This window comes from Bos taurus, chromosome 3, assembly GCF_002263795.3.
Source record: "Bos taurus isolate L1 Dominette 01449 registration number 42190680 breed Hereford chromosome 3, ARS-UCD2.0, whole genome shotgun sequence".
NCBI lineage: Eukaryota > Metazoa > Chordata > Mammalia > Artiodactyla > Bovidae > Bos > Bos taurus.
Window position 1 is genome coordinate 43,901,099 of NC_037330.1, and position 144,179 is coordinate 44,045,277.

Here is a 144,179-nt window from a genome sequence, read left to right on the forward strand (position 1 = left end):
CCCTCTTAGCTTTCTGGCATTAGAGTGGTATCATCTCTATATCTGTGGTTCCCTTTGTAATTTAAAAAGGATTATATTGGAGGACAGGGAGATTTCAGAGTTAGTTCACTTCAAAAATAATTCTCTTAATGAAATAGTAAACTTGCTATTTGACTGAAAATGTTAAAGGTCTCCCATTCATTTTAACACCCAATTAGAACACGGTAAATATGAGAACAAACTAAGTGTGGGCCATTTTAACTAAGTGTAATGAGAAAAAGAACAGTGGTTGGCAACTCTTAGCATAAGAAACCCTAATAATAAAGACAGTCATATGATGACTTTTATGAATCAAATTAAAAACAAAGGAAAATTTTTCTTCTGTTTTTATTTGAGTTTAATTAGAATATTACAGATAGACAATATGTGTGAAAAAAAATTCTATGAAAGAACTTTCACCGCGTGAACCCTCAAATGTCAACAGTATACAAGTTGAGGAACAGTATATTGCCAGCATCCCAAAGCTAGCTTTATACCCCTTAGCAGTCACCACCCATCACTCCCAGGGCAAACCATTATTCTTACTTTTACTATTATGAAACAGTTTTATCTGATATGAAATTTATAGGAGTAGGATCACTCTGTTGGTACCACTTTATCTATGGGGTTCCTTTTACTCAACATTACATTTATGATATTCAGTCAACTTTTACATGCATTTGCATTTTTTCATAGTCATTGCTGTATAGTGTATGGCTATGTCAGTTTTTTCTTTTAAATTTATTCTACTGTTGACAGGTGGTTTTTATCTGGGTTTTTCCAAATAGAGCTACTCTGAATATGATTGTGCATATATAGTTTTTATCAACATATTAATAAACATTTTTGGAGGGTGTTCACTGTTAGTGGAAGGAGAGTCTGGAGATCCTTCCTTCTGTGGGCCTTGGTTTACAGTAAGGATGAAAAGAAGAATCTAAAGTCTTACCCATTGCAAGAAAGTTTATTACCTAAGGAAAGACTAGGTTGCAGAGAATTGGAGGCAACTGAGCACAGCAAAGAAAGAACAGAGAGAACGCAAGAGAGAGGTGGGCCACGCCGAGGGAGGCAAATGGCCCTGGAGGACCAGGGTACAAACTCAAGGCAGTCATTTGCATAATCCAGTCATTTGCATAATCCAAGGGAGTTGTTGACTGACAGACTTGATTGACAGCTGCAGGTTATATAGCAAGATGCTTTACTGTGCATGATCTTCCCATAATTCAGCCTATTATAGTTAGATGTACGTACTGATGGAATTGAGGTGGTGGTATCTGCCAGTGCAGGAGATACAGTAGATGTGGGTGCAAGCCTTTGGTTGGGAAGATGCCCTGGAGTAGGAAATGGCACCCCACTCCAATATTCTTGCCTGGAAAAGTCCGTGGAAGACCAGCCTGGTGAGCTATAGTCTGTGGGGCTACAAAAAATCAGACATGACTGAGCGACTAAACAACATTCCAACAGATACTTGGAAAGAGGCTCAACATCACTGATTATCAGGGAAATGCAAATCAAAACCACTATGAGATAGTACCTCACACCTGTTAGAATGGTCATCACCAAAAGATAAGGGATAAGAGGTACTGGTGAGGATGTAGAGAAAGGGAACCTTGTGCATTTTAGGAATGTAAATTATTGTAACCAGTAGGGAAAACAGCATGAAGTTTCCTCAAAAAATTGAAAATAGTACTATTGTATGATTCAGCAATCCTGCTTCAGGGAATATATACAATGGAAATGAGAATATGCTATTGGAGAGATATCTGCTCTCCCCTGTTAAATGACACATTATTTACAGTTATCAAAATATAGAAACAAAGTATCCACAAATAGATGAGCGAATGAAGAAGATGTGATAGGTAGGTAGCTAAAACAGATGGAGAGATACACAGCATTGTTGTTGTTGTTTTAGTCACTAGTTCAGTTCAGTTCATTTCAGTCGCTCAGTCACATCTGACTCTTTGTGACCCCATGAATCGCAGCACGCCAGGCTTCCCCTGTCCATCACCAACTCCCAGAGCTTACTCAAACTCATGTCCATTGAGTTGGTGATGACATCCAACCATCTCATCCTCTGTCATCCCCTTCTCCTCCCACCTTCAATCTTTGTCAGCATCAGGGTCTTTTCAAATGAGTCAGTTCTTTACAACAGGTGACCCAAGTATTGGAGTTTCAGCTTCAACATCAGTCCTTCCAATGAATATTCAGGGCTGATTTCCTTTAGGAGGGACTGGTTGGATCTCCTTGCTGTCCAAGAAACTCTTATGAGTCTTCTCCAACACCACAGTTCAAAAGCATCAATTCTTCTAGGCTCAGCTTTCTTTATAGTCCAACTCTCACATCCATACATGACTACTGGAAAGACCATAGCTTTGACTAGACGGACCTTTGTTGGCAAAGTAATGTCTCTGCTTTTAAATATGCTATCTAGGTTGGTCATAACTTTCCTTCCAAGGAGTAAGCGTCTTTTAATTTCATGGCTGCAGTCACCATCTGCAGTGATTTTGGAAACCGAAAAAATAAAGTTCTTCACTGTTTCCACTGTTTCCCCATCTATATGCCATGAAATGATGGGACCAAATGTCAATATCTTAGTTTTCTGAATGTTGAGGTTTAAGCCAACTTTTTCATTTTCATCTTTCACTTTCATCAAGAGGCTCTTCACTTTCTGCCATAAGGGTAGTGTCATCTGCATATCTGAGGTTGTTGATATTTCTCCCAGGAATCTTGATTCCAGCTTGTGTTCCTTCCAGTCCAGCATTTCTCATGATGTTCTCTGCATATAAGTTAAATAAGCAGGGTGACAGTATACAGCCTTGATATGCTCCTTTCCTGATTTGGAACCAGTCTGTTGTTCCATGTCCAGTTTTAACTGTTGCTTCCTGACCTGCATACAGATTTCTCAAGAGGCAGGTCAGGTGACCTGATATTCCCATCTCTTGAAGAATTTTCCAAAGTTTGTTGTGATCCACATAGTCAAAGGCTTCGACATAGTGAATAAAGCAGAAGTAGATGCTTTTCTGGAACTCTCTTGCTTTTTTAATGATCCAACGGATGTTGGCAATTGGATCTCTGGTTCCTCTGCCTTTTCTAAATCCAGCTTGAACATCTGAAACTTCATGGTTAACATACTGTTGAAGCCTGGCTTGGGGAATTTTGAGCATTTCTTTACTAAAATAGCCTCCAACTCTTTGTGACCCCATGGACTGAGCACATTCATGGAATATTTAAGAGGAGTTAATGAGTCCAATATTGTCACTCTGCTTATTTAACTTTTATGCAGAGAACATCATGAGAAACGCTGGGCTGGAGGAAGCACAAGCTGGAATCAAGATTGCCGGGAGAAATATCAATAACCTCAGATATGCAGATGACACCACCCTTATGGCAGAAAGTGAAGAGGAACTAAAAAGCCTCTTGATGAAAGTGAAAGAAGAGAGTCAAAAGTTGGCTTAAAGCTCAACATTTGAAAACAAAGATCATGGCATCTGGTCCCATCACTTCATGGGAAATAGATGGGGAAACAGTGGAAACAGTACCAGACTTTATCTTTTTGGGCTCCAAAATCACTGCAGATGGTGATTGCAGCCAGGAAATTAAAAGACGCTTACTCCTTGGAAGGAAAGTTATGACTAACCTAGATAGCACATTCAAAAGCAGAGACATTACTTTGCCAACAAAGATCCATCTAGTCAAGGCTATGGTTTTTCCAGTGGTCATGTATGGATGTGAGAGTTGGACTATGAAGAAAGCTGAGTGCCGAAGAATTGATGCTTTTGAACTGTGGTGTTGGAGAAGACTCTTGAGAGTCCCTTGGACTGCAAGGAGATCCAACCAGTCCGTTCTAAAGGAACGGGTGTTCTTTGGAAGGAATGATGCTAAAGCTGAAACTCCAGTACTTTGGCCACCTCATGCGAAGAGTTGACTCATTGGAAAAGACTCTGATGTTGTGAGGGATTGGGGGCAGGAGAAGATGAGATGAGGGGACAGAGGATGAGATGGCTGGATGGCATCACCGACTCAATGGACATGAGTCTGGGTGAACTCCGGGAGTTGGTGACAGACAGGGAGGCCTGGCGTGCTGCAATTCATGGGTTCGCAAAGAGTCAGACACGACTGAGCGACTGAACTGCATGAGTCCAATGGCCACAAAAAGTTACTTCAGTACAAGAGAATGTGAGGTGTGTGCATGTGCTAGAGTAGGGAAAGTCCTGCCAGTTGGTGGGTGGGGGGTTTTATGCCCCCTGACTATTTTTGGATTACTGTGGGCATGTTAGGAGCAGGGCTGGTAAATTGCTTGGTGGGATTAGGCAGCTATTGACTGGATGGTTAGCTGAAGGGTCTGCCTCTCCTTACAGTCAGGTAACTTCCTACTTATCATTCACTAAGGAAGTAAACTGCTGAGTCATGTGTTACATGCGTATTCAACTATAGCTATCACTTTGAAGAGCAGCTCTTCAAAGTAGTTAAACCACTTTAAATTCCCATCAACAGTAGATGAGGGTTCTGGTTGTTCCATGTCTTTGAAATACTTGGCATCTTCTGCCCTTTTCTTCTAGCTATTCTATTGGGTGTGTGATGAATTCTCATTGTTTCTAATTAGCACCTTGCTAATATGTAATGAAATTGAAGGCTTCTGCATATGGTTTGTAGACACATGGATCTCCTTGTTGTGAAGGGCATACTGCAACAACGATTGCTTCAGGAGGGAAATCTGTAATTTGGTGTACATATTAATGACTCTACATTTTAATGAATATCCCTGGTGGTGATTATGATAGTATATAGCAACGTTTGCCATCTGTATTCACCATCAGGACAGGGATTGTATTTTTGTTACCATTGTATTCTGGTATCTAGCAGAGTGCTTTGTTTTAGATAACTGGCTTTGCAGTTAAATATGAACATTTTAAACCATAAATTTCTTTATAAGTACTGCATCAGCACTACTTTAGCTACATCCTGCTAGTTTTGGTCTATTATGTTTTTATTAGCACTTAATAGGAAATATTTTCTAATTTCCCTGTGGTTTATTCTTTGCTCCATCAGTTACTTAGAAGTTAATTTCTAAATATTTGTAGATGTTCTAGATATCTTACTGATTTTTTTAATTAAATGCAGTTATGATATGAAAACACATAATTTTAGTTTTTAAAGATTTATCCTGATTTGTTTTATGGCCCAACATGTGGTCTGTCTTAGTGAGCATTTCATAGTACACTTAAAAAGTATATTCTGCAGTTTTGTATAATGAGTAAACATTAGTTAGGTCAAGTTTGGCAATGTTAAATCAAAACTTCAATGTTGTTACTGATTTTTTTTTTTTGCTTGTTCTATCAATTACAAAGAAACAGATGTTAAAATTACTACCTGTGAATGTGGATTTGTTGATTTCTCCCTCTTGTCCTGTTAATTGTTTTTTAAGTCTTGAGGCATTGATCTCTGGCTTGGTTCATCTGGCTGGGCTGGTTATCAGTACCTTTAGTTCTCTTCTCTTGTGCCAGTCAGATTTCACAAAATGAATTTTTCAGTCTTTGACCTGGAGATTATTAGTCTATCTGTCATCATTTCTGAGATCCCAATGAGAGAAAAAGTTGGGTTTTCAAAATTCAGTATATCACCTATAGACTTTGACTTAACTCAGCTTTTAATATGGATTTCTGCCCCTATCTGTGGTGTGCGCTTCCAAGGGACAGACTTCTTAACCTTCTCAAATAAGCTTCTGTGTCACCATCTCAAAGACAAATGTTCAGTCTTCTGCAGAGGTTGGGAATGGATGGTAAAGAAGATTATTTGATGACTCTTGCTGATTCTTAAACAGCCTCTTGTTTTCAGCCTCATTATGTCTCCAGTTTAAGGGTAGCTGGTACTATAATTTCAGGATGTGGTAGAGGTGGTACAGAACAAATTAGGTTGCTTCTAAGTTTCCAAAGTTTTGTTGCAGAGCTGATGATTGTATATGAAGGAGTTAGTTGCTGAAAGTATGCAAATTGAGACTATTGCAGTCTACAGCTGTGTTATTGCTGAAATTCTAGCATCATATATTTAGTTTCCTATGAATATTTATTTGTTTACTTAAATAAAAAAAATGTTTCTCCCATTTCTAAATGATTTCAATCAACACATTATTTTGGGGAGATTATAAATCTCCCTTTTAAATTCAGATTGCCCTGGGTAGGAAGTGTAACACACTGACCTCCTCGTTAGTCATTTACATTATATTTCAAAATCACTGAACCAGGCACATGTGGCAAACAAATGGTAAACCAGCCAGTTAGGACTGGGAGTGTGGGCAAGTAACTACAAGAAGGAATTTTGGAACATTGAAGCTTGCAAAGTGGGGACCTAGAGCAACTGGGGTAAAGAAGGGCTAGAGTGATGTCATGGGTTATGGATGAGAATTGACAGAAGACAGAGTTTTATGATAAGTTGGGCATAGAGAGAGAGGAAAGAAGAAGAATTCAAAGATAATTCTGAGATCCAGGACTTATCTGTTGTCAGTATTTAAAAAACTCCTCTTCAAAAGCTATAAGCAGAAATTTTAGCGTTCACCTGAGAATTATTTTTCTAAAATGAAATTTTTCCTCTGGACCTTTAAAATATAAATACAGATCAGATTTTCTTTCTTATATTGATTATCAGGAGTTGTTTGTAAGTTACCAATTTTTCTTTTAAATTGAATTTTTTGCTATTAATTCATCTTGTAAATTTAAAAATCTTTAAAAAGTTATGTATTACTTTATTATTATTTTTTGATTCTTCAGGCTCTCTGTTAAGTACTTAATGTGTTTACAGTTAGATGTACTACAAAGTTAATATTTTAGAAAAAGTGATTATTTTATAATACTTTAAATTTCTCCTAGAATATTTGTGCTTTTGCTGGCTTTTCCCTCCATATTCGAATAGTACCAACCAAAATTTTAAAAAATATAGTTAATATACTGATTTAAAGTATTTTTGTTTTCAGAGACCAGACAGTTAATTTTTGTATGCTAGTCTATCAAGGAAATGGCAACCCACTCCAGTGTTCTTGCCTGGAGAAACCCAGGGACGGAGGAGCCTGGTGGGCTGCCGTCTATGGGGTCGCACAGAGTTGGACGTGACAGAAGTGACTTAGCTTAGCAGCTATCACTATGGAAGGTTTTAGATATGACTTTTGAAAATGCAATTGAATTAGGTAAATGTGTTGCTCATAACACTCTGGTGGTGTGAGTTCAGTTTCCCTTCAGGCAATACTCTAGCTTTAACAGGTTTTTTCCCATGGTTATATTCGTTCCTATGGAAACTGACCTCTTTTGTCCTCTTCTCTTTCTTTTTATCCCTTTAGAAACAGGTTACAGAAGCAACAGCCAGGAGGAAACATGAAATATTCATACCATCACTACTTAGAAGCTTCTGCTAACATACTAACAGCCATATGTTTTCTCTTACAGGCTATGCACAGACATGCACAAACCCACATGCCACAGATTTATATATGTTTAACAATCTAGACCACAAGAACTGGAAAAATTCCTCTGATTTGTTAATGAGGCTACCCACTGATGATGCTCCAGAGCCTTGAAAGCATGTGAGGAAGTGGCCAGGATATGGATAACAGAGCTGAAAGGTGATGATTATTCACTGGGAACATCTCAGCTCTGAAGACTGCATGAATGTGGAGGCTCCTGCCATGCTCCTGGTGTATGTCAATTAACAAAATGTTAGAAATGGATCAAAAACTCAGTTTAGAGAAAGGAATCCTGATCTGGATCATCTTGGATTTTGAAAGAGTCCCTTATGTTTTTCCCCCAAGACTGCTTCTAAGGGATTCTAAACAAACTGTGGTATTTTTTTTTAACCAATAATAATAATAATAAATGAGAAACAGAATTCATATTAGAACAAGGCCTCTGTTCAAAGGTCCATTATCAAATGAAGCAATATATTTTTTTGCTATTGATAAGGAAATTTCCAAGCTAATTTCCCTAGATGGGATTTTGATGGATTAAATTTCTTGCTCCACTTATCTCCACATCTAAATGTGTCCTCCAGACTGAGTTGGACATTTTTGAGCCAGATACTCACCAAGAAGGGAAAAAAGTCAGATTCTTGTGGCATACCATCACATACATAGTTGCAATCCCAAAATCTGGCCTGCCAGATTAACAAACTCACTAACAAGCTCACTAGTTAGTGAGTTTGACAGTCTTCTAACTTCTTAAAGTTTCTGTCTCTCATTTTTCAAATTGAAACAATAATACCTAAATTGTCAGGAGAATTTAATAAATTCATACAGATGCTTTTGAGTTTCTCCAACACCAATGCACTTTAGTTGACACTCCAGAAATACAATGGAAAAACATAGTTCCTGTTCTGATGAATACTGCCCAGTGGAATGTTTTCCAAGTGTTAGGTGAATAATTATCACCTGGGGTACTTATTAAAATGTAGGGTTGTTAAGATAATGGCTCTAGGGGGCTGGGAAAGAACTCCTTACTGGTGCGGAATGGAGTCTGCTCTATGTTCTCCCTAAGTGCTGACTTATGCAGTGACTAACATTAGTCCAATTAAACCAACAGTGCCTTATGGCTGGATTTTATATTTCTTAAAGTCCTGCTCTAAATGACATTTTCTTTGTTACTATATAAATACATGTATTTAATATTTGAGCAGTAGATTTATCATTAATAAATATCAAAAATCCTATTCATTGGGCTTCCCAGGTGCAGTGGTAAAGAATCCACCTGCCAATGCAGGAGAAGCAGGAGATGTGGGCTCAATCCCTGGGTTGGGAAGATCCCCTGGAGTAGGAAATGACAACTCACTCCAGTATTCTTACCTGAAGATTCCCATGGACAGAGGAGCCTGGTGGGCTACAGTCCATGGGGTCACAAAGAGTCATACATGACTGAGCATGAAGACTAAACCAAGGAAAATAATATCACAAAAACTAATGAACACTTATTCTTAAATATCAAGAAATTAAAAAATTCTTCCCAAGAAGAAGCAATATAAAAATTCAAAGAATTATAAGAAAATATAAGAGAATGAAAATTGAGATAGCAGTGCTTAGGAAAGAAAGGAAGGAAACAGAAATATTCACAGTAGAAAGAGACAGAGAGAATTCAATAGTTAATTGGTGAATCAATGGTTCTATCTACAACTCATTTGATGGGAAAATCTCAAAGTGTCCAAATTTAAATTTCTTGGTGGCACTTGGGGAGCCCACATCCTCCCAGAACCTCACTTCCTAGGACATTATTCTAACACTTAGAGCTTAATAAAAGATAGGTGAAATCGGCTGAACTGGCCCATGTCAGTAATACATGAGAGATTTGCTCAATGGAGATTAGGAAAAAGAAAAGGTGTTTCAATACTAAAGAAATCGAAGCAAAGTGAGAAACTAAGGCAATGAATTAAGGACCTTTATGAAGAGTTTAACTTCCTAGATTCTTCTTTCTTTAATTATAGGAAATTAATGTTTAGCACAAAAGCTTTAATATTTTTATCTTCCATGTTTATAAGTTCACTTGATTATATCAATATAGACTCATGTGATAGTGTGGGGAACAAAAGAATGGAGCCATAACAAGCTGCCTCTCCTCACTCTTCCTCCCATTAAACCTAAGTGAAAAGAACAGTGTTGTATTAAGCCACCATGTCTAATCATCCTTGGTGGTGACAAGCAGAGACGTAAGCATACATCAGCACAACAGGCTGAGAAGCAACTGGTGGGTGGATAACTCAAGATATGATCTGAGAGAACAATATTCCAACAAAAATTATTTTAAAAACTATGGCTGATTCATACTGAGGTTCAACAGAAAACAGCAAAATTCTGTAAAGCAATTATCCTTCAATAAAAAATAAATTAATTAAAACACACACAGACAAAGACAGGATCTGAGATAACAATCTGCCTTTATTTCCTAAAAATACTACCACATGATGCTTAAAAATGATCACAAAAGTGACAGCTGGGGTATGATTTATAGTCTTATTTAATTCTCCCAACAAACCATCCTTTTGCTAAATTTAGATTTAACAAAATAAAAGCAGAATTCTCAGAAAGGGTAGAAGAGTTGCTCAAGGTCACAGAATTGTTGAGTAATTGAGCCAGGGTTGTACTCAGTGTTCTCCGTTTCTCACAAGTTGTGTTTACTTTTCACCACTTGTGGCAATACCATAATAACTGATAAGAAAAAGGAGTGAAATATATAGCTTAGATTAAAAAAAAATATATATATATATAGCTTTTACCAAAATATAGCTTAGCTTATATTTTTTTGCTTTGCTTTGGTAGTTGTAGTGGGGGAAAGACAGTTTGCTACTACTAAGACGGAGAAATAAATTTGGGAATATAAATCAGAAAATGTATTCTGAAAATGTTAAATTTGAGACAATTATAGGTATGTAAGCAGAGATATCAATCAACTAGTCAGTTGCTTATTTGGTTCTAGAGTTCTAGGAGAGATGAAGACTAGAGATAAAGAAATCAGAAAACAATGCTCAAGATTAAGAACAAATATATTGCCACTGCCACAGAGTGTTTTAAATGATTTGCATATATTTATTTATTTAATCACCACGACAACTCTAAGTTATTATCCCTATTATATAGGAAATGGGAACACAGTAGGTTGATTTAGAATTTGAATACTTGTCAGCCTGATCCCAAAGACTCTTTTGCTACTTCATAATTCTGAAAATAATTGTGATATCTTAGCAGCAGATGGGGTGAGAATATGAGACCAGTGGACTAAATAAATTGCTATAATTAATGGACTCTAATAACTAATTTTGAATTTGAAAAATAAACTTGAATGCTGACTATGCAGTGCTTGCTATTTTTTTAGTGATCAGTTCAGTTCAGTCTCTCAGTTGTGTCCAACTTTTGAGACCCCATGGATGGTAGCATGCCAGGCCTCCCTGTCCATCACCAACTCCCAGAGCTTACTCAAACTCATGTCTATAGAGTCAGTGATGTCATCCAACCATCTCATCCTCTGTCATCCCCTTTTCCTCCTGCCTTCAATCTTTCCCAACATCAGGGTCTTTTCCAGTGAGTCAGTTTTTTGCATCAGGTGGCCAAGGTATTGGAATTTAAGCTTCAGCATCAGTCCTTCCAATGAACACCCAGGACTGATTTCCTTTAGGGAGACCAGTTGGACCTCCTTGGAATCCAGGGAACTCTCAAGAGATTTTTCCAGCACCACAGTTCAAAAGGATCAATTCTTTGGTGCTCAGCTTTCTTGATAGTCCAACTCTCACATCCATTCATGACTACTGGAAAAAGCATAGCTTTGACTAGATGGACCTTTGTTGGCAAAGTAATGTCTCTGTTTTTTAATAAGCTGTCTAGGTTGGTCATAACTTTTCTTCCAAGGAACAAGCATCTTTTAATTTCATGGCTTCAGTCACCATCTGGAGTGATTTTAGAGCCCACAAAAATAAGGTCTATCACTGTTTCCATTGTTTCCCTATCTATTTCCCATGAAGTGATGGGACCAGATGGTCTTCGCTTTCTGAATGTTGAGTTTTAAGCCAGCTTTTTCACTCTCCTCTTTGACTTTCATCAAGAGGCTCTTTAGTTCTTCTTCACTTTCTGCCATAAGGGTGATGTCATCTGCATATCTGAGGTTAGTGATATTTCTTCTGGCAGTCTTGATTCCAACTTGTGCTTCATCCAGCCTGGCATTTCTCATGTTGTACTCTGCATATTAGTTAAAAAAGTAAGAGTGACAACATACAGCCTTGATGTACCTTTCCCAAATTGGAACCAGTCTGTTTTTCCATGTCCAGTTCTAATTGTTGCTTCTTGACCTGCATACAGGTTTCTCAGGAGGCAGGACAGGTGATCTGGTATTCTCATCTCTTGAAGAATTCTCCACAGTTTGTTGTGATGCACACAGTCAAAGGCTTTGGCATAGTGAATAATGCAGAAGTAGATGTTTTTCTGGAACTCTCTAGCTTTGTTGATGCTCCAGCAAATGTTGGCAATTTGATCTCTGGTTCGTCTGCCTTTTCTAAATCCAGCTTGAACATCTGGAAGTTCATGGTTCACATACTGTTGAAGTCTGCCTAGGAGAATTTTAAGCATTACTTTGATAGAGTGTGAGATGAGTGCAATTGTGTGGTAGTTTGAACATTCTTTGGCATTACCTTTCTTTGGGATTGGAATGAAAACTGATCTTTTCCAGTCCTGTGGCCACTGTTGAGTTTTCCAAATTTGCTGGCATATTGAGTGCAGCCCTTTCACAGCTTCATCTTTCAGGATTTGAAATATCTCAACTGGAATTCCATCACCTCCACTAGCTTTGTTCATAGTGATGTTTCCTAAGACCCACTTGACTTTGCATTCCAGGATGGCTGGCTCTAGGTGAGTGATCACACCATCGTGGTTATCTAAGTCATGAAAATCTTTTTTGTATAGTTCTTCTGTGTATTCTTGCTACCTTTTCTTAATATCTTCTGCTTCTGTTAGGTCCATACCATTTCTGTCCTTTATCGAGCCCATCTTTGCATGAAATGTTCCCTTTGTATCTCTAATTTTCTTGAGAGATCTCTAGTCTTTCCCATTTTATTGTTTTCCTCTATTTCTTTGCATCAGTCACTGAAGAAGGCTTTCTTATCTCTCCTTGCTAGTCTTTGGAACTCTGCATTCAAGTAGGTATATCTTTCCTTTTCTCCTTTGACTTTCACTTCTCTTGTTTTCTCAGCTATTTGTAAGGCCTCCTCAGACAACCATTTTGCCTTTTTGCATTTCTTTTTCTTCAAGGTGGTATTGGTCACTGCCTCCTATACAATGTCATGAACTTCCGTCCTTAGTTCTTCAGGCACTCTGTCTATCAGATCTAATCCCTTGAATCTATTTGTCACTTCCACTGTATAATTGTAAGGGATATGATTTAGGTCATATGTGTATGGTCTAGTGGTTTTCCCTACTTTCTTCAATTTAAGGCTGAGTTTGGCAATAAGGAGTTCATGATCTGAGCCACAGTCAACTCCCAGTCTTGTTTTTGCTGACTGTATAAAGCTTTTCTCTCTTTGGCTGCAAAGAATATAATCAATCTGATTTCAGTACTGACCATCTGGTGATGTCCAGAGTAGAGTCTTCTCTTACAGGTTGTTGGAAGAGGGTGTTTGCTATGACCAGTGCTTTCTGTTGGCAAAACTCTGTTAGCCCTTAACCTGCTTCATTTTGTACCCCAAGGCCAAATTTGCCTATTATGCCAGGTATCTCCTGACTTCCTACTTTTGCATTCCAGTCCCCTATAATGAAAAGGACATCTTTTTGGGGTGTTAGTTCTAGAAGGTCTTGTAGATCTTCACAGAACCATTCAATTTCAGCTTCTTCAGCCTTACGAGTCAGGGCATAGACTTGGATTACTGTGATATTGAATGATATGCCTTGGAAATGAACAGAGATCATTCTGTTGTTTTTGAGATTGCATCCAAGTAGTGAATTTCAGACTCTTGTTTACTATGATGGCTACTCCATTTTTTCTAAGGGATTCTTGCCCACAGTAGTAGATATAATGGTCATCTGAGTTAAATTCACCCATTGCAGTCCATTTTAGTTTGCTGATTCCTAAAATGTCAATCTTGACTCCTGTCATCTCCTGTTTGAGCACTTCCTATTTGCCTTGATTCATGGATCTAACATTCCAGGTTCCTATGCAATATTGCTCTTTACAGCATCGGACTTGACTTCCATCACCAGTCACATCCACAGCTGGGTGTTGTTTTTGCTTTGACTCCATTTCTTCATTCTTTCTGGAGTTATTTCTCCACCTATCTCCAGTAGCATATTGGGCACCTACCGACCTGGAGAAATTTATCTTTCAGTGTCCTATCTTTTTGCCTTTTCATACTGTTCATGGATTCTCAAAGGGAGAATACTGAAGTGGTTAGCCATTCCTTTCTCCAGTGGACCACATTTTGTCAGAACTCTCCACCATGACCCATCCATTTGGATGGCCCTACATGGCATGCTCATAGTTTCATTGAGTTAGGCAAGGCTGTGGTCCATGTGATCAGTTTGGTTAGTTTTCTGTGATTGTAGTTTTCCTTCTGTCTGCCCTCTGATGGAGAAGAACAAGAGGCTTATGGAAGCTTCCTGATGGGAGAGATTGACGGAGAAACTGGGTCTTGTTGTGATGGGTGAGGACATGCTCTGTAAATCCTTAATCCAATTTTCTGTTGATGGGCGGGGGGTGTGTTCTCTCCCTGTTGTTTGACCTGAGGCCAAACTATGGTGGAGGTAATGAAGATAATGGAGCCCTCCTTCAAAAGGTCCCGTGCAGACACTGCCACACTCAGTGCCCCTGACCCTGCAGCAGGCTACCACCAACCCATGCCTCCGCTGGAGACTCCTGGACACTCATGGGCAATCTGGGTCAGTCTTTTGTAAGGCCACTGCTCCTTTCTCCTGGGTCCTGGTGCATACAAGATTTTGTTTGTGCTCTCCAGGAGACTGTTTCCCCAGTCCTATGTAAGTTCTATGGTGAGGTTAATGGTGACCTCCTCCAAGAAGGCTTTTGCCATACCCGGGTCTGTTGCACCCAGAGCCCCTGCCCTGGGGGCAGGCTACTACTGACTCATACCTCTGCAGGAGATACTCAAACACAGTTCTGGCTCACTCTCTGTTGGGTCTCTGGGTCCTGGTGCATATAAAGAGTTTACAATTTAATGTGTAGTAAGTATCAATGTCTTATTAATTGGTGATTAATTGTACAAATTATATAAGTGTGACTACATTGGCCATGAAAAACACACAGGGCTTCCCTGATAGCTCAGGTGGTAAAGAATCCATCTGCAATGCAGGAGATCCCTGGTTTGATTCCTGGGTTGGGAAGATACACTGGAGAAGGGGAAAAGCTACCCACGCCAGTATTCTGGCTTGGAGAACTAGTCCATGGGGTCGCCAAGAGTCAGACAGGACTGAGAGACTTTCACATTTTAGTGATAGCTTAAGTATAATAAGTATTCTTCATTGGCACTTGCCTCTACAGAAATTACTGTGGAGGTGGGAACATTTGAACAAACAACTGTTGCAAAATCACATCTATTGTGAGAAGACAGCTTGTTCCAAGAAATCTGGCTTACACCATGTCAACATTTTTAAAAGATGCTTCAAATAAGAAAAAAGAGAAAAATATAAATAAATTGGCTTCAAAATCGTGAAGGGATTTCTGAGAACTGTGGAACTTCAGAGAGAAATAAAATGAACAACTGTTCCTTTCTGTTCCAAGACCCTTCATATTTTTAACTTTATATAATAAATTTTATTTACTTATTTTCATGAATTTTTCATACATAATAGGTAGAACACACTGTACTCTTTCAAATATTCTTATATTTGTTGATCATTTATTGTGTTAGATGCTGCATATAAGGAGGTTACAGTCTAGTGTGTAGTAAATATTCAATGTCTTGTTAAATTGGTGATTAATTGTACAAATTATATAAGTGTGAATACATTGGTCATGAAAAACACAGGTATACAAACATTCTCAAAAGAGAAAGATCACTCAACCTTTTTGAAAAAGGTACCAACTGTGGTGTCATAATATTTCATTCATTCATTCAAACATTCATTCATTGTGAATGTTTTCTTACTGTCTAACCTATGTGGTAGGTGATGTGCTAAACAGTAGGAATTACAAAATGAACACAAGGTAGTTGTTTCCTGCTCTCAATACCCTCCTGGAACCTACCAGTTGTGTGACTCTGAGTAAGTCACTTCTCATGTGTCTTACTTTTCTTGAGACATAGATAATTAGGCTATTATACCTAAAAGGATGTGAGATATCTGAAGTCCCTTCTAGCTCTAAAGTTGTATAGGGGAAGATTGAAATTTAGTCTTGAAGGACAAAAGAGATTTAAAAATGAATGCAAAGACTTTCTGGAAGGAGAGTTAAAAATAAACCACAGACATACAGCCAAATACACACACAAATGTAGAAGTGAAGCCTGTTGCACAATAGGTTTGTATGGAAAAGTAGTGGCTTATAAGGGTCTATACATTGTACTATGAAGAGTCTTGAAGCTGTACGACAGAGACTGTTCTCATTTATAAACCATTCTGATTCTTTTCCATCTGGTTAGAGAAGACACAAACTTTTAGTTGGTAATAAGTTCTCTGACCAAGAGACTACATTCTCTGGCATCTTTTGCCACAGGATAATCCAGTTTGCTCCCACTGGGTGGATTATACATGACAGATACAACTTAAGTGTCATTTTGTTCAAGACAAAGCTGCTTATCCTTGACTTCCTCCTTCCTAACCCCAATCCTTCTGGGAAATCATGTCAACTAGGGCAATTTTGGAAGCCATATATTAAAGATGGTAAAACAACTTCTCTAGCCATGGACTGCTCCTATCTGTGTTGTGTGAGATGGAATCATACAGGTGTAACCTTTTGGCTTTTTCATTCAGCATACTGCTACTGCTAAGTCACTTCAGTCATGTCCGACTCTGTGTGACCCTATAGACGGCAGCCCACCAGGCGCCCCCGTCCCTGGGATTCTCCAGGCAAGAACATTTGAGTGGGTTGCCATTTCCTTCTCCAATGCGTGAAAGTGAAAAGTGAAAGTGAACTCGCTCAGTCGTATCCGACTATTCTCGACCCCATGGACTGCAGCCTACCAGGCTCCTCCATCCATGGGATTTTTCCAGGCAAGAGTACTGGAGTGGGGTGCCATTGCCTTCTCCATCATTCAGCATAGCACCCTGGAGATTCATTCAGTTGCATGTATCATAGTTCATTTCTTTTTATTGATGAGTAGTAGTCCATGATATGGTTGTATAACAGTTTGTTTAACAACTCACTCAAGGAAGGACATCAGGATTATTTTCAGTTTGGGGCTATTATTAATAAAACTGAGATGAATTTCTTGTGGACATAAATTTTTATTTCTGTGGATAAATGCCCAAGAGTAGGAAATATAAATGTAAATTTGGTTTTGCAAATAGGTTATACTATTTTATATTCCCACCAGCAATGTGTCAGTGATGCAGTTTGTCTACATTCTTGTTAGCGTTTGGCATTATAATTTTTTAAATTTCATCTTTATAGGTATGTAGTAATATTTCATTGTGATTTTAATTTGTATTTCTGAAATGACTAATAGTTTTGAACATCTATTCACATGCTTATTTGTTATCTATATAGCCTCTTTGAAATGTCTCTTCATGTCTTTGTCCATTTTTATTTTACTGTTTTTCTCTTTTAGTCTCTTCTGTTTACTGTTATTGAAGTTTTTACTGTTGAGTTTTGAGGATTTTTTATATAGTCTAGATTTGAATTTTAAAAAATAACCCATAAAGAGAAAAGATAAATTGAACCTCATCAAAAATAATAACTTTGCTCTTTGAAAGACTCTACTCAAAGGATGATGGATAACTACAGACTGAAAACAAAATATTTGCAGACACATATCTAACCAGGGACTAGTAGCTAGTCTTTGTTCTATATCCTAAAGATTTTCTCCTATATTTTTTTCTAAAAATTTTTTAGTTTTACATTTTACATTTAAGTCTTTGACTTATTTTGAGTTTATTTTTTTTAATACCTCTTTTTATACTCTGGTGGCTAAGATGGTAAAGAATCTACCTGCAATGCAGGAGACCGGGGTTCAATTCCTGGGTTGGGAAGATCCCCTGGAGAAGGAAATGGCAACTCATTCCGGTATTCTTGCCTGGGAAATCCCATTGACAGAAGAGCCTATTGGGCTACAGTCTATGGGGTCACAGAGAGTCAGGCACAACTGAATGACTTATACAAACACACATACCTCCAGAAATATCTGTGATTATTTAGTTTAGGTGCAGAATGGGAAAGACTGGGCTGGAGGTGGAGTGAAATTAGTTTACCTAATACTGAAAACTACATATCTTTTCTCAGAAGGATATCACAGACTAGAAGTTACAAACTACAACAAGGGAATTTGTGGGGGGGAAATTCCTCTTATAGAGAATATCTAGCTTTCTTTCTATAAGTTAGTGTGTGTGTTTGTGTGTGTGTGTTAGTCACTTAGTCATGTTCGACTCTGCAAACACATGGACTGTAGCCCTTCAGGCTCCTCTGTCCATAGAATTCTCCAGTCAAGAATACTGAATGGTTGCCATTTCCTTCTCCAGGGGATCTTCCCAACCCAGGAATAGAACCGGTTAGTAGCCAGGTGTAAAGTGTCAGGAGGTGATTGAGAGAAAGGGAGATTATACATGAATATGATTTCATATTTTTTTTCTTCTTTAAACTCATTCACCTACTTGTCAACTGTACTATTTTTAAAATCTAACCCTAGAGTTTAGATAGGTTTTTCTCTTAGGCTATGACTGAAAATCTTAATGAAGAAGGAGTAAAGGAGACAAAATGAATACTCAATAAGTCTGTTAAATAGAATTGGCGGCAGAACTATAGCTTTGCTCAGTTTGCCCCTCCTTCTCATTGATGATAGTGAATAAACACTAGCAGTTAGGGACTTTTATTGACCATCGTTTGGCCAGTGAAATGAGAATCATTTCTGTATCAGAGGACTCATCTAGACATTTTGTTTTCTTCTTCTTTTTTTTTTTTTCTTTTTAACTATTAGGAAGCATTGTCCCTGGGAATCTCCCATTATTGGGTCTCATCTGTAATATCATATGTGCTGTGCTTAGTCACTCTGCTGCTGCTGCTAAGTCGCTTCAGTCATGTCTGACTCTGTGTGACCCCATAGATGGTAGCCCACCAGGCTCCTCTGTCCCTGGGATTCTCCAGGCAAAAACACTGGAATGGGTTGCCATTTCCTTCTCCAATGCATGAAAGTGAAAAGTGAAAGTGAAGTCGCTCAGTCACGTCCAACTCTTTGCGACCCCATGGACTATAGCCCACCAGGTTCCTCTGTCCATGGGGATTCTCCAGGTAAGAATACTAAAGTGGGTTGCCATGCCTTCCTCCAGGGGATCTTCCCAACCCAGGGATGGAACCCAGGTCTCCCGCATTGCAGGCAGATTCTTTACCATGAATCACCAAGGAAGCCTACAATATCATATACTATGACTGAAATCTATATTTCCTTCAAACTGTAGCATTTGATCTTAGAGCATAGTAGAAACTTTCTACAGAATAAAGACAGGAGACATTTAATAAGCAGAGAAAATTAAACACTCAATCACAAACAAACCATTACCCATTTTCCAGGCCACATTTCCCTTTTAGATTAAACCATTTCAATTCCTTTTGATTTCCTTCAATTATTTTAATTAAATTACTTTCTGAATAATGAATTTCCATATTCAATTTGAATTTGAATATGAAATAACCCATAGATATCAAGTAAAGACTTGACCTGTAAAAGGCATAAATGATATGGCTTTAATGATAACTTCTTACGTGTATAACCCAGAAACCACTCACCTGATACCTCATGAGAAATGTGTTAGGATCAGGGTTACTTATCCAATCATAGTATAAGGGGTACTTACACAAATGATTCTTTCCCATTTTCTTTTTCAATACTCTGTAACATTGATATGTGAAAAATCTAGGTCTAAATAAATTTAAAAGAACTTCTTTAATAAGCATAAAACCAAAATTCTAAACGATAAGGAAACATTATGTCATAGTTTGAGAAGCTTTTCCTTCTTAGTGCAATACTTTCTTCTAATTATAATCAGTTCTGGGTCATTCTAATTTTTTCAGCTGTTTTCCTATAAAGTATTATCAATTCATACTCTGAAGTAAAAGACCAAAATGCTCCAATTTTGATGAAGAAATCTAATCTTTATTTCTATGATGTTAGCACAATATACTCACACAGCTCTGATCTGTACTTAACAAAATACATTATAGCACTTTACAAACTTTATCAGTTTGGAAAACATTGCATAACATTTTATTAAACACAATACTTTATATATGTCATATATATCTTCATAATTTTATTTACTTTAAAAAGATAATTAACTCTCTTTATTCAATACTTGGTTTTATCAATAAAGCACAGCCTAACAAAGGAAGAAGTGCTCTCATTAGCAAATAAGATAAATAGAACACTAAGAAGAGATACCACCTGTTAGTCTCATTTGTTTTAAATTAAGGTACCAGTGGAATGTAAACAAATAATTCTTTGTAATCTTTTGTTTACAAAAGATGTGTTATCAAATACACATGCAGAGGTCTGAGTTCTAGCGACCATCATTATATATTTCCTTAACAATGTGGTACAATTTAAGTCATTAAAAACTGTAGCCTTTGGCACTTTGAGTAGAAAAAGAATATATCAATATTCATGTAAAGAAAAAAAAAACTTCAGTGACTAGAGAAGTACTTTAAAATCTTTTGTTAAGAAATAGGAAAGATTAGCAAATATCATACTGCACCTGAAATGCTGCAGCTTTTTTTTTTTTCTTCAGAGCACTAAAACCAATCCACCTTTCTCTCTATAATTGGCAAAAGCCAGTAGGAGTGTCATAATGGTGGTGGTGGTGAGAAGTGGGGAAGGCAACATTTTACTCCCACTCCCCTCTCTGAGAAGGAAATTGCCAGAAGGGATATAGTTGAATCTGTATTTTATTGCCAGAGTTTTCAGTTTTGATGGTTTCAGCTAAATCCCTAATGCCGTAGGAGGTTGGTTACTCTAGAAAGCTCTGCCCTTTTCCAGCAGAAGTTGATTAAGAATGTGGTACTTACTCATCTCTAAACAACTACTTCTGCTCTCAGTGAAAACTGAACTAAGATTAACCAGCATTGTTGTTACCTTTTGTCCCCGTGGCAATCATGAGATGTACATCAGAATTCTTAGGAAATGGTGTAAAAAGGTTAAATGCGAAATTACAAGAACCAAATATTTCTTCATACTTAAAGTTTTATGTTGGAAAAACACCTCAAAATGTTTTGCTTTTACTTTCTTCTTATTGACAATATTGGTTTCCATTGATTTAAGTTGAAGGCTTCATTCAAGATAGGTAGCAAAAACTGTTATTTGTAGTTGAGCACAAAAACTGTGCCTATCTATTTTGAAGAAATACATTCTTAATGTACACTGTGAGATATTTTTACTTATCAATTTTCTTTTTTTTTTCAGATTCATCCTGTTAGTATACAAATAACAAAATATTTTAGAGAAGATGGCAAAACCCAACCACTGTGACTCTAACTGGTTATCAGGATATCAAAAAATGTTAATAATCTGGAACAAAATGAAAATTTTGGATTACTTAAGTTAGAAGTTTAAGCCAGCTGGCTGGAAACATCTAAGGTTAACATATGATCAACACTGCTGGCAGTGTAACCCACAATGTCAAGTTTTGGTTCATATTTCTTGTTTATAAATTCACAGCAGTATATTTTGCTCAAGGAATATCAACTGTTATTTCTGCATTAAAGAATGTATCTATAACATAAAAATTTAAGTCAATAAATAAAGGAGAAGCCATAAAATGCAAAATATGGTCACATCAATTTCAAAAAACTCTAAAATAATATTTTAAATTATGCAAATTTACTCACTAAAAACTGATTTTTCATTAGCAGTAACTTGAAATAAAAAGTAAACAGCAAAAAGCTATGCAGAAAAGTACTGGTTATTCCCTTTCACTTAAAATATCCTTATAAATTTTTGTTGTTGAAGAAAGCAAACTTTTGAAGAAATGCACAATACCTTTTCATTTTTTGACTGTGACTGAGCCACTACAGAGAAGCTGCAGGGTGTCCTATTCTAACACAAAGAAGCCAACATCTTCTTAATAACAGTAGCATTTCTTTGACAAGGAATTGCACACCACTATTTCACAGCTAAATAGAAATTGAGAGTTTACACCATATATGTACTATAATAATCAGCACCACCCATATTGAGCTTTTGGTGCAGATTCTGCAAAATGAATATATAATACTGCATGGCCTCTGCTGCAGGGAAAACGTGTGTTCTGGATTCCCACAGCTAATTATAAAGAAAGAACCCTAAAGTTGGCACATTCAGGAAGTACAATAGTATACACTGAAGGAAACCGCTTTCTTTTGATATTGCCCTCTGCAAACGTTTTGCGTTTGAAGGTAGGTCTTAGGAAGAGTCTTCACATTATCGCATGAGTTAGGTTCTTGCATTGTGCTTTTCCCTTCCCTTGATGTGAAGTCTACAAGCTTGGGTGGAATAGTTCTCGAGAGTCAGTGAATCGCGGGCTGATGGTGGATACTCTAGTTTGGTGAGAAGGTTCCCGATTTGCTGGAACAGAGCACTGGTAGAATCAACACGTTGTCTCTTGGGGTGACTCAAGTGATTTGAATGACTATCACTCAATCCTTATAAGCCCGTGTTGGGGAGGTTCCCTTGTAGAAGATATTCCTCGTGTTTTCGGGGCTGTTGCTCCTTTCAGGGATTAAAATGATGTTGCCCTTTCTCCGCAGGGTGGAGTCGCGGGAGGAAGAAACGGACAGAGTCTCTGAACCGATTTCGCTGCCCTCTACCGGGGTGACGCGGATGGTGGTGATTCCGTGGTGGTGATGCTCACTGTTGTCAATGTTGCTTCTCTTTCGATCTCCGGAACCAAAACTGTCTTTCAGGGACTCACAGCTTTCTGAGTCCCTGTTGAGATCGTTGAGCTCGTACGTTTGGCGAAGGCTGCCCTTTTCAGGGGCTTTCCATTTCCAGGAGCCACTGCCTTCGCCTTCGGTGGACGGGATCTGTATGATGGGCCTGTTGTTCTCCGGGTGGGCCTCAACCCTCACGATCCCACTGGGTTCGTGGTCTGTCAGGGTTTTGTATCGGATGGAGCCGGTGCAGGAGACTGTGCTGCCTTCAGTGTTCTTGGGGCTGCTTTGGAGGACACCCTGCTGCTTGGACATGGCTATGACTTGCATGATGCGAGGCTGGCTGTTGCTTCTATTACAAGCCACAGTCTTCTCCGCAGCTTTCAGCCACTTGGCCCGAGCAGAGCTGCTTTTGGGGGAGGTGCTTATGTTTTCCTGCGTCTCTTCAGGGATGTGTACTAACTGTGAGGACCCGGGGCGGGATTGAATGGACACTCTTGGTCCCCCAGGCATGCTATTGTTACACCCAGGGACGGTGCCAGGCTGGATCTTGAGATACTGATTGCTGCTGGGAGCGTGGTGGTCTCCATTGACCCCCACCCTGGACGGCTCCGAGCTTGATCTCATTTCAATGGATCTGGGTGGTGACTGTCCCGGCTCGGTCTCTATAACCTGCAGAGACAGCTTGCGGCTTTCATTCTTGTTCTTCCACTGGGTGAGGAGCTGCTTGGATCTAGCAGAATCCATCGAGGCATGAATGCTGGCGTTTCTTCTCACAGGGTCTTCCACGGATGGGGTGTTGGCTCTAGGCAAGGTATTGCTGAAGGTAACCATGTTCTCCTTCCCCATGGGGCTCCGTGGAGTGATGATTTCTACATCTGCATTTGCCCTTTTGAGGTTGGTCAAGGAGCTAGCATCTCTATGGTTTCGGTTCAGAATGCCTTCAGTGTGAGCAATTCCGTCAGTGCTGCTACCATTTTTAGCAGCTAAAACTCGGCTGGGGTCTTGATTGAGGTCTGTCAGAGACCTGAGGGCTTCTCTGTGCTGAAACACACTCTCTTCGCTAGGCAGAAAATTCCCCACAGCATACAGACCCTAGTGTTGGGAGAAACAATAAATATCAGGCACCAGATGACATGGTTACTGAGAGTTTGCATTGGAGGATGTAGTGACGCACATTAAGATGTGTTTGCTATACCCCACTGACACAAACAACCAAAACTAAAAGTACAGTTACTCAGGAAATAGTTGTAAGTTATATCATCAGCCGCTGAACTAACTCTTCAGAACTATAAAGCCCATTATTTTTCATTATTAGTTGGGTTTTCTCTCCTTTCTCCATCCCACCAGATGTTTTGGACAATCTTATCCTCTGTATTGAGAAGAGAAGTCAGACAATGAGAGAAATAAGGGCATTCTTCTGTTTTTCTTTTTGAAATTTATTTTTCAATTAGATGGAAATTGCTTTACAATGTTGTGTTGGTGTCTGCCATGCAACAACGTGAATCAACCATCTTCTGTTTTTTCAAAGCAATTCATTTTCCTGGATTTATGAACTGCTTGTTGAGTGACACCTCAGATGGCTTAACTGATGTACTTTACCTTCCATTTTCAGTCATACCTCATGATGGTACGATTGAAATCATACCATTCAATCATACCTGCATGTGGAAATGCAGAACAACAAATCATTCATAAAATATGACATAGGTTTTGTATTGAGGTCAGAGGCACACATCCTCGCAGCTGACATGGAGCTCAGCACTATGTGTGCAGCATTTTACAGAATGTTCTGGGAAAAGAGGGCAGAAACTGTCCCTATATTGGGTTCTAAGTTTTTTCCACCTAAAACCTGATCTTAAATTTTGAAAGTTTTTTTTTTTTTTTTTCTCTAATTTTATTTTATTTTTAAACTTTACATAATTGTATTAGTTTTGCCAGGGCATACACACTGAGAAAACCAGAAGGGAAAGAGACACGTGTACCCCAATGTTCATCGCAGCACTGTTTATAATAGCCAAGACATGGAAGCAACCTAGATGTCCATCAGCAGATGAATGGATAAGAAAGCTGTGGTACATATACACAATGGAGTATTACTCAGCCATTAAAAAAATTTTGAAAGTTATATTTGATAAGCTCAGTATTATTACACTAAACTTAAGCTGAATTTTATTTAATCTTGTCTTCACACTCAGGTGATCAATTTTTTTTTTTTTTTTTTTTAGATTTTGGGGATAAAAATCTGATAAAGGCTAAAGATCAGATTCAGAATTTTTTAACCTTTTGACATGCAGAAGATCTAATACCGGCTGAATTTTCAGTTTTTGAGATGCTTAGTTTAGAGATAAGAGCAAGAAGCAGATAACTATTTGTGTGTTAAGCTCAACAGAAGGGAGCCACTGTCTAATTTTCAGACCAAACCAAAGGAATTCCACAGATGTGATATTTTGTAGAGTGCCTAACAATGAACAAGGGCATAGGCTTAAAATGGATAAGTTAATAATTTCAAGGCAGAGTGTAAACAGGAACAGAATAAAGTCAGGCTTCTCCCTCTCCAAGTATTTCAATTCCTGGCTAAAATCTTCTTCTAAACAATACCTATGTTCTTACTACAAAAGTTTTCAGGGTAAACAATCTCTACCTCATGTTCCATTAATAATTGTATTTAAATTCATACATCTAGGACCATCTTCCACCAGACTGTACATCAGTTCAGTTCAGTTCAGTTGCTCAGTCGTGTCTGACTCTTAGCGACCCTATGGACTGCAGCATGCCAGGCTACCGTGTCCATCACCAACTCCCAGAGTTTACTCAAACTCATGTCCAATGAGTCAGTGATGCCATCCAACCATCTCATCCTCTGTTGTCCCCTTCTCCTCCTGCCTTCAATCTTTTCCACCATCAGGGTCTTCTCTAATGAGTCAGTTTTTCCCATCAGGTGGCCAAAGTATTGAAGTTTCAGCTTCAGCATCAGTCCTTCCAATGAACACTCAGGACTGATTTCCTTTAGGATGGACTGGTTGGATCTCCTTGCTGATCAAGGGACTCTCAAGAGTCTTCTCCAACAACACAGTTCAAAAGCATCAATTCTTCAGCGCTCAGCTTTCTTTATAGACCTATTCTCACATCCATACATGACTACTGGAAAAACTATAGCCTTGACTAGACGGACCTTTGTTAGCAAAGTAATGTCTCTGCTTTTTAATATGCTGTCTAGGTTGGTCATAACTTTTCTTCCAAAGAGCAAGTGTCTTTATTTTCATGGCTGCAGTCACCATCTGAAGTAATTTTCAGATCAGATCAGATTTTGGAGCCCCCCAAAATAAAGTCTGCCATTGTTTCCACTGTTTCCCCATCTATTTCCCATGAAGTGATGGGACCGGATGCCATGATCTTAGTTTTCTGAATGTTGAGTTTTAAGCCAACTTTTTCACTTTCCTCTTTCACTTTCATCAAGAAGCTCTTTAGGTCTTCTTCGTTTTCTGCCATAAGGGTGGTGTCATCTGCATATCTGAGGTTATTGATATTTCTCCAGGCAATCTTGATTCCAGCCTGTGGTTCTTCCAGCCCAGCGTTTCTCATGAGGTACTCTGCATAGAAGTTAAATAAGCAGGGTGACAATACATAGCCTTAACATACTCCTTTCTCAATTTGGAACCAGTCTGTTGTTCCATGTCCAGTTCTAACTGTTGCTTCCTGACCTGCATATAGGTTTCTCAAGAAGCAGGTCAGGTGGTCTGGTATTCCCATCTCTTGAAGAATTTTTCACAGTTTATTGTGATCCACACAGTCAAAGGCTTTGGCATAGTCAATAAAGCAGAATAGATGTTTTGCTGAAACTCTCTTGCTTTTTCCATGATCCAGCAGATGTTGGCAAATTGATCTCTGGTTCCTCTGCCTTTTCTAAAACCAGCTTGAACATCTGGAAGTTCACAGTTCACATATTACTGAAGCCTGGCTTGGAGAATTTTGAGCATTACTTTACTAGCATGTGAGATGAGTGCAGTAGTTTGAGCATTATTTTGCATTGCCTTTCTTTGGGATTTGGAGAAGGCAATGGCACCCCACTCCAGTACTCTTGCCTGGAAAATCCCATGGATGGAGGAGCCTGGTAGGCTGCAGTCCATGGGGTCGCGAAGAGTCGGACACGACTGAGCGACTTCCCTTTCCCTTTTTTTGGGATTGGGATAAAAACTGACCTTTTCCAGTCCTGTGGCCACTGCTGAGTTTTCCAAATTTGCTGGCATATTGAGTGTAGCACTTTTACACCATCATCTTTTAGGATTTGAAGTAGCTCAACTGGAATTCCATCACCTCCACTAGCTTTGTTCATAGTGATGCTTCCTAAAGCCCACTTGACTTCACATTCCAGGATGTCTGGCTCTAGGTGAGTGATCACACCACTGTGATTATATGGGTCGTAAAGATCTTTTTTGTACAGTTCTTCTGTGTATTCTTGCTACCTCTTCTTAATATCTTCTGCTTGTTAGGTCCATACCATTTCTGTCCTTTATGGAGCCCATCTTTGCATGAAACATTCCCTTGGTATCTCTAATTTTCTTGAAGAGATCTCTAGTCTTTCCCATTCTGTTGTTTTCCTCTATTTCTTTGCATCAATCACTGAGGAAGGCTTTCTTATCTCTCCTTGCTCTTCTTTGGAACTCTGCATTCGGATGGGTGTATCTTTCACTTCTCTTCTTTTCACAGCTATAACCTCTACCTACATTGTTCAGAATTCAGTGCCCAGAACTTGGCTTAATAAATATAGTTGTTTGAGTCCTTGTTATGATATGAGGCAAATAGTTATTATCCTCATTTTATAGATGAAGAATCAGGCTTCTGAATGGCTACAAAATCGGCCAAATAGCAGAAGAACTGAGATTCGAGCCCAAACCCTTGGGACTCTAAGACACCATGAAAATCAGACATATACAGACAATGCATGAACTGGAGAGTGACAGTTCTCAGTCTTATTCTCTAACACTTGTTGCCAAAGAACACTCCCAGGACAACCCAGGCTTATGCACAGTTCCTGGCACACATTTTCATTCGATGGCTTTCTCCTTCACTGAAGAAAGTATGAGTAGGAAGTATGAGATCTGAAGTGACAGTCCTGACTATGCCACTAGTATATAAAAATGAAAAAAATAAATCATTGCTCACTTTAATATGTTTCCTGTTTTTATAAGCTTTTTTTTATTAATGCTTTTCACAAGTATTCCAAGATCACAAGATTTAGAACTGCTCCAACAGGCAGTTAATTTTTATTTCTCTGTAGATCCTCTTAGTTTCTTTCATTATGGCCTTTTCCTCTGCATGCTACTTGCATATTGGTGATTTCCTGGCTCCTTTTATTCTTCAGTTCAGTTCAGTTCAGTCACTCAGTCGTGTCTGACTCTTTGCAACCCCATGAATCGCAGCACGCCAGGCCTCCCTGTCCATCACCGACTCCTGCAGTTCGCTCAGACTCATGTCCATCGAGTCGGTGATGCCATCCAGCCATCTCATCCTCTGTCATCCCCTTCTCTTCCTGCCCCCAATCCCTCCCAGCATCAGAGTCTTTTCCAATGAGTCAACTCTTCGCATGAGGTGGCCAAAGTATTGGAGTTTCAGCTTCAGCATCAGTCCTTCCAATGAACATCCAGGACCGATCTCCTTTAGAATGGACTGGTTGGATCTCCTTGCAGTCCAAGGGACTCTCAAGAGTCTTTTCCAACACCACAGTTCAAAAGCATCAATTCTTCGGCACTCAGCTTTCTTTATAGTCCAACTGTCACATCCATACATGACCACTGGAAAAACCATAGCCTTGACTAGATGGACCTTTGTTGGCAAAGTAATGTCTCTGCTTTTGAATGTGCTATCTAGGTTGATCATAACTTTCCTTCCAAGGAGTAAGCATCTTTTAATTTCATGGCTGTAATCACTATCTGCAGTGATTTTGGAGCCCAAAATAATAAAGTCAACCACTGTTTCCCCATCTATTTCCCATGAAGCGATGGGACCAGATGCCATGCTCTTAGTTTGGAAATTTGGAAGACTCAGCAGTGGCCACAGGACTGGAAAAGGTCAGTTTTCATTCCAAAGAAAGACAATGCCAAAGAATGCTCAAACCACCACACAAATGCACTCATCTCACACGCTAGTAAAATAATGCTCAAAATTCTCCAAGCCAGGCTTCAGTAATATGTGAACTGTGAACTTCCAGATGTTCAAGCTGGTTTTAGAAAAGGCAGAGGAACCAGAGATCAATTTGCCAACATCTGCTGGATCATGGAAAAAGCAAGAAAGTTCCAGAAAAACATCTATTTTTGCTTTCTTGACTATGCCAAAGCCTTTGACTGTGTGGATCACAATAAACTGTGAAAAATTCTTCAATAGATGGGAATACCAGACCACCTGACCTGCTTCTTGAGAAACCTACATGCAGGTCAGGAAGCAACAGTTAGAACTGGACATGGAACAACAGACTGGTTCCAAATTGGGAAAGGAGTATGTCAAGGCTATATATTGTCACCCTGCTTATTTAACTTCTATGCAGAGTACATCATGAGAAACGCTGGGCTGGAAGAACCACAAGCTGGAATCAAGATTGCCTGGAGAAATATCAATAACCTCAGATATGCAGATGACACCACCCTTATGGCAGAAAGTGAAGAGGAACTCAAAAGCCTCTTGATGAAAGTGAAAGAGGAGAGTGAAAGAGTTGGGTTAAAGCTCAACATTCAGAAAACTAAGATCATGGCATCTGGTCCCATCACTTCATGGGAAACAGATGGGGAAACAGTAGAAACACTGTCAGACTTTAATTCTTAGGACCTGGCAATTTTATATATTCCCATAACTATAATGGTATTTCCACCTATAATGTTCGTGATTTCCAAATCTATCTTCCACCAGTCATTGCTCCTTTAAGTTCCAGACCCAACTATTCAACTTCCTATTGATCTTTAAATTCAGCTTGTACAAATCCATTCAGTCAGCTCATGAAGTCACCATCTGCTGGTCTTCCAAACTAGAAACGTGGCCATTATCTCTCATTCCTTCTGTTCCCTCACCCTCCACAAAGACTTGATCATTCATATGTCCATCTTTTTTCATATGTAGTTTCTTCAGCTTGAATGCCCTCTTCCTTTCTTAACCCTAAGAAACTCTCATGTTTTAAAAACATGAGTATAACTCTGTGAAGCCTTCCTTAGCTTCCTTAGGCAGTTTGCTATCCTCAAAGTACTTTGTTTATACCCTGTTTTGTCATTTAACATATTGTAACCATTTATACTTTTCTTAATCTTTGCACTATAAACTCATAAATGATAAATCTTATTTATCAGTGCTGTGATGCTCAGTATAGTACCTGGCACAGATCAGATTTTGAATAAATGTTAAGGTAATGAATGCATGAATGAAATGGACAATTTCAGTTCCCTTATGCTGAAGATATTTCCCTTAAAGGAAGATCAGGTTTGGAAATGAAGGTTGCTAAAGAATTCAGTGGGACTTCTCAGGTGGCACAGTGGTAAAGAATCCACCTGCCAATACAGGTGGCAAGAGACATGGGTTCAATTCCTGGGTTGGGAAGATACCCTGGAGAAGGAAATGGCAACTCAAGCCAGTATTCTTGCCTAAGAAATCCCATGGACAGAGGAGCCTAGCAGGCTATAGTTCACTGGGTTGCAAAGAGTCAGACATGACTGAGCACAAACACACACAAAGAATTAAATATTAGCTGGATTACAGTTATGTCCAGGTGCCACATTTGTGTTATTGGGCAAAGTATATAATTTTTCCATTATACTTCTACTCTCTTTAACTTACTTTCCTCATCTATAAAATTATACTAGTAATAGCAGTCCTTGACTTTTTTTTTTGTGGGAGAGTGATAAGGGAAAATGTGATAATCTTTCTAAAATCACCTTTTCTGGCCCAATGTATGAGTTTAATAAATGATTTTACTGAAAGTAGAATATATGTTTTGGCTTAGAATGGAGAAGGAGCCAGGGATTTTCTCATAGATATAAACTACATTGGAAGTAAATTATTATAGTGCAAGACATTTTGTGCATGTTTTCCTTTTTAAACTGTGCTTTGTTGAATAATAGTAAATTATTTACCAAGTACAGAGCAATTCCTCCTCCTATTAAAAAGCCACAGTAGACATCAACTGGGTGATTCTTATACTGAGTTATCCGTGTTAGCCCACAGATGATTCCACAGATGATAAAGGTGAAGACCAAGAGAGGTTTCAGAAGCTTAGAGGAATCCGTTAGTGTGGAATTGAAGTACATCTTTAAAAAATGAAAGGACCAGGGTAAGTATGTTTAAAAGGTCATTTTTTCCATTCCATTATAATCAAACAAAAAGGTAAACTCAAATCTCTGATACACTTGATGTCAATTTTACTATTCCTTTCCCCCTGCTCTGGCTAATTTCTGTACCTGAAAAAAAAGAGATGCCTGACAAAATCCATCAAATAAATAACAGACCACTTATGTGATTACACAAAAGTCTGGAAAAAAATTAAAGCAGTAGAATTAGCCAGATAACTGGTTAGTCTCCATGTTACTTGTCATTTAATTTCAATCCATTTTTTCACATAAAATCTAATAAACTATTATATTAATAAGATATAGTGACAATTCATTGCAGAGCATTTATCAACTTACACTTACTTAGAATTTGCTGTTACATAATGATTGAAACGAAAGTGTATGCTGTGTGTATATACTTAACGCAATTCTTTCAGTTTTACAGTTTTTAACATTCATGTACTTCACAGTACTCTCTCATGAAGTATAATATCACATTAAAAGAGATACAAGGCTAAATGAATACTATGACTATTTCAAAAATTATCTTACTGTTATATTGTTTATACTAAATTCTATTTTTTATGCCATTATACTCTTCTGTTATTACCCAGCTGTAATATAATCTAATTGGTGTTTGGAGACAACACTCATTTCTCTGATTTTCTCTAGGACACAGTTTGATGAAAAAGACCCAGTTACTTACCGAAACGTACACAGCTGCAAAGGCAGCAAGGGTCGCATGTTGAGAAGGGAATGATTTTCTGCCAAAGGAAGAAGTCAAATTATGCCTTCTATTTCTGATACACTGCTAACAATTATCTCAAGAACACTGAGTGGTTAAAATGTTCAACTAAAAAGCTGCAAGGTAATAAGCAATAACTTTAATTTCTGTTTGATTTTCTGCAGAAAGATCTGAGTGATAAAATAAACACTGTTAATCACCATTAGTATTAAAGAAGGGTAGTGATACACTTTCCAGTATAAAGTGTTAGCTTTCTAAGGGATCACTTCTTTACATTATTGGAATGCTGGTTGAAAGCAGAAATGGGGTGGAAAGCATTATAACTGTTTATTGGTGTTATAATTATGTCAGGTTAAAGTAAAAGCCTATAAAACCTAGATTTTAATGCTTTTAAACTTTCTCTATGCTCCTAAATATATGGTTTCATTTACATAAATATTTAAAAGAATAATTACATTCTCACAGTAGTGGGTCTAGAAGTGTTTTTTACAGTTTAGAAAGCATAGGGAAAAAAATCTAATTTTAGCAAAATGTTTCTCTATCCCACTTTAAAATGACTATTATCTCAAGAATCGCAAAGTATATTGTTTAGTTAAATAAGAAGCAAGGTGCGAGAGGTAGAACAGAGGACTGTGAAAGACAGAAGGAGAACAGAGATCTTTTAATGAATAAAAAGTGGGGAAAACTCAGTTTTATTAATGACCTCCTAATTATTTGGTACCCAATAAAATGGATTACTATTCAACACAGACAAGATAATGTAGAAAAATTGAGAAAGAATATAGAATATAAGTCTTAAATGTAAGTTCAAAATTAATTGAATTGAATGGACCATATGTATATAATTATATAATATCAGGTTCTGATTCTTCAAGTGTATTTAAATTATTTTTGACTCTTAAATCAATCTTTGGGAACTGACTGAATGAAAAATAAAATTCTTATATCAGTCTTTTGCTGCCTTCACCCTTCTGTAATTTATTTCTTTTGAACTTCTCTTGCCATCTAAGCTTCTGTCTTTTTTTTTATTGATTGAAAACAGTTTAATGCTTTGGTAATTTCTTAAGCTTTTCAGTTTTTATTTTCTGAAATGCAAGGTCAGGAGCTGTACAGACTTTCTGGGTTTATTCAGAGGAGACACATGCAATCGTAGATGCTATTTCTTTTAAAACTCTACCAAAAGGAAAATTCATATGATTTCTTTTTTAATAAAATATGTAACGGAGCTGGAAATATCATATATAGTCTTCTACTTAAGTCACTACATGACACATACTGATTATAAGCCGTGACTAACTATAAACATCTAAAATAAACCAATTTGTGATAACCTAAACCCATAATTCGGAGAAGGCAATGGCACCCCACTCCAGTACTCTTGCCTGGAAAATCCCATGGACGCAGGAGCCTGGTAGGCTGCAGTCTATGGGGTCGCAAAGAGTCAGACACAACTGAGTGACTTCACTTTCTTTCTTTCTAAACCCATAATTAGTATCGAGGAGATTATAGAACATGACTGGGGTTTGGTGATATGAAGTTGAGTGGAATGAATATGGGGCTGAAATTTGGAGAGAGAGAAGGAGTTGGAAGGAGCCACCAAATGGAAGGAGCCACCAATGGGTTTCTATGGTATCATCCCTAAAGAGATCACTGAATTGAAAAGAAAAATAAAATCCAAGTCATTGTGATTGAAAAGGGCATGCCTATGATGATACCCCCAAGCTATTCATGAACAATAAAAACACCAACATGGAAGTTTTCATAATCTCCATTTCTAACCTGCCGCTGTTGATAACTGTAAGGTCAGATCCTGAGCAAATGTCTTCTACAATGTAGGAATTCTCTTTGCAAGACACATTCAGAGAGGTGTAGTTTGGCTTGCACACAGTCAGAAAGTACGGTGCCTGGTAGCCTGTGGAGAGCTGGATAATGTCTGTGATAAGAGCTGTAGAGCAGAGTCCAAAGATATGAACACCTATAAGGAAAAGGAAAGAACCTGTTACCAAGCTAGCACTTGATGCCAGTGTGGTGCCATCATCAATCTTGCGTATTACACAGTAACATAACAACCTTGACATCTACTATGATCATTTTCTCTGAGTTTATTTCAGGAAGATAGTGAAGAAAATTTCTAAACTTCCAAACAGATGCTGAAGGCAATGAGTATCTCCAAAGTTGTCATTTGAAGGATTTTTGTCTGTTTGGTTATATCAGGCCAATTCTTAATATTATTAACTGTAGGTCACTTGACAGATACCTGGAACATGTTAAGATGACAACTGTGTGATTTGAAAAGGATTCAATACGGGGAATGAAGCAAAATTCAAAATCACTACAAACTGCTTAGCAGAATTGTACTCCCAGGTCTCTCTCCCCAGTAGTTCCTCACCCCAGCCACAGTAGGCAAACCCTACTGGATTGGTTCCCGGTATGACTACGTACAGATGACTAGCATACCAGGAATGCTAATTAAAACAGAGAAGACAGCAAGCCAGCCCTATGGTGAAAAAAATAATCATATAAGTACTGGGCTGTGGGAGGCTTCCTTCATTTTGGAATACAGAAATGGCATTCTTAAATCTCTTGATTAAGTTCTTTCTTTTCTCTTCTGGGACCAGTTTGAAATCATAAACTGACAAACCCTGATGCAGGCTTGTACATTCGAACTTCATTCTTGCTTCAAGTTCCTTGCCTGGTCTTATCCTTGGGAGTCTAGCCTACCTGCTCCCTCTACACCCTGGAATCATTCTGACTTGAGATTCTGATTCACAATTTGCTCATAGAAATGACTGTGACAGGCAGCCAGGTAACCCGACAGTGTTCTCCTTCTGGCCTGGCCCCTTTTGCATTTTCCTTCTCTGCCTGTTGTCACCTAACAACCACTCTCCCAGTTCTTTCTCCACTTATTCACCTCAGATTCGTGACCTTGGACCTTTATTTCTATATTCTAATTCCTAGCAGCATGTAAGATCTTGGGGAGGGGTATGAGTAAGTGAGGAAACCTACCCATCTCTAGGCCCCCAGGGCATGGGCGTGGTTGACTCTGGGACTGGGCTCTCCAGGATAAGATGGAGCATCCTCATAGTCGTGAGGTTTTTCAGAGAGGTTATGTGCCCCTTTGCCACAGCATTATGTTACATTAGGAAAACTTCCTCTGAGATCAGCTAGATGTCCTAAAGTTTTACTTCTTGGTCTTAGTTCATGATCCTGGTAAGGGGATTATTCTTGCCGTACAGTCTTTGTGGAGCAAAAATGTGCCTTTCTTAGTGGGGCAGAGTCTAGGGCATGATTTAGACCAGATTTTTTTTTTTCTCCAGTGGAAGAGATGATGGTACTTAATTTTCTATTAGGTATTAAATGAAGCTACCTCTTTGAACTGAGAGGTTACAGGTGAAAATAACTTTTTGCTGATTTACTAGGAATGAATTAAAACATTCACAGTGGTGTGATGTAATGTGGCTTGACTTTTCAATTCAGTTAAAAAGAAACGTCTGTGACTCAAATAATATTAAGACAGTCACATGCTAATCAGAAGAGATGAAGGTTTAGATGCTCATTTGACTCTGTTACAGGCCTATGGATATTCTGTAGGTCTCATAAAAATAGGAGGTAGAGTTAGATGATATAACCAAGGAAAAATAGCCTTGATGCTGTGCTGCATGGTGACATTTCCATGGACAGTAACTTCTGGATGAAAACACCGCAGGACAATTGAAATGGAATCACTGATGTGGCTAAAGTAATTTCTGAAGGGTTATCCATTTATATTGGTCTGCTGATATTTACTCTCCATTTTAAAAAATGAACCCAGATCCAAGAAACCATTTTAAAGTAAATTCATGATTCTACCAGAGCTAAGACAAAAATAAACTGAAATGCATGGCATACTGGCTCTCAAAACAAGGACCTTAACTATAACACATTGTGGATACAAAACTTAAATTAGGGTGTTTTTAACAGTTTTTTTTTTTTTTCGTATAATGTAAAATTCATCATGTACCTGACACTGTACATCTAAATTACAGCTTTAAAGATAATATCTGTAATTAAATATAACATTTCTATTTGAAAAACATTTTCTTTCTTTGTGGTTTCCCACACCCACCAACAAATCTGACGGCTCTTCTAAGGAACGAGTTGAAGTTGCAGCCTCCAGCATTAATGTTGGGCTCCAGGCCAACCCCATTCCTTCTTTTGGACAGGCAACAGTAGAGGATTCCTTCCCCTACCATAATCTGTGAAGACAAGAGGGTATTCAAAATGGATTCAACGGGTGCAGATGAATTATATAAGTTATCTCTTACATATGTATGCTCAGTTGCTCAGTCATGTCTGACTCCTTTGAGACCCCATGTACTATAGCCGCTAGGCTCCTCTGTCCATGGGATTTTCCAGGCAAGAATACTGGAGTGAGTTGCCACGCCCTCCTGCAGGGGAAGTTATCTCTTAACATGCCATCAATTAAATTAAGTAAAGATGTACCTTTTCTAGGCACTTTAGAGATGGGAGGATTTCTCCTGAGTATTTGCAGAAGCAGTGAAAAGTAATCAGGGCATCGTAACTAGCGTAGTTGGATCTTCTGTTCTCCTACATACTGGTCAAAATTGTGATAGCATCCCGGCATTGCAATGTGGTTGCAGCATCCAGACTTTGGCCCTATGCCCAACAATACCCAGTGTTACTTAGCTGATTAATCACATGGTGACTGATTCTGCTCTGACGCTTAGAATCTTGACATTTTATCCTTAAAACTATGGAAACAAGATGCCCAAGGAGAGAATAAAATAAGTACTAGAGTTAGAATCAGGGATATTTTATTAGCATATTATTTCAATAAAATTTGGAATTGGGCAGAAGGATCACCCATGTAAAGCAGACATGAAAGTAGAAAGGTTCAATCTAAAGCAGAGCTATCTGCTAAAATTTTCTGTGATGATGGACATATTTTCTGCTTTGTCCAATATGGCAGCCACTATTGAGCACTTGAAATTTTTTTGCTACTGCAATCGAGGAGCTGAAGTTTTAATTTCATTTTATTGTACTTAGTTAATTATTTGAAATGTAAATCAATCAGATTTAAAATGAAATAGTCACATGTGGCTAGTAACTATCCTATTGGAGAATGTAGATTATAAGAGAATCTATCTAGGTAAGCAGTAACATTTGGATGAAAATGCTCCAGGACAACTGAAATAGAATTTGATGTGGTTGATTTCTGAAGAGTTATCCATTCATACTGAGTAATGTTGAGTAATAGTGGTTCGGCAATAAAAAATACTCCTGCAATGCAGGAGACTGCCTACAATGTAGGAGACATGGGTTCAATCCCTGGGTAGGGAAGGTCCCCTGGAGAAGGAAATGGCAACCCACTCCAGTTGCCTGGGAAATCCCATGGACAAAGGAGTCTGGTGGGCTATAATCCATGGGGCCCAAGAATCAGACACATCTTAGCAACTATATCAACTACCACTACCAGTGAGTAATACGTCTTAAGAATGAAATATTTAGAAAATGTGTTTTCAGTAAACAGAGGACCATACTTATGATAAGGAACAGCACACTTGCTGTCGGATTCTAAGACACAGGACATCAGTGACAAACTCAATACATTAGGCATCATTTCCGTCAAGAACTTTCCCTTGAAATCCCTTACTATATCCTAAACTGAAGTATGCCCCTTCTGTGTGGCTCCCTTAGTATCTTGTCCTTCCCTCTAGCATAGCTGGATTATTTCTCACTTGACTGTGACCCTCTGCGGGGAAATCATCTTTTTGTTTTACCTTTTATTCTCACTATCTAGCACAGTGCCCCACATTGCAGGGTTTGCTTTTGTTACCTTCACTGTGGGATTCTCATTGGCTAATTACCTTGGGCATTTGGGCTGGCAGTTATTAAGAAAAGTAAGACTTGAAATAATGTGGCTTTTTAAATGCAAAAAATCAAATATTGGGGGTTACTGTGCCTCAGAGATTATTGTGAAATTAGAATCAGTATGGCTAAAAATGTGGAAGTGAGAAACTGGGAACAGGCAGTCCCTTAGGTATAAGTGATCATGTCACTTTAAAGATTATCACCGTGACTGGGAACTGAAATATATTTTCCAAGGAATAGTTCCCAGTTCTCAACACCTACTTAACATTTATTTTATAAAGTACTTAAATTTATGATTTTTAAAACTCATGACTAAATCTATGACCTTATGCTTCAAATGTTCTGTCTGATCTATTTAGTTCCATATGGTGTATGTACAATTATAAGGAACCTTTATGTGTATAAAAACAATTTTCTTAATAAAATTCTACCAATAACCTTACAAGCGTGAAAATCTTGTGGTATACACTGATAAACTCCTTTATGGATAACTATATAAATAATCAGAAGGAATTTTTTTTCAAATCATTGAATACTAAGTTAATTATACTTTTTGAAAAATACCATACTACATTATCACTTCAAGTTAGACATAGAAACACAAAAGATTCTATAATATTCTGCACAGATAGATGTGACATGTTGCACCATGCAAGTAGAATAATATCATAATTATCCCAAATTCATCATTTCAAGAAAATTAACCACTCATTTCTGAAATGTGTCCTGGAATGCATTGAGAGGCTCATTTCATTTTCATTTCTTTAATAATAATTCTGTGAATAATTTTGTTTCTTTTTAATTATACATGTAAATAGTGATTCACATATTATCCCTGAATGCTAAAGTATGCAAGAATTTATTTGTTTAGTGTCATTAGGGAAATGCTTCTTGTCATATAACACAGCAGTCATTATCTCAAGTGACCTTGAAATTTCAAGAGTTTTCATTTATTTGCTTAATAAGCTCAAAACTCATATGTCAGGAGAGTGCTTTCACATCCTGGTTTGATTATGGATGGAGGTTTCTTGTCAGTATTTTGACATCATCCAACTCTCCCACTCCCGAAGGAGCACATTAATTTTCTCTTCACACTACTATTCATTTAACCTTGACCTACATGTCACTGTATGCATTTTCAAAATGATTTAATTTGCTTTAAAGATAGAATTCTCCTCAGGGAAAGGATAGATGTTTCCTGATGTATTTTCAAATATGCCTGCTTGTCTCCCCATTCAGAATGACATGCTGTTGTGATGCAATATGGTTTCAAGGATTAGGTGTTGACAACAGAATTATTTGTTGCTGTTGTCATTTGGAAATAGAAAACAGTATATGACAAGTATCTTCTCACAATATTCTGTTTATGCCGTATACAATCCTGAAAAGAAACAATACCATTTTGTGCATGTCAGATATCATGGACAGGTTTTTGAAAGAGATTCTAAAGTGACTGTTTCAGGGGAGATGCAGAGAGGAAATACATTGCTTATTATTATACGGACACTGCCCTTGGAAAAGCCACTTAAAGGAGAGTATATACTCTCCTAAAGCTAAGGTTACCTCCCAGAAACAATAATAAATTTCAATACAATTCTTCTATAAAACTGGGTATGCTTACTCTTTAATCCCTTTACTTCCAGGGAAGAGAACATACACATGTTTTCTATTCATATAGATTTCGGAAAGATTTATGAAAAGCCTTAATATTCTGTGCTATTTTCCTTGAGAATCTCCAAAGGACTAAACAAAATGCTTGTTTAATTATCACTTAAAAGTAAGTTAAAAGTTAATGTTAAAGATGAAAATTTAAAGACAGTTTCAAAAAATAAGAATATACATTTCACAGACACAAAAGAAGTTTTACAATTTCTTGCGTAACAATACAAAGGCAGGTAATTTTTAAAATATCTTTCACAGCATCAAAAAAAAAATCTGAGGGGCTTCCTTGGTCCAGTGGTTATGAGTCCACCTTGCAATTCAGGGGACACTGGTTTGATCCCTGGTCTGGGAAGATCCCATATGCCATGAAGCAACTAAGCCCATGTCCCACAACTACTGAAGTTCGTGCACTCTAGAGCCTGTGCTCTGCAATAAGAGAAGCCACCACAAGGAGAAGCCCGCATACCACAATGAAGAGTAGCCCCCCGCTTGCTTGCTCCAACTAAAGAAAGCCAGCACACAGCAACAAAGACCAAGCACAGCCAAAAATAACTAAATAAATTAAAAAAAATTTTAAACCTGAGAAGCAAACATCACATGAGTTATATGTAAATGCCTGTATAAAAATATCAGTTGATCTTCCTTTTGTAAAGAATATAAACTTCCTTTTAAAGGATACTACCCATGTGTGGTCTTTTGTTTTGCTTTGCCTTCTCTTCATATGAATGGGTGAAAATAAGAAGCACCTCTGCTTACACCAATGGACTATGAAAGTGATTTTCAAAGGAGAATTCATCCTGCCTCTCTGGCTCCCCCACCATTCCATTTTGGAACAGATTAATACTGCCAAAAAAGAAAAAAAAAGAAAATGGCATCCTTGAACGTAGGGAATTAGAGTCTGTTATTTTCACTTTCAGGAAGAGTAGGGAAAGAAGTTGGAGCAGTAACATATGTAGTAAGTTTAGAGACAGAATCATGGCTCTGGTATAGCAGTCCCCAACCTTCTTGGCACCACAGACTGGTTTTGTGGAAGACACTTTTTCCACAGATGGGGGGAGGGATGGTTCCAAGAGGATTCAAGCACACTACATTTATTGTGCACTTTATTTCCTTTATTGTTACACTGTGGTATATAATGAAATCACTATATACCTCACCATAATGTAGAATACGTGGGGGCCCTGAGCTTGTTTTCCTGCAACTAGGTTTGGGGGTGATGAGAGACAGTAGTAGCCACTACCACCCAGCTTGCCTCACCACCTCAGCTCCACCTCAGATCATCAGGCATTAGATTCTCATAAGAAGCGAGCAACCTAGATCCCTCATATGCACTGTTCACAGTAGGGTCCATACTCCTACGAGAACCTAATGTTATCAATGATCTGCCAGGAGGTGAAGCTCAGGGGGTAATGTGAGTGATGGGGAGTAGCTGTAAATACAGATGAAGCTTCGCTTGGTTCCTAACGGGCCATGGATTGGTACTGGTCCATGGCCCTGGGGTTGGTGACCCCTATTTTACGACTATAGTGACATACAGACACAATAAAAACCAATGTTTTGGGAAAAGGCTTTAAAACAAGGGAAAATGAAATTAGAAATTTAGAGAAGATATATGTTTAGAGAGTAAGATGTAAAAGACAGTTATTTGATGTCCATAAAGTCAAGATTAGTTTTACCATCAAGTTGTTTACTCAAAATCCATGAAGGAAGTGTGGAAGAAAAGAATCACTGACATCTTGGAATATCCTGAATGATAAGGGGAAGATCAGGGACCTAGCAGTGTAAATATTTCCCTAGCTTGCCTCTCCTCCCATAAAGAGGCACGCAACAGCTTATGGATGAGGCCCAGGGGCAACCTGGGAATTCAGGCAGTCTTTGCCGAAGGAGTTGGCACTGGGTTCCCCAGGTCAGCTTGGTAGAGGTAGTCAGAGCAAACTTGTCCTTTCACTTCTCAAGGCTCAAGAAAGAAAGTGTTGACTCAGAATCTCCCAGAAAGCATCCTTAATTGCATTTCGAGAATTTATTACTGGAAATGAGGGAGTCAGAAAAGCAGGAACACAATAATGAGGCGAAGGTCATTGACAGGACCTGTAACAGTGTCAGCAAAGGGATCAGTGTGAAATAAATGATGCTGGCAGGAAAAGCCACAATTAGATGTGTTCTCCTAGCCACTTAGTCTAAGACCCAGGGAGGAAAGACGTCTGGGTATATAAAGAAGAAATTATGTAACTGATGAAATGTCATCATAGTCTCTTCAGTAGAGTCACAAGCATTTGTATTTTACAATTGTACTTCAAATATATTAATTACAATAAATTTTTGCATTATATTCCAATTAGGAGAAATGCTTTCTGGTCTACTAGATTTAAAACATGTATATTTTTTGCTTTTGTCAAATAACTGGATGATAATAGATTTTTTGGTAAGTCATTAGAGAAATGAACAGAAAATACTGTTACTCTGAACAATAGCGAAAGTGAAGTCATTCAGTCATGTCTGATTTTGTGACTCCACAGACTGTAGCCTACCAGTTTCCTTGTCCATGGGATTTTCCTTGTAAGAGTATTGGAGTGGGTTGCCATTTCCTTCTCCAGGGGATCTTCTCAACCCAGGGATCAAACCTGGGTCTCCCGCATTGCAGGCAGACGCTTTACCGTCTGAGCCACCAAAGCAGCCCACTCTGAACAATATTGCATGTTAAATATGCTTTTAGTCAGAGTCTCAGCTACTTCCAAGTACATCATTAACAGTTCCAATCATCCTGGAGTTACTGAAGTTCAGATAACTCATTTCTTAAAACTTACAAAGTGTTTTGAGACCAAAAGGTCTCAAAATTCATCTTTTAAGTATGATGAAGTTCTAGGAAAAATTAAATTTCAGTTTTATCTTCTGATAATATTTCATGTAATTTATAGTGTAAATAGAATGCTGTTGTTTAATGTGAGGAAATTAAAAAAGAAACAAATCCAAGGGTATACAAAAGGTCAATGCAGAGACTTTTCTAAAACTGCCATATAATGAACCAGAAGAGACCAGTTCTTTAGGGGATCCTATAAAAACTCCATTCAAATACAACTTTTTATTTAATGACCACTTCCTCTGACATTCATTAGCATCATAAAAGTAAAGAGTTCCTGCTGTTAGAAATAAATATTATTAACCCTGAAACATGATTCTTGTCCTTTTAGGTAGGTTTTGGGGGCCAAAGAGATGCTATAAAGACTATGTTTGTGTTATTTATTAATACATTTATTGAAAAATATCTAATTCCCAATTTGTATGTTAGCAAACTAAAAATAACTAGATTTCTAATTCAATTTCAATAGGTTACATCATTTCTTTAGGTTAAACATTTTAAAATCCAAATGCTTATTCTGAATCTAAATTATTTTATTTTGTGGTGGACAGGAATGTGAGTTGTACCCTCTTTTCTGTACAGTTGTGCATACTCAGGGCTAAGAATCAATAAAAAGTGCTAATCTGCTAAAATTGATAGCAACATGCACTTTGGAGAACAAAGTCTGTTGGCTATAGAATTATTTGTTTCTTTCCCACAGTTTCTAAGACTTGAGACATGGTATGAATGCATGCTGCTGCTGCTGCTAAGTTGCTTCAGTCGTGCCCAACTCTGTGCGACCCCACAGACAGCAGCCCCCAGGCTCTTCTGTCCATGGGATTCTCTAGGCAATGAATACTGGAGTGGGTTACCATTTCCTTCTCCAATGCATGCATGCATGCTAAGTCGCTTCAGTCGTGTCCAACTCTGTGCAACCCCATGGACAGTAGCCCACCAGGCCCCTTTATCCATGGGATTCTCCAGGCAAGAACACTGGAGTGGGTTGCCATTTCCTTCTCCATGAATGCATGAGAAATACATTAATGAGGAAGTGTATCAGAAACTTATTGTTTGTTTTTAACCCATTTATTACATGAAAGTGAAAATTAGTTGCTCAGTCCTTCCAACTCTGTGCGACCCCATGGACAGCGGCCCACCAGGCCCCTCTGTCTAGGGAATTCTCCAGGCGAGAATACTGGAATGGGTTGCCATTCCCGACTCCAGGGGATCTTCCCAACCCAGGGATCAAACCCAGGTCTCCCGCATTGTAGACAGATTCTTCACCATCTGAGCCACCAGGGACACCTCATTTATTACATAAATGTGGTCATTCTTAGTCTTCTGGGGCTGACAAACACAATTTGGGGGCAATTCTTACCGTAATTGCAGGTCCAGCAAAAGCCAAGCTAAGCAACATGAGGAAAGGAATTGCCTCCTGGGTGGGTTCAATGTATGGCATGCTAAGACTCCGGTCATAGCAGCTGAATCCAGAGTGCACGGGTTTGAAGACATCCGTGAGTTCAAGGAAATACAGGCTAACCACCGATGATGCCAATATAGGCAACTGAGAATGAAGGACAGAGAAGATAAATTTATTTTTCTACACAGGTCATATATAGAATCAGTACATATTGAAATTAGAAACACAAGTGTTTTCCATTTTTTCTTACCACTCCTCTCTGATCTCAGAATTAAAGTCATTCGTACTTACTATTGCTTCTGCCTTCAAAATAAACTCTAATTCATCCACCTCTGTCACCAGCCTTCTCTGAACCCACGGCATGCCTCACCTTTGCTCTTGGATTACTCCTAAATGCTGCTCCACTTTCACACTTACCCTCCCCATCCCATCTATCCAATTTCTACCCAGCATCCTAAATATTCTGAAAATATTTTATTTTAGGTCATATTGCTCCTGATTTTAACTACTCCAGTGGGTCCCATTTTGCTTGAATAAAATTCAAATTTTACACCATTGAATGCATGACCTGGCTCTTGCTGCAGTTTCTTACATCTTTTTATACCATATTTATACTATTCCCCAGCTCCCCACTGTAGAATCTGCCTACAATGCAGGAGACCCTGGTTTGATTCCTGGGTCAGGAAGATCCCCTGGAGAAGGAAATGGCAACCCACTCCAGTATTCTTGCCTTGAGAATCCCATGGACAGAGGAGCCTGGCAGGCTACCGTCCATGGGGTTGCAAGAGTTGGACATGACTTAGTGACTAAACCACCGCTACCAGTCCCCTTGGGCTATACAGGTGGATCTGTGGTAAAGATCTGTGCCTGTCAAGCAGGAGAGGTGGGTTCCATCCCTGGGTCAGGAAGATCCCCTGGAGAAGCAAATGGCAACTCATTCCAGTATTCTTGCCTGGAGAACCCCATGGACAGAGGAAACTGAAGGGCTACAGACTATGGGATAGCACATAGTTGGATACAACTTAGTGACTAAACAGCAGCAGTAGCAACCAGCCCCCTAAGCACTATAAGCCAATGGGTCGCCCCTTTTGATTGAGACATAATTGACATATATCAACATATAACATTATATTAATTTCAGGTATGCAACATAAGGTTTAATATTTTTATATATATTGCAAAATGATCCCAATAAATTTAGTTAACATCCATCACTACACATACTTAACAATTTCTTTTTTATGATTAGTACTTTTAAAATCAACTCTCAGCAACTTTTAAACATACAATACAGTATTATTACCTATAGTCTCTATATGAACATTACAACCCCAGGACTTACTTGTCTTATAACTGAGCATCTGTGACTTTCAACCCCCTTTACCCATCTTGCCCACTGTCATTCCCCACCTCTGGCAACCACCAATCTGTTCTCTATTTCTATGAATTTGATTTTTTATTGCTGTTGTTTCTTTGATTCTACATATAGATGAAATCATATGATATTTATCTTTCTCTGGCTGACTTATTTCACTTGGCATAATGCCTTAAAAATCCATCCATGTTGTCTCAAATGTCAGTATTTCCTTCTTTTTGAAGGCTGAATAATATTCCATAGTATATATGTACCACATTTTCTTTACTTCTTCATCCATCAGTGGACACTTAGGTTGAATCCATGTCTTGATTACTGCAAACTATGCTGCAATGAATACAGTGGGGCATATATCTTCAGTGGGGCATATATCTTTTCCAGTTGGTGTTTTAGTTTTCTTTAGATAAATACCTGGAAGTGGAACCATGGGATCATGTGGCACTCTTATTTTTAATTTTTTAAAGAAAACTACTGTTTTCCACAGTGGATGCACAGGTTTCCATACCCAAACAGAGCACAATGGTTCCCTTTCCACCACATCCATGTCAACACTTGTTATTTCTTGTCTTTTTGAGGATAATCATTCTAATAGGTGTCAGGTGATACCTCATGTGGTCTTGATTTACATTTCCTTCATGATTAGTGATATGAGCATCTTTTCCTATATCTATTGCCCATTGTATATCTTCTTTGGAAAACTGTCTATTCAGATCCTCTGCTCATTTTATAATCAAATTGCTTGGGTTTGCTTGTTTTGGGGGAGGTTTTTTTTTTTTTTTCTGGCTATTAAGGTGGTGGTGTTGTTTAGTCACTAAATCGTCCCTGACTCTTTGCAACCCCATGGACCATAGCCCACCATGTTAGCCTCTGTCCATGGGATTTCCCAGCCTAGAATACTAAAGTGGGTTGCCATTTCCTTCTCCAGGGGATCTTCCCAACCCAAAGATCAAACACACGTATCCTGTATTGCAGGTGGATTCTTTACCACTGAGTCACTGAAGAAGGCCCTATTAAGTAGTATGAGTCCCTTATATGTACTTTGGACATTGGCCCTAATTATAATAGATTTTGTTGTTCAGTCGCTAAATCATTTCTGACCCTTTGCAACCCCAGGGACTGCAGCACACCAGGCCTCCCTGTCCCTCACTATCTCCTGGAGTTTGCTCAAGTTCATGTCCACTGAGTTGGTGATACCATTATAATAGATAAATGATTTATAAATACTTTTTTACATCTGATTGGGCTTCCCTCATAGCTCAGTTGGTTAAGAATCTGACTGCAATGTGGGAGACTTGGGTTCAATCTCTGGGTTGGGAAGATCCCCTGGAGAAAGGAAAGGCTATCCACTCCAGTATTCTGGCCTGGAGAATTCCATGGACTTAGTCCACGGGGTAGCAAAAAGTCGGACACGACTGAGCAACTTTCGCTTTCACTACATCTGATTGGCTGTCTTTTCATTTTTTGATGGTTTCCTTTGCTGTGTAGAAGCTTTTTAGTTTGCTGTAGTCCTATGATCTTCACTCTTACCCTGTAGCAGTCAAATTCATTTCTACCTAGGGTTTTTGCATGTGCCATTTCTTCTTTCTTTTGTGCTCTCCCCCAGCTCTTTGTCTGAATGGCTTTTCCTTATCATTTAATGATGACTTCTGTATCATCATTAAGAAGGTAGTCATTGATCCATCTTTCCCTCTACCCCCATCATCATCTTTTCATTTCTTCATGACGTTTATCATTAACTGAAATTGTCTTGTTGATTTAACACTTCACTTATTTATTTTTCTTCTCCCCTCATCTCCCACTGAAATACATGCTCCATGAAGTAAGTCTGCCAGTGTTATTTATTGCTGAGTCCCCAAGGTATAGAATTATTCCTGGCACATGGTAGGCATGCAATATATCATTTCATAATTTAATAAAACAATAAATGCCTGTTGATAAATGACTAATTGAATAAACAAGCAAATATTAATTCATTACAATAACTAGACTAGAGTTACCAGATTTAGCAAATGAAAATACATCACTCAGTGAAATTAGAATTTCAGATAAGCAATAAATCACTTTTAGAGTGGTACCCATGTAATATTTGGGAAATACCAACGTTAAAAATTGTTTATCTGAAATTCTAATTTTACTGGATGTCCTCCAGTTTGTCTGCTAAACCTAAACTAGGCACAATTTACTTTCTACACTTTGTGTCATAGATTGAATTATTCATTCGTTCAACCTACAATGTGCCAGGTACTATGTGGGTCCTTACTATGATATGGCAAACAAGACATGGGCTTGGTGATTAAGGATCATAAGCTTACTTAGACATCTGTTCTCAGCTAGAGAAAACTACTTCAAATATAATGTCCAATGCTAGGTCTTTCAGAATCTGAAGACACAGATTTCTACAACATTGAAAAAATTATCTATCTTAAGGCTTACTTACTAGTGGAGGATACAATATTTATTTAACAAAGCAGATCAAGTTTTGTTAAAAAAAATATTATTGACCATCCACAATATCTGGTCATCTGGTTTAAAAATAAATAAATTTACAAGACAGTATTATGTCTTCTATTCCCAATATAGTTTTTGTAATGAGGTGAGAATTAAGTTTATTGGAAAAATTAATAATGTATGAAACTAATCTGGCATTGTCTTTCTGTTTTTCAGATGGGTGTTTTTCAATAGAGAGAACAAAAGCCTGTAAAAACACTTACATTTTTCTTATTAAAATCCATGACCATTTGACCACTCTAACTATCTGGTCATTCCTCCTCACCATTTCCCTCTCCTGTAAGAAGTAGTAGCTTCCAGACTCAACCAATAAATCAACACTTTATGGTCTATGTGCACAATTAAGGTTTTTCCATTTAAATTAAGTTAAATATATTCTATCTTTAATTCAACAAATACTTTAAATATCACTCAATATGACAGATAATTTTCTGTTTTTGAAATTTTAATTAATTTTATTAATTTTAATTCATCTAATTAAAAACTTTCAATTATGACATAAGTGCTATTTGGGAGGTATGTATGCTAAACAATTATTTATACTTTTCGGATAGATAAGCTCAGTATCCTCTAGCAAGTAGAAGTGGTTGGATTTCGAATCCACAAATTGTAGCCACAAGGTCTTCTTTCTTAAACATAGCTCTGTGCTTCATTTCCAAAAATGGGAGTAGAGTTTTAGGATCAGTTCAGTTCAGTTCAGTCATTCAGTCCTGTCCAACTCTTTGCGACCCCATGCACACCAGGCCTCTCTGTCCATCACCGACACCTGGAGTTAACTCAATTTACTAAAACTCATGTCCATTGAATCGATGATGCCATCCAACCATCTCACCTTCTGTCGTCCCCTTCTCCTCCCGTTTTTAATCTTTCCCAGCATCAGGGTTTTTTTTTATTATTATCATTTTTTAAATTTTATTTTATTTTTAAACTTTACATAATTGTATTAGTTTTGCCAAATATCAAAATGAATCCGCCACAGGCATACATGTGTTCCCCATCCTGAACCCTCCTCCCTCCTCCCTCCCCACACCATCCCTCTGGGTCGTCCCAGTGCACCAGCCCCAAGCATCCAGTATCGCGCATCGAACCTGGACTGGCAACTCGTTTCTTACATGATATTCTACATGTTTCAATGTCACTCTCCCAAATCTTCCCACCCTCTCCCTCTCCCACAGAGTCCATAAGACTGTTCTATACATCAGTGTCTCTTTTGCTGTCTCATACACAAGGTTATTGTTACCATCTTTCTAAATTCCATATATATGCGTTAGTATACTGTATTTATGTTTTTCCTTCTGGCTTACTTCACTCTGTATAATAGGCTCCAGTTTCATCCACCTCATTAGAACTGATTCAAATGTATTCTTTTTAATGGCTGAGTAATACTCCATTGTGTATATGTACCACAGCTTTAATGAGTCAGTTCTTTGCATCAGGTAGCCAAAGTATTGGAGTTTCAGTTTCAACATCAGTCCTTCCAATGAACACCCAGGACTGATCTCCTTTAGGATGGACTGGCTGGATCTCCTTGCAGTCCAAGGGACTCTCAAGAGTCTTTTCCAACACCACAGTTCAAAAGCATCAATTCTTCAGCACTCAGCTTTCTTTATAGTCCAACTCTCACATCCATACATGACTACTGGAAAAACTATACCTTGACTACATGGACCTTTGTTGACAAAGTAATGTCTCTGCTTTTTAATATGCTGTCTAGGTTGGTCATAACTTTCCTTCCAAGGAGTAAATGTCTTTTAATTTCATGGCTGCAGTCACCATCTGGAATGATTTTGGAGCCCAGAAAAATAAAGTCAGCCACTGTTTCCACTGTTTCTCCATCTATTTGCCAAGAAGTGATGGGACCAATGGCCATGATCTTAGTTTTCTGAATGTTGAGCTTTAAGACAACTTTTTCACTTTCCTCTTTCACTTTCATCAAGAGGCTCTTTAGTTCTTCTTCACTTTCTGCCTTAAGCATGGTGTCATCTGCATATCTGAGGTTATTGATATTTCTCCCGGAAATCTTGATTCTAGCTTATGCTTCCTCCAGCCCTGTGTTTCTTATAATGTACTCTGCATATAAGTTAAATAAGCAGGCTGACAATATACAGCCTTGACACACTCCTTTTCCTATTTGGAACCAGTCTGTTGTTCCATGTCCAGTTCTAACTGTTGCTTCCTGACCTGCATATAGATTTCTCAAGAGGCAGGTCAGGTGGTCTGGTATTCCCATCTTTTGAAGAATTTTCCACAGTTTATTGTGATCCACACAGTCAAAGGCTTTGGCATAGTCAATAAAGCAGAAATAGATGTTTTTTCTGGAACTCTCTTGGTTTTTCAGTGATCCAGCAGATATTGGCAATTTGATCTCTGGTTCCTCTGCCTTTTCTAAAACCAGCTTGAACATCTGGGATTTCATGGTTCACGTATTGCTGATGCCTGGCTTGGAGAATTTTGAGCATTACTGTACTAGCGTGTGAGATGAGCATTTTTTGGCATTGCCTTTCTTTGGGATTGGAAAAAGCAGCATATCTGCTTTTTAATATGCTGTCTCGGTTGGTCATTGCTTTTCTTCCAAGGAGTAAGCGTCTTTTAATTTCATGGCTGCAGTCACCATCTGAAGTGATTTTGGAGCCCCCCAAAATAAAGTCTGCCACTGTTTCCACTGTTTCCCCACCTATTTGCCATAAAGTGATGGGACCAGATGCCATGATCTTCGTTTTCTGAATGTTGAGCTTTAAGCCAACTTTTTCACTCTCCTCTTTCACTTTCATCAAGAGGCTCTTTAGTTCTTCTTTGCTTTCTACCCTAAGGGTGGTATCATCTGCATATCTGAGGTTATTGATACTTCTCCCGGCAATCTTGATTCCAGCTTGTGTTTCAGCTCACCGTTTCTCATGATGTACTCTGCATATAAGTAAAACAAGCAGGGTGACAATATACATCCTTGACATAATCCTTTTCCTATTTGGAACCAGTCAGCTGTTCCATGTCTAGTTCTAACTGTTGCTTCCTGACCTGCATACAGATTTCTCAAGAGGCAGGTTAGGTGGTCTGGTGTTCTGAAATACAATTAGCATCAATGAATGGGGGTACTGTTTAATCTGCAGTTCTGTTTAAATAAGAGTTTATATTTGCAAATCTGTAGTTAACAGTAAGTTTCACTTAGCATAAACATTATCTTAGAAATGTGGTTTCAATAAATTTATAAAAAATTTTCCTCCATTAATTTGAATGTCAAATATTTAACCAGATTTGATGATCCACATTCTTCCCTTGATGCCATTAGTTCATATTTTAGGCCTTCACATATGTTTTAAACAGGAGTCATGTTTGAGATGGTCATTGCTGTTATACATATTAATAATAATACACTCCTCAAATGTCACCTTTCCCACTTGCCTTACTTGGTAATCCTTTTTGAGAGTAATTTCCTCTTTCTTAATTTCCCACTACTTTGTCTTTGGAAATTTCTACACACTGTTCTTTATTACAGTGATCTGGTATAGATTAGTTTTAGCCTTTCTCTGCTTCTCCAATGAAAATATTCTTAAGATGGGGCCTAAGCTTATTCTCTTTAATATTTAAACTAATAATATAATATCATAATGTCTTTCAAATATATATGCATATATATTATAAATAAATATATGTGAAAATAATTTCCTTCATTGTTAATATTATGCAGTTTAGCCTTTTAAGACATTAGCCTCCTTGAAATGGCTAATATTTCCAGTTTTTATAATCTGTATATCTTTCTATCCATATGTTAATATCTTTTATATAGTTCTATTGAAGCATGTTTCAAGACTTTCATCTGTCTTCAAAATAAGAATCATATTTTCATTCCCTTTTGATATTTGTTTCTCTGACTTTTTAAAAAAGGTATCTTTTACTCTTTGCCTTTTATATCAATTTTGGTTTTTAAGAAAGATATTTGAACAAAATACTTATTAAAATATTTGGGGTAAAAGTAATTTTAGACATCATTTTCCTATACTGTATTTTACTACTGGACAGTGTAATGGATTAAATGGCAATGTTTGTTTCTAACATACTTATCTTCAAAGATTATTTTTACCTTTTTAAGTACACAACAATAACTTTCTTTTGAATGTAAGAAATTTAACAGACAGTATGTGCTGACTTTGGCATATAGAATTGATATATATACATAAAATGATATATGTACATAAAATCACACAGACAGCTTTCGGTTGCATTTAAGATGAGATTTAAAAAGACATTTTAAAAGTCTTATACAGTTAAATATTAAGAATTTTATTCTCTAGTTATGTCAGAGCAAAGGAAAAAAGTGTGAACCACACTGTTTTTATGCAGCAATACAGAGAAGGGAAATTATCTGAAGATTGGGAAAATGGTTTTCAAAAGGAAAAGATTGATTTTTATAATTATCCTCTGATACAAGTCTTGTGAGTAAAAATAATAGGGCAATTTTTAGAGAGAAAATTATAATAGTTTAGAGAACAGAGCAAACAAAAGAAATGTGTTTCAAAAGATGATGTTTACTAGATAATATTGATTTTTCTGATGCCAACTTGAAAAAGACAAATACAAGATGTACATCAATGTTAGTGAAACATTTTATGGAATCTATCATGACATTTTATCTAGGTCAAATAGCTTGCTTGTTTTTAGCATCTTGATAATAACAAACTTTTCTCATTCAGGGAGTTCACTTGCTCTCAGCCTACAGACCTATCAATTCCATTCTTTTCCTTTTACACGGACATGGTAAATTTGGAGTCCACTGAGATATTCATAAACTGGTGGGATTATGGTAACAAAAGGTCAGTTACATACATTGTATCCATGGCTCATTTATTTATTCATTCAACAAATATCTATTGAAGCCTACTAGTTCGAGGCATTGTTCTACATCCTGGGAATACAGCTGCAATAAAAGACAAAGTCCTTATTCTGATGAAGATTTCATTCTTTCTGAAGAATGCAGATAAAATTTAAAAATTACAATATTAGCAAGAAAACATATTATAAAGAAGACAAGACAGGGGGCTGTGGTAATTGCCTGTATTGCTATTTTAGATCAAGGAAGACCTACCTAGGTAAGTATCTTTAAAACAGAGACCTGAGTGGGCAAGAATGAACTAACCATATAAAAACCAGGTAAAAGGCATAGTCAAAAGGAAAGCTAAAGTCAGAGAGGTGGATTTGGGACCAGACTTCGCAGAACATTGAAGTTCATGGCAGGCGTTCGTATTTTATTCATTCAAAGTACATTTGGAAATAACTTTGGAGTGTTTAAGCAGAGATGTAGTAAGACTCAAAATATATTTTAGGAAGATCACTGTGGTAGTTGAGTTGAGAATGATTGTGATGGGTCAAAGGTAAAAGCAGGGTGAAAATTAGAAGGCTCTTCAAAACCCAACAAATACTTATTGAGTGCTTAATATGTGCTAGGGCTTTCTAGGCAGCACCAGTGGTAAAGAATCCACCTGCAAATGCAGGAGACATGGGTTCTATCCCTGGGTCGGAGAGATCCCCTGGAGGAGGAAATGGCAACCTGCTCCAGTATTCTTGCCTAGGAAATCCCAGGGACAGCAGAGCCTGACGGGCTACAGTCCATGGGGTCGCACAGAGTTGGACACCACTGAAGCGACTTAGCACTACACATAGCACACAACACTGAGACAAAGAGATGCTGGCAGATTCTGGATATAACTTTAGAGACAAAAATGACAGGGCTTGTTGATGAGCTGGTTACTGAAAAGGAAACAATAAAGGTTGATTTTAAGGATTTGAGGCTTGAGTGATTGGGCTAGGGGGTGTCATTTACTAGGATAAGGAAGGTTGGGAGAAGCTTAACTAGGAGGAACCTAAGGTTTTGTTTTGGAAATATTAAAACTGAGATGCCTCTCAGGTATCAAAATACCAAGAAGAGAGTAAGATGCCAATCTGGGTCTAAAGAGAGTCCAAGGTTGCAGGGAGAAAGCTGCATATCATTGATACAGGATGATTTGAACACCATCACCTTCAGTTTTGAAAAACACCACTTGCACAGGAAACTTCAAACTTAAATTAACTTGGTTTTTATACAAATAATGTCACAAGAATCCAAGAATATAATTGAGTATATTCATACCACTTATATGCAGGAGATAATTTAAGAGAAAAAGAACATTTTTATTTAATAACAAACTTTAAATGTTAGACTCTGAATGAATTCAAGTATCCCCCAATCATACAAAATATGAAACTTAAAACATATATTTATTCAAATGGAATTTAAACTGGAAGAAATATTAGCAGATGAAAGTAATTTTATTAAAACTGGTGGCCAATAAGAACGTGGTCATAGGTCAGCACACAGTGACAGAGTTTTCCATTTCCTATAGCGCAATCTTTAATGATATCCCTCAGAATTTTTGCTGTATAGTTAATAGAGATAAATATTTCCTTTAAATACTGAAAAATAATAATAACTAGTAATATACTATAGGGCTTTATGGTTTATTTTCAACATAGTTGTAGCATATTTAGGTTAACTATAATGAACCTTAAGAATACAGATCATGAAAAGAATACTAACACTTGTAATGTCACTAAGAGTAGGTCAGAATGTGTCTATAACGTATTCAAGGTCTAGAAATCTAAACAAGTTTTCACAAATAGAATGGATGTGGCTTATGTCAATGACATGCATTGATACAAATTAAAACAGGACAGTGTGACTGAGGGAAATCAATGCTGACTGCAGGACCAGAAAAATTCAGTTTCTTCCCTCAATTATTCCACTAGCTTTTGGACTTCCCTGGTGGCTCAGTGGTAAAGAATCCACCTGCAATGCAGGAGATGAAGTTTTGGTCCCTGGGTTGGGAAGATCCCGTGGGGAAGGAAATGGCACCCACTCCAGTATTTCTGTTGGGACAATCACATGAACAGAGGAGTCTGGTGGGCTACAGTCCATGGGGTCCCAAAGAGTCAGACACAGCTGAGGAACTGAGCGCATACACAGCTTCTGGGATTTGGAGCAGGTCACTTAACCTTTCTAGGTCTTATTTGTCATCAGTGAAATGGGGGGCTTCTAATATTGTCATCTAGATCTAAAATTTTCTATGTGCTGTCATGATGTAAAAATCATCCCTCACACTTCTCTTACTATGACATATAATGTATGAGATTTTTTTACCTCTATTCTCTATAATTTGTTTCATCCTCCATAATACTTCAAGTCTAATTTTTCTGGAATTCACCTCTAATCATGACTTTCATGATGCCATACTAATTACTAAATAAAATGCAAATTTCCCAGAATAACCTTTTGTATTATACATGATCTTTCATATTACAACTTCCATCTGCCTTCCTTGTTTAATTGTGCTCTGTACCTACTCTTCACTTGCTCAACCACAAACACTTATGACCCCCTTACATTTATGTCCCAGACAGACATGTTCAAGTCTCTGATTTACATTTTCACATTTGCTTCCCATAAAAACTATCCTCGTAGAGGTTGAGATCACGTAATTTTTTCCCCCTGAAACCTCCCTCATAGTCTCCAGCCAGAACTGAAGAGTTTGCCTCATGTGCTCATATATATCTTTATTGTAGGACCTGTTAGTCTGCCTTGGATTGTAGTTATTTGTATATTATCAGCCTTTGGTAGGCTGCAGTCCATGGGGTCGCTGGGAGTCAGATACGACTGAGCAACTTCACTTTCACTTTTCACTTTCATGCATTGGAGAAGGAAATGGCAACCCACTCCAGTGTTCTTGACTGGAGAATCCCAGGGACGGGGAGCCTGGTGGGCTGCCGTCTATGGGGTTGCACAGAGTCAGATACGACTAAAGCGACTTAGCGGCAGCAGCAGCCTTTGTCTTAAGATCTGGTACTACAAAGTAAGACCTTTGTAATTCATACAGTGCCTTGAAAATTTTGGGTGTCCAATAAAATGCTTGCCGAATTTAATTGAAAGAAATCAGGATATTACTATTAAATAAACAGAAAACATGGGCAGTTTGTTAGTAGTACATAGACTGTGTTGAGGACCTAGGTGAAAGATACTAGGCTAGTTCTATAATAGAGTGCTGCATTCAGTTCTACAGCCCTATATACCATCTATTGGTATTCCCAATTTACAGATGAGAGAACTGAGAGAGGTCACATAAATTGGCCAATGGTCAAAAAGCAGGTAAAGGGGATCACCCAGATTCCTACCTAAGTGCCTAGGTGTAGGAAAAATGCTCTAAACTGCTTTGTTCCTAGGTCTCAGACTGCTTTCCTTCTTGATATTGCTGCTGCTGCTGCTGCTGCTGCTAAGTCACTTCAGTCGTGTCCGACTCTGTGCGACTCCATTGACGGCAGCCCACCAGGCCCTGCCGTCCCTGGGATTCTCCAGGCAAGAACACTGGAGTGGGTTGCCATTTCCTTCTCCAATGCATGAAAGTGAAAAGTGAAAGTGAAGTCACTCAGTCGTGTCTGACTCTTAGCAACCCCATGGAGTGCAGCCTACCAGGCTCCTCCATCCATGGGATTTTCCAGGCAAGAGTACTGGAGTGGGTTGCCATTGCTTTCTCCACTTGATATTGCTACAATGGCTGAAATTCTCAAATGGGAAGAGGGTGTTGCAGAGGAAATGTGCAGTATGAAAAAGCTCCCCCTTCCTCTTAACTCTTAAATACTCCTAACAGTTTCTCTGTGGACTTTTTATCACTCAAACATGAAAACTGCTTCTTTTGGGCAAATCTAGTATCTATCTTTACTACAGCTCTCTTCATTTTGTTTCAGAAAGAATATATTGAGCACTTCTTCCTAAAAAAAAAAAAAAAGAAAGACTATATTGACTTTTTATTTAAACATTTCCCCATAAGTTTTCTGGGAACTTAAGATAAACTTTAAGATGAAGACCCTGCTCAAGATAAGGTGAACAGCATGCCTGGATTCTAAGTACAGGCCAATTGTAAGAACCCAATCTGTTAAATTCCTGGAAGCATGAGTCCCATTACACCCTGCTGCCGCTTTGGTACATGTCACCACGGCCATCTGGCACTAGTCTGGTGCTTTTCAGGAAAGAATAGCCCCAGGCTTCAGTGGAAATGCCAAATCAGAGGACAGAAGTTCAAGATGGCCATGTGTACAAGAGGTTTAATGACACCCAGAGCAAAGGGGTGCCAGGCACTTTTGAATCATGCTCTTAACTATATGGTATTCTAAGGTCTTGATTATTTTTTTTCCTGTGCTGTTTTCTCCAATGTTATTATTTTTTTAATATTTAAAGAACTTTAATTATATCTTGGACATGGTTGACTTTCATCTTCACTTCTATTTTCCATAGCAAATGACTTCAAGTACAAAATATCAGGAATTGGCACATCTCAAGCTCCCCAGATGCTTTCCTATCGTGTTGCCTTTGGATCACTTTCTCTATCTGCACAGAGATGGCCCGATGAATGCCTCTGACATAGCAATTGTCATTTGGGATGGCAGTTGTTCCTTTACTTTTCTCTCTTACTCAATGAAGAGATCCTGAGAGCAGGGAAATGATCCCATTCACTTCTCTATCCAAAGGGCCTAGTATTAGGGGAGGACCTGCCCTACTGGGTAAACTTGATGTACAAAATTAATGCATATATGGATGATTTGAATAGAAATGTCAATGTTTACATGGTTCTTATAAACGTAGTTAACTTGACTAAAGAAAAATCCCCAAGTTAAAAGACCCTTGTTTACTTCTACTGTAGAAAATGCTCCTACTGTGAATTTCTAGAATTCTAATAATTTTTTTCAACATTACAGAACACAAGAAGCTCAAATTGAGTGCTTCAAATAGTAATGGTAATTAATAGGAAAGAGAGAACAAACCTAATATATATGTTACGTTTGAGGAGGAAAATGTTTTGTATGTCTTTATGAAAAGTGAAAGTCTGTCACTAAGTTGTGTCCGACTGTTTGCAATCCAATGGACTGTAGCCCGCCAGGCTCCTCTGTCCATGGGATTCTCCAGGCAAGAGTACTGGAGTGGGTTGCCATTTCCTTCTCCAGGGGATCTTCCCGACAGTGACTGAACCTGGGTCTCCTGCTTGGCGGGTGGATTCTTTACCACTCAGCCACCAGGGAAGACCCCTTATATCTTCATGCCCAAATATAAATTACATCTGTACAGATCTAAAAAGACTAGTTAAAATCACCGTGATCTAACAGTGAAGTTTAAATAATGGTATGTGGTTGTTTTATTGGGGTTCCCTGATAGCTCAGTTGGTAAAGAATCTGCCTGCAACGCAGGAGACCCCGGTTTGATTCCTGGGTCAGGAAGATCCACTGCAGAGGGATAGGCTATCCACTCCAGTATTCTTGGGCTTCTCTTGTGGCTCAGCTGGTAAAGAATCAGCCTGCAAAGCAGGATTCTTTTATTAGGTGGGTTGTTTTATCACCTGAATATTGATCTAGCATTAAGCTTGGAGTACTAAGCTTTGTAGTCATCAGCTTTAACCCAGGGATGGGGGAGCCTGGTGGGCTGCCATTTATGGGGTCGCACAGAGTTGGACACGACTGAGGCAACTTAGCAGCAGCAGCAGCAGCTTTAACCTCAGGTTCTGATTTGCTCCTCTTACATAATTACACAAGTATGTGTACTGCCTTGGAAAGCATTTTGTTCTTTAAAGCTAATTTGAGACTAAGATCTGAGGCTGGAGACCTGACTTTCAATTCTTAAAAGTAATTGCTTTGAAATATTTTCTTCAGTTCAGTTCAGTCGCTCAGTCATGTCCGACCTCTTGAGACCCCATGAACCGCAGCACGCCAGGCCTCCCTGTCCATCACCAACTCCCGGAGTCCACCCAAACCCATGTCCATTGAGTCGGTGATGCCATCCAACCATCTCATCCTCTGTCATCCCCTTCTCCTCCTGCCCTCAATCTTTCCCAGCATCAGGGTCTTTTCCAATGAGTCAGCTCTTCACATTAGGTGGCCAAGGTATTGGAATTTCAGTTTCAGTATCAGTCCTTCCAGTGAACACCCAGGACTGATCTCCTTTAGGATGGACTGGTTGGATCTCCTTGCAGTCCAAGGGACTCTCAAGAGTCTTCTCCAACACCACAGTTCAAAAGCATCAATTCTTCAGCGCTCAGCTTTCTTCATAGTCCAACTCTCACATCCATACATGACCACTGGAAAAACCATAGCCTTGACAGCTGTAATTTCTTTGCCCATAGAACATAAACCTATCTTTTAAAAACATGGGTACAAATCACAGCTTAGTGCTACTAATATGTACCAGGTATCATTTAAAGTTCATACTTTTACATTTCTGAATTCATCTGAGCTTCACAACACCTGTCTGATGAAGGTACTATTACTATCCCCATCTTACAGATGAGGTAACTGCAACACAGAAGTATCACATGGTTTATACAATGTTATACAGTTTGTTAACTAGATTATAAAATCAAGAAATTTAGTATTTGAGTTCATGTTTGTATGCCAACTACATTTTGCTAAAAATGTTTACCACTGACCTTACTCGCCAGCAGAAATTGAGAAATAGCAGAAAATAATATAATGCACATTTTTTCTTTGTATACTATGAATGTCATCCTACAATTTCTGCTGTGAGTGGTACTCCTAAAAAAAGTAAGATATTAATAAACACAGATTAAATAGTAATTTTTTATCAAATAGTATTTTTTGATTCCCTGGTGGCTCAAATGGTAAAGAGTCTGTCTGCAATTTGGAAGACCTGGGTTCGATCCCTGGGTCAGGAAGATCCCCTGGAGAAAGAAATGGCAACCCACTCCAGTTCGTGCTTGGGAAACCCCATGGACGGAGAAGCCTGGCAGGCTATAGTCCATGGGGTCACAAAGAGTCAGACGCAACTGACCGACTTCACCTTCACTTTCAAATAGTATTTTAACTATTAGTGTAATTATTTTATTCATATAGGAAATCATATATATTTGGACCTGAATAGTTTAATAAAAGAACACATAGTATTTTGGGATCTAACACATATGTCTTAATATCAAATGAAATAGGAAGTAATGAAAAAGTGGAAAAATATTAAATGATGTCAGAGTAATAAAAGTAACTAAAAGTTCTGTATTTGAGATATGGAATAAGAGAAACAAATTTCTGATTTTAATATTTACTGTGACAATCCTAAATTATATACACATAAATTATTGACTTTGAGACATCAATATTTGTAAACTACTTCTTTTGAGTTGTTTACTAAGTTAAGTATCAAATTTATCCTTGAAACATTTTATTTTATGTCATACTAACTTCAAAGTTTATTCAAAATGTAGTTTTTACCACGTTCTTTAACCATTTTTTAAATTGAAGTATAGGTAGTTTATAATATTGTGTTAGTTTCAGGTGTACAGCAAAGTGACTCAGTTATATATGTGTGTGTGTGTTCTTTTTCAGATTACTTTCCATGCTGAAGATGCTGAAGTTGAACAAGACCTTTTAAAACTAACACCCCAAAAAGCCTCTTGATGACAGTGAAAAAGGAGAGTGAAAAAGTTGGCTTAAAGCTCAACATTCAGAAAACGAAGATCATGGCATCTGGTCCCATCACTTCATGGCAAGTAGATGGGGAAACAGTGGAAACAGTGTCAGACTTTATTTTTTGGGGCGCCAAAATCACTGCAGAGTGTGATTGCAGCCATGAAATTAAAAGACGCTTACTCTTCGGAAGGAAAGTTATGACCAACCTAGATAGCATATTAAAAAGCAGAGACATTACTTTGCCAACAAAGGTCCGTCTAGTCAAGGCCATGGTTTTTCCAGTGGTCATGTATGGATGTGAGAGTTGGACTGTGAAGAAAGCTGAGCACCAAAGAATTGATGCTTTTGAACTGTGGTGTTGGAGAAGACTCTTGAAAATCCCTTGGTCTGCAAGGAGATCCAACCAGTCCATTCTAAAGGAGATCAGTCCTGGGTGCTCTTTGGAAGGACTGATGCTGAGGCTGAAACTCCAATACTTTGGCCACCTCATGTGAAGAGTTGACTCATTGGAAAAGACTCTGATGCTGGGAGGGATTGGGGGCAGGAGGAGAAGGGGACGACAGAGGATGAGATGGCTGGATGGCATCACTGACTCGATGGATGTGAGTTTGAGTGAACTCTGGGAGTTGGTGATGGACAGGGAGGCCTGGCATGCTGCAATTCATGGGGTTGCAAAGAGTCGGATATGACTGCGCAACTGAACTGAACTGAACTGAACAAGATACCGAATACAGTTCTCTGTGGTATACAGTGGGTCTTTGTTGTTGATTATATATATATATAGTGTGCATCTAATAATCCCAAACTCCTAGTTTATCTCCCTTCACTCAGCTATCCCCTTTGGTAACCATAAGTTTGTTGTCTAAGTCTATGAATCTATTTCTGTTTTGTAAATTAGTTCATTTGTACATTTTTTTAGACTCCACAAATGAATGATGTCATATGGTATTTATCTTTCTTTTGTTACTTACTTCACTTAAAATGATAATGTCTAGGTACATCCACACTGTTGCAAATAAACCATTTTATTTAAGGACTATAAAAGTTTATGTTTTGTATTATGTAATAACTAATTAGTTTATCTAGCAAATGGTTATTTAGTGTTTACCATGTGCCTGATATATTTCATTCAATCCATAAATTTTCCAGAGAAGGGATCTAATCTACTATGGGAGATGATAATTCAGCAATATATCATTAGCCACTGTCTTTTCAACCTTGTCTCCTATATAATTGTTGTTGCTCAGTTGCTAAGTCATATCTGACTCTTAGATCATATTTAAATGCACATTATAGGCCCACCTTCAAGATTAAAATCTTTCCAAGGCTGCTTAAGACCTTATTTACTTGAATATATCTATAAAAGGGATTGATGAATAAGATATTGAAGGGGGACTGTTAATGTGGGGCATTAATAACTTTTTCCAACATCCTAAGGGTATGATTAAATTAAGTATGATTGTTATGTGTTTCATTGTGAGATACACCAAAAAGTCAAATTATGAACAAAATATATAAAAGAAATAAAACCTAATATGGGATACAAATATACCTCACAAACACATTTTATTACTAACAAATCAAATAATTTATTCTACCATAGCAACAATAAAAAAATGTCTTTGCTGGCATGTGTACTTTATATCAAATAATTTTCTATGAAAATTAAAACTACAAGTTCTTTGTTTAAATATGCCTCTCTTTGAAGTTGCAAATCTCAAATAATTCATAGGTATGCTCCAGATCATAAATGAGCATAAATGTAATTAAGAATGAGGACTTATATATCTTAGAGATTGATTCAATCTTAATCTTCATCACAACTTGTTTTTCATAAATAAATGTCTCCACTGGTTGAGAAAAAAAGTTAAGAAAAACAGTTATGTTCATAACTATTAGTCTTATTTTACTCCATCCATTCAATAGAACTTTATTGAAATTCTACCATAGATTAGAAGGTATGCCAGTAATGATTCCATACTATTTCCATTAATTTAACCAAAAGGCATATAATCATCAATATTTATTAAACGAATAAATGAATTTTCATAAAAGTACAAACAGAATACACTCTGCTATTTTACTTTGGCACCCATTTTGGAGTATATTTAATATAAGATTGGTCTCTTTTAGACCATTCATGACGGCCCAGTTTCTGAGGCATGAATAGAACTTAATTAAATGAGGATTTTACCATCAAAGCAGTCCTACAGCACAGGCTTTGGTGAGGACATTAAATTGTAGACAATACATCCATACATATTTCCATGGTTATTACTCACAAACAACAGTCCACTAAATATACTGATAACTTGTTCACCTTTTCCTGAAAATACATCGATTTTTATTATCTTCATTTCTACTTCTCTTTAATTTGTACCTAAATGGCCTAATGTCACTTTTAGCAGAATGTACAGAAGCCATCTTGATTTCAAAACCAAGCCCAAGGTGTCCCTGGGAGGCGAGAGCAGGAAGGGTTCCTTGTTGGCATTCAGTTTTTTTGTGGCATAAGATGGCAGAGTAGAAGGGACTGCGCTCATCTTCTGCGAGAACTCCAAAACTACAACTCGCTGCTGAACAACCCTCAAATGGAGAATGTTAGATCCCATCAAAAAAAAAAAAAAAAAAATACTCCACGTCCAAGGGCAAAGGAATAGCCCCAGAAAGACGATAGGAGGGGCAAAATCGAGTTTAGAATCAAACCCCTTACCCACCAGAGATGCTCAGAGGGCTCAAACAATGCTTATGAGCACAAGGACCAAGAGACCCCACAGAGACTGAGCCAGAACTGTGTTTGAGTGTCTCCTGAGAAGGTCAGCAGTGGCCTGCCACAGGGGCAGGGACTCTGGGTGCAGCAGACCTGGCTATGGTGTAAGCCTTCTTGGAGGCGGTTGCCATTAAACCCACCATAGAGCTGCCAGAACTTATACAGGACTGGGAAACAGACTCTTGGAGGGCATAAACAGAAATTTGGGTGCACCAGGACTCAGGAAAAAGAAGCAGTGATCCCACAAGAGATTGACCCAGACTTGCCCGTGATTGTCCACGAGTCTCCGGTGGAGGTGTGGGTCAACAGTGGCCTGCTGCAGGGCTGACCCTGCACTGAGTGTGACATGCCTCCATGGGACCTTTTCAAGGAGGTAGCCATTATCTTCATTAACTCCACCATAGTTTGGCCTCAGGTCAAACAACAGGGAGGGAACATAGCCCCGCCCAGGAAGCTTCCATAAGCCTCTTATCCTTATCCATCAGAGGGCAGACATATGAAAACCACAATCACAGAAAACTAACCAAACTGATCACATGGACCACAGCCTTGTCTACCTCAATGAAACTATGAGCTATGAAGTGCAGGGTCACCCAAGATGGACAGGTCTTGGTGGAGAGTTCTGACAAAACAAGGTCCACTGGAGAAGGGAATGGCAAACCACTTCAGTATTCTTGCCTTGAGAACCTCATGAACAGCATGAAAAGGCAAAAAGATAGGACAATGAAAGATGAACTCCCCAGGTCAGTAGGTGCCCAGTATGCTACAGGAGATAAGTGGAGAAATCACTCCAGAAAGAATGAAGAGATGGAGCCAAAGCAAAAACAAAACCCAGTTATGGATGTGACTGGTGATGGAAGTAAAGTCCAATGCTGTAAAGAGCAATACTGCATAGGAACCTGGAATGTTAGATCCATGAATCAAGGCAAATTGGAAGTGGTCAAACAGGAGATGGCAAGAGTGAATATCAACATTTTAGGACTCAGTGAACTAAAATGGACTGGAATGGGTGAATTTAACTCAGATGACCATTATATCTACTGCTGTGGTCAAGAATCCCTTAGGAAAAATGGAGTAGCCATCATAGTAAACAAAAGAGTCTGAAATGCAGTACTTGGATGCAATCTCCAAAATGACAGAATGATCTCTGTTCGTTTCCAGGCAAACCATTCAATATCTCAGTAAGCCAAGTCTATGTCCAAAACCAGTAATGGTGAAGAAGCTGAAGTTGAATGGTTCTATGAAGACCTACAAGACCTTCTAGAACTAACACCCCAAAAAGATGTCCTTTTCATTATAGGGGACTGGAATGCAAAAGTAGGGAGTCAAGAGATACCTGGAGTAACAAGCAAATTTGGCCTTGGAGTACAAAATGAAGCAGGGCAAAGGCTAACAGAGTTTTGCCAAGAGAACGCACTTGTCACCGTAAACACCCTCTTCCAACAACACAAGAGAAGGCTCTATACATGGACATCACCAGATGGTCAATACCAAAATCAGACTGATTATATTCTTTGCAGCCAAAGATGGAGAACCTCTACACAGCAAAAATAAGACCGGGAGCTCACTGTGGCTCAAATCATGAACTCCTTATTGCCAAATTCAGACTTAAATTGAAGAAAGTAGGGAAAACCACTAGACCATACAGGTATGACCTAAATCATATCCCTTACAATTATACAGTGGAAGCGACAAATAGATTCAAGGGATTATATCTGATAGACAGAGTGCCTGAAGAACTATAGATGGAGGTTTGTGACATTGTACAGGAGGCAGTGATCAAGACCATCCCCAAGAAAAAGAACCACAAAAAGGCAAAGTGGTTGTTTGAGGAGGCCTTAATAGCTCTGAAAAGAAGAGAAGTGAAAGGCAAAGGAGAAAAGGAAAGATATACCCATCTGAATGCAGAGTTCCAAATACTAGCAAGGAGAGATAAGAAAGCCTTTCTCAGCGATCAAAGCAAAGAAACAGAGGAAAACAATAGAATGGGAAAGACTAGACATCTCTTGTGGAGAAGGCAATGGCACCCCACTCCAGTACTCTTGCCTGGAAAATCCCATGGGCGGAGGAGCCTGGTAGGCTGCGGTCCATGGGGTCGCGAAGAGTCGGATACGACTGAGCGACTTACCTTTCACTTTTCACTTTCATGCACTGGAGAAGGAAATGGCAACCCACTCCAGTGTTCTTGCCTGGAGAATCCCAGGGACGGGGAGCCTGGTGGGCTGCGGTCTATGGGGTCGCATAGAGTCAGACACGACTGAAGCGACTTAGCAGCAGCAGCAGCAGCAGCAGCAGACATCTCTTGAAGAAAGTGAGAGATACCAAAGGACTATTTCATGCAAAGATGGGCATAATAAAGGACAGAAATGGTATGGACCTAGCAGAAGCAGAAGTTATTAAGATGAGGTGGCAAGAATATACAGACAAACTATACAAAAAAGATCTCCATGACCCAGATAACCATGATGGTGTGATCATTCACCTAGAGCCAGCCATCCTGAAATGCAAAGTCAAGTGGGCTTTAGGAAGCATCACTTACGAACAAAGCTAGTGGAGGTGATGGAATTCCAGTTGAGATATTTCAAATTCTAAAACATGACACTGTGAAAGTGCTGCATTAAATATGCCAGCAAACTTGAAAAATTCAGCAGTGGCCACAGAAGTGGAAAAGGTTAGTTTTCATTCCAATCCCAAAGAAAGGCAATGCCAAAGAATGCTCTGACTACCACACAATTGCACTCATCTCACATGCTAGCAAAGTAATGCTCAAAATTCTCCAAGGCAGACTTCCAGAGTACGTGAACAGAGAACTTCCAGATGTTCAAGCTGGATTTAGAAAAGGCAGAGGAACCAGAGATCAAATTGCCAACATCCACTGGATCATCAAAAAAGCAAGAGAGTGCCAGAAAAAACATCTGCTTTATTGACTATGTCAAAGCCTTTGACTGTGGATCACAACAAACTAGAAAACTTAAAGAGGTAGAAATACCAGACAACCTTACCTGCCTCCTGAGAAATCTGTATGCAGGTCAGGAAGCAACAGTTAGAATTGGACATGGAACAACAGACTGGTTACAAGTGGAAAGGAGAACATCAAGGCTGTTTATTATCACCCTACTTATTTAACTTATATGCAGAGTACATCATGCAAAATGCCAGGCCAGATGAAGCACAAGTTGGAATCAAGATTGCTGGGAGAAATATCAATAACCATAGATATGCAGATGACACCACCCTTACGGAAGAAAGCGAAGAACTAAAGAGCCTCTTGATGAAAGTGAAAGAGGAAAGTGAAAAAGTTGGCTTAAAGCTCAACATTCAGAAAACTAAGATCATGGCATCTGTACCATCACTGCAAGGCAAATAGATGGGGAAACAATGAAACAGTGAGAGACTTTATTTTCTTGGGCTCCAAAGTCACTGCAGATGGTGACTGCAGCCATGAACTTAAAAGATGCTTGCTCTTTGGAAGAAAAGCTATGACCAACCTAGACATTAAAAAGCAGAGACATTACTTTGCCAACAAAGGTCTGTCTAGTCAAAGCTATGGTTGGATGTAAGAGTTGGACTATAAAGAAAGCTGAGCACCGAAGAATTGGTGCTTTTGAACTACCGTGTTGGAGAAGACTCTTGACAGTCCCTTGGACTGCAAGTCCAGGGAACAAACCAGTCAATCTTAAAGGAAATCAGTCCTGAATATTTATTGGAAAGACTCATGCTGAAGGTGAAACTCAAATATTTTGGACCCTTAATGAGACGAACTGACTCATTTGAAAAGACCCTAATGCTGGGAAAGATTGAAGGTGGGAGGAGAAGGGGGTGACAGAGGATGAGATGGTTGGTTGGCATCACTTCTCAATGGAAATGAATTTGAGTATGTTCCGGGAGTTGGTGATGGACAGGGAAGCCTGGCTTGCTGCAGTCCATGGGGTTGCAAAGAGTCAGCCATGACTGAGCAACTAAACTGAACTGAATTGAATAGAAACCATCTGATGATAAAAAATAAGAAAGCAGTTATCATCCCTATGATGATTTAGGTAAATGTTTGTGATTTAAAAACAACCAAACAACCGACTATATAGCAAAGGAAACTCTACTCAAGCTCTATGGTGACCTAAATGGAAAGGAAATCCAAAAGAAAGGTGATATATGTATATATATAGCTAATTCATTTTGCTTTACAGAGGAAACTAACACAACATTGTAAAGCAAACACACTCCAATAACAACTAAAAAAAACAAAAAACAACAAAACAAAACAAAGACCCAGTGATGGACCTAAGAGGTGATTGATTCAGCACCTAATTAAAGACTGGAAAAACACATTTACATCAATTTTGTCCAAAGAAAAGACAACTCATTCCAGTATTCTTATCTGGGAAATCCCATAGAAGAGGAACCTGAGGGATCACAGACTGTCGAGTCGCAAAAGAGTCAGGCACAATTTAGCAACCAAGCAATAATAACCTTGGCTTTCACATTCCAAAACCCAGCTCACTGTAAGGAAACGACTCTATTCCATAGTTACATGGAAGTACATGTCTCAATTAATTAATTCTAGAAGAAACTAAAGAAAGCTGAGATGTTTCTTATTAGACATTTTACAGTAAATACAACCATTTTTCTTCTTGTGGTCAACAGAGGAAAATAGCACTACTTGGGCTTTAGACAATTCTTGTACCTGCATGAGTCTCTTAATTTGTTACTTAATTTGTAAAATAGACAATATCTACTCCTCTGTTGTATTAAAAGGATCACATGAAATAATATATGTGAAAAAGTAACATTAAACTATAATGTAAATGGTTTTACCAAAGTAGGCTTCCCTGGTGGCTCAGTGGTAAGGAATTTGCCTGCCAATGCAAGGAGACCTGGGTTCGATTCCTGGGTCAGGAATATCCCCTGGAGAAGAAAATGGCAGCCCATTCTGGTATTCTTGCCTGGGAAATCCCATGGACAGAGGAGCCTGATGGGCTACAGTTCATGGGGTCGCAAAGAATCAGACACGTCTTAGAGACAAAAAAACAACAAACTGTAAACAAAACTCAGTTATTTTGTCACTGATATTGTCAATTATATCCTCACTCCTTTCAATGTTTCCACTTTCCTTTCCTGTCTGTCAGAGACCTCATCGTGTCCCAAGAAGTCATTGTGAAATGATAAGTAGAGAATTAGGCAACGAGAAAGAAAAGTATCACTTACAATTTTATGATTTTTAGCTGTAAACATGCTTTTCAACAAGCCTAACAATTTGGAAAAGCAGAAGATCCATTCATAATTGCTCTAACTTGCTAATGCAATGTGACATGAAATATATAAAGGTATTTAGATATAAAGTTCAAAAAGTGAACACAATTTGTTCATGTGTAGAATTATAATGACCTATATTGTATTATAATCCAGAGGGAAACCCTGTAATGTAAGGAATTCTAGAAATAGTATAATCAGAGAGGAGCAGTAGAACAGCAGTGGGGAGACAGGCTGTATTCTTGTCTGATATTAACCATAGTGTGTTTTTAGGTAACTCAGTTAACCTTTTCAAGCCACAGTTTTCTTATTTGTGATAGGGGAATCAAACCAAGTGTTCTGGGAGTACATGACTTTATTACACCTAATTCAGCAATGAGACATTTCCTCACATTTTGTTGTTAATACGTTGCATGAGAAATAGCCTGTGATGTATACAAATGCAGGGAAGAAATCTTTGTGATAATATCCGTAACAGATTCCCAAAGTAAACACTAAAAATTGCACCCTTAATGCTTTTTATTTAACAAGCCAATTTAGACAACTCACATCCCTAAAGGAATGGCCATGGCTTGCTCACAGATTCGATGTCCATTGCCTTCACATGCCTTTTCTCCTAATCCTCCTTGGTCTAACCTCCCTCCATTTCTGTTCTATTAGGAATTCTTTCCTCTGTGCTCTATCATTCTCATAGACATACACAATCTATTTTTCTAAATTTTTTAAAATTCTGACTCTGCCCTCTCAGTCTACCCAAAGCTCCATGTTCACTCTTTGTTCACAGGACTCTCAAGGGTACCACCTGTGCTTTCCCAAAGGAAGCATCTTTTTGGGTAGAGCCCCTGTGCCGTCTACACATCTGTGTTAGAATTAAACCAGTTGCTCTCAGCAGAAGATAGCACTATCAAAGCCAAATTCAGTAGCTAAATGAAGAGAAAACTCTGTTCCACAGAGTAGAACCCCCACAAGACATCACCCACACACATGACTTCCAAAACCACAAAGCTAGCCAAGTCACGGGAGAGGTCTCCCCAACCCACTCCCTCGTTAAGGTTAGCATTATTCGAGTCATTGTGAGGTAGACTGGGGTAATGGTAATTCAAGAGGGAGATGGACAAGCACCCGAATTGTGGCTCTTCACTTAACTGCTGTGTCCCCAGAAAGACATTTAGCTCTTTGAGTTACAACTTATTGATTTAAAAAATACAGATAATAATGCCTTCTTGATAGTGTGCTGTGCTGTGCTTCATCGCTCAGTCGTGTCCGACCCTCTGTGACCTTACAGACTGTAGCCCGCCAGGCTCCTCTATCCATGGGGATTCTCCAGGCAAGAATACTGGAGTGGGTTGTCATGCCCTCCTCCAGGGGATCTTCCCAACTGAGGGATCAAACCCAGGTCTCCTGGATTGCAGGCATATTCTTTACTGTCTGAGCCACCAGGGAAGCCCATGAACACTGGAATGGGTAGCCTATCCCTTCTCCAGGGGATCTTCCTGACCCAGGAATCGAACTGGGGTTTCCTGCATTGCAGGCAGATTCTTTACCAGCTGAGCTACCAGGGAAGCCCCTTCTTGATACTACCTTAATACAAATAATACTACCATTTAAAGTAGTTCTCAGGATTAAAGATAATGTATACATAGTCTGTAATATAAAGGAGGCTTGAAATCGTCTATTCTTTATTATTATTATCATTAACACCCTTTAAGGTTGGTAGAATGCACCCATTTTTTTCCCTACTAGGACAGGGATCACTATGAGTGACTTGACCATGGAGACACAGTAAGACAGTGGAGCAACATAGGAATAGTATAGAATTCCCTAACAGTTGGTTCTATGTTCAAGACCTGGTTTCAGTATTTGTGGAAATGTCCTCATTTAGTGTCTCTAGAACCCAGGACTCTATTATTGTCTCTATTTCCTTTTTGTTTTTCACCAAAGGACTCTGCACTGTAACTTTAAAACAAGAAGAAAGATTTGTCAGCTTGTCTCTCTAGGTAGGGTTTGGACTTCTTTGAGTGGACCACCTATGCCACGCTGAAAAGGGAAAAACCCTACAACCACTATTTTGGTATGTGCGATGCAGAAATGTTGTCATTTTGTACTTCCTGCTGATGCTAAAATTTATGTAAATGGCAATCAGGTAGATTTCCCAGGAAGATTGTGTGAGTTATAAAATTTTCACATAGATCTTGAGCTAAACAGAAATCTTGTGAATTAATGTTTGCTAAAATTAATATACAGTGGACACTTTCCAGTGAGGAAAAACATAAAAACATATTAAGGTTCTGTCAAGACACAATAATGTACGGGCATGATGTTCAGACTGAACTAACCAGAGTATCTTTGCTTCCTTAAACAAAGGCCTTTTGAACTTCTTCAGGCAAGTCAGTAACAGAGAAATGATGGCTTTTACTCCTGAACGCAATGTCTAGATATTGATTTAAACTATAGTAACTAACCTGCATTAACAAAATCCTGAAACATATCCATTAAGTACAATATTCAATTAGTGAAAATTTTCTATATGATTTCAAGCCTGTCATGTTTAAAATATTTTGAACTGGCTTCAGGTAGTTATTTCACATTCAAAGGCTAGAGAATCTTTTCCCCATTTATTTATTAAGAACTTGCAACTTTTGGTTTCAAGGTTAATTTGTCATTTGTTTATAGTAGATACTGAGTCAGTGTGAACTCGTATCTTGGAAAAGGATGACTAATGAGAACAAAATTGTGAGTCTGAGCACAGGTGGAACCATTGTTAAGCTTTGCATAAAGGAAATGTATTAGGCACAGAACCAGCCTTCTCATGGACAATACTGGGTTCTTAGGCTACAACACCTTTTATTAATTTGAGGTGTGCTGCCGGCTGCAATTGCACTGTAAGTGATACAACCATCACTTGGAGAGGGTTTTGGAACTTTAAAGGCAAGAGAAACCTTTTCTTCAGTGGAATGTTCCTTTTCACCCGCTTTTCTGTTTAACCTGATAAGGCCTAGGGTATGCTTGTTTTAAAGTTCCTTTCATAACTCGACTTTTCTCTTCCCAAATTAAACAGTGCAAAATTGAATTGTCGAACATGTTCATAAAGTGAGGTACCATGTTGGAAATCATTTGTGTTTTTCAAATTAACATGTAATATTGATATATTTAATTACTGTCAACCATAAACCCCTTTATCAGCATAAACAATTGGCAGCATAAAGCAAAAATGTAAGAAAAAATTAATTCTATCCATTAATTTACCCTTTGTTTATCATCGAGGTTGGACATCACCTAGGACATGATTACTTGATTTTAGTGACTGAGTACCTCACCCTATATATAGGATATAATTTCTATACCCTGACACCATGCAAAAGCACCTGATACATCCTGAGTGCATATTCTAGCTCAGGTATGATAGCTGGTATATTTCATGCTTTAACTGCATAATATTTTCTAAGATACATGGATATTATAATTGCTAGTACATATGAATAAATATATTTATGTCATATCATATAATTTTTATCACATATGTAGAAATTGAGGATGAGAGAAGTACCTTGGCCAGAATTATCCAAGTAGTATGTAGAACAGGTGGTATATGAACCAGGTCAATCTGTCTATCAGACCAGGTTTTCTGGCCATAATTCAATTTAGCCTGATTTCAGCCCCATCTGGTTGGAATGAATGTTGTTCTTCACTTTCCTAGTTAGTTTCTTCATGTGCTATGCTGTGCTTAGTTGCTCAGTCATGTCTGACTCTTTGTGACCCCATGGACAGTAGCCCATCAGGCTCCTCTGTCCATGGGGATTCTCCAGGCAAAAATACTGGAGTGTGTTGTCATGCCCTCCTCCATGGGATCTTTCCAGCCTAGGGATCGAACCCAGGTCTCCTGCATTTCAGGCAGATTCTTTACCATGTGAGCCACCAGGGAAGCCTGAGAATACTGGAGTGTGTAGCCTTTCCCTTCTCCAGGGGATTTTCCTGACCCAGGAATTGAACCCGGGTCTCCTGCATTGCAGGTGGATTCTTTACCAGCTGAGCTACCAAGGAAGATGTAGTTTCTTCATATTTAATGCTATCATGAATAGCAATTTTAAACAGCCTGAACTCCAAGAAGAAAGGCAAAGTTTAAATTGTCCATGGTATCACTGACTTGAGACCCAGAGGCTTTTTCTCTAAAATTTCTTTAGAGTATCTTCTGTTATAGAGAAACTTTATTTGGGATGATAGGAAAATGTGTTAGTCTTTTCCTATATTATTTCTGACTTTAGTTATATATTAAGAAAGGTTTTTCATACTGTAAAATCTAAAAATATATATGGTTATGCTGTTATTACTGTTTCGTTTTTAACCATTTCTTAAAATTTAAATTATTGGTCTGTCTGGAATTTATTTTTGTATGGGATATGGTACATGGTTATCGAACCTAACATAGATAGTTACGGAACCTAACTAACTAACTAACAATTCTTAGATCCCATTTTTCTCTTCAAATTCTGGTCTTTTTAACCTTTTTGCTCCTTACATTACTGTCTGACGTAACAGAAAAGACTTGAAGTATGTGCTTTGGGTTGATATGTGGTGAAAGACTCACTCATGTTTCGTTCTTCCATTTTAATTACTAAGGTCTGGGGAAACTATGCTGGAAAGCAAAGTGCCATTAGTCTAGAGCATTTTACTGACATGTTAAGTCATGCTATATTTGTTCATCCTCCAAAAGAGATACAAAGCTCATTCTCACTGCCTACAAAATGAGCTATTCCAAAGGAGTACAGTAGTGCATTCTGTCAACTCTTTAAATAATCGGTGTACTAATGTCTCCTCCCATTTTTGAGAGGCTCTTTAGTGGTTCATCATGAATATAAATTTCAGAGAGACCATCTGCAATCCAGTTTTGTGGCTCTTCCCTTGAAGTCTGTTACTCTCAAGACATAATGTCATAAGTGCACATGCAGACTCCATGAATTGTTTTCAAGCAATTGTTCTATAGCTTGCCCTACTAGGAAATCCATAGAGGGTATGTGAATGGGTCAAAGTGAAGGTAATGATTTTGGGCTGTTTCCACTCATGGAAAAGAACAAACATTTGTGAGATGTTTGTTCCTAGAGAACATATTTCAAATGAATTTTGAGGCATTTTTACTTTTAAAATTTTAAATTAAAAGATAATGTACTCCTATTAAAGGCACCTCAAAAGTGCACACATAGATTTTTTTAAGGTGGATCCTTAATTCTCTGGTTTGCATCCTCTTTCATGAAAGTGTTTTCCTCGAAGTCATACAGCTACAATCTAAATATGGTCAGATTCTAGCTGACTTCAGGTGCACTCTGTTCTGGAGGCAGAAGCCAGCAATTAACTGATTTCTCCTGGACAGATGTAATAGATCCAGAAGGGAATGAACGTGCTTTTGCACAAAACCACAGCGGATTAGCAATGCGACAAGTGGCCTGACAGGATTTAACTTGAAGGCAGGGATCTCATCTCTCTATCCCTTAACCCTGTTCATCATGGAATCTTCTGTGCCCACATTTTTTTCCTCTGGAAAACTCTTCATAAGCTTTCAACAAAATTATCTAAACCATGGCTTCAAAATCCCTTGTGAAAGAGAAAGGACAAAAATAAATGAATCAATTAATTACTTTAAATAAACAGGTCAGTTTTTTCCCTTCTTTTCTATGGGTCATGGATGAAGGAATCACCCATCATTTCTCTGAGACTTATGCAAATCACGTACATCTTTTTTTAACCCTGAAACCATTTTTTTTTTTAATTTGCAAGACCTAAGGGAAACTTGCAGGTATACTGTTATCTATAAAAACAATCTGACAATGTCACTTCTCCCAAGTTTCAAAACAGTGACTATACCTCAACACAGATAAGCCTCACAATCATCAGATACAGAATCTACTATCTGTACTTGTAAGTGCTAAACCTCCATATTTGGCTGAAAAGACAACCAAGGAAGGATATTTATAATTCAGCAATGGTCTTATACTTCTCTCTGCAATCCAGGCTCTAATTACACAGAATATAGTTTTATGCTTAAAAACCATATGATTTCACTAAACATATCCAACACATCTCTCCTCTACCTATGATTTAATAAACCTCTTGCTTAAAAATGTCTTCCTAATGCAATGGACCACAGTGCATGGAATCACCGGACCTGTCAATCTTTATAACCCTCCCATAAATTGTTCCTCCCTTAAATACCGCATTTTGGTAACTTAGACGCTCATTATGATTATATCTGCATGTTAACTGCTTATCTGTGATACTGCTCAGCGCAGAATAAATGCACATGTACAAACCATGTAAAATCAGATGATGTCATTTATTTTAAAAATATTATACATACATATACATATGTATACATATACATGTATATATGCATATAATTTTTGTTAACCATGGAAAAAAGCCAATAGATTGATACCTAGAGATGTGGACCCAATTTTAGAAGCAGATGTGAACATCATAGTAATTTTAGTAGGGGAGGGGCTTTTTGTTTTTGTTTTTGTGTAATAAAGCAATCGATATTCCTAATCCTATATAAATATTCCCAGCCCTCAAACACCCAGGGCATGACTGTGTTTATTTGAACTCCCTTAGAAAGCTCACAGAGTTCTAGACAGGTATTTGTAGATTGAGGACACAAATCCTAAAATATCAGCATCATGGCCCTTCCGGGCCAGGGACGACGCTGTGCACACAGGCAGTCCAGGAGGGCCAGGGAACTAGCCCCACACTCACTCACACAGGTACCTCCCCGTCTGCAGGCCACCTAGCAGTGGCAACGCTACTGGCAACCAGCCTGGCTGGCGGGCACTCAGAGGCACACTCCGGGGAGATCCCGAGAAACCTAGGGGGGAAAGGGGAGCATGGGGGCATTTGGGGGCAGCAGCGCGCACCCAGCACGGTCTCTGCGCCTCCAACATCTTCCGGGACCCGAACTGGCTCCAGAGCCGCCCGGAGGATCTGCATTATGCCAAGGCGCTGGGCCAACTCACCTCCACGAAATAAAAGCAGGGCAGGAGGGTCACGCTGTCCTTGATCACTTTGCCCTTTGGCCTCTCCTTCGCCGACATCCCTGCCGCCTGCCCGGGATGCGTCCTCCCCGGGGCGAGGTGTGCACAGCGCAGCCAAGGCGAGATGCCTCCTCCAGCCGCAAGCGCCCGGCGCCGCTGATGTCACGTTCCCCGCGGGCACCGCTGGAGCCAGAGCGGTGCAGGCAGCGCCTCCGCCTCTCCCCGCCCCTTTTTGCAGCAACCCAGCGGCTCCCAGAGCGAGCAGGTCCTCCGCCTCCCCTACTCTGGCTGCCACCCCCAGTTTTTCTCGGCGGAGACGTCCAGCTCCTTCCTCCAAGCTGTTGCTGCAATGGCTTCCCCTCCCCGCCACCCTCCCTCTGCTCTCCACAGCCCTGGCGAGGCTTCGTGGCGGTCGGGGCTTGACGTCAAGAATCGGCAAAGGGGGACGCACCCCTGGATGCTGCAGCAGCGAGGCTGAGGAGACCAGGCACCCACGGGCCCCCGGGAAGCCTCCTGGATCCGTCTAGGAACTCTAACTTCAGGATTGCTGGAGAGCGGAAGCTCAGCTCTTGCGCACTGACCCGCAGCGCGAAAACCGACCTCCACCTGCGCGAAATTAAAACTTAGATCCCATACTGAAAAGTAGGCCGTGGTGGGAACTCACTGAGAGCTGGCTGCCATCCAGGAATGACTTCCCCGACTGAGGATTCTCTGCCTAGGAGACTCCCTGGCTCCCTAGGACACTGACTTAACCTGCTGATAAACTTTCACTATTGTCTGTCTGGGTATGGTGAGGCACTGGTGGAGGCGGATGTGTGGGCATCCTCATATAGCCCCAAAGCCACGGTATTATGCTCTTACCTCATCATCGCACCCCCGGAACCACGTCAGTATTACAGTCATAACCGTAAAAGGAGGCACTTCTCAGCCATTAACAATCTAAATTAAGTCCTTCACTTTGTTGTTGATGTTCTTGGCTTGTCTCAACTTTATGATGATTTTGGCAACCCAGAGGTGTCAAATGACATAGAGGAAAAAAAAACCTAAAAAATATAAAATACTGTGTTATGCTAAGTAAGATAACCCACTTCCAGGACTACATCGCCCTGGTCATTTCAAAGTCTCCACATTAAGCATCTGAGAGCCAATTCGCACCGAACTTTTCAACTCACTTCAATTGCTAGCCTGTCTTAGTTTGGGCTTCTATAAAACAAACAAACAAGCAAACACATAGACTGGGTAGTTTAGACAACAGATTAGTTTCTCACCATTCTGAAAGCTAGAAGTGCCAGTTCAGGCTGCCAGCAAGATCAGGCTGTGGTGAGGATTCTCTTCTTGGCTGTATGCTTACATAGAGGAAAAAGAGAGCTACTTTTCTGGTCTCTCCTTATGAGGGCACTAATCCCATCATGAGGGAACCACCCTCATTTGTTGTTATTTTTCAGTTGTTCAGTTGTGTCAGACTCTCTGTGACCCCATGGATGCAGCACACCAAGCTTCCCTGTCCTTCACCATCTTCCTGGAGCTTGCTCAAACTCATGTCCATTGAGTCAGTGATGCCATCCAACCATCTCATCCTCTGTCACCCGCTTCTCTTCCTGCCTCAGTCTTTCCCAGCATCAGGGTCTTTTCAAATGAGTCAGCTCTTTGCATCAGGTGGCCTAATATCGGAGCTTCAGCTTCAATATCAGTCCTTCCAATGAATATTAAGGGTTTATTTCCTTTAGGATTGACTGGTTTGATCTCCTTGAAGTCCAAGGAACTCTCAAGAGTCTTCTCCAACACCACAGTTCTAAAGCATTAATTCTTTAGTGCTTAGCCTTCTTTATGGTCCAACTCTCATATCCATACATGACTGCTAGAAAAACCATCCTCATGACCTCATCTAAATCTGATTGCCCCTCAAAGATCTCACCTCCAAATACTGTCATCTTGGGGGTTAGGGTTTCAATATATGAATTTTGAGGAGCCACAAATACTCAGTCCATCACATACTCCAGTCGATCTTTGGCAGCATCAAGATAGTCTGATCTACCAATGTCCGTATTTCTGATCTACCACTGCCACTACCATCTCATACCATTACCTTCTACTGGTTTAGGTTCCAGAATTCAACAGTATTATCTCTCAGTTCCTACTTCTTGTTCACCACACTCACCTGGCAAAACCCCAGCTCAGTTAAACCCAATTCTCTGCCTTTACCAGAAGGTGGATGGAGAAGAACTCACAACTATGTGGTTCTGTGCCACATCAGACTCAGGACTACAAACTTCAAACAGTCCCTACTACTTCTCACATAGTCTTACTCTGTTCACTTTCTTATTCTCTGAGGACAAACTCACACCTCTTTTAGTCTCTTCAAACCTTGACATTTTCAGCTAATGACTTTAACTTGTTTTCATTCAGTTCTTTGTTGTTCAGTTGCTCAGTCGTGTCTGACTCTCTGTGACCCCATGGACTGCAGCATGCCAGGCTTCCCTGTCCTTCACCATCTCCCAGAGCTTGCTCAAACTCATGTCCATTGAGTCAGTGATGCCATCCATCTCATCCTCTGTTGTCGCCTCCTCCTCCCACCTTCAATCTTTCCCAGCATCAGGGTCTTTTCCAGTGAGTCAGTTCTTTGTATCAGGTGGCCCAAGTATTGGAGTTTCAGCTTCAGTATCAGTCCTTCCAATGAATATTCAGGACTGATTTCCTTTAGGATTGACTGGTTTGTTCCCTGGACTTGCAGTCTAAGGGACTCACAAGAGTCTTCTCCAAATCCATAGTTCAAAAGCATCAATTCTTCAGTGTTTAGCCTTCTTTATGGTCCATCTCTCACATATATACATAACTACTGGAAACACATAGCTTTGACTAGATAGATCTTTGTTGGCAAAGTAGTGTCTCTGCTTTTTAATACACAATCAAGTTTTGTCATGGCTTTTCTTCCAAGGAGCAAGCAACTTTTAATTTCATGGCTGCAGTCACCACCATCTGCAGTGATTTTTGAACCCAAGAAAATAAAGTCTCTCACTGTTTCCATTGTTTTCCCATCTATTTGCCCTGAAGTGATGGGACAGGATGCCATGATCTTAGTTTTCTGAATGTTGAGTTTTAAACCAGCTTTTTCACTCTCCTCTTTCACTTTCATCAACAGGTTCTTTAGTTCCTCTCCGCTCTCTGCCATTAGGGTGGTGTCATCTGCATATCTGAGGTTATTGATATTTCCCCTCTCAATCTTGATTCCAGGTTATGCTTCATCTAGCCAGGCATTTCACATGATGTACTATGCATATAAGTTAAACAAACAGGTTGACAATATACAGCCTTGATGTTCTACTTTCCCAATTTTGAACCAGTCTGTTTTTCCATATCCAGTTCTAGCTGTTGGTTTTAGACCTGCATCCAGATTTCTCAGGAGGCAGGTGAGGTGGTCTGGTATTCCCATCACTTGAAGAATTTCCCACAGTTTGTTGTGATCCACACAATCAAAGGCTTTAGCGTAGTCAATGAAGCAAAAGTAGATGTTTTCCTGGAATTGTCTTGCTTTTTCTATGATCCAACAGATGTTGGCAATTTGATCTCTGATTCCTCTGTCTTTTCTATTTTTTTTTTCATGAAGCTTAATTTTATTTTATTTTCTAAATCCAACTTGAACATCTGGAAGTTCTCAGTTTACATACTGTTGTAGTCTCTCTTGGAGAATTTTGAGCATTACTTTGATAGCATGTGAAGTGACTACAATTGTGCTACAGTTTGAACATTCTTTGGCACTGCCCTTCTTTGGGATTAGAATGAAAACTGACCTTTTCCAGTCCTGTGGCCACTGCTGAGTTTTCCAAGTTTGCTGGCATATTGAATGCAGCACTTTAACAGCATCATCTTTTAAGATTTGAAATAGCTCAGGTGAAATTCCATCATCCCCACTAGCTTTGTTCATAGTGATGCTTCCTAAGGCCCACTTGACTTTACACTCCAAGATGTCTAGCTCTAGGTGAGTGATCACACCATCATGGTTATCTGGATCATGAAGATCTTTTTTGTATAGTTTTTCTGTGTATTCTTGCCACCTCTTCTTAATATCTTCTGCTTCTCTTAGGTCCATACCATTTCTGTCCTTTATTGTGCCCATCTTTGCATGAAATGTTCCCTTAGTATCTTTAATTTTCTTGAAGAGTTTTCTAGTCTTTCCCATTCTATTGTTTTTCTCTATTTCTTTGCACTATTCACTTAGGAATGCTTTCTTATCTCTCCTTGCTATTCTTTGGATCTCTTCATTCAGATGGGTATGTCTTTCCTTTTTTCCTTTGCCTTTTGCTTCTCTTCTTCTCTCAGGTATTTGTCAGGCCTCCTCAGATGGCCATTTTTTCTTTTTGCCTTTCTTTTTTTTGGGTATGATTTTGATTACTGCCTCCTGTACTATATCATGAGTCTCAGTCCATCATTCTTCAGGCACTCTGTCTATCAGATCTAATCCCTTGAATCTATTTCTCACTTCCACTGTACAACCATAAGGGATTTGATTTAGGTCATATCTGAATTGCCTACTGATTTCCCCTACTTTCTTCAATTTAAGTCTGAATTTGGCAATAAGCAATTCATGATCTGAGTCATAATCAGCTCCCGGTCATGTTTTTGCTGACTGTATAGAGCTTCTCCTTCTTCGGGTGCAAAGAATATAATCAATCTGATTTGGGTATTGATCATCTGGTGATGTCCATGTGTAAAGCCATCTCTTGTGTTGTTGGAAGAGCACGTTTGCTATTACCAGTACATTCTCTTGGCAAAGCTCTGTTAGCCTTTGCTTTGCTTCTTTTTGTACTCCAAGGCCAAACTTGCCTATTACTATAGGTATCTCTTGACTTCCTACTTTTGCAGAATGGTCTCTGTTTGCTCCAAGGCAAACCATTCAGTATCAGAGTAATCCTAATCTATGCCCCAACCACTAATGCCAAATAAGCTGGAAAGGAAAGGAAAATGAAGTTGCTCAGTTGTATCCAACTCTTTATGACCCCATGGACTGTAGCCTACCGGGCTCCTCTGTCCATGGCATTTTCCAGCCAATAGTACTGGAGTGGATTGCCATTTCTTTCTCCAGGGGATCTTCCTGACCTAGGGATTGAACCCAGGTCTCCCACATTGTAGACAGATGCTTTACCGTCTGAGCCACCAGGAAGCTGGAGTTGAATTTTAATCAGAGAATGAAATTAATCAGAAGAGAATTCTGCCTTCTTCCAAACCTGACTACTTCCCTCCAACCTCCATCCTTCACAGGTACCACTGTCTCCTTCCTGGACTGGCACCATAGCTTCCAGGTGTTCTACCAGCTTCTTCCCTTGCTACCCTTATAACCTACAAACAAGTCCCTATGCAGCAACCAGAAATCTTTTGACAAGTAAATCTAATTTTGTCATTCTTCCCAAACCCTGCAAGAGCTTTCCATCACATTCAGGAGAAAATCCAAACTCCCCGCCTCTTCTTCAAAGCCCAGGTACCCTGCCTGACTCATGGACCTCATTCATAGTGCTTTGTGCCTTAGTGGTTTGGCAATCCCAATCTAGCTTTGTACTATCTCAGGGACTTGGACTCTTTGCAACCCCAGGGATGGTAGCCTGCTAGGCTTTTCTGTCCATGGGTTTTCCAGGCACGAATACTGGGGTGGGTTGCCATTTCCTTCTCCAGTTAATCATCCCAGGCCTCCATTATTCTTTATTCTTACACATTATTTTCTTTTTCTTCATAGAACTTATAATTATCTGATAGCTTATGCAGTATTGATTGGCCAGCTTTTTCATTGCCTTCTCTCCTGCTAGAACATAAGCTCTATAAGACTGAGCACTTTTTTTTTTTTTTAATCATTAAGTGTCTAGCTAGTGGGACTGTTTCTGGAAAATAATAGATCTTCAGTAAATATTTGTTCAAAAACATGGATGAGTCAGTTAAGTGATGCACATAAAATCATGTAGCAGCTTCTCCCATCTACTAAATGTTCAATAATTGCTAACTGATTCCATTATTAATTATCATGTTATTGACCAGATGTGTTTCTCACTACTACCTAAGCTACTTTGTGTGTGTGAGTATTCTTTCTTCAACTTTCTCAATATCTAGACAGAATTGACAATTCTTGGTAGATATTGAAAAGTAAGTTAGAACTTTCCTGAATTTATCATCCTGGAAACTCAGCATTTATATATAAAGGTAAATAAAACACAAGGCTAAAGCTATAGCTCCCTAATGTCATTGGCCAGGAGCTGAAAATACATGTCAAAATACCAGAGATACATCCTGACTGCACCTCAATAATTTAGGAAATATATTGAGACATCAGAAAGGCACTCACCTTTCCTCTCTAGGTTATTTGACCAACTTGACCTGATCACATGGTCAGGGATCAAGAAATACTTCAGAATTCAAAGCCAATTCCTATTGCAAATTCTTTATCACTCTCTTACCCAGTTTCTCTTTCTTTCTCTCCCCCTTCTTTTAAAATACTCTTCCCTATGTAAAATCATTTCACTAAGCAATCAAGCTACTCATGCAATCCCTTAAATACTAAACAGAGTAATAATGCCTATATTAGGATAACAGTTTAATGCATTTTACCTAGTTGAACTTTTGATGCTCAAACAAAGCAATAAGCAGGGAAATTTTCCCCCTATTTTTTAGAAAAGTCTTGAAGACAAGATTCAGAGATGAAAAATAAATAAATAAAAGATTGAATCAGAGGAGAAAGAGATTTGGAGTCAGAACTGAGTTCAAGCCCAGGATTTGTTACATTTGAAGTATGCTCTTGAGAAAGTCATTTAATAACTCTAAGCTTCAGTTTACTAACTTGTAAAGTGAGAAAAGTATTTGGTATCACTGACAGCACCATTCTCTAGCTCAAATGTGTGCAAATGCAATTGGTAGATGATCAAATTGGCTCATCCATTCATACATTCATCCATTCAACCTACAAATATTGATTGACCCTCAACTGTGTGAGACGTATTTTTCCTTCTGAATATCTACTGGAGAGAAGAGATATGGTTCCTGCCCTCACAGAGCTCACAGTCTAACGCAGGTGGAGAGGAGAGAGACACAGGTAACACATTAATCACAGCAATAAGAAAACACTTACATGATGCTCACCACAGATGAGGCACTGTTAAAAGTGCTTGGCACATGTTACCTCATTTAATTCTCACCACATCCTTAAGAATGGGTACCACCCTGCCACATTTTTTCAGTAAAAGAAACTGAGAGTTGGAGAGGTTAGTTATGGTTATGCAAGTGCAACGAGTATAATTACTATAATTAGTGAAGCTGAGATTTTGAACTCAGTGGATTGCTTTAGTTCTGTGATCTTAAGGGCTACACATACTGCTCTCTTAGAAAACATATAATTAGGTCTTGTGCTATACACTACTGAGTAAACATTAGAATGCAGTTATAATTACTATGAGAAACTTAAGTATGATGGCCAAGGAAGACCTTAGGAGGAGCTGACATTCAAGCCCTCTTATAGTATTGAGATTACTACAGGATGGTCCTGAACTGAAAAATATGCTCCATCACACTTTCAAACCATGTAAATCCACCTTTAGGTCAAGGATAGAACTCATATGTTGACTATCGCTTCAGGTATGCCAGCTGCAGGTCCTCATAATTACAGTGGCATTAGAAATAATTTAAGGTGCCTCACAAAACTTGAATATTTTCCATGAAAATCCTGTTTCAGTGCGTTCAAATGAAAAATGGCTCCCACTGAAAAAGCTGCACTCTGACATTTTACAAGACAGTGTACTTCCCAGCACAAATAACTTGGAAAAATATGCCTGAAAATGCATTTGACATCATCATTAACACTGTCAGATTCCACAGATAAGAAAGAAGCAGCTCTTCTATATATCCTTTTTGGTTGCCCACAGCCAAATACAAACCCTTCTTCAGCTTCCTGGCAACTATTCATCCTCAGAATATTTGTCTGACATTTATCTTTAAGGTTATAAAAAGGTGTATTTCATTTAGTAATGTATTTCCCAGAAATCAGCTCACCTCACGGTATTTTGAGGATACACTGTAAGATTTTATTTCATTTTTCTAAGAAACAGAGGTTTAAAAGAACTGAACATCCAGATTGTAAAGGAGGAAAAGTACTGAAATGACGAAGATTCTGGAAGATGGTAAAGGGATTTTCTGGTCCTGGCCTCATCACTGACTAACAGTGAGGTTGTGGAGAAGAACATTTTTACCTCAGGGACTCAAGTTTCCTCACCTAAAAAATGGAGTAGACTTGGTAAATTGAACATCTGTTGTTTCTGTTTGTTCAAGATCTGTCGTTCATTCTTCTTGAGCTTGTTTCTTGAATTTTCCTGATGGACTGTCCTGCTGGTCACAGTCAGGACTGGGCCTGGAATAAAGGCGCTCAGCTGTCTCTGCAGCTGGGAAGGGGGTGGTGAGCCAAGATAAACAACTGGGCTCTGCTCGCAGGAACTTGAATCTTGAGGAAAGTGGTCCTGAGACAGAAAAGTCTTGGTATCGATTCATGGCAAAAGCAGAGAGAAAGTGATTAATGTTGGTCTTTCAATTTTCAGAATGGCCCTTGACCCATTTCTTTCAGAAGTCTGGCTTTTCTCGTTTGGTACATCCCATATTCTTTCAAATAAATTCTTCTCTCTGTCTCTATCTCTCTCTTCCTCTCCCCATCTCTCATTTTTCCATTAATTTAGCCACAGCCCACTTCTGTGACCCCAAACACCTAACTATTACAAAGAATCACAAGACATTTGCTAAATGATTAACTTAAGATCTAAAAAAAAAAAAAGCAAACAAATAAAACAGGAAAACCCTTAACACCTAACAGTATCCTCTGGCAAGAGACATAGGAGATAATCTTAAATCAAATTTTGTATTTACTATCAATGACTTTGGCCCACCATGGTCTCCTGTGATTCCCTATCAGGGCATGGTAGAAGGTGATCTGCACAATTCTAGTGAATGCCATTCCCCAGAATATGCCTTTCCTCTGGGGTAGGGGCTACCCCAAGAAAGTGAAAGTGGCTCAGTTGTGTCCGACTCTTTGCAACCCCACAGACTATACAGTCCATGAAATTCTCCAGGCCCGAATACTAGAGAGGGTAGCCTTTCCCTTCTCCAGGGGATCTTCCCAACCCAGGGATCGAACCCAGGTCTCCGGCATTGCAGGTGGATTTGTTACTGGCTGAGCCACAAGGGAAGCCCAAATTCCATAGCAATGATTTAAAGAACAGAACAAAAGTTTGCATTACAGAGCTTTGCTGTGGATGTGCTTTGGCATATTAGTGTGCTGGGAATGGATTACATCTGTCCCACAAAATATTTGTCTCTTCAGGTTGCTTCTGGTTGTGAGCATCCTGGTGGGGAGGTGGAGTATCCTCTGTTAGTATGCCCTGAGGGCTGCTAGCAAGAAAACCAGAGGACTTATATCAGAACTTGCTATTCCAGTGCACTGAACAGAGCCAGGAAGGAACCCCACCACCTGGAAACCCACTGAGGAGAGCCTGGAATCACTGAACATGCATCTGGACAGTCAGCTGCAGAACATGTTACTGTCACAGCCTCAGGTGTGGCCTGTTGGGGTTGATGAGAGAATGGACAGATCCAGAAGTCTCCTCATGGGTATAACTGATATCCCTCTTAGATCTGTTAAGTCTGTCCATGTTTTTTATGGAGTGTCCAGCCCACTATGTAGCAACTGCCCCCAAATACATACACTTTCTGCAAATAAGAACATCATTTTTGTTTTGAAACACTTGACATAAAAATATATAATTGGATTTAAAAACATCCAAGTTATTGCAGAAATGTAAAGGTTACTTTTATCAATGAAGGCAAATTTATTGGATTTTTCAATGTAATTTCAAGGGTTGCTGTATTTTTAATGATTACAAAGCAACGATTTTAGATTTTTATTAGCTATGTGTACAGTTTCTCTTTAGTTATGACTATCAAGAAAAAGAATTCAAGTTTTTCTGCCATACAACACCCCTCTGGATAAATATGCCACTCGACTTTCCTTGTCTCAGCTAAACAGCCTTGTTCCCTGCTCTGCAGACTGTCCTCTCCTCTGATGAGCTCGTTTGACCCATACTTGGACCGTGTTCGTTGTTCTGTCCCTGTGCCTCCTTATATGTGTTCCCCTCCCCTGAAATGCATTAACATCTCTCCTTTCTGAATTGTATTCATGCTGCTCCAATGTTCAGTGACCTCTCTCTGAACACCAGTGGTCCTTGTTTTGCACTCTACATTCTAGCTCTTGATTATGAACTGTTTTATCTGATACATTCTAATCTTGTCCTCCCAACTGTAGGAGTGAATTGAGGGAGAGATACTTGCATTTTTCCTTCTGTCCATCTCCCTCCCTTCCACCTCTGCTCTCCCCATTTTGTTCAGCTCTTCATTAGTTCTATGACATTAGAATAGGCTCCAGGCCAGTTTCCCTGGATTCATCTCTTTGTTTTCTGATCAGTTCTTTAATTTTGTAGCAGGATAATTCTCCTAAGCACAATTTTGATTATGCCACTTATCTGCTCAAAATGCTCCATAATTTTCCAGTCTTTATACTGATGTTTATTTAAGGGCTTCCTTGGTCTGGCCTCCACCAATCTGTCTCACCTCTTATTCTCCCCTATTCAGAGCCTACACTCAAGATACCCCAAACTACATGGTATTGTATAAACTATATTCTTCTGCAATGAAAGTTTTTATGTTTGCTTCCTTTTCCACCCTCAAAATTTACAGACAAAAAACAAGTTCCTGATGAATCTTACTCAATCTTTTCCAAGTCTAAAAGTCTTTTAAGACTTTCTTTGGACACTGTAGATCATGTTATTTTCTGCATCAATTGTCTTATTTTTCCTCAAAGATATTTTGCTTCTTGTAAGTATGGGTCATATCTAACTCATCATTCTTTTCTTTTTCTCTTGAACCTTCAGCATAGTACACATAAAAAGTTCAGTAAATATTTATTGAATGAATGAATGAATTCTATCATTTCTACTCTCCCTGGCAGTAGCTAGCACAGCTCTAGAACAATGCAGAGATTCTGAGTACATACTTATTAATTAATTTAGGGTTTTATGAGCCGTGATTCTGTAGGAATAAACACTGTCTCATTCTCTCTCCTTCTCTCTCCCCAACACTTTGAAAATACTGACAATTCTCACAAGAAGTGCAAAAGGACTCTGACACACACCAATGAAAACTTGTTTTAATTAGTCCAGAGTGACTCCTGTTCTCTCAATCCTTCAATAATTATTCATTGATTGCACAGTCTGTCTAATGATTAATTCAACACGAGGATGTTGAGTATCTGTCTGGAGCTCCTAAAAAGTGTGCTCCAGTCACCAGATTTTCATCCTCTTCTCTTCTCTGCCCAGTGTCTAGCCAACCAACAGTGATCTCTCTTAAATATTATAGACCAAATTCTCCTAGAGAGACAAGTCCCTTAGGAAGCTACTTTAGGCTGGTCTTCAGGCTCTAACAGATCCAAACATGTTCCATCGTCCATGTGCTAGCTGTCTTCTTTCTCTGAGCACCTGTTCAGTTATGTGGCCCTTGTGTAGATCCTCTGGCCTATTCTGGTCTCCGTAGCTGTTGAACTCCTCTGTGGGCCAAAACTTCTGCTGTGTTTGTCATGCTAAACTACATTTATCTTTATGTTGTCTTAATTTGACTGTCATAATGATAAATATTATGTTTTATTTTTATTGAGGTATAATTAACATGTAATACTACATTGGTTATAGATGTATAACATAAAGATTTGGTATTTGCATACACTGTGAAATGATCACCACAATAAGTCTAGTTCATGCTTGTACCCATGCATAGTTACAGGTTTTTTCTTATAATGAGTGTTTTTATTATCCACTCTCTTAGCAAATTTCAAATATGCAATATTTCAAATATACCATTCAACACTGTTAACTATAGTCACCATGCTATGTTTCAGAACCAACTATAAGAAAAATTAGAGCAGGAGTCCGGATGATTTTAGAAGGATTTATTGAAGGGAAACATCTTCCTGTATTTATTTATTGAAAGGCACTGTAAAATGATGTAGAAAAGTGGCTCTGAACCTTTGACACCACTCACACCACGTTTATTGTCACAGTATGTGCTCTAAGCACTTATGGAAAGATCAAAAGCAAGACAGCTCTTAAGATATCTCGTGACTTTAAAATAAAATAGAATTATAGTTTAATTTCTTAGTAATATATAAACTACATGAAAATTACATATTTAAAACAAACTTTACTCCTTTAGTTATATTTTTGATAAATATTTGTTCACTGATATTTGAAAAATAACCGTATTCATGTTGAACTTTATTTTAATGTGCTAAATTAAATTAATACAAATTTGATTTCACATAAGTATGGAATCACAAATGGGAGAGGATCTCTTCTGTCTTTGCAGATGTATAGATGTTGCTCGCTCAAACTCTGGAATTCTCAGATTCATTGACTCAAGTTTTACATGAACTTGTATGTCATTGATTTTTAATCTAGTGAAATATTTTCTCACCCAACTTTTATTTTTTATAGGTTCCAGGCATAGGAAACATGTGCTGCTTGGTTTAAAATCACTCCTTCTTCTGAGATAGGACATCTTCTCCATATACAAATTGATACATTATTCTGAAGCATGAGGGCATTTATTGTCATAGAATTCACCATAGTGGTCATGGAGGGAGCACACAACTGAAGTGAAGCCTACCATATGTGACACTCTATCCTCTGGTCATGAAGATTTACCCAGAGATGGTCATGAAACCAGTGGAAGCCTATCAGAACATTCTCCCAGGAGTTTTCTAACTAGAGATAGGAAGGAAGGATGCCCTTCCCTTTTTGGTGGTAAGACTAAACAAGTGTTAAATCCCAAATTGCCTGTGGTCATGTTTCCTCAACTAAATGAAGAAAGGCTCATAGTAGTAGAAGAGAATAAGGCTGAATCAAGAAAGAATAAAATATCAAAGATAGAGAGAGATTTCTGGGAGTCTTGAGTCCTTGAATTCAATTACCCACAAGATCAGTTGCATAAAAATCTGAGATATTCAACTACATGATTCAATAATCGGCCCCTTCCCCAACCACCTGTGCCTGAATTACTTTTCTTTGAATTCCAGTCATTTGTAACCAAAAATCTCTGTGTAATACACACTCTACAAGAATAATACTGCTAATGATATTTTAAGAGTTCTTCTCTGGGAATAAAGTATGAGGTGTTCGCAATCAGTGTCTAAATGATGTCAAGCTACAATCTTACCATGCTGTCATGCTGCAATGTATCACAACAGACTACAAAGTAAACCTCAACACAAGTTATTCATCACTGTATAACTTGTTGGAAGGGATGATGATAAAAGTGTCCGTGAACCATCACAGGAAGTGATTCTGGTGCTTCATTACTTGTGGGCACACATAGCTTGCCCATGTATATAACTCACTGGGACTAATTGAAGTTGGCAAATTTTGATTGGAGAATTGTGTAAGTTGTGCAATGGGCCAGCATGTGTGAGGTGATGCCAGAATAAAGATAAGCAGAGTACCAGCAATTTAAAAGAACTAAAATATGCAGTGTTCTTGAATTTGCATTTTGGATAATTAACTTTTATTCAATTTAGAAAGCCTAGTCCTTCCAGAAGGAATGACCCAGGAAAACGACCTCACACCGAAATAGGAACTTCTTTTAAATAGGGGTAAACTTTTTTTATGATGACAAACTGCTAGTTTATTCTACAGGCAAAGAGAAAAGTCACCTTGGATCAGATCTTTGCTTTGAAAGGGTTCAGTTCAGTTCAGTTCAGTTCAGTCTCTCAGTCGTGTCTGACTCTTTGCAACCCCATGAATCGCAGCACACCAGGCCTCCCTGTCCATCACCAACTCCTGGAGTTCACTCAGACTCACTTCCATTGAGTCAGTGATGCCATCCAGCCATCTCATCCTCTGTCGTCCCCTTCTCCTCCTGCCCCCAATCTCTCCCAGCATCAGAGTCTTTTCCAATGAGTCAACTCTTCCCATGAGGTGGCCAGAATACTGGAGTTTCAGCTTTAGCATCGTTCCTTCCAAAGAAATCCCAGGGCTGATCTCCTTTAGAATGGACTGGTTGAATCTCCTTGCAGTTCAAGGGACTCTCAAGAGTCTTCTCCAACACCACAGTTCAAAAGCATCAATTCTTCGACGCTCAGCTTTCTTCACAGTCCAACTCTCACATCCATACATGACCACTGGAAAAACCATAGCCTTGACTAGACGGACCTTTGTTGGCAAAGTAACATCTCTGCTTTTGAATATGCTATCTAGGTTGGTCATAACTTTCCTTCCAAGGAGTAAACGTCTTTTAATCTCATGGCTGCAGTCACTGTCTGCAGTGATTTTGTAGCCTCCAAAAAGAAAGTCTTACACTGTTTCCACTGTTTCCCCATCTATTTCCCATGAAGTGATGGGACCAGATGCCATGATCTTAGAATTCTGAATGTTGAGCATGAAGGCAACTTTTTCACTCTCCTCTTTCACTTTCATCAAGAGGCTTTGTAGTTCCTCTTCACTTTCTGCCATAAGGGTGGTGTCATCTGCATATCTGAGGTTATTGGTGAACTTATTTCATAAAATTTTTATTGAAAAAAGAGACCCAGACTCTGACACCTATTTAACTGTGTACAGACTACAGGTGACCTAGGATAGCCCTAAACAAGTGTCTCCTGGTAGGAGGAGACATAGAGACACAAGACGAACATGCTGTAAGGAAAGAGTTTCTGATTCAGTGACCCTGGTCCAAAATAATAGGACCCAAGCAATGTCAAAGAACAGCTCCCTTTTGGAGGGATATGTAACTAAGCTGGGAAGTCCCTCTGGACTTGACTCTGACATGGTGTGGTGTTTAGAGGAACAATGATGAGCATTTGCAAAACAAGATAGTTCTGACCACGGTATTGTTACAGCCTGTGTGAGATGACACCACCCGTATGGCAGAAAGTGAAGAGGAACTCAAAAGCCTCTTGATGAAAGTGAAAGAGGAGAGTGAAAAAGTTGGCTTAAAGCTCAACATTCAAAAAACTAAGATCATGGCATCTGGTCCCTTCACTTCATGGCAAATAGATTGGGAAACAATGGAAACAGTGGCTGACTTTATTTTTCTGGGCTCCAAAATCACTGCAGATGGTGACTGCAGTTATGAAATTAAAAGACGTTTGCTCCTTGGAAGAAAAGTTGTGACCAACCTAGACAGCTTATTAAAAAGCAGACAACTTTTACTTTGTTACTTTGCCAACAAAGGTCTGTCTTGTCAAAGCTTTGGTTTTTCCAGTGGTCATGTATGGATGTGAGAGTTGGACTATAAAGAAAGCTAAGTGCCGAAGAATTGATGCTTTTGACTGTGGTGTTGGAGAAGACTCTTGAGAGTCCCTTAGACAGCAAGGAGATCCAACCAGTCAATCCTAAAGGAAATTAGTCCTGAATATTCATAGGAAGGACTGATGCTGAAGCTGAAACTCCAATACTTTGGCCACCTGATGTGAAGAACTGACTCATTTGAAAAGACCCTGATGCTGGGAAAGATTGAAGGCAGGAGGAGATGGGAACAACAGAGGATGAGATGGTTGGATGGCATCACCAACTCAATGGACATGAGTTTGAGTAAACTCTGGGAGTTGGTGATGGATGGGGAGGCCTGGAATGCTGCAGTCCATGGGGTCATAAAGAGTCGGACATGACTGAGCAACTGAACTGAACTGAGATTCTGAGTCACTGAGGGAATCTGAGCAGCCTTAGACTAACCTGAGTTGGACTGTGGATGATGAAGGTATGGCAGCAAATGGAGCAAAATGTCAGAGGAAGAGTAAGATTTGTGCTTCTCTCTTCTGGAGTTGGCAGTGGACTCAGCCTTTTGAGCAACTAATCAGCCCCCTGTGGTCCTTGGTCTCTCCAGAGCAGGGCTGGTCACTGACAAGCTCACAGACCAAAGCTAGCCTTCTTTTCTAGTGTCATAGGACACAACTGCCCCCATTCCTTTCTGTATTGTCTGTTACTGCTTTGGTGCTCCTGTGGCAGAGTTGAGGACTTGTGACATAGATTATATCCCCTCACAAAACCTGAAATATTTATTCTTAGGCCCTTTACAGAAACCATTGCTGACTCCTGATATTCAACAACTTTCACAATTTCACTTTACCTCACCTATTCTTATTCCCAATTTTTGTCTCTGAGTTGACTCTGAGCCCACAAGTTTGCTCTTATCATCTTCAGAATGAACCATGACTTCTTTACGTATCATTTTCACCCATCTCGCTCATGGCTGAGTTCTTAAACAACACCCTGTGTGTGCATGCTGTTGCTTCAGTTTTGTCTGAGTCACTGCAACCCTATGGACTTTAGCCCATCAGGCACCTCTGTCCATGAGATTCTCCAGGCAAGAATGCTGGAGTGCTTTGTTGTGCCTACCTCCAGGAGATTTCCCGACTCAGGAATCCAACCCACATCTCTCGAGTCTCCTGCATTGGCAGGCTAGTTCTTTACCACTAGTGCTATCTGGGAAGCCCAAACAACATCCTACTCCACTACAATATCAAAGTGTTTGATTCTTCAATGTCACATTCTAGGGACATGAAATCACTGAGCGCAGTGAACTTCTGACATGACTTCAAATACACAGAAAAATTTGAACACAAATTTGAGTTTAAAGCTTATGTTTAAAGATTTAAGGGAAATAAAAAATATTTCCTAATATATCACAAAATATAGTCAAGTACTAGTCTTTATAATATATTTAAATTTCAGACATCCATTTGCCTTTGCAGATATTATTCAGAGAAAATGTTAAGCTTTAAATGTCGTAAAATGGCAAGGGCCAAATCAAACGAATATCATTAATTTATTCAATCTGTGCTGAATTCTTTCAGAGGTATTTAATATGGCTTGCAAATTAGAGTAAATCCACCAATTTTTCAGGAAAAACAGATGGGAACTTGGTTTTACTGTCATTTGAACACTGAAACCAATAGTTGTATTGACTAGAAAGGAATATGACTAGATTTAATGGAAATAATATTACAGTTCATTGACTCATTATATTCCAGTTACTTATTGTCATCATACACAATACAATTTTTTAAAGTATATATATTGACTACATACATAGTGAATGTGAAGAAGTAGCTACTCCTGGCATATATCTGCCTCTCTATAATTAACCAAATCAAAATTTAATAATTCAATAACTGCTTATTAAAGAACAACCTTGTTCAAGGTACAGAGATAAATGAACACATTTGTGTTCTCAACAAGTTCATATTAGGCTAAGGAAAGTTATGCAAAATCAAATGCTCAGAAAACAGATACTAGTTTTCTAAATTTTTTCTCATCTACCCCTTAAAATGATACAAAAAAATGCTTTTCCTTGTCCAATTTGTGTTAGTATCAATTTTAAACATATGTTTAAATGATTGCAAAAGATATAATTTTAGCATGTTGTAAATATTTACAACATTGGATAAATCTGTTATATCATTTTAGAACATGTATCCCATGGAACCTAAATGCCATTATGATTTGATACCTACCTTCATTTGCTGGTGGCTCAGACAGTAAAGCATCTGCCTACAGTGTAGAAGACCTGGGTTTGATCCCTGGGTTGGAAAGATCCCCTGGGAAGGAAATAGCAACCCACTCCAGTTCTCTTGCCTGGAAAATCCCATGGATGGAGGAGCCTGGTAGGCTACAGTCCATGGAGTTGCAAAGAGCTGGACATGACTGAGTGATTTCACTTTCTTTCTTTTATTTTCATTCACTAATGATAATAAATGAAAAAGAAATGTTTCCTGTAATGGCAATTTAGGTGGTTGAGACTAACACTCTTGGTAAATACAACAGACAATATTGAGAAATATCTTCATAACAGCATCAGATATCCAACAAGTCCATGAAGAATAACCAATCTTAGGCCAGTGAGAGTGAATACTACAAAGAGGTGAACTGGAGATGTTGACCTTGGGGACATTTGTCCATGGAGAGCAGGCAACTCATACTTAAGTAAGGAACTAGCGCAACTAGGAGGGAATTCCCCATAGACAGCTTTGGGGCTGGTTTTTGGAGATGAGGGGACTGACCTTAAGCTCAGTGACTGCCAAAGGCAGGAGCCTAACATAACTCACTCTTGTTATGGGCAAATACCTCATAGAGACAACCTGGGTAACTCAAGAGAAACCTCATACCTTGATCCTGTAACTGCAAGTGTCCATGGGTAATTGGGAACAGGAAATAAAATTCTTTCTGAAGAAGATAATAGCATAAGTGATACATTTTATCACTAATTTTTTCATTTTATTTAACTTTACAATATTGTATTGGTTTTGCCATATATCAAAATGAATCCACCAAAGGTATACATGTTTAAAATTGGCCAGCAAATCATTTAAAATTACAAAGCACATGAGTTTACAAGAATCAGAATGAGCAGCAGTAGACAGAAACTGACCCAAAAGAACTTCAAATACTGGACTTATCAGACATATATGGGAATAAAACAGATACATTCTTTTCATGGACATAAAATTGAAACTCAAAATGTTCATAGAATGTAGTTTTGCAGATTTGAAGAGGAACTATCTAAAAACTATATAATTCAAAATTATATAGATAGATTTAATAGGAGATTAGATCCTTATTAAAGTGTAAAGTGGAGAAGGCAATGGCACCCCACTCCAGTACTCTTGCCTGGAAAATCCCATGGATGGAGGAGCCTGGTGGGCTGCAGTCCATGGGGTCGCGAAGAGTTGGATACGACTGAGCGACTTACCTTTCACTTTTCACTTTGATGCATTGGAGAAGGAAATGGCAACCCACTCCAGTGTTCTTTCCCAGAGAATCCCAGGGATGGGGGAGCCTGGTGGGCTGCCGTCTATGGGGTCGCACAGAGTCGGACACGACTGAAGCGACTTAGCAGCAGCAGCAGCAGCAGCAAAGTGTAAAGATGAAAAATAAACATGATCAAGAGAGGATCAAATATATAGTATTTTAAACTTTTAGTTTGTATTACAAGAGAAGAAAAAGAGGAAATAAAGACATCAGGTGAAGAAAAAATTTTCAGGTAGAACAAGAAAAGCACATAGGAGAATGGAAGATATAAGCATATGATTCATAATGTGAGTGTATAATTCATGGGCTTCCCCAGTGACTCAGTGGTAAGGAATCCACCTGCAATGCAGGAGACATGGGTTCGATTCCTGGATTGGGAAGATCCCCTGGAAAAGGAAATGGCAACCCACTCCAGTATTCTTGACTGGGCAGAAGAACCTGTAGGGGTACAATCCATGGGATTGCAAAGATCACAACCTAAGTGATTAGACAATAACAACATATAGTACATAATTACATATGTAATTACATGACTTCAAATTGATTAATTTAGCTAAAATATGAGAACTAGCACACAAATTTAAAAATTAATTATACTGTATTTACAGAAGATTTTGAAAATTAAAGTATAAAGAAAGGAAATATTACACCATATAAAAACAACCAGAAGAAACTGATGTAGCTCTATTAATTTATAATGGAATAAAAAGTTATCAAGTTGCTGTAGGAATTAATCAAAGGCTTTTCAAGACATCTACAGTAAAAGTTAAAAAAATTTAATGGTAGAAATTATAGGCCTAAATAAATGGAGAATTATACCATGTTTGTGGAGTAAGACACAATACAAAATTGTCAATTCTGTCTAAAGCCACCCATAAATTCAAAGCAGTCCCAATAAAAATTCCAAAATATTTTTAAAAGGAACTTGATAATCTGATTATAAAATTCATATGGAAAGATTTTGCCTGTCTTGAAAAATAATTTGTTAACTAGGCATTATAATAATTTGTTTTCTCAATTAATTACAGGTACATGAAAATATAGTTCTAAGACATAAATAATCATTCACTTAGAAGCACTCTGTTTATCAAGTGAAATTTATATGATATAGGAAGTTAAAAAAAAACCTGTAAAATCAGAAATTGTTTGTTTTTGGAATTTGCCTTTAACTTCAAGTAAAAACTTATATTTGTGCCAAATCTATTTCAAGTATCACTCAAAGTACTAAAATACAAAACAAATGAACAGAGATAGACAAAAGAATTATTACACATAAATTGACATATTTATGGTTAATAATTATTACATTTACAATTATGAATTGGGCCAGCACATTTGCATTTTCAGAGGATTAATTGATATTAATTAATTAAATTGAGTTGCTTAAATTCAACATATTAAAACCAAGATTGCATTTTTGGGATCTGCTACACTACAATAAGAGTCATAGTGGGTGAGAATTATATCTGTCTTCTGTAAAGTCAAAAGAATGTCACATTCTCATTCCCTTGGAACAATGTGTGGCAAGTATATAGATGAACCCAGGCTAGTCTGCGGGTTGATGGGAATCACACAGCCCTATTGTGTCCTCCATCCATCAGACAACCATCAGAAGCAGAGCCATTTAGCTCATTGGCAATTGATAACAGACCCATAAAGGAACCAGTCTAATTGTCAAACTGCAAAGCTGTAAGCTAAACAAATGGTTCCCACTAAAATTTTGGAATGATTTATCACAAGCAAAAGCTATTTCAGCTGGAATGATTTTGCCTCAGTTTTGGGCTGCAAAAGCTTTCTTTTTTCTTTCCCAAGCCTGGTTTTCAGCTTATCTGGTGATGCTGAGATAAGTTCCTTTTCTGCTTAAATCGGCTAGAGACGGTTTCTGTTGCTTGCAACTGAGAACTCTGACAGATACACTTGTAACGAGATAGAATTTGATATTCCAATGCATTTTTATTGCACTGGCAGTAATTTATATCACTTTATAATATTTTTTTTACTCAAAATAGATAATATATATTACATCCTAACTTACTTGGAGAATAGATGAAATATATTGCAGTGAACCGAAAAGGTAGCTCTTGGTATAGAAAAAAACTTAGAATGAAAAAAAAATGTTTATCATTTTCCTTTTCTATTCTACCAGCCTTGGCACCCCACCAACTCTAGAGCAAGATACCACTGTCTTGGAAAAAGAGAACAAATTGTAAGAGGACCAAGTGAGCTTTAAGAAAGGTGGGTTTAAAAAGTAGCATGGATACCAATAGTATACTGATATAGATTAGATATAGATCTAAACATAAACACAGACATAAAGATTGATGATATATACACAGACTTAGTGATAGATGATGTAGATATAAATGTAAGGCAATATTTTATGTTTGTAAAACATCTTTTCTTTGAATCCGTTTCAGAGGTGTTTACTGTCAATGGAATATAATAGTTGGAAGAATATTTAAGTTTTACCTAATTCAACCTAAGGATTATTTTTTCTTTAACATCACTAACAGATGTTTACTAGCTTCTGTCTGATCATTTTTCACTTCAGGGTTAGAAAATCTTAAGGTTAATGGATTGCAACATAGCATATTTTCCAGAAAACACACCTGTGAAAAAAAGAACAATGAATTATGGAATAATAAAACCATAAAACATTGAAAAATTTAACAGTGAATCTTTCATTACAACCAGGGATGACTTTCAATTAGTTAAAAAATGTAATCAATGCCTTATTCTTTGTCTCAGGAAATCAAATAATTCTTCTAACCTGAAAGAAGATAGGAAGAAGTTAAATTCCTCTTCAATCAAACGGCCCCGGGCTCAAGCAATAGTTTTCTACAAGCCAGTAAACAGTGCATATTCCTTTTCTTTGAAATTTCTGTTTTTTCTAAAACTATCCCCATATTCCTACTTCATTCAGAGCCTATAATTCCCAAAAACCAGCAGGGAGAGACTTGCAGTGGAACACTGCTTGCTGGGAAGTTAATTCCCCAAAGTAAAATAATTTGAGTTGAAGCAGATGATGTCTAAAAAGCCCTGTAAGAGTGCAAGCCAAGCACTGCAGTTTTTCCTAGATTCCATTACTTTATTAAGAATCAGATAGCAGTCCATGGGGTCACAAAGAGTCAGACACGACTGAGCGACTTCACTTTCACTTTTCACTTTCATGCACTAGAGAAGGAAATGGCAACCCACTCCAATATTCTTGCCTGGAGAATCCCAGGGATAGGAGCCCGGTGGGCTGCCATCTATAGGGTCACACAGAGTCGGACACGACTGATGTGACTTAGCAGCAGCAGCAGCAGGAGTTCAAGAAGTCCCACTTCAGGACAGCAGAACTGCACCAAATGCATGCCTTGTACACATGCATTGAAAATGATAGACTAGCCATGTCCCTGTGCTACCTTTGCATTCATTCACTCACTCAGCAAATTATTTATACTTGAACAGTCTAGGCATGAAGGATAGAGCAGTAAATGAAAAAGACCAAGTCCCTGCCCTTTAAGGAACTGCATTCTAACAGAAGGGAACAAAGAAATAAAATACGTCTGTGGCTCAGCAGTAAAGAATCCACCTGCAATGCAGGAGACCCAACGACACAGGTTCAATCCCTGGGTCAGGAAGATCCCCTGAAGGAGAAAATGGCAACCCACTCCAGTATTCTTGCCTAGGAAACCCCATGGACAGAGGGGCCTGGCATGCGACCTTACATGGGGTCGCAAGAGAATCAGGCATGACTTAGCAGCTAAACAACAAACAAAAGTGAACTTAATGAATGAAAAATAAAGAAAGTTAAGCCATATAGGCAAGGTTGTGTGAGGAGTGCTCACTGTTACATACATGAGGTCAGGGAAGGCTATTTGGTAAAGTCAGTCTGAAAAGGTGGTCTGTAGGAAGACACCAAGCAGCCCATGTTAGCTTGTGTGCTGAGAGGAAGTCTGAGCATCTGCAGCTGGCATGCCCTTCCTTAAGTTACTTGCATTGTCTCTCCTTCACCTTCTTCAGTATTCTGAAAGAATAGATTATCCATGACAACAAAGAATTAGAGAGCTGCCAATAGACTTCTCAAGGAGAAAGAGTGTCTAATGTCAGTTTTTGTATTTTGAGATAATAATGTCTTTCATAATCATACACTAAGCTTTTGCAACCCAAAGCATTATTGACAGGCCTAAGAAGTGGTAGATCTAAGCCCCCACATGGAGGTGTTTGTAAAGGATGGTTTCTTTTCTAGGGCTGCCGTGATGCATAACTGCAGAGGACATTCTTCATAGCATATTCTATATCCTGATTAGAATTGTACAGTTGACTACTTTCTGCCCATTGCATCATCTACACAAAGAAAGAAAGAAGAATCCATGGACAATTTGTCTTAAGTTTATGGTTTGCCACTCTCCCCCTTCTCTTCCCATTGCATTGGTATTTATTTCATGGTTTACTCCAGCATCTATTTCATTGTTGTTTTTTATATGCATACTGGTACTTCTCATTAGCTGGTAGATTACTTGAGGACATACATACATATGGGTCAGCTTTGCCTCCTTAGTCTAATATAAATAATTGCTAGATAAATGATTCAGGAAATTAAAAAATATAGAAACTTGTTAAGCTTGTATTCCCTTTTTTGTCTGTGTGTTATTTTCCTCAAATATTTCTGAATCTAAAACATGCAAGAGAATATAATTTAGCGTCAATAGCCAAAACAGCTTCAAAACAGTTGTGTCCACTTATTTAGGGCATGCTTGTGAATGGCCTTTCATCTGGGTTAAGTAGCCATTCTTTTAAGAGAAGATGGCATTGTAATCATAACCATACATCTGGCCAGACACAGATAGTCCATTGTTTTCCTAAGTCCAAATAAAGAGCTTTTCAAGCTGTTTGTCAGACCCATCGGAGGCAGAGTATTTTTAACTGAGTTTTGGCAACAGGAGGGACGTGATAAAGAAAAATTCACCCCAAATTGTAATGATTATTTTCTAGGCATCTTAGCATATAAATTTTGGAGTCAACATATAAATGTTTCAGTCTGATGCATTTGGGTTCACCACAAAGGGTTTACCAACATTAAAAAAAAAGAGAGAGAGAGAGAGCTAGAAAGATATTATCTTTTGGGCCAGTGGGTAGAATTAAGTCAATGCAATTATTATAATCACCGATAGACTGTTAGGGAATATAACAGACTGTAGTTTGAACAGTGTCAGTAAGAATCCAGTTTGATTATGTTACCTAAGGGAAATTTCAAAGTAAAGTTTGAAATTAGAGCAAGGACAGAAATGGAAGAATAAAAGGCAAATAGTTTCCTTCCTAAAAGATTAAAATTTTAGTGACAAGTTTAGAAACTTAGGAGTGACAAGGCTACATAGTCATGAAAGGCAAAAGAAGATGAATTCAAATCTAATAGTTCTTAAAGATGAGACTTCAATAAATGGCAAACTGTGTTCATTAATAAATCGGAAAGGATGGCTAGAACTAAGTATGGCCTAACCTAAGGAAAAAAAGGCAACACTTCAAAGAGTAAATGTCTTTCAAGAGGAACCAGATACAGGAAATTATTGGAGGGTGTAGAATCAATGATAAGAGTGATTGAGGAATTGCCTTTTTTTTATTGGAAAACACGGCTGAGAAAAATTTTACGTGGAAAAAAAAATGTTGAATGAATTTTCAGTGTAATTGCAGCATGATTTGGAGTTAATTTTAATAATTTTTTGCCCAATAAGAATTTCTGGAACATATTGTTTTCTCAGAAGGACATAGAATTTTTGCATTTAAGGAGTGGATTTATGAAGATGGACACTGAGCTGCCCTCAGTAAATTTATGAGGTCGAGCACTTTCATTTTTATTTCCATTGATGAAATCTAATTTCCAGAGGAATAGTTCCAGTTCTGAAACATTTCTCTAACTCTGAGTGAGATAAAAAGTGATACCTCTGATGAGACAAGGAGGAAAATACTGAGTGCATATTTTTCTCTCTTTCTCTTTGTCTCTTTCAGATCTTGTAAAGTCACAAGGATAAACTGTATCCCTGGTTACGCAGTTTCCCTGCCTGTGTAATGACTGTGCATGAGGGAAGGGAGGGAAGAATGGAGAAATGGGAAACCCAGTATACCCACATGTCTGCATTCTCTGATTCAGTTTCATCAGCAAAAAAGCTAGTATTTCATTTCTCAGTTGATTCTGAGAGGGGGACTGAGCTAAAGCTAACCAACATGCTCAAAGCCCTCAAAGTTCAAAAGCACCCAGAATGAAAAGCAGCAGCTCTCCACCCTGCACCCCACTTCAGCTCCAGAGTTAACCATTTCAGCTTTTAAAATCCTTCTGAGGGTTACTGACATAACCTATGTATCTACTTCTTGATTCACCAACTTTGAATAACATTACTGACCCTTGCTCTTTTCTCTTTTTATTAGTTTTATGTCCATTTCTAGTTCACCTAGTGGTTTTATTTATAAATGATACACTATGTGTCCATTTCTTGAACTATCAAGTTTGTTGTTCTTCAGTCACCAAGTCCTTGGGACCCCATGGACTGCAGCATGCCAGGCCCCTCTGTCCTCCACTATCTCCCGGAGTTTGCTCAGATTCACGCCCTTTGGGTCAGTGATGCTATCCAACCATCTAATCTTCTGCTGTCCTCTTCTCCTTTTGCCTTCAACATTTCTCAGCATCAGGGTCTGGTGGTTTTTGGTTTTTCATCTAGTTGTTTTATTTATAAATGATGCACTTAAATCTCTACTTCTTGAACTACCAAATATAGATAGTATAAAATTGACCTATAATCCTGATTTCATCTTTCATCTTCTGTAACTCTCTTCCCCTTCCAAATTCTGTCAGTTCTATTATTATTGCTTTTACAATGTCAATGTTTACACTATTTATATTTGCATTCTTTTCTAACACTATACCTAAAATGTCAGTTTTTTGTTTATATCTTGATTGCAAAAATTGAACCAGACAGTCCAATGTTATAAACACATAAATCATTATTCAGTGAAGAATCAATAATGTGATTGTGCTTATAAAGCAGAAAATATTACTTTATTTATACTGCTTTAAATTTGCTAATAAAAGGAAAATATTCCAAAGAGCAGTTTCATATGGATTATTTTTTTCTCATTCCCCATTATTTATTCAAAATGTATCCAAAATCTTTATTTTGGTTTTGAGCAGTGGTTACGTTTAGAGCTGTCATTTCCCCCAGCATTTATTTCATATTTTATTAGCTGATAGAATTTAATATATTCCACAGAAAATATATTTTTGTCTTGTCATTAAGAAATTTAAGATTTTTAATTGAACATACAGTTTACATATTCAAATCTACTTCCTTCTCTATGTCATTCTTCTGAAGATTTTCTGACTTTCTATTATAATCTAAACTGGCTTCTAGCCTAGCTTCAGAGCTGCTTCTGGGATTTCTTTTTCTCACATTCCTAGGTTATTCCTACTGTTTCTTGTAGTGTACATCCTGCTTTCCAAAAAAGAACAGTTCCCATTTTGTTAGAGCACATCCTTAAATAATTTTTTCTCAGAAAGTGTGTTTCAGAGGTAAACTTTCTATGTAAAATCTTCCAGTGGCTTTTCCCCCCATATTTGAGTTATAGTCTGATTGGATTTAAATTCTAATTTTAAGGGGAAAGTGGCCAAGATGGCAGAGTAGGAAGACCCTGAGCTTACCTCCTCTTATGAGCACACCGAAATTACAATTATTTACAGAGCGACTATGGATGAGAACAAAATGAAGACTAGTTGAAAAGATTTTCCACATCAAAGGATATAAAGAAGAAATCACAATAAAGCAGGTAGGGGGTGGAGACCCACAGCCCTGCATAGGCAACACAAAAATGGGAGGGAAATCACAACTGCCGAGGTTCTCCCCAAGAAGCAAGGGGTCCAAGCCCACAGGGCTAAAAGAAATATAATTTGATAAATGTTATACTTGAGGTTTTGATTCAACAAATATTAATTGAACTATATACTCTGCATTCTAGAGCTGTGTTAAAGAGCTTAAAGGCATTATCTCATTCAATCTTCAATCTCATGATATGAGAAAGGTATTATTAATATTCCTTTTTTAATAGATGAAGCAACTAAACCTAAATACCTAACTCTAAAACTCTTTCTCTTAATTGTGAATTCCTGAGAAATGAAGTGACATTTCCACTGCTCTTTGGAGAATGAATGGCATTTGCAGCATATATTGGGAGTACTAATCTCATTCTGCCTTCAATTTTCTCACATTGTCTTAATTCTCTTTCCTTGTTCTAAACAATGTTTTCATATTTTAGTATGGTTATCATTGCAAACTATGTCAGATATCTTTTTGGAATGAGTGAATAATAATAATCATAGTGTCTGATAAAAATTTTGTCTATATTTTCAAACCTAGGTGTGAATGATTTCCCTAGGTGACATAAATCTATTTCCTTGATAATAATAATTATTATTACCAATAATTACCATAATAATTAATCCATTATGTATCATCATAACTCTAATATTATTTGCTTTTGTTCTTCTGTGTTATTATATCACAGAAAACTGTCCAATGCTTTGCTGACATCTAAAAGTATTAATAATTCCTGCAACATTTCCCTAATCAACAACTTTACTCTTTAGAGAAGAAAAGATATTAGTGTTGAATTGTTTTCTAATAATTCCACAAAGAAAAAAACTATCATTCTATGTGTTTCTAAGATACACAAACCATCTGTTTGTGTTTTAGAGCTTCTTTCAGAAGCATTCATTTGTATGATGATATTTTTATTTTCAAAATATATGGGATTTTATGCTGCTTTGCACACAATGAACTAGATTATTCTTGCTGGTGAACTTCCCTGAGGACCAAAAGGGGCGTTTTGAGAAGCTCCACTAACTGTCAAGTCCTGTTAGGGCACCACTGATGAACTTGCTTCTCAGATGCTCAGAAATAAAGTCTTAATGACTTACAAAATGATTTCTCGGTAATCCAGAAGTCTTTAACTTTCAGGCAGGGTCAAACTTGCCTACAAGCTCCCAATCTAGGAGTCAACCTTCACGATTTCTAAGCCAGACGCTGCTGTTAACTAATGGTTTGCTGTGGCAAATATTTAACCTCTCAAGTTCTCAGTTTCTGTATCTGAAAATAAAAGGGTTGGATTGCATTGACCCCAGGAATACCTTCCTGCTCTGAAAGGAATGGTTCACAAGAAGGGACTCAGCTTTATTATGTAGCAAGATCAAAAGGGTTGCATGGCAGTGCATGACTATGTCTTTGTGTGTGTGTGTAAGGTCCGTCTAGTCAAGGCTATGGTTTTTCCTGTAGTCATGTATGGATGTGAGAGTTGGACTATAAAGAAAGCTGAGCGCCGAACAATTGATGCTTTTGAACTGTGGTGTTGGAGAAGACTCTTGAGAGTCCCTTGGACTGCAAGGAGATCCAACCAGTCCATTCTGAAGGAGATCAGCCCTGGGATTTCTTTGGAAGGAATGATGCTAAAGCTGAAACTCCAGTACTTTGGCCACCTCCATGCGAAGAGTTTATTCATTGGAAAAGACTCTGATGCTGAGAGGGATTGAGGGCAGGAGAAGGGGACGACAGAGGATGAGATGGCTGGATGGCATCACTGACTCGGTGGAGATGAGTCTGAGTGAACTCTGGGAGTTGGTGATGAACAGGGAGGCCTGGCGTGCTGCGATTCATGGGGTCGCAAAGACTAGGACATGACTGAGCAACTGAACTGAACTGAAGGTAAAAATAGATCCACAGAAGGAGATTGTAAGAAAGGAACACCTTTCAAAAGGTCTGTCTCAAATAATAATCCACAAATTATGACAATTTATTCCATTATACATATACTGCATTGTACATTACAGCATAATAACATACAAAAGCAACATACTGCGATATATGTATGGCAGTATGTGTGCACTTAGTCATTCGGTCATGTCCGACTCTTTGTGACCCCATGGACTGTAGCCTGCCAGGCTCCTCTATCCATGGGATTTTTCAGTCAAGAATACATGAGTAGGTTGCCATTTTCTTCTCCAGGGGATCTTCCTGACTCAGGGATGTTTGAACCCGTGTCTCCTGTGTCTTCTACATTGCAGGCAGATTCATTATCTGCTGAGCCATTGAGGAAGCCATATATATTATATGAGAGAGAGAGAGAGATGTCTCTCTATATATGGAAATACAATATATTGTATAATACAAAACATACACAACAAAATAAGCACTTCCCAGGTGGTGCTAGTGGTAAAGAACCCAACTGCCAATGCAGAACATATAAGAAACATGGGTTGGATCTCTGGGTCAGGAAGGTCCCCTGGAGGAGGGCATGGCAACCCACTTCAGTAATCTTGCCTGGAGAATCCCATGGACAGAGGTGCGGGCTACAGTCCAAAGGGCCGCAAAGAGTTGGACATGACTGAAGTGACTTAGCATGCACGCACACACACATAACAAAATAAATGCGTCACAATCTGTGGGTTATTGAGGCAGATCCTCTGAAAAGAAAGTCCTTTTTCACAGTATCCCTCCATAGATCTGTTCCCTACTTCTCTGCTTCTTGCCTCTCTAAAGTTCTTTCTACTAAAATTTTCTCTACTGGCTGCAGTGGTAAAGCAACTATGCCCAGAAAGTGCTTACGTAGAATCTTTAAAAGAAGAAGGGTTCTTTTTTTCATCATGAGTTTGTTTATTCTGTTTGTTATCACTGATCAAAGACTTGGAAGTTGCAAATGGCAAACAGATTTGAGATCCATGAGATGGGTATAATATATGTAAAAAAAGTGTGGTACAGTCAAGAAATAATCCTATATCTGAACGTAGGGAGTAACTTTAGACTCCTAGGTTTTGAGGACCTCAAGTTGAAGTTCTGAAAAGATTGTCCACACCGAATTTCACTGACATCAAAATTTGTCCTAAGACTCCCATCCAGGAAGTTTCTTGTAAGAGAGTTTAAGTCATTTTGTATACACTCAGGGGACTCCACTACTGGCCTCTCATGCCAGTGAGAGGCCAGTGCAATGCAGTGTGCTTTGCATTGGTCTGTACAGCTGCTGTAATGCAATTGTCCTTCTCTGGATGACTTCTCAGTAACATTAGCTCTGCATGAAAATGTAATGATGCTACTCTGTTCTACAGGTTACCAGAGATATTTTGCAGAAAAGCTAGACTTGACTTTTTTCCCTATTCTTTCTATCACAGGGCAAGGACATCTGAGAATACACCAATCGGGGGATGCTACAAAACTCCTCTTCCCCAAGAGGATACCCCAAGGACTGAGTCAGTAAGGGCTTTGCAGAGATTGGCCTTAGTGCTAAACTATTTTCCTGATGTCTCACAGATCAAGTCACACTGCATATAAAGGACCTATGGATTACAGGATGTGTGAAAACACGAAGATGATAATTTTGGGATGAAAAAGTGTGTTTATACGCTTAAACGCTTTATAAAAAGCCTCAGGAATCTCTCAGGTAGTAATTTACAGTAGAAATGTAATAATGGCTTCATGCTTAAATTATTTTCTGCATTTGCTGCTGTTGTTTTTAATATTGAAGGGAAAGATGCTTAAAGTATTTTGCATCAACCATAGCTGAGAACTAATACTGAGGTTAAAATTGTATCTTTCTCTAAGAAGAGATAATACAGACTAGATTTCTTTCTAACCTAGTTTTAAAAAACAATGCATTATTTACAAATGAATTGGATTAAAAGACATTCTTACTGTTTAATTAATGGCTTTAGATTAAAAATATAAGAGAAGGTACCATACAAGCAGAATAACATTTTAACAACATCCCGAAGAGTTGCATAAAACTACAACTTTGGAGAAAATCTATGGTGCTGTGTGAGCTTTTATTCCAAGAGCATAAACTAATGAGTCAACAAGCATATGTGTAGCAAGAATTCCATTAAGCTTTTCCTGTTTTCATGTCAAACTAAAGTTTTCCAAAATGATAATAATCAATCATTGGGTTTTTAATAATATAAAATAAAAGATTTGTCCGAATTCATTCAAATTAGCACTCTGAGAATCCTGGCTCAGTGTCAGTAGATTTGTTGCTGTTGTAATAAAAGTTACCAACCATTACGTTTGCTGGCAATGGGTTAATTCCATAATGGTATTGACTATGATGTCGCTTAAGGGAAATTATGGAGTAAAATCTGTCGGAACAAATCTTGAGTAGGAGGAGTAAATGCTCCACAGCACACTGTGCTTCCACGTCCATCTGGTGTTCTGAAATAAGAAAAGCCAGAGAGGTCTACCAAATGCGCTCCATGGCACATGTGAAAAAGCAAATATCAGAAGAAAATGCAGGTCCATGTTTTTGTTTTATTACAATACCTATTAGCAAAGGACACCAGACTGAATAGGCCATAACTGTGTTTTGCCTGAAATAGAGTTTAGAGATGCTTTCCTTCTCGCTTGATGAAGCAAACATTGCTTCCAGATACATTTTACTTTTTAATGACAAAAAATTTCCAATTCCAAATGAAATTATGACACTAAAGGTGTCCGGTGACCACTTTTCCATACCATTGCCAAAATTCAGATACATGCTTCTCGTGTATATTATACCAGTACTGAATTGTTTAATTCTATCAAATTATTTGTGTATATGGCATTCTGGTGTTAAATATCCTCAATGCAACAACAAAAACCACTTGAAAACAGAAAATCACGAAGGAAAGGTACTTTTATTCCTATTGTCACAAGATTACCACTTTAAACATTTTGATGAGTCCTTCCACAATTAAAAAAAAATGCTACTGACATTTTACTTTGTAGGCTGCTCTCTGTTCATTTAGTAATCTAGCATGAGCATTTTCCCATGACTATAACCATTTAGGTATAGGTTTTAAATTAAATATGTTTAACAATTTAACTTTATTTATAACTAGATGTTATAATCCTGATACTCATCCAGTTGTTTGTAAAAAATCATGGGCTTCTTTGCGGGGTGCGATCGTACTGTTTCATCTTTGGATTAGAATAAAGAGATTTAACTTCACGAGATCTCCTTCAGAGATGTCTGATGACATCATATCTCATGGCACCTGATGCACATCAAGAGGGTCTTCTTCTCCATTGTGTCCATTGGCTAACTGATTGGCAGCATGTGGGCAAAACCCTTGTCAAATGCTATCCCCTGGGACAAGCTGCTGGAGATTGAAATGTACCCAGAAGCAGTAACAAAATTAGTGGGTTAGGGCTGTATTCATGTCAGGGCTATTAAGGATCAACCAACAGTAGCTGGGAATAGATAGCAATAACACATGCCTATCTGATGCAGCAGGAGTTTGTGTGGAGTATTATGTTTTCATTTCCTCAACAATTCACCACTAGAAATGGTTTTCTCTCAAAAAAGACTGTTTCTGAACTAGCTGACAGCACCTGCAATTTTCACTGCAAGGCTTTTACCCTAATTTTAGTGACTATTCCTTTCCTCCATCAAGCTCAAATTCTGAATGTGATTTGGCTGCCCTAGACTCTCTGACCAGTAGGCACAGGCCGTCTGATGCTTTCATGCCTATAGGAGTAAGACATGAAATATATTGTCTGGCCCAAACACTTTTTAAGTCTCAGCTTAATCACAGTCTTTATCATGTCTTCCCACTTCATTCCTCAGTACCATGAGATCTTTTACTTCTTATTTCAACTAAAGTGCCTAGCTCACAGTAGGATATCAATAAATGTTTGTGGGACTATGCTTAAATGAATGAAAGTGTGACATTTAAAAAGTTGAATTTCCAGTGCTGTGACAGCAGATTTTTTGGTTCAAGTTTCTTTCTGAAATCTGTCAAATCCAACACAGAGTTTGTGTTTTTTTCTAAAATCAGACCTGAGTGGGAAACAAGTTTTGCAATATCACAGATTTGGCAAAAGACCTCAGACAGTTTCTGGAGGTACGTTATTGCTTCTGAAGGCTTAAGAAAATCAACTTCATTTTGACTCTTTTTTTTTTTTTAATGTAGGAATTAAAAATCTAAGGCTATTTCACTATTATCTGTCCCATTTCATCTAAGCAGGTTAAAATTTGAAGCTCTTGTTCATCTACTAGACAGGAATTCTCAAGGCTTAAGAGCATAGAAATATCCCCAGATTTTCAAATTGCACAAAGCAATGTGATGGCCACATGATGTGAAAAACCAACTCACTGGAAAAGACCCTGATGCTGGGGAAGATTGAGTTCATGAGGAGAAGGGGGTGACAGAGGAGGATGAGATGGTTGGATGGCATCCCTGACTCAATGGATAGAAGTTTGAGCAAACTCCAGGAGATAGTGGAGAACAGGGAAGCCTGGTGTACTGCAGTCCATGGAGTTGCAAAGAGTCAGACATGACTGAGCAACTGAACTGACTGACAGTCACTATGATAGCTCCAAGGCAGACCATAAAGACCTAAAAGTGGGCAGAGGTCCAGTTCCTGTAAATCTTTGCCTTCCCCAAAATAGTTGGAATAAATCCCCCCACTCATTAGCCTATGAAATCACCCACTTGTATAAAAACTAACCATGCCATGTTTTGAGGCTGTGATCTCCTCCTGAGATGGTCCACACTCTGCCTGTGGAGTGTTTCTCTCTAAATAAATCCAGTTCTTATCTATCACTTTGTCTCTCACTGATCAAGAAATTAAGGTTCATCAAGTGCTGAGGCCTTCTGTAATCTGTCTCATGTCAATTTAATTTCTAGACCAGCCAGAAGAACCTAGAAGGGTAAAGGAAAATTTCTTCCTTCCTGACCCTACGAATACAAATAAGCCATAGTTAGGACTGTGTCTTATTCAGCATTATTTCAACTGATCCTAGAAAAGTACCCAGAATATTCATTGTTATTGTTAGTCGCTAAGTCGTATCCTGTGAGATACGACTTTTTTTTTTTTTTTCTTTTATCAGTGAAAACTGAGAACATCCTAAATGTCCATCAACCATCAAGAGAAGAGCAAATTAAATATTACCACCATACTATGAAGTGACATGCTGTTAAAACTGTGACAGATTTGCATCTACCAATATATAATGATCTCATGTATCAGTAGTTGAAAAAAAAGCAAAGATATGTATAGTCTGTGTTATAGTGTTAAAATTATGCATTTAATGTGTGTCTCTAAATGCAGAGAAAGAGGGTTTGGAATTGTATGCCCCAAACTGTTTAGATATCAACTCTATGGAGATTGAGGAATTAGGAGATAAGAGGAAACATATTTATTCTATGTACTTCTGTATTTGAATTTTTGACAATGCATTCATGTTTCACTTATACAAGTTTACTTGTATAATTGTAAAGTGATCTAAGTAGAAATCAGGATAATTCAAATAAATAAAAGATATTTTGAAAAAACTTTCTAACAAACAAAAAGCCAAACAGTGACAATTTTAATAAATACTAAAACAGGCCACAGGGATCCACCCAGTCAATTGGAAAACTATTGCTTGCCCATGCACCATATCCAGCCTGTTTCTTGTTTTTGTACAGCGTGAAAGCTAAGATTTTTACATCTTTATATGACATACATATAAATACATAAGTAAAAATATGTACATGTGAAAATTACATGAAATTCAAATTTTAGTGTCCATAAAAGTTAATGAAAGTTTTATCAGAAAACAGCCAGATCTATTCATAACATATTTTGTGGCTGCTTTTGCAGAGTCACAGCAAATTGAGTCACTGTGAGAGAGACAGTCTGGCCCACAGAAATATTTACTAAATAGATGTACTACCTGGCAGTTAGAAAAGGTTTGCCAACAAATTTCAAAAGGGAGTACACCATTGTCAACCTTACAAAAAGTGTTCATCATCACGTCTGAACAATTTTAAAAATTGTTAAAGAGCTAAGTCGCTCTTCTGTGACCCCATGGACTGTAGTCCACCAGACTCCTTTGTCCATGGGATTTCCCAGGCAAGAATACTGGAGTGGGTTGCCATTTTCTTCTCCAGGCGATCTTTCAAACCCAGAGATCGAACCCAGGTCTCCTGCACTGGAGGCAGATTCTTTACCATCTGACTACCAGGGAAGCCCTAGGTCACCTGGGAATGAGTTAAATAATTTATTTTCCTTAAAAAGTTTGCAGCCTATCTATTTTCTCCACATAAAAGAAGATATCAACTCCAGGGCACTTCTATCAAAAAAATTGCATTTCCTTAGTAGAGAAAGAAATTATTCCTGATGTTGCAATATTGTTTTCTAGAAAGAGCTATTATTCTGTTTTAAGAAAATAAACATCATGGCATTCTTTAATAAAAATAACCATTTCATAGTCTTTGTAAAAATGACATTATTATGAGTATAGATCAACCTAACCTCCTTAAAAGAATATTTAGTTATCATTTATATCTGTCTTCTTCCACCCTGAAAATTTTTGCAGATTGTATCTTGTAATTTTTGGACTTTGAAAACATGAGTGAGTAATTATGGATCTAGATGAGACTTCAAGATACAACATGGCAAGAGCTCTGGAGAGGCTCTTGAAGATTCTAGGTTAATGTGTAATCCTAGCAAGGTCTCTTTTGAAGACAGCCAGAAAGGCTGAATGTCTGGGCAAAGTCACAGATTAAGTGGGATAATGGCTACAAAACTAAAGCAGTAGAAAGTATTTTGTAAAATTTGGAAAAAGTGTCATTGGTAGAAAAGTGAAAGAGATGAAGGTAGAAAGGTCTTTTCTTCAATACAACTCAACTCTCACAGAAAACGACGTGTGGAAAACAGCAAAGTTGCCAGAATATCCATGATGATGTGGATTAATCTAGCTTGGCCACCTCATGGGAAGAGTTGACTCATTGAAAAAGACTCTGATGCTGGGAGGGATTGGGGGCAGGAGGAGAAGGGTACGACAGAGGATGAGATGGCTGGACGGCATCACTGACTCGATGGACGAGTCTGAGTGAACTCTGGGAGTTGGTGATGGACAGGGAGGCCTGGCGTGCTGCGATTCATGGGGTCGCAAAGAGTTGGACATGACTGAGCGACTGATCTGATCTGATCTGATCTGATACTAATCATCATGCACTTTATAAATAAGATCACCAGTTTGGGTGTCAGAAATACAAATGTAGAAAGAAGCAGACAGATTGAATCCTGGAATCAGAAAATACGACTTTTATTGAAGATGGTAGCTTTCAGTGGTATAGTTACTCTTTAACCTGAAAATTTTCAGCAACTAACATTAATAAGACCTTAGGCACTGTCTCACAAGTTATCACAGCATATGAATAGCTGTTTATCTGATGACAATACTCCTTTATGGTTAGCATTTATGTGAGTGAATTATATCTCTTGAAACAGGTAAATCTCATTGCTTTGTATTTCACTTTGGTGAAAAAAAAATGTTCTTCCTCTCCTGGATTTCATATCTGTCCTCCTAACACGGGAGAAGCCTATATTTCTTTTTGGATTTCTCAATATGCTGCTGTTTTTTCATGAAGAGCTATAAAATTAAAAAAACAAATGATGAAAAATGTTTGAGTGTTAAAGACCACAGGAGACATTTTTGCATTCAATTAACATCCAGATGATGCAATCACATGGACTTTTCTGTGTAATTTTCATGTTGAAGAGTTTACTCAAGCTGATTAGAGAGGATTTTATATAAAAGTTGGAGGGCTTTCATAACAAAGCATTTTATTTTGAATAACACCTTAAGAGCATTCATTAGCAGTACTGATCTCTCAAATGTTTCTTTAACTCAAAGATTTCTGACAAATAGGAAAATCAAACCTTTTTAAAACCCAAGTGGACAATAATCTCCTTATTGCAGCATTGTGTTCACAATTCTTTTATCTCATGAATTGCATGTAAAGAAATTCCCTCCGCAGTAACAATATGTACTCATGGCTTCCTTATTATTGTGTAGGGAATAAATTTAAAATGAATACTGTTTCTATAAAGATGCATTTATTTGTTATAAAAATACAAATGAACAGGGCATTTTGAAGTTATTTGGAAGTTCAGGAATGTGTGACTAGAAACAGGTCAGTAGATAAAATCTCTCTTTTTAGTAGATTTCAGATGCTGGCAATTCATAAACACATATCAAGCCAAGCCCATTATAATTTTGGACCCCAGATGGAAGTTGTTTATGAACAACTAGAGAGCATCCAGTTATTTATAGTACAGAAAATCACTAACACTTGAAAAACAAAAAAGCAATTACTGTATGTCTAACCACGTAATGACCATGTTAGAAAGAAGAATCACAAATTTAGCTTCTTCATTCTTGAATCAAAAGCTGGATTGTAGAGATTTTGGCTGTGTTTGGAAAATTATAGAAAAATAACACTTTCAGAATTATAACACAAAAGATAATTAAGCTGCTACCATTATTCTCTAGAACAATAAAGTTCTATTTTGAGAAAGATATAAAAGTCATCAGAGAAATATTAAAATAAAATTAATTAGAAGACAAAACACTCTTCTCTGTTTCTATCTCTCCTTCAATGGCAGATACCTTCATACAGCCTCCCTTTATTTTCAATTTTCCTTTTTCTTCAGTCAAAATTTCCCTCTTTTTAATATTTTTCATTTTTCCTTATACATTCTTTTTAGTTAGCATATGATCTTCCACTATACTTTCTCTCACTTTCTTCTTTTTTTTGTATTTTTTTTCTATTTTCTTTGTTTGTGTCTACAGAAGTACACCATTGGAAGTATTGAAGAGGAAGACATTTTTCCTCTGCCCTTCTAAGTTCTTCTGGTTGCTCTAAGAATTAAACTGACATGATACAGATTAACAGAAAAAAATCAAACGAAAGCTTAGGGGACTTCCCTGGTGATCCAGTGAAGACTTCACCTTCCAATGCAGGGGTTGCTGGTGGATCCCTGGTCAGTAAGCTAAGATCCCACATGCCTCGTGGCCAAAAAAGCCAAAACATAAAACAGAAGCAATATTGTAACAAATTCAATAAAGACTTTAAAAATGGTCCACATCAAAAAACAAAAATCTTGGGGAAAAAATGTTTAATAACGTGTATACATGGGAGAGACCCCGGAAAACTGAGTAACTTGCCAAAGAGCAGAAATCCTTACCTTAAATATCATCTTCAGCTACTGAGGAGGTTAGGAGTAGTGGTTTGGAACTTCAGAGGAGAAGATAATTCACATTGAGATGGAAAAACAAATGTTTGGTAAATAAATGTTTGCTGGGCCCTGCAGAGACAATGGGACAGAGAGAGGACTCTGATGTCTAGACTCTACTGAATGTTCCCTGACAACCAAGCCCAGATTCTTTACTTACATCTGACGGTAATAGCTCTATTCTTGCAACAAGTCCTTTACCTAAATTCTTTTAGGCATTTAAGGAGGAGGTAGCAAGAAAAACTTCCTGAGCCTTTTGCTTCTTAAAAATAATAGCCTGAATTTATTTTCATGCCAAAGAGATGCAGTTTGCAGCGAAAAAACTTTTGGAAACTTTTGGAAGAATTTTTTTTGTTCAAAAGATGGAAGGTCTTTCTAAATCTGAGCATTATCTACAATGGACACAACAACTTGTTAAACAGTGACTCCTCACTTTAAATGATCTATCAGAAGACGGTGGAGAGCTACTTATGAAAAGTTGTAGTGAAATCTTATATCAAATAGGAGATTGAATTAAATGCCCTCTAACATCTATTTCTGCTTTATTGACTATGCCAAAGCCTTTGACTGTATGGATCACAATAAACTGTGGAAAATTCTGAAAGAGATGGGAATACCAGAGCACCTGTCCTGCCTCTTGAGAAACCTATATGCAGGTCAGGAAGCAACAGTTAGAACTGGACATGGAACAACAGACTGGTTCCAAATAGGAAAAGGAGCACATCAAGGCTGTATATTGTCACCCTGCTTATTTAACTTCTATGCAGAGTATATCATGAGAAACGCTGGGCTGGAAGAAGCACAAGCTGGAATCAAGATTTCCAGGAGAAATATCAATAACCTCAGATATGCAGATGACACCACCCTTATGGCAGAAAGTGAAGAGGAACTCAAAAGCCTCTTGATGAAAGTGAAAGTGGAGAGTGAAAAAGTTGGCTTAAAGTTCAACATTCAGAAAACGTAGATCATTGCATCTGGTCCCATCACTTCATGGGAAATAGATGGGGAAACAGTTGAAATAATGTCAGACTTTATTTTTTTGGGCTCCAAAATCACAGCAGACGGTGACTGCAGCCATGAAATTAAAAGACGCTTACTCCTTGGAAGAAAAGTTATGGCCAACCTAAATAGCATATTGAAAAGCAGAGACATTACTTTGCCAACAAAGGTCCATCTAGTCAAGGCTATGGTTTTTCCTGTAGTCGTGTATGGATGTGAGAGCTGGACTGTGAAGAAAGCTGAGTGCCGAAGAATTGATGCTTTTGAACTGTGGTGTTGGAGAAAACTCTTGAGAGTCCCTTGGACTGCAAGGAGATCCAACCAGTCCATTCTGAAGGAGATCAGCCTTGGGATTTCTTTGGAAGGAATGATGCTAAAGCTGAAACTCCAGTACTTTGGCCACCTCATGCGAAGAGTTGACTGATGCTGGGAGGGATTGGGGGCAGGAGGAGAAGGGGATGACAGAGGATGAGATGGCTGGATGGCATCACTGACTCAATGGACATGAGTCTGAGTGAACTCTGGGAGTTGGTGATGGACAGAGAGGCCTGGCATGATGCGATTCATGGGGTCACAAAGAGTCGGACACGACTGAGTGACTGAACTGAAATTCCCTTTCAGTCTTCCCTCGTGACTCAGTGGTAAAGAATCTGCCTGCCAATGCAAAAAAACATGAGTTTGATCCCTGGGTTGGGAAGAACCCCTGGAGAAGAAATGGCAACCTTCTCCCGTATTCTTGCCTGGGAAATCTCATGGACAGAGGAGCCTGGTGGGCTATATACATACAGTCCATGGGGTCGCAGAAGAGTTGGACACAACTTAGCAACTAAACAACAACAAAATTCCCTTTCAGCCCTTGAATAATATGTTCTGATAATTCTTCCCTTGGCCAAAGCAGGTCAGGGTACTTCCTATGATGATGTACCACTTGGCAGTGTTCACAGAGATAAATGCTCTTGCATGTCTGTTTTTTTCCCGTTTGGGAAAATCTTCCTCTGAGATTCCTGAACAAGCGCTTGATTATGTTTAGATCAACTCAGTTCCGTTTTCTTACTGTTTTGCTTTTCCATTTGATCATCCTCTTTGTTCTTTCCCTTGCTTTATTCTTTTTCTTGCCATGTGCCCATCTCTCTTGCTTCCTTTTTTTTCTCCTCACTCTGTTCTCTTTTTCATTTTTTTTTCTTTGTTCTTTGTCTCAGTCTTTTTGCATTCCTATTCTTGCCCAGGAAAGGCTTGCTTTAGGCTGTGGCATTCAGTCCCAAGGCTCAAAAGCAACTAGTCATGATAGAAGGAAAGAAGATACTCTCTGGCCTCTTTCAGAAATGAAATTGACTTCTCAAGCCTCCCTCCCTCTCTCTACCTGTCCCTTTCCCCCTTTAAATATTGATGATATCACACTAGCAGCCTGCTAATGTAACTGTGGTTGGCACTCTGCAGAGGCAAGGGGAGCTGTATGTACAGTCGCAGGTAAGAGACTTTAGCCATCTTTTTCTTCTGTTACTTGTTCTTCCAGCCCTGTGCTGCAGGTTTGCCAAGGGTAAAAAAACCCATGCGCCTGTCAGTAGATTTGCTGCCCAGGGAGAAGTTCTACTTCTCGCCTGAGCTGTAACATTTTCTGATGCTTATCAGCAGATGCACAGGCTACTATGGCAGCAGGAAGAAAGGTCAGGCCTTGTCCATCAGGAGGGGCAGCCAAGATTCTAGGTACTGTACTGATGTGATGCTTCTGTGTAGAGAAAGAAAACACATTTGGTGTAGGGTCCCCTGCTTCTAAATGTTACTTATGCAACCACATCCTGATGAACTAAATCTGTGGCTGCCTTTCTCACTGGTTTGATGGTGCCCAGAATAAGGGCAGTGTATTTTCTGGATTTTCAATGCCGCACCATCAGGTCCTAGAGAATTATGAAACAGCTGAGTGCTTAAATGCGTACCACTTAATTATGTGCCACATGTAATTTCAGAACAGTTCTATTTATAGTGGAACTTTATTTTTAAAAAGCTTATATTTCAGAGTGGGAGGTGATGCAAATCATTTTAGGCCCAGTAATGAGGCTTAAAATGTGACTCAACGGAGCTGTAAAATTGGCCAGCGCTTCAAATGGGTCACATTCAGATCAAGATGGCACGGAGGACATTAATGGCATAACAACAAGCTTGGGATTTGAAAATGTGGTACTCTTCTTGGTCTGTGTATGTGTGTGTGTGTCTGTGTGCCATTTCACGGTGTTTGTATTTCACAGAAAGGTAGTTATTTATTAGTAGTAAAAATAAGGAAGTCAAAAGAAATTCAGGACATCTGATAGAAACTCAAAATTTATGGAAATATCACACAAGATCGTGTGTGCATGTGTGCTCCATCATGTCTGACTCTTTGCGACCCCATGAACTGTAGCCCACCAGGCTCCTCTGTCCATGAAATTTTCCAGGCAAGAATACTGGAGTGGGTTGCCATTTCCTACTCCAGGGGAGCTTCCAACCCAGGGATCGAACCCATGTCTCCTACATTAGCAAGCAGATTCTTTACCATTGAACCACCTTGGAAGCCCCATCAAACAAGGTCAGATTGAGTCAACGGATATCCAGGGTGCAGTTCCACAAGGGAAGGACAGAAGTGAGACAGGCCAGGGCAGGAGCAGCAAAGCCCAGAGAGCTGAAGTGCTTAGAGGAGGGGCTTGTCTGAGTTGTCGTTCATGACACAGCAGCCAGGGGAGAGAGGAGATCCTGATCCTTCTTCTCCACTAAGGCCAAAGTGTGTGTGTATGTGCCTGTGTGTTTGTGTGTGTGTGTGTGTGTGTGTGTATGTGTGTGTTGTAGGGAAACATGACTGCTGGCTTATTAGACGGCTCCTAATCTCTTGTAGGCACAGTGACCTAGCTTCTCTGCTTTGATGTGGTGTGGAGAGTGATCAAAACGCAATTTCTTTTTTTTTTCCCCTCCACTAAATGAAGACAAGAATGATAGAAGCTTGCAAATAATTTGGTGGGGGTGGGGGGCGGTGGGTAGAAGGGCACCAGAAAGTACATGGGCCTGGTCTAAAAGTGTTGACTAATGAAGCACTGTCCCTCTTTCCCCTTCTGTGTCCCCTCCTGCCCTGCCCTCTGCCCATGGAGACTGATCTGTCTTCAGCAACTCAGCTAGAAATGCAGAGGCAGTGCACAGATTTAGCTTTGGCAGATTGCTTCAAATACCAGGTCTGTGGGGCAAGTGGTGAGCAAAGTTCATTGGTAAAAACAGTCCCAACAGCATGATAATTAGTGGATTGACAGTTTCTAGTTTTCTGGGACTGATTGCTGCACTGAGGAAATACAGCTGCCATATTTCTCATCGTCACCAAGCAGTTCTCCCTTATACTTGTATCCTGCTTGCTTGTGCTTCTCCATTCAGACTTTTCTTATAACAACTTTTAGGCACAAGCACATCTATTTTTGGCTGCACTGGTGCTTCAGTTGCTACTCAAAGGCTTTCTCTAGTTGCAGCGAGGGGGGTCTGTTTTCTGGTTGCAGTTTCGAACTTCTTAGTGTGGCAGGTTCTCTTGCTGCTGAGCACAAGGTCTAGGGCATGTGGGCTCAGCAGCTGTGGCACAAGGGCTTAGTTACCTCTCGGCATGTGGAATCTTCCAAGACCAGGGATCAAGCCTATGTTCTCCGCATTGGCAGGCAGAGTCTTAACCACTGGATCACCAGGGAAGTCCACAGGTACATCTTCTAACCAAGGTTGAAGTAGAACTCTAGCATCTCACCCAGTCTCCACTCCTCTGGTCACTATTCTTCACTCAGACCCTCATCTGCATGTTTGACGAAGCAAATACACGTTCATAGCAAGGGAAATCAATCTCTTGCTACCAAACAATAGCCAAGAGATTAAATAAATATATTTTTAATACCTAGCACAATACACTATGAAAATAATAATGTGAAGATTGAATTTAATCCAAGACTTCACGGAAAAATATCCCCTTTTGAATTAAAAACCCAAAAGCCAGTACCTTTAAATGTGGTTTCAAGGCATAGGGTAGTACTTCAAAAAGATCAAATTAAGTCTTGTGGATTGTTATTAACTAGTTAGTTCTTACCACTGTTTAATACAGATGAAAAAGAATATTAATCTGAATATGAATTTATAAATCAGATTATTGTGATAAATATCACTATTAGCAGTAAATGATAATATGGTAATAATAAGAATTGCTAAAAATTATAATAGTAGCATTTTGCTTATTTAGGGCTTTTAAATTCTATGAGAGCAGGAATTGTGTTCTTGGGCTCCAAAATCACTGCAGATGATGACTGCAGCCATCAAATTAAAAGATGCTTGCTCCTTGGAAGAAAAGCTATGACCAAATTAGACAGCATATTAAAAAGTACTTTGCCAACAAAGGTCCATCTTGTCAAAGCTATGGTTTTTCCAGTAGTCATTATGGATGTGAGAGTTGGACTATAAAGAAAGCTGAGCTCTGAACAATTGATGCTTTTGAACTGTGGTGTTGGAGAAGACTCTTGAGAGTCCCTTGAACTGCAAGAAGATCCAACCAGTCAATCCTAAAGGAAATCAGTCCTGAATAATCACTGGAAGGACTGATGTTGAAGCTGAAACTCTAATACTTTGGTCACCTGATGTGAAGAACTGACTCATTGGAAAAGACCTTTATACTGGGAAAGATTGAAGGAGGGAGGAGAAGGGGACAACAGAGGATGAGGTGGTTGGATGGCATCACTGACTCAATGGACATGAGTTTGCATAAACTCCTGGAGTTGGTGATGGACAAGAAGGCCTGGCATGCTGCAGTCCATGGGGTCGCAAAGAGTCAGACATGACTGAGTGACTGAACTGAACTGAATAAATATTCCTGGGATGCTAAATGATTTTCATATATATGCTCTTTTGGTATTCTTAACAATTAAAGGGTCCTGTTTAATACATGCTTAAATCTTTCACATGCTTGGTACTGCAACTGGTAAATATGGGAGTTTAGCAAATTTTTGTTGATTGAGAGATTGGTGGGGCAGGTGTTAACATCTGCTTTGTGAATTTAGAACATACATCTATGGCCTGACCATCAGCTGACATTACTACAGACTTCCACAGGAAGCAAATATCTTCACACCTAAAGTGAACAGATATAAGATTACGTATTTTACATTAAATACATGTAAACAAGCCAATCTTGGACCATGCTATTGATAAGCCTTTATCTGAAGATTGCTGTAAAGGCAGAGTTTTCCTGTTCTGTCTATGTATTTATGAAGCATTGAGACTGGAGAAGCAATAGTTGGCTGCCAAGAGGAATTCTGCCTAAGGATTGACATCTGACAAATTTGGCATTCACATTTGGCATGGTTAATCGATCTTACCATGGGTTAGTGGGACATTACTTGGTGTTTCTGATATGTGCTTAACTAAAGAGTTTCACAGAGAAGGCGATGGCACCCCACTCCAGTACTCTTGCCTGGAAAATCCCATGGATGGAGGAGCCTGGTAGGCTGCAGTCCATGGGGTCGCTAAGAGTCAGACATGACTGAGCGACTTCACTTTCACTTTTCTCTTTCCTGCATTGGAGAAGGAAATGGCAACCCACTCCAGTGTTCTTGCCTGGAGAATCCTAGGGACGGGGGAGCCTGGTGGGCTGCCGTCTATGGGTCGCACAGAGTGGGACACAACTGATGTAACTTAGCAGCAGCAGCAAAGAGTTTCAAATGCAGTTGAAGTTACCTAAACTATTGTTGATAAACATTTCTCTCATCCTTCAGAGAATTCCTAGAGGAAATAACAGTACACCTGTACGGACAGTGATGGGGCTTTCCAGGTAGCGCTAATGGTAAAAAATCCACCTGCCAATGCAGGAGATGCAAGAGACGGGGTTCGATCTCTGGGTCAAGAAGATCCCCTAGAGGAGAAAACGGGAACTTACTCCAATATTCTTGCCTGGAAAAATCCATGGACAGAGGAATCTGAGGGGCTACAGACCATGAGGTTGCAAAGAGTTGGACATGACTGAGTGCGCGCGCACACACACACACACACACACACACACACACAATTGTTGATAAACATTCTTGCATTCTTCAAAGAATTCCTAGAGGGGATAATAGTACACTTGTAGGAGCAGTGACAGAGACAAGTACTTGGGGACTTGCTGTATGAGCAACCTTTTAAGCCCTGGAGTCTTCATCACCAAATCTGAGAAAATAACAAGAGTTCCACCTACCTCAAATGTAACTGTGGAAGACCGTGAAAACACTCTTATTATTTTAATCTATAAAATTGAGGTCACAATTGCTCTTCTATCTTAAAATGGTAGTTTGAGAATTAAATGAGATAGTGCGAGAAAATATTTGAGGTGAACAAGATGCTTTTCAACTATATAATGCAACCATTATTAAAATGTCCTCTTCAAGGGCATCAATATCTTTTCCTCATGACTAAAAATGAGGTTTTTCTTTCTACAGAGATTCATGGCATGGGCATCAGTGAAACAGTTATCACTATTATATGCTCTTTGATTGAGTGATACATGCTGAATCTTCAGTGTCAATTCTCTGTGAAGCAATGGACATGATACAAAAAATGCCATCAGAGTCATAAAACCCACATGCCAAAGAAGTTACCTGTTGGCTCAGCATCACTGATGCTTTTTAAAGAGTTGTTAACTGTAAAAGCTGTCTCCTTAGAGCATAAATCATTGTAATTGGAGCTTTGGAAATAGCAAGGTAGCTAGAAGGATGAATAAAGCACAGTCGGAATGTTTCAAGCATGGCAGTTTGTGTTTTCTCTAAGGCCTTTCTTATGAGAAATTGGGAAGCCAGACAATATCTATAGCAAACATAGGTCATAAGAAATCCAATTCCATATCAGAGGGCTTTTTTTTTTTAGCAGCTAGAAAGATCTTTCATGAATAGATTTCAATTTGCCACAAACATAAACAACAAATTTGGTTTGATTATATGGTATTTTTCCTAAGTCAGACGAACCCTCCAATTTTGAGAAGCAAATATTTGCCACTGTTTTTGTTAAGTAGTGCCTCCATTATCCTCACTGACCCTAAGCATGCCGGCAGTTCTTTCTTTTCTTTTTTACTTTTAATTTCATATTGCAGTACAGTTGATTAACAATATTGTGTGAGTTTCTGCTGTACAACAAACTGGTTCAGTTTTATATATATATGCTAAGTCACTTCAGTCGTGTCCGACTCTGTGCGACCCCATAGACGGCAGCCTACCAGGCTCCCCCGTCCCTGGGATTCTCCAGGCAAGAACACTGGAGTGGGTTGCCATTTCCTTCTCCAATGCAGGAAAGTGAAAAGTGAAAGTGAAGTCGCTCAGTCGCGTCCAACTCTTCACGACCGCATGGACTGTAGCCTACCAGGCTCCTCTGTCCATTGGATTTTCTAAGCAAGAGTACTGGAGTGGGGTTATATATATATATATATATACACACACATATATATATACACACACACACATTCATACACGTATCTATTCTTTTTCAAATTCTTTTCACAATAGAATATAGAATATAGAATTACAGAATATAGAGTCGAGTTCCCTATGCTAAACAGTAGGTCCTTCTGGTTATTCATTTTTAAATGTAATGTTGTGTACATATCAATCCCACACTCTTTAACTCATTCTGAGGTCTTTGGAAAGAGCCCTTGAAGAATCAAAACCTGTTTTGTTTACTTATTAAGAGGTTCTGCACGGGATAAAGGGAGAAACAATGTTGCTGACTGCAGCTATAGATCCCTTATGTTACTTTTGCTCATACAGTGTCCCCTCCTTATCAAACTTCTCAATGGAAGAGGTTGACTTTCATACTTTCTTCCTGACACACTCAGTTTTATGGGGAACAATAAAATCTCTTTTGTAAAGGATGGAAATTCTGAAGACAAATGTGGCATAATAAATAATGAGGTCAAGTGTCTGAAAACACTTAAAAAAAGAAACAAAAACAAAACCCTCCAACTCTTGTACTAGTCTCTTCTAAAAGCATCACTGAAGGGACTAAAGACACTTTGCTTCTTCAGATCCCAGGAACAGGGCCTGGATTTTCCTTTTCAATGACTTTTGGGAATCAGCACAATCTTGATTAATTGTATAGTGTACAGAAATTACTTTACAATTGAATAAAGATTCTTTGTGCATAAAATATATGGAAGCAGGCAAAGTTTAGATTGGCAGTATCACTGTAGTCAGTATTACTATGTAAGATTGATTTTCTTTCCTAGGGTTTTACTCTGTTAGGTAATAACTGTTACTGCTCCTTCCCTTCCTCAGGACCCTTGCTGAGTTGCTTCCAGTGGTAACACTTGGTTCGAGGAATAGATAAATCTCATAACCTACCCTTGATATCTCTACATGGCTATTTTGAATTTAAATCCTTGTTCTGAAAATTTTACTTTTCTGTAGGTATTTCATTGGGTTCAGCAAGATAAACTTTATCAATTCTTTCTTTTCCTTAATTTCAGTTCTTTCCCCAGATTCTTTACTTTCCAGTCCCTTTATCATTTTTCTCCACTGTATCTCTTTAGGTCCTCTGTTTTATATCAAGCCACCCACATAACCTCCTTCATCTAATTCCGAGGTTGCATTTTTACCCACTGACTTTTGTAAAGTGATTCCATTAACATGTAGATGACTGTGGTCAGAGCTGGACGGGTCAAACACTTGCTTGAATATAAGAATTAACCAACATATAGGGTACCAACATGTACCACACAAAAGGGAGAACATTTCTGTCCACTTATTTGTGTCCTCTTTAATTTCTTCCAGCAATGTTTTGTAGTTTTTATTGTAAAAGTCTTTCTCTCCCTTAAGTTTATTCCTATATATTTTATTCTATTTGATGCTATTGTAAATGGATTGTTTTCTTCATTTCCCTTTAGGATGGCTTATTGTTAGTGTAATATAAACACAACTGATTTTTGTATGTTGATTTTCTATCATGCAAATTTTGCTGAGTTCATTTCTTAGTTCCAATGATTTTTTTTTGATGTAATCTTTACAGTTTTCCACATGTAAAATTTTATGCTATTTACAAACAGAGATCATTTTAATTCTTTTTTTCTGATTTGGATGGCTATTATTTTTTTCCTTGCATAGTTGCTCTAGCTTCGGCTTCCAATATTATGTTGAATACAAGTGGTCCAAGTCAGCATCCTTGACTTGTTCCTGATTTTAGAGGCAAAACTTTGTTTTTCACTGTTTAGTATCATACTACCTGTATGCTTTTCATAAATGACTCTAATTATGTTGAGGTAATTTCCTCTATTCCAAGTTTGCTGAGTGTTCTTTATCATAAAATAGTGTCAAATTTTATCAAATGCTTTTTCTCCATTTATTAAAATGATCATGTGATTTTTAGCCTTCATTCTGTTAATGTGATGTAACACATGGATTGATTTGCATATGTGAAAACATCCTTGCATCCCAGTGATAAATTTTATTAGACAAGGTGTATGATCCTTTTAATGTGTTGTTGAACTTAAGTTTGTTAGTATTTTACTGAGGATTTTCACATATATTTTCATCAGGAATTTTGGCCAATAGTTATCTTTTCTTGTAGTGTCTTTGTCTGGCTTTGGGTAATACTGTCCTTACAAAATGAGATTGAAAGTGTTCCCTCCTTTTCAGTTTTTCAGAAAGTGTTTGAGGAGTATTAAATGTCCATATTACCCAAAACAGTCTACACAGTAAATGTAATTTCTATAAGAATTCCAGCAGCATTATTTGAAGAAATAGACAAAACATTTGTAAAATTGATACGAAACTACAAAGGGTCCTGAATAGCCAAGAAATCTTGAAAAACAGAGCAAAGCTGAAGATCCCATGCTTCCTAACTGAAAAACATATTACAAAGCTAGAGTAGCCAAAGCAGTATGATATCAGTAAAAAGATATAGACCAATGAAATAGAATTGAGATCCCAGATATAAACTCATGCATTTACAGCTAATGATCTTTGATAAATGGGAACAGAATAATCTTTTCAACAAATTAGATTGGGAATATTCAATGTAAAATAGTTAAATTGGACTCTTACACTATATACAAAAATAAATCCAAAATGGATTAAAGATTTAACAGGAAGACCTGAAACTATAATATTTGAAGAAAACATAAGGGAAACACTTTGTGACAAATTTATTGGTTATGACACAAAAAGTCCAAGCAACAAAAGCAAAAATAAGCAAGTGAAACTTCAGCAACCTATAATTCTTCTGCATAAAGGAAAAGAAAATTAACAGAGTAAAAAGGCAATCTGGTAAGGGGTCAATATTTTAAAAAATGTGAGGAACTCCTACAATTCAGTATCAATCCACCACAAATAACCTAATTTAAAAATAATCAAAACTTGAATAAACATTTCTCAAAGAAGACATACAAGTTGCCACCATGTATATGAAAAGGTAAGCAACATCACCAGTCATCAGGGAAATACAAATCAGAAGCACAATCAGATATTAACTCACAGCTGTTAGGATGACCATTATCAAATCACAGAAATTAAGTGTTAGAAAGGATGTAGAGAAGTTGAAACCCCTGTGCACAGTTGTTAGGAATGTAAAATGTGCAGTCACTATGGAAAACATGATGGAGTTTCCTCAACAAACTAAAAAAATGATCCAACAATCTCACTTGAACACAGGGTCTCAAAGTGCAAAGAGATATTTGCACTTCCATGGGTCATTGCAGCATTTATTTGCAATAGCCAAAAGGTGGAAAAAAACTTAGATGTTCGTTTATGGATAAATGGATAAAGAAAATGTGGCATATAAATACAATGGAATATTATTCATGGTTAACAAAGTAGAAAATCTGTCTTATGCTACAACATGGATGAAACTTGAGGACATTATGCTAAATGAAACTAATCAGCAGCAAAAAGACAAATGCTCCATGATTATGCTTATATGGGTGGCTCAGATGGTAAAGAATCCACAGTTACCTAGGAAACTCAGGTTCAATTCCTGGGTAGGGAAGATCCTCTGGAGAAGGGAATGTCTACCCACTCCAGTATTCTTGCCTAGAGAATTCCATGGGCAGAGGAGCCTGGAAGGCTATAGTCCATGGGGTTGCAAAGAGTCGGACACTACTAAGTAACTAACATTTTCACTCTCACACTTACATGATCTAAGTAAAGTAGTCATATTATAGAAGCAGAGAGTAGAATAGTGGCCAGAGGTTGAGGGGGAGGGGAGTGGGAAGTTATTGTTTATTGGATATAAAGTTCGTGTCATATAGAATGAAAATATTCTATAGATCTGCTGTACAACAATATACATGTAGTTAACAACATTGCACTATACACTTAAAAATTATTGTGAGTAGATCTCATTATATATATATATATATATATATATATATATATATATATTTAAAACTACAATTAAAAACTAAGAGAAGGGAGAAAATTTGTCCCCTCATGTGACCAGAAGAATAGATCTGAAACTGGTTGAGGTAGTGGTGGTTGTTGGTATACTTGTTCTGCTGAAAAAATCTGGGGTATTTTAGGATTTATCAAGTATAAAAATTCTATTTTCAAAATATTTTTAACATTATCAAAGTTTTACTTCAGTTTTTTGAGGGGGCTCATAAATGACTCTGAAAAACCTAACATGTAAGAGGCTAACAGAGTTACTGTCAAAGGGCAGGACCAAGGCCACTGAATATTTGTGTGATTGTAAGATAAAAAAAATAGCTCAAATCTCCTTCACACTGAGGAAGGGAAGATAAGGTGGGTTCAGAAGAGATGAGTAAGTAAACACAGTAGCTCTGTCATCCAGGCTGAGGGCTCCCTGCTGAAACTCCACTTCCCTAGGTGGTCGATTGGACTCTATGTGTGTTTAGGGAAATAAAATCAAAAGCAGATCTCCTCTCAATCCAGAAATCCTCTTCACAAAGATATCTGAGAAAGAAAATACATTTATTATTGAATAAGCATTACACCAGAATGTAATGTGCACCACAGGCAACCTGCTAAAAGATGGCAAAGATAAAAATCTTGCCCCTTTTATACACAACCACATGCAATTCATCACATATATATTTTCAAGATAAACAGTAACTAGTCTTCAAGTAAGAGGATTTAATAGCACAGTTTGTCATGTATAGTTTATCCTAAATTGTCCTAGTAATTGGGGCTGCTGTTAGCTAACTGGCTTTATCCAGAGGAAAAACAAATCTCGTGGTTTTACGACTGTAGGTCGTTTTGCAGCTTCGAGCAAGGGACCCCCTGAAGTTAGATCCCAACAATTCCACAGAAACTGGGAAACAGGGGTGCCAGCTCCCTTGATGTTAACATTTCAAAGAAAAGGTTCCTAGGTCCTTGAGAAAGATGATCTTGGGTTAAAAAGCTGGCAAGAGACCTAACTAGTCTTCAAAAGAATTTTTATTCATTTCAAAGGAATGAGAAAGTATTGATACTTACAACAAAAAAAATTTAAGGTAAATGCTGTAAGAAAAATAAAGGGATGGAACTCTTCCCCATTTTCAAAGGGGAGCATGATGCCTCTTATTTTTAATTTGCATTTGTTGTTTCACTGGAGCTGACAGCTTGGAACTCTCAAGGCAACCTCAGTGTGTGTGTGGGGTGGGGGGGCTGCGGTGGGTGGTGTTGGGAGGACATACTGAGCCTGAGGTTTATGGAGGACCATGTGCCTGAAAGGGTTGGGTGCTAGGTGTCCATGGGGAAGAACCATGCTGAAATGCTGGGTCCTGGGGTGAGAGGAGGCAGCACACCCTCACCTTCACAGCCCATACCTCTCCAAGATGCCTTGTTTGAATCTTATATAGTATCAAGTGCTGAGGTTTGGCTATGCTCGAACAGATTTTTAAATAATAAGTTAATGGTGTGTGTGTGTGAGAGAGAGAGAGAGTGTGTGTGTGTGTGTGATTTATATGGGGATAACCCTAGTAGGTCTTTGGTGGACTTTCTATGGACTTTACCTTTGGTTTTGTTTTTTATTTCTGTGGTAGAAATAAAAATATTCTCACCATAGCTTTACATCAAGCCAGTAATGTGAAGGTCTTTTTTAGTGTTTTAATTGTATTGGGTTATAGTTGATTTCCAGTGTTGCGTTAGTTTCAGATGTACAGCAGAGTGATCCAATTACACACATGCATACATTCATTCTTTCTCAGACTATCTCCTCCTGTGGGTTATCACAGGATATTGTGTGGTTCCCTGTGCTATACAGTAGGTCCTTGGTGATTATCTATCTTATATATAGTAGTGTGTATATGGTATTATTAAGCTCCTGATTTATCCCTCCCCCCAAAATTTCCCCTTTGGCAACCATAAGTTTGTTTCCAATCTCTCTAAGTGTCTGTTTTGTAAATAAACTCATTCGTATCATTTTTTTAATTAGATAAATCAGGCAGAGAAAGACAAGTAATGATATCAGCTTTAGCTTTTGATGCATGTGCATCGTGAGTTAATATTTTCATTTCAAAAGGACTAGGTGTAAGTTCTGTGAAGCTATCTTTATCAGAAATTTGCTTTTCCCCCACCAAAGTTATATTTTTTCTAACTGGTTTCTTTTTTAAACTCAATTTAATTAAGCAACTGAGTCTTAGCCAGTAGGTTTTTAAATCACCACTTATTAGAACAGAATCTATTGCTTTTCCAGTTGGTCTGTGAGAATAAACCTAGCTGTCATTTGAAATGAGGGCATATAATGGCCTCGCTCCAGAGATAACTTTCTCTGTTACACAACACTGCACCACCAGATGGGTTGCTCAGTTAAAAGCATTTAACCCAGGCCAAGTGATAATAGCAGGTGTGTGTACCATAAGACAAGATCAAGTTACATCACCCCCATCTCAAACTCTGCTTTACTCTGGCTATCGCCACTATTGATTCTTGATTTTCCACAGATCAGGTGAAGCTGGAGGACAACTGTGTTGGAATTACAATGTACATTGCAATGTGCAAAGCCTACCTGAACAGGAAAAGCTGATGTGAAGGGGACACCCATGATGAAAGCCTCTGCTCTGAACTCGTTTGAATTTCTTAGCATGAAATTAATACATGTTAGTGTAAAAATGCTTACGGTCTTAACTAGTTTGTACTATCACGTATCAAATTTATTTAGCAAAAGCTTCAAACAGTGAACAGGTATTTAGTTACCAACAGTCTTAAAAGACGATATTGCATTTGCAAATTACTTTAGGTTGGGTCTCAGGAAATGTAATTATATGCTTTACATTATTTCTCTACTGTGAACTCCTTGCATTCTTATTCATTTATAAACTCCATCAATTATTCATTTGCATTTGCTCCCTTTTTAGATATTAATTCTCTCTTCTCAATACCAACTGTGCTTTTTAATCAAGGTACCTTTGACTTCTTACATTATTGAAGAGAAGTTTTAGCAATCTATAGCCTTTAGACACATCTCACTGAACTGAACTAGTCTTCGATATTTTATTTCCCTACCTAATAGAGAGTAATAGTTAATTATCAAGTGATGAACCAATACTTTGGTTATTCTCAGACAAGAAATAAAATGTGAAATATGCTTATTATAGGTCCCTCTCTACATTTTGTATTCCCAGATACATTTTAAATTTCCTAAGAAGACATCTTTGTTTTCCACATCTCTCCATCTCTTACAGTGACTAGTGCCTCTTTCAATTTCTTACAGAAACATGGCTTTGTATGGGTATTCAGTTCAGTCAGTTCAGTTTAGTCGCTCAGTCGTGTCCAACTCTTTGTGACCCCATGGACTGTAGCATGCTGGGCTTTCCTGTCTGTTACCACTTCCCAGAGCTTGCTCAAACTCATGTCCATCGAGTTGGTGATGCCATCCAACTGTCTCAGCCTCTGTCATCCCTTTCTCCTCCTGCCTTGTATGAGTATAAGAACACTTACTCACGCTCAGTCATGTCTCTTTCTTTGTGACCCCGTGGATTGTAGCCCCTCAGACTCCTCTGTCCATGGATTTCCCAGGCAAGAATACTTGAGTGGGTTGCCATTTCCTATTCCAGGGGATCTTCTTGACCCAGGGATCAAACCTGGCAGATTCTTTACCACTGAACTACCTGGGAAGCCTCAATAAATATGTGTAGATACTCAGTAAATGCCGTATTGACTTGAAGAAGAAAAGCATCAGAAGCAGAGGCTCAGCCTAACCCTTCCTTATAAAAGGCCGTGACTCTGAATATCAAGGAAATTGAGATGGAAGGTATTGAGATGTATTCTATTATGGACATAATACATTTAGTAAATACATCTATTGTCTTGCTTTCTGGGAAGGGTACACATATTTGAATTTTACTCAGCGGATTCTCTGTTTTTGACCCTGTGTTAATGTAGTACTAAAGAGGTGATGGAAATATTCTCATGTGTCTTTTGAGGATAGAAAACATTCAGTTTTTAGGAGAGAATTTGTTTTGTTTTAGATTTAAGGAAGAGTTGAATTATCACTTGGAACTTCTAAAAACTGATGTCCTTATCACATCAGTGATATAACAGATAACCAAGTTTCTTCCTCCACATACTTGCACCAAGGGAAATGCCCATACTATTTATGTGTGACATTTATCTTTATCAGAGAGTGGAAATGAATCTACAAGCCCTTTTGGCTTCCATGAACTTAAAGAAATTGATTTAACTGGTTTTTAAGGGAGATTGAATGAAAAATGTTTTTTCTAGCATCCATTTAAAATCAGTCACATCAAACCATAATTTGGTTTCCAACATTGCTGCCTTATTATTCTAATAAATTAAATGATTGATCAGTACTTCCGGATCTTCACGATATATTATATGACTTTAATGTGGTGTTCATTGCCATCAGTAAAATGGTAGCTCAAAAGCTGTATGTGTTGGTGAATTACTTTTCTCCCTTCTCAGTATAGGAGAATCAGTGGCCAGTGTGCTAGGTGAAAGTTAAGTAGGCCATTGTGAAAAGGAAGGTGAAGGGCACTTGTATTTCTTAGACATCTGCTTTGTGCTCAGGGCTTCCTTTGTGGCTTAGCTGGTAAGGAATCCACCTGCAGTGAGGAGACCTGGGTTCAATTCCTAGGTTCGGAAGATCCCCTGGAGGTGGGAAAGGCTACCCACTCCAGTATTCTGGCCTGGAGAATTCCATGGACTATATAGTCCATGGGGTCACAAAGAGTTAAACACGACTGAGCGATTTTCACTTCACTCACTTGTGCTCGACACTTGCCTCATTTAATCTTCCTCTCTCAAAATAATCTTTATTGACTCTATGATGAGGAAACTGGTTTTCCAAAATTGTGTCCCAGGCTCCCTACTGTCAACTTTAAAAAAGGTACAAAGTGAGGGTTGTTTTATTTGGGGCAAAGTGAGGATAATAGCCTCATTATCTGAGAGCACCTCAGATAGCTCTGAGAAACTGTTCCAAAGAGGCCGAGGGGAAAGTTAGTATTTATGTGATTTTGGTGAAGGGAGAGTACATGAAATCAAGCACATATATTTTGCAAAAGGTTTCTTCTAGTCACAGAGAGCAGCTGTCACATGAAGAATTTTGATGTTTTTCTAGATGTAAGGAGATATAAGAATCAGGCTCATAAAATCAGCTCCTGAAAGTATGTAACTATCTGAAGACCTGTTTTGCCAGTTTTCCCCAGAGCGCACCCTGAACTCCTTTAAGTGGGTTGTTGAAAGTCAGCAGCTGCAGCAGCACATGATTTAATTCTTGGAGGTAGATGGCAATTGCCAGCAGCAAGTGCCAATTTGTAGGTGACATTACCTAGAAATGTGGGAGACCCAGGATTAGAAACTCGATTTCTCTGGTTCCAAATATTTCTGCTAACTTATGATGGTACAAACATGATTCAACTATGGAAAAGCCATAAGACAGGACCGGAGTAATTTAGGCTGAAAAAGCGAATACAGTGGGAGAAAATCATATTTGACCTAGACAAAGGATACTTAGTGACTGAACCACAGCAACAACAATAGTAGCGCAGAGGGGGAGAAAGAGATGATCGCCAAGGGCAGGTTGGAGAACATTAAAATAGGAAGTGAGAATTTTAATTCAATTTATGAAACAAAGGCTTGCATGTGAGGGCTGCTGACACGGTAGTAGATAACTGAGAAGGCGGACTGCCTTATTGGAAGTTCTAAGAACAGAAAAGATTCTCTCCTATTAAATTACATGAAAAAACATGTCAAGGTGTTTACTCCATTGTGAGTCCCTCTGTGTTTAATTGAGCCTCATCCCTGCCTCAGTTGAACTGTCAGTTGGAATAAAAGAGAATAACTTGAAATCTGGGGCAAAATTAGAGTCTACTATTGGTGAAAGGGCGATTCGACATGCGTGCCATGCTCAGTCGTGTCTGACTCTTTGTGACCCCAGGGACTGTAGCCCGCCAGGCTCCTCTGTCCTTGAGATTCTCCAGGCAAGAATACTGGAGTAGGTTGCCATTTCCTCCTCCAAGGAAAGAACGACAGATTAGTTCAAATACATGTGTGTGAATATAGATTTGGTAAGATGAAAACAGCCTTAACCTTCCTCACAGCTTGACTCAACTTGAGACAGATTTCTTCCTGACTTGAGGCCCTTGACCTTTCTTTTCTTAGATTTTTTTTTTAACTACTTTAAAGAAAACCTATAAATTCTTTCTTTGCCCCCTCTGAGATTTTGCCAGTTTTATTTCCTAAGGTTGTCTTTCTCAAAGACCTGGGAATCATACCTTTGCAATGTAATTATCATGGCAAAAAGCACCCCGTCTCCTATAGCTTCCAGAGGGTAGAAACCTAACTTTAGTAGGTAGCTTGCATAAAGTTGTACAACTACCTCCTGTCATGAAGATCAGAGGATGTTTACTCTTAGGTAAAGTTTATATTCTAGGTAAAGATAATTAGCAGACACAGATGGCCTGCAATTCCTCTTCCAGCTCTTAAAAACTCTCCAGTCCTTTGTTTTATTAATAGTAGATTGAGCTTAGATTTTCTTGCCTCTCTCCTCTATTGCATTCAGTAGCCTTGAATAAAGTCTTCCTTGCCTGTTTAAATTTTTCCAGTGCAATTTTTGCTTTGGCAGATAATTTTTAGAGTGCATATTTATATGTATTAGAGTATATATATATATATATATATATAAATTTTTTTTAGATTAGCAACACGTGGGATTTTAGGTCCTGACCAAGGATCAAACACACACCCCCCCACACTGGAAGTGAGGAGTCTTAACTGGACCTTTGGCAGATAGAATAAGCATATTCTCAGTCTCACACATGAAGAACTTCTGCAAAACTGAAAAAAAGTGGCAAATCAAGACAGAAACCATAGTAATTTTCAGCTGATGCAGAGAACATAGTTAAAAATACTTATGTGATTTCTTGGGTCATCTTCACTGACAAATCACTGATATATTCTTCATTACCTGTATTTTATTTTGATTTAGATTTTAAACAGTTAAGTTTATGTGTATTTTAAAAACGTTACCTTGCCATTTTGTCCTGGTTTTGTGCTAAAGATGCATAATTCCATCATGCTTAACATGAGTGGGTTTTTGAGAAATGATGATCTGTTTTCATGCTTTTAAGTTTCTTATATAGTAAGTGGTCTCTTTGGGGGGAGAAAAATCATTGTAGCAGTTAGGTTCACTTATAATGTTAAATATTAATTTATCATTAATCTTTTATGTGATTTACTAATGTAGACATGAGATTAGTTTTGAACTCAGAATCTCCTTGTGAGTTATAGTTTTCAGTATATTATCAGTTTTTCTATTTTAAAGCAAGGAATCAGAATATATTTAAGAATTTCTTTATACGTTATTTAGCTAAATGTCTTGAGTTAAATGACACAGATTATTATTTAGTTCCCTTGGGTTCTTCTCACTTGGGTTTCTAGGAATTCATGCATATTGGTATCACTAGAATATTTTGGAACATCCTTGTTTCCCCAAGTGTATGTTAAGGTAATAGTCTCATTAAATGAGAGAGTCTTTGGCCAAAACTGAGTCTCCCACGCCCCTTTGGGGACAGGGATAAGCTTTTACTAGTCCACATTTCCTAGCACCTTTCATGTATCTATTTTACCAATTACGACAACTAACAAAACTGACTTCTATAAAATAGAAGTTTATACTAGAACTGATTTTGATTTCAGACTTAACTCCCAGACTGTCTTTTCGCAAATAACTCTATTCAAACTATTGCATGTAAGTTAAAATAAATACAGTGATTTGTTGGTCAGATTTACTCAAAGGTTATTTGTTGGTCAAATGATTAACTCAGTTCAAGCTGAACAAATGTCTGTCTCTGAACCTGCACTTTCTTCCTTTGGGTATACCTTAAAACTATGAGGGTTTTAATAATAGCTGGGCATCTCAATGTTGGAATGATAGCCCATTTTAGCCATGTCATGAGGCCACTCCAGCAGTCCTATGAAGAGGTTCACATGGGAGGAACTGAGGCCTCCCACCAATACCTGTGTAAATGAGTCATCTGGGAAGTGGGTCTATCAGTTCCAGTTAAAGCTTTGATAACTGCACCCCTAACCAATATAATGACTGCAACTTTTTACAAAAATCACTGAGCCAGAATCATTCGGCTAAGCTGTTTCACAAATTTCTGACTCACAGAAACTCTGAAGGAATAATATTTGTTATTTTTAAGCTGCTAAGTTTATGGATTAAAGTTTTGCTGCAGTAAATGACTAACAGAGCCTGTGTGTGTATGTGTGTGTGTGTGTGTGTATTTTTCTTTCCTATGGTAGGCTGTCTCTACTACTCCTGGGGTATTTTCCAATTAACTGCCAGGTTGGAGGTGGAGACTGAATTGGGAGAGGGGGATGGGAATACAGACAGCCCAAGGGTTTAGGTTGAACCTGTCAGTGAAGATACACAGAAAGTTACAAATAAGAAGAGTTTATCTGGGGCCTTAAGAATTGCAATTTGGGAGGTACAGATTGAAGCAGCAACCCGAATGTGTCCTGAGAGAAGTAAAAATAGTACAGGTTTATAAAGACAGCAGACAAAGACATCCCAGGGAAGTTACATAGTTGTTTTGTAGAAGGATGATTGGTGCCAGCAGGCATTCAGTTATTTGTGAGCAGCTGATTGGTTGCTAAGCTGCGGTTTCCAGTGAGTGAAGAAAATGAGTTTGGGTAGTTGTGGTTTGCCAAGTCAGAATTTTATGTTGCATTCGGGTGTAGACATATGGAAGTTCTCCTTCCTTAATGGCCTCTTGGCTCCACTTGATCCGTTTGACGTGAGTGACTCCATTTTGTTGTTCATGGTCCACAAAGCACATTTCATTGTCATGTTGTCACAGAAAATGATACCTCCAAAGAGGTGAAGATAATGGTTTCCAATTTAATAGTCATGACACACTCAAATTATTTTTCCATATTGCAGCCAAATAGCTCTTTCCGAAGGGGAAATTCAGCTAACTAATTTCATCGCTTAAAAGCCTTGAAAGGTTAGGGTCAATATTCCATAAATGGTTGACAAGACTTTTCCTAATCTGGGCTCTGCTGACTCCTCCAGCCACTCCTACCTACCAAGAACTCTCACCTCTAGACATATGGGGCTTCCTAGGTGGTGCTAGTCATAAAGAACCTGCCTGCCAGTGCAGGAGATATGAGACTCCAGTTCTATCCCTGGGTCGGGAAGACCCCTTGGAGGAGGGCAGGGAAACCCACTCCCGTATTCTTGCCTGGAGAATCCCCATGGACAGAGGAGCCTGGCAGGCTACTGTCCATAGAATAGCAAAAAGTCGGACATGACTGAAGTGACTTAGCACGCATGCATGCACTAGGCATACTGAAAGATGCTCTCTCTGTGACTGCTGCTGCTCTCGCCTGCCAGCTTGGCTTATGTGGTGTTCCCCTCTGCATGGAACTCCACACTCTTTACTCTGATCATTTTTTGACTCCATAAACCACATCCAGCCCTTTGATATTTACTTGATCTTCACAGCATTTTTTATTTGAATTTGAATGAACATTTTAAAAACAGATTTCTTCTTCAGAAAAAATCTGAAGTAGGGCAAAGTGGAATTATCCTCCAGCCCTGGAGATACATAAGTCTTTATTTTTTTTTTTAAGTATTTTAAAAATATCATTTTTAGGAACTTCCCTGGTGGTCCAGTGGTTGAGAGTCCACCTTGCAATACAGGAGACAAAGGTTTGATTCCTGGTCCAGGAACTAACATCCCACATGCCGGGGAGCAACTGAACCAGGTACTGCCACAACTAGAGAATCCATGCATGGCAATGAAAGATCCCAAGGGTCGAAACTAAGACCCAAAGCAGCCAAATAAAAAAGTAAATAAACATTTTTTAAAATAAATAAAAACACCAATTTTAGCAAGCAGTTTGATTTAGTCTGGATTTTCAGATATATGGATGCCAAGAGGGGATTAAATATGCAAGGATATTATTAAGGAGATGCCTGTGTGAAGGGAAATGGGAAGATGTTTTAAGAAAACCTGGGATTTATTTTAATCAGGAATGGTAAGACATGCAAAAATGTAAACAATACTTATAATTCTCTAGGAAGAAGAGGTGCATCATGCCACACAGGTGAGCACCAGGGTTGGTCGGAAGACAAAAGGAATGGAGGAATGTGGGCAAAATCCTTGACTGTGGTTTCTATGGGAAAGAATAGGCAGAGGCAATCCTAAATGACTGACTAGTTTGAATAATTTTAGCAGCCTAGAGTTGCCTGGTACCTGGCCTTGGGATAATTAGAGCAAGTAGACAGTGGCCTGGAAGGATCCTTCCTTCCAGGCTCAGCATTAGAATAAAAAGACACAGATGTCAAAGTATTAGAATAAAAATACACAGATAATACAGAAGAGACCTAGCAAAGGCAGGCAAACAGTGGACTGCAATGAGAATATGATCATGAAAGGAGAAAGTAGAAAAGGTTAGATGGAAGTGTCCATGAGTGCCAAGCAGTTTGGGGAAGATTTAGCAAGGCATCTGGGGAGTAGAAGATTTGGGCAAGGCATCTGCCCAAGTTTGCCAGCAAAGAGTCCCTAGTCTCCCAGAAACAAGACTCGGTACTGGGTCAGAACACATTTGTTCATTGAATGTTGCTGACCCATGGAAGCACAGACTCCAGGGAAACACAGCCCCGGATATCAAAGCAGGGCAGCAGGACCCTCAGTCTAGTGTGCTTCTTGGGAAGCACATTTTCATGATCATCATAGAGTTCATCCTTATTCAGAGGTGAGAAAATTGCATTTCAGAAAGTTTAGGAAATATTCCAGAGTTACAATGAAATAAATGAAAGAGTTAGATTTCAGCATTAAAAACCTTGCTCATGCTCCCATGCAACACATCCCCCAATCCACAGACAAGCTATCTGCTTTTCAGGCAGGGCTTTTTAAAAGCTGTAGAGACGTGCTGTCTCTGGTAACTTCAGCCAGTTCCTTTTATTAGTGTCAATAATCCTTATATTGTCAATTGGATTCATCACGGAATTGATGAACAGCTTTGAATGATGATTTCCATTTATCAGACAATTAGAATTTAGGTGTGCAACAGATCCCAGAAAACTTTAATATAGCAGGTTTAGGAAATACTTCCCTGAAAGAAAAATTATTGTAAGCTATGTTCTTTATCATTTCTATATTTTTCAGTGCTTAATGATATATTTTAGTCCTTCCAGTCCATTGACCTGGAAACTGTACAATCATGATGTACTCAGGCATTGTTAGTATTAGGACCAAGCACTCATTTGATCAGGGTTAATGAGGCCAAGGTCATTGGTTTAACCACCCTGAGGTCAAATTAGCTTTACTAGTCCCAAGGTCATAGACTGCAACTTTTCAGCTAAGTCAATTATACTGCAAAGGTATATACAGGAATATCACTTCTTAGCATCATATCAAGATAGATTAGCTTCTACCTACCTGCCCACTCAAGCTCAGGATGTAAGCATTTGCTAAATTTATAGGTGTCAGTCTATTCCATTGACTGAATTTCACACATGTTTATTTCATCTACTGGCAAAAATGTCATCAGACTTTGCTACGGTAAATTTTTTCTACAATACTTTGAAAAATGCAAATTGCAGTTGAAGTATAAGTTATTAACATTCTTGCATGACTATAATAATAATATTTTTTCTTAAATTTGATTTTTATTTTGTCTTGGAAAATAGTTGACTTACAGTACTGTGTTAGTTTCCCAAACTCTTAATTTATGCCCTCGCTCACCTTTCCCCTTTCATAACTATGAGTTTGTTTTCAAAGTTAGTGAGCCTGTTTTTATTCCATAAATAAGTTCATTTGTATCATGATATCTGTTTTTCTCTGTCTGACTTACTTCACTTAGTGTGATCATCTTTAGATCCATGTTTGTTTTATAAGCTAGTGAGTGTACATTTGTGCAGTAGGCAACCTCTGCCTCTAAAAAGACACTGAATGATCTCTGCCTCCTGGTGTTCACAGCTTTATATAATTGCTTCTCCTTGAGTATGCACTGGATCTAGTGACTCAATTTTAAGAAACAAGAGAGATGTGGTAAAACTTTCAATATTAGTTTTCAAAAAGACTGAACTTTCTATCTCACATGCCATCTTGCACTCTCTCTGGCTTAGTTTTAAAGCCAGAGAAGGTCTGGGTGAAACAAGCTGTCTTGTGGTGGAGAGGACCATGTGGGAAGGAAATGATGCCTCCTTCTAAAAGCCAGTGAGGTTATCAGGCCTGACCAGAGCCACGAGAGTGGTCTTGGAGGTGGATCATATCAGGTCTGCCAACAGCCCAGCAATAGAGCTTGAAAAACAGTTCTGTCCAGGGCGAGACTTGAGATGATCATGGTCCTGACCAACACTTTGATCACCCATGGAGAGAGACCCTGAACCAGAGAGCCCAGGCATCCCAGGTTCCTGACCCACAGAAACTATGAGAAATGTGTTGCTTTAGGAGATTTTGCGGTAACTTACTATGTAAAAATAGACAACTCATCTATCTGGGAAGGCACATAAAACATTTTGGGTGTGAAGATTTTCTAGAAGTTCCAAAAAAAAAAAAAAAAAAGAACTGATGTGAACAGCTGACTCATTGGAAAAGACCCTGATGCTTGGGAAAGATTGAAGGCAAAAGGAGAAGAGGATGAGATGGTTGGATGGCATCACCAATTCAATGGACATGAATTTAGATGGACTATGGGAGAGGGTGCGTGACAGGTAGGTCTGGCATGCTGAAGTCCATGGAGTCACAAAGAGTCAGACATGACTGAGCGGCTGAACGACAACAACAACAAAAATGCAGTTACATTTTCATGGTGCTGCCCTTTCTCAGCATCTCAAGGATTTGCATAGCCGAAGAAGTAGGAACACATACTGTTCTTCTTTTCATGTGTTAGTCACTCAGTCGTGTATGACTCCTTGTGACCCCATGGTCTGCAGCCCACCAGGCTCCCCTGTCCACGGGATTCTCCAGGCAAGAATACTGGATTAGGTTGCCATTTTCTTCTCCAGTTCTTCCTCATAACTTTTAAAATATTTAGTAACAATTCTCTGAACATTTCATACTAAATTACTCCCATTATTATGTAGTCTTAACTTATGTCATAAATTGTTTATGTCAGATAAAACTAGAAAAACTTGAAAAAGAAAAGTGTGTTTATGCTGCTACTGCTAAGTTGCTTCAGTAGTGTCCGACTCCATGCGACCCCATAGACGGCAGCCTACCAGGCTCCTCCGTCCCTGGGATTCTCCAGGCAAGAATACTGGAGTGGGTTGCCATTTCCTTCTCTAATGCATGAAAGTGAAAAGTGAAAGTGAAGTCACTCAGTCATGTCTGACTCTTCGCAACCCCATGGACTGAAGACTACCAGGTTTCTCCATCCATGGGAGTTTCTAGGCAAGAGTACTGCAGTGGGGTGACATTGCCTTCTCCAAGTGTGTTTATGCTCCTATGCAAATCAATAAAAAGTGTAAACCACTATTTTAGAGTCGCCCATGAAAACATAGGAATAGTTTGGAATTTCATTTGCCTCTGGAGTGTCCAATAAATATTTTTCATGGGAATACATTTGCTCTGTCCCAAAGCATGGCATGGCATAATGCTATGCAAATACTAAATATAGCACCTTGTAAGAAGCCATTAGTGAAATATTCATTCAAAATTCATTGATTTTAACATAAATCAATTTGCACATTTAATGACCTGTTCCACATCTTCTAGGCCCAGAAAAAATAGTTTCCACACTGCTGAAAAAACCTAGGAAAGTCGTAAATCTTCAGTAAGGAGGCAATGTTGTTATTGTTTAGTCCAATTCTTTTGCGACCCCATGGACTGTAGCCCACAGGCTCCTCTGTCCTTGGGATTTCCCAGTCAAGAATACAACCCAAGGAGTGGGTTGCCATTTCCTTCTCCAGCGGATCTTCCCAACCCAGGGATCAAACCCATATCTCCTGCATTTGGCAGACAGCTTCTTTGCCTCTGGGAAAGAGTCTCTGGGAAAGCCCATGGAGGCAATGAGATATACCAAAAAGACCTTGGAGTCAGATGGACATGTTTGAACCCTGGTTCTTCCATTTGACGAGATGTGTGACACTGGGCATGCCACTTCCCTCTCTGAGTCTCAGTTCTGTATTTGTAAAGTGGGGATAATGATTCTGACCCCATGGGGTAGTCAAGAAGTTTGAATAAGACATTTGTGAAGCACAGGACCAGGCACATTGCAAGAATATAAGAAATGGAAGCTAATATTGTGCTATTATTATTCAAAAACTTTCTCAGTATGAAAACTCTCCTAAATTTTTTTTTGAAAATAGTCATCATCCAGCTCAGTCACCTTCAAATTTGCACCATTATCTCATTCCTCCTGTCTGTCTATCACTTTTTGTCCACTATTTTAGCCCCTTTTCCACATGTATTACTTGTCAAACTTAAAGGGAATATGAATATCTATCTAGGCTTAACATTCCCATATTGGCCCAGCCTTTTCTATGGAGAGCTTAATTGTCCACCAGAAGACAGAAAAGAAAGATATTTGGCCAGATAATTTCTACACATAGCTTTAGGGTAAGATTTATATACCACTTTAATTTATAAGACATTAATGTACCTATAACTGTGATTAGTACTATTTTACCTCATATTACTAATTAACTACAGATGTGTCATATGTTCCAATTCATATTATTAATTAGAAAGGGGTAGAAATTTTAAATGGCCAAATCATCTTTGGTCTGATTATTATGACATGTATAAGATTTTAAGGTGATTTAAAGAGTGAAACATAATTGGAGTGTCACACATAGAAGTCATAACTAGATGATGGAGTGTCATACATAGAAGTCATAACTAGATGATAATGTCAACATGATAAATCCCAACCAGAGTTTTATTAGAAATCTCTTACTACAAAGATGGGTCAGACAAAACTCTTAAGTCTCCTATGACCACCTCCTGCAATCTAAACTAGGCCTTACTGTGATTCTTTGCAATTGCAGTCTGTTTATTTGCACAACTAATGGTAGAATATAAAATTTTGTGTTTACTCATTGATTTACAATTTTTTATTCTGATCTCCTCCACTAAGCTGTAAAGATAGGGAGTATTTTGTTTAACACACTATAATCAGCCTTTAGCACAATACTCAAAAAATAGTTGTTAAATGTGGAATTAAAGGGTCAACATATGTGTTCATGGATTAGTTTTTGCTAATTTACTTTTCCATATATTTGACATACTGATGGTGAACATTTTAAAACATTTCCTTACCATAGCCTCTGATAACTACATGTGATTATTATATATGTTATAATTATAGTTACTATACATATATGTATACACATATACTATATATATAATATATATATATATATATATATAAAATGTTACTGCTAAGTCACTTCAGTCGTGTCCAACTCTGTGCAACCCCATAGACGGCAGCCCACCAGCTCCCCCGTCCCTGGGATTCTCCAGGAAAGAATATTGGAGTGGGTTGCCATTTCCTTCTCCAATGCATGAAAGTGAAAACTGAAAGGAAAGTCACTCAGTCGTGTCCGACTCTTAGCGACCCCATGGACTGCAGCCTACCAGGCTCCTCCATCCATGGGATTTTCGAGGCGAGAGTACTGGAGTGGGGTGCCATTGCCTTCTTTGATAATGTTACTCTACATATATAATATGTAACTATAACTCTATATAGAGCTTCCCAGGTGGCGCTAGTGGTAAAGAATCAGCCTGTCAATGCAGGAGACACAAGAGATGCAGGTATTCAGGTTCAATCCCTGGGTCGAGAAGATCTCCTGGAAAGGAAATGGCAACTCTCTCCAGTATTCTTGCCTGGGAAATACCATGGACAGAGGAGCTTGGTGGACTACAGTCCATGGGGTCACAAAGAGTGGGACAGGACTTAGTAAGTGAACAACAAAAACAACTCTATAAATTGTGTAAACATATGAAACTATACAATTCTTCCTCTATATTCCACTTTACTGGAGGGAATAACGTCTTGATCCAAAGTCTGAAAAGCTTTCATATTAAGATGCAGACTCCAAAAAGGAAGTCAGATGAGATTAACATTTAAACCTAGTAAAAGGCACTTGAGGTAGTTTTTCTGCATAATTATTAAATGAGTCAAGCCAGAGTCCATCCCTGCAATGCTTTTGGCTCTCTAGCATTATACACTAGAGAGCCATCTCCTTTTCTACTTTAATTTCATAGCAGATTTAGAAAATTTTATAGAAGATTGATGCCTTCAAAACAAAAGAAAATGTCTGAATCCCAGTTTAAATTTTTACAATTCACTTTCTTTTTTAATTCATTCATTTACACCTTCATTTAACATTAATCAAGCTAACTCTAGGTATAGAAGAAGCTATAAGAGCTAAGAATAAGGAAATAAATACCAAGATTCCTAATCCAAAAGAGGTCATAAATTACTACACGAAAATATCTAAATAACAAATAAATTCAAGACAGTGTTTTAAGTACTGCAATAGAAGAATGAACAGTGCTTTAGCTACACTGAGGATAGAGAATATTTTAGACAATCAACAACATTTACTGTTCACCTATATGTACTAAGCACCATGCCAGCTGCTAACAATATGAAGACCATTTTTCTTTTGTAACAGTAGAGTGTTTACCTAAATATCTTTTAATCCAAAAGCTTTTCTGAGTATATTAAAAAGATGTGATTCACTGGATAAGAGCACATGCTCTGTTGCTGAGCTATCTACATTCAAATCCTTGTTCTGCTGTTTCCTAACTTAGTGATCTTGAACTTGACCTCTTAGTTGCATTATCTACAAAATATGAAGATTAATAATATCTGACCCATAAGATTGCAATGAGAATTAATACACATGAAGCACTTAGGCCAATGTCTGACATGGAGTCATTACTCTTCATGTATTCACTTCTATTATGTCATCTTTAGTGGTTTCAAAGATCTCATCAGGCATTTTTTTTTTTTTTTGTCTTTAGTTCCAGACATCCAATCTTCTTTCTTAAGGTGGACTTTCATGGCATACCATGCAGTCTCTCAACTGTACTTACTCATTCATGACTTAGAGATAGACAGGTTTCACTTAGATATCTTCAGGATGAAGGGAAGCAGTCATAATGTGAAAAGGGCTCCACTCCAGGTACACTATAATGAGAACCAGACATATTTCTAGGATATACTGATAAATATAATTTCTCTTGTACAAAGAAAATAAAATAGAATCCAGAATAACATACACACTTGTGATTTAAATTTTGAACACTTTTTCGAGAAACTTGCTGGTACAGACATTATAAAAGCAACATTTTTTTTTTTTTTAATCTAGTACTTTAATCTCTCCCAGTGGTGATGTTGCTGTGTGATTCTACTCCTTGGCAAAACTGACTATAAACCATTTTTATTGGCAGAGGAGCAATAGGGCTGCCAGATAGAGGAAATAAAGCTGCACGACACCCAGTTAAATTTGAATTTCAGATAAAGAACAAATACTTTTTTAGTGTAATTATATCCCATGAGATATTTGGGACATATTTATGTAAAATTTTTGCTCATTACTTATTTGAAATTCAAATGTACCTGGGCATTATATGTTTTATATGGCAACCCTAGGGGAGAACCACAAAAAAATCTGTTGTTAAAAATGGAATGTCTTCACTTTTGTTAAGATTTCTTTGTCCTTACTTCCCCCTACCCTTTTCCCTCCATCTCTTTAGAAATATCCCTGGAAACCCACTCACGAATAACCATTTTTCAAGATGTTTAAATTTAATGAAGCAAATGACACAGCCACAATCATAATCCAAGACTATCGGACTTGTCAGTCTCCTCTGGCCCTTACTTCTATGCCCTCTGCAACCCATCCCTTTTCTTCCTTCCCTTGGCTTCCTTTTGGAAGCTTTCATTTCATGACTGTTTTTCTTCCTTGGACAGCATGGCATATCATTTGTTCCGATTAGGTACTGGAGTACAGGGATAAAAAGTAAATATTAAAAAAAACCTTATCAAGCCCAGAAATATGTCTATTATTTCAACTCTTCTCTTGCTATTGTTTCTGATCATCAATTTGTCTTTCCATTAACCCCAACTGAGAAAATACAAACACTAGATCAATCCAAAATGCCTCTTTTTTCCCTGTAATCTGAGCATTGTAGCAGAAACCTTTACTATGTACAGATTGGTGCCACTATAAATTGATAATTTTCAAGCAAAAATTTATATCAGCATTGTGAAGAAATATCCAATTGTTCTTTTTCTAACTAGCTTTCTCTTCCGCTATCCAGATTGGCTATTTAAAAAAAAAAAAAACTTTTTTTTTTTTTTTAAATTTCAGAACTTTCTAATTCCAGGGTTTGCCCTTCACTTTTAGTAAATAACTTCACCTTCAACTTGCAGAGAAAATAGAAAATAGGGACCATCACACAAAATCTTCCACAGCTTCTGTAAATCCCATCTTCAATTTGTCTGAACTCATTCCTCCCTGATGTTTACAGTAGAAAAGGTACTATCTTTCTTGCCTAAAGTCTTGTGTTATAAACCTGCCTGTTTACTCAGGGATTGGGTTTTATCAATTTCTTCCTCTTCTATTTACACTAACTTTTTTTCTCTGCTATTTCACAGGTTGAAGAGGATTTAAACAGTTGGTAGCCTTTTCTGTCTTAAACAATGGAGCAAACAGTCACCCTGCTTATCTCTTTAATGACAGTAGTATTACTTCTTTCCTCTTCAAACTCAAGCATTTTGAAAAAAAGAAACAAAAAAGGGATCTAGAATTACCATTTGTAAGTCCTCATTTAACCTGTAACCATGCTGCATGTTAAAGTGTGCTTTTTGTTTTTAAAATGGAACTGTTTTCAAAAAGATTCTCATCGCTGTTTGTTGCTAAATCTAATACAATCTTTTAATCTTTATCTTGCTTGCTCTTTCTTTTGCATTCCATAATCTTGAAACATGCTTTCTCTTGCATTTCTGTTACATGACATCTTTCGTCTCATTCGTCTTCCCCCTTCTATTTTTGCCCATGATTCCTAAATCTATAGCTCCAAGCCACCTGTATCAGTTTCTCTGGCCAGTCTGGCAAATTACTGCAAACTTGGTGGC

General features: G+C 38.4%; 1 protein-coding gene across 2 annotated transcripts; it reads right to left on the reverse strand.

Annotated features, from left to right (window-relative positions):
* Positions 1 to 19,748: 19,748 nt before the first annotated feature.
* PLPPR4 (phospholipid phosphatase related 4) lies at positions 19,749 to 75,067 on the reverse strand. 2 transcript variants are annotated; one of them, XM_003585864.6, is made up of 7 exons: positions 74,745 to 75,067; positions 43,319 to 43,504; positions 35,677 to 35,806; positions 33,351 to 33,546; positions 31,533 to 31,590; positions 30,632 to 30,805; positions 19,749 to 23,612 (listed from the first exon to the last, which is right to left on the reverse strand). In XM_003585864.6, the coding sequence occupies exons 1-7, from the start codon at positions 74,820 to 74,822 to the stop codon at positions 22,284 to 22,286; spliced, it is 2,151 nt and encodes a 716-aa protein (XP_003585912.3). In that variant the 5' UTR covers positions 74,823 to 75,067; the 3' UTR covers positions 19,749 to 22,283. The 2 variants fall into 2 exon arrangements, with proteins under 2 accessions (XP_003585912.3, XP_024845827.1); XM_024990059.2 differs by lacking the exons at positions 35,677 to 35,806; positions 43,319 to 43,504; positions 74,745 to 75,067 and adding an exon at positions 34,213 to 34,450.
* Between the last annotated feature and the right edge of the window lie 69,112 nt (positions 75,068 to 144,179).

What these genes read in the sequence shown, in the direction of transcription:
- PLPPR4 (XM_003585864.6), bottom strand. Translation starts at nt 74,822, where the DNA reads ATGTCGGCGAAGGAGAGGCCAAAGGGCAAAGTGATCAAGGACAGCGTG. An exon ending in ACAGTTATCAACAGCGGCAG is followed by an intron (nt 31,591 to 33,350) that starts GTTAGAAATGGA and finishes TTCCTTTGGCAG; the next exon opens with AAAATCATTCCCTTCTCAAC. An exon ending in GAGGAATTGCTCTGTACTTG is followed by an intron (nt 23,613 to 30,631) that starts GTAAATAATTTA and finishes TCCCAACACTAG; the next exon opens with GGTCTGTATGCTGTGGGGAA.